This window comes from Heterocephalus glaber, unplaced genomic scaffold, assembly GCF_053883595.1.
Source record: "Heterocephalus glaber isolate CG9 unplaced genomic scaffold, H.glaber_assembly_v1.0 deba00001481, whole genome shotgun sequence".
NCBI lineage: Eukaryota > Metazoa > Chordata > Mammalia > Rodentia > Bathyergidae > Heterocephalus > Heterocephalus glaber.
Window position 1 is genome coordinate 16,250,264 of NW_028258317.1, and position 143,941 is coordinate 16,394,204.

The 143,941-nt window shown below is 39.9% G+C and overlaps 2 protein-coding genes, 1 long non-coding RNA gene, 1 other non-coding gene and 2 pseudogenes across 26 annotated transcripts; 2 read left to right on the top strand and 4 right to left on the bottom strand.

Annotated features, from left to right (window-relative positions):
* Positions 1–5,888: 5,888 nt before the first annotated feature.
* On the bottom strand, positions 5,889–6,321 carry LOC101701499 (transmembrane protein 126A pseudogene; annotated as a pseudogene).
* A 1,363-nt stretch (positions 6,322–7,684) lies between these two features.
* On the bottom strand, positions 7,685–23,496 carry LOC147825835 (uncharacterized). The gene is made up of 3 exons (XR_015440016.1): positions 23,145–23,496; positions 21,703–21,802; positions 7,685–12,934 (listed from the first exon to the last, which is right to left on the bottom strand). It is a non-coding gene; the product is annotated as an uncharacterized LOC147825835 (long non-coding RNA).
* Positions 13,658–69,049, top strand: Gne (glucosamine (UDP-N-acetyl)-2-epimerase/N-acetylmannosamine kinase). 20 transcript variants are annotated; one of them, XM_087183694.1, is made up of 13 exons: positions 13,658–13,830; positions 27,801–28,006; positions 35,278–35,729; positions 37,181–37,234; positions 41,418–41,570; positions 44,246–44,458; positions 53,970–54,057; positions 55,133–55,343; positions 59,041–59,170; positions 59,535–59,756; positions 61,880–62,062; positions 65,407–65,523; positions 67,029–69,049. In XM_087183694.1, exons 1-13 carry the CDS (start codon positions 13,780–13,782, stop codon positions 67,262–67,264), a joined length of 2,316 nt encoding a protein of 771 aa, XP_087039820.1. In that variant the 5' UTR covers positions 13,658–13,779; the 3' UTR covers positions 67,265–69,049. The 20 variants fall into 20 exon arrangements, with proteins under 20 accessions (XP_087039820.1, XP_087039825.1, XP_004870159.1 ...); XM_087183697.1 differs by lacking the exon at positions 13,658–13,830 and adding an exon at positions 23,629–23,764; XM_087183707.1 differs by lacking the exons at positions 13,658–13,830; positions 37,181–37,234 and adding exons at positions 23,701–23,764; positions 31,949–32,088.
* Positions 69,050–70,998: 1,949 nt separating this feature from the next.
* Clta (clathrin light chain A) lies at positions 70,999–96,092 on the bottom strand. Of its 4 annotated transcripts, XM_004870109.4 has the most exons (7): positions 94,622–94,955; positions 87,335–87,372; positions 86,219–86,336; positions 78,846–78,957; positions 73,759–73,812; positions 72,405–72,440; positions 70,999–71,450 (listed from the first exon to the last, which is right to left on the bottom strand). In XM_004870109.4, exons 1-7 carry the CDS (start codon positions 94,818–94,820, stop codon positions 71,279–71,281), a joined length of 729 nt encoding a protein of 242 aa, XP_004870166.1. In that variant the 5' UTR covers positions 94,821–94,955; the 3' UTR covers positions 70,999–71,278. The 4 variants fall into 4 exon arrangements, with proteins under 4 accessions (XP_004870166.1, XP_021104168.1, XP_004870167.1 ...); XM_021248509.2 differs by lacking the exon at positions 73,759–73,812; XM_004870110.4 differs by lacking the exon at positions 72,405–72,440.
* Positions 96,093–107,556: 11,464 nt separating this feature from the next.
* LOC101701846 (band 4.1-like protein 5 pseudogene) lies at positions 107,557–110,120 on the bottom strand (annotated as a pseudogene).
* Positions 110,121–124,676: 14,556 nt separating this feature from the next.
* Positions 124,677–124,783, top strand: LOC147825836 (U6 spliceosomal RNA). The gene has a single exon (XR_015440177.1). It is a non-coding gene; the product is annotated as a U6 spliceosomal RNA (small nuclear RNA).
* The last annotated feature ends 19,158 nt before the right edge of the window (positions 124,784–143,941 follow it).

The window sequence follows — 143,941 nt, forward strand, 5'->3', positions numbered from 1 at the left end:
TCTCCTAGATCTTGATATTGTAATTTAAAAAATGTATAATTGATATTGTGTAACAAGAAGAAAAGGTCTAAAGGAGCAGGGGAAGTGGGAGGGGTAGGGGAAAGGAAAAAAGGGAAAAGAAAAAATATGAGAAAAGGAAAAAAAATGGAAAAAAGTCTTTGCAAATAGGGAAGGGTGAAGGGGGTGAAGGGAGGGCAAGGGAAGGGGGGAAAAAAAAGAACCAAGATACTCATGTAATGGTACAAGATCCCAATGATGAATGTAACTGTATTTTATACCAAAAATGTACCAACAAACTTAATGGGAAAAAAAATAAAAAAATAAAGCCCTAAAAGAAAATAACCTCCAACCCAGATTGTTGTAACCCCCAAAATTATCTTTTAAAATTGATGGAGAAATAAGACACTTTCATGACAAAGAACACCTGAAGGAATTTATGACCACCAATTCAGCACTCCAAAATGTTCTGAAGGACATTCTAGAAAGAGATAACAAGGACTACAAGTCTATGAACCCCAATCGAATGAATCCACCAGGCAAGGCAAGAAATTAAACAGATGGTGGAAAAAGGGGAACCAACAACAGGAAAATAACATGACAAGGATAAGTTAATACATATCAGTTATAACCATCAATGTAAATGGTCTCAACTGACCAATCAAATGAAACAGATTGGCAGAATGGTCAAGAAGCAAGATCCAACATTATGATGTATACAAGAAACACATCTGATTCAAAAACAAATTCCTGGACTGAAAGTCAAAGGATGGAAAACAATACTCTATGTGACAGGAACCCAGAAAAAGCAGGAGTAAGTATTTATTTGCAGACAAAGTGGATTTTGAGTCAAGGCACAAAAAAATCAAATAAGCCCTAGTACAATTGTAATGAGGGGCCCTAATACCCCACTGTCACAAATAGAAAGATCAACTTGACAAAGAATCAACAGAGAAATATCAGAACTGAACCAAAATTCTGAACAAATGAACTTAGTAGATGTCTACAGAGTGTTCCACCCCACAACATGAGCATACATATACTTCTCAGCTGCACATGGGACCTTCTCCAAAATAGAACACATACTAGCTCATAGAACAGGCTTAAATAAATGCAGAGGAATTGACATTATCCCATACATAGTATCAGACCATAATGCAATGAAATTGGAAATCAATGGCAAAAGAAACCACAAGAACTTCATAAACACATGGGAATTAAGTAACACCCTCCTGAACAACCAATGGGTCACAGATGAAATTAAAGAAGAAATTAGACAGTTCCTACAATTAAATAGTAATGCCAATACAACATAGCAGAACTTATGGGATGTAATGAAAGCAGTCCTGTGAGGGAAATTTATAGCAGTGAATTCCCATATCAGAAAAACAGAGTGAGCTCAAATAAACACCTAACATTGAATCTCAAGCTTCTAGAAAAAGAAAAGCAAATCAAGCCTAAGCTCATACAAGGGAGGAAATGATAAAGAGCAGAGAAATTAATGCAATGGAGACTAAGAAAGTAATACATAGAATCAATAAATTGAAGAGTTGATTCTTTGAAAGAGTAAAGAAAACTGACAAACCCTTAGCCAACCTTATCAAAAAAAGGAAAGAAAAGATTCAAATCCATACAATTAGGAATGAAAAGAGTGAGATCACAACAGATCCTGCAGAAATCCAGAAGCTCATTAATACCTACTTTGAGAGCCTGTATTCTAATAAGATGGAAAACACAAGAAGTGGACAAATTCCTAGATACATATGAATTACCAAAGCTGAATCAAAAAAGATATAAAAATTCTAAATAAACCAGTATCAGTCAATGAAATTGAACATGTAATTAAAAACCTACCAACAAAGAAAAGCCCAGGCCTTGACAGATTCAGTGCTGAATTCTACTAGAAATTTGGAGAAGACCTAATGCCACTACTTCTCAAACTCTTTAATGAAATTGAAAGGGAAGTAATACTCCCAAATTCGTTCCTGGAAGCAAGCATACCTTGATACCTAATCCAGAGAAAGATTCAACCAAAAAAGAGAACCACAGACCTATTGCCCTAATGAACGTAGAAGCAAAACTCCTGAGATTCTGGCAAGCAGAATGCAGCAAATCATCAAGAAGGTTATACCCCATGACCAAGCAGGATTCATCCCAGGGATGTGGGGTTGGTTCAACATATGCAAACCAATAAACGTAATACACCATATTAACAGAGCCATGGGCAAAAACCATACTATCGTCTTCTAAATAGAGGCAGGCTGAAATATAGTTCATGACTTCAGTAGAGTTATTTATACATCTATAAAATGTATAGAATATGGCTGGGCATGGTGGTGCATACCTGTAATTTCAGCACTCAGAAAGCTGAGGCAGGAGGATAGCCACAAGTTCAAGACCAACCTGGATTACACAGTGAGTTCAAGGTCAGCCTGAACTACAAAGTGAGACCCTGTCTCGAAAAATGTATAAAATATGTCATATTTTTATTTTATATACATGGAGTCATTTTATTCATATAGTTTGGATCCTTCCTTCTTAATAGTGTACCTTACAAAGTGTTACAGACTGATACATATAGACCTATGTATTCCTTTTAACAAGTACATGGCATTTTACAGTATAGATATACTATAATTATATTTATTTAACCAGTGTTCTATTGAGAATTTTGTATGTTATTTCCAATTTTTAAAAAAGATATACTGGCCATATAATTGTGATATATATCTTTGTATACATTTGCAATATATATGTAGGACAGATAACTTGAAGTGGGATTGATAAATCCAAGAATATGCACATTTAAACTACTAAAATCCTGACAGCCAAGCGTGGTGGCATATGCTTGGAATCCCAGCACTTGGGAGGCTGAGGCAGGAGGATTGCTGTGAGTTTGAGGCCAGCCTGGGCTATTTAGTGAGTTCAAGACCAGCCTGAACTAAAAAGGGACACCTTGTCTCAATCAATCAATCAATCAATCAATCAATCAATTCCTGATAGTTGTTGCCAAATTGTTCTTTGAAAAGGAAGTAACTACACTGTTATCAGCACAGTATGAAATTTATCCTTCTTTTCCTTTATACCACTCTTAGTGGTAGTCAGGTGAAGCATCTTTTTGAGTATTTATTGGAATAGTTGTATTTCCTCTTCTAAAATTTATTACCTTTTGAGCTGGGGATTTAGTTCGGTGGCACTGCACCTCCCTCGCAAGTGCAAGATCCTGAGTTCAATCCCTGGTACCAAAAAAAAAATATTATCTTCTTTCTTTGCTTTTTTCCCTCTGTAGGCTTATTTATTTATTGCAACATTGGGGATTGAACTCCGGGGCACGCTATTACTGGGCAACATCTCCTGTCTTTTTTTTGGTACCGGGGATCAAACTTGGGACCTTGTGCTTGAGAGGCAGGCGGTGCAACCACTGAGCTAAATCCCCAGTCCCATCTCCTGTCTTCTTATTTTGTATTTTAAGACAGGATCTGGGTAAGTTGCCCAGATGGCATTAAACTTGTGACCCTCCTGCCTCAGTCTCTTGAGTAATTGGGATTATAGGCACACCTTGCAGTTTATTTATTTTTATCATATATTTGCAGTAACTCTTTATAGTTATTAAGCCTATAGTTATTATGTGTGCAAATATTAATTTTTCCTTTGAGAAATATTTTCCTGTTTACAATGAAGAGTTTAAAATTTCTATTTAATAAAATTTATTTTTTCTTAAGACTTTTTCATGTTTCCCACCTCATGATTATAAATGCCCTGTATTTTCTTCTTTATACATTATAAAGTATATATTTCTTTATACTGCTATACTACTATACTATAATGTACACATTATACTTTATAGTGTAGATCTTTCAATTTATCAATCAATTTATTATTCATTTTAATCAATCAATTTATTTATTTATGCAATGCTGGGGATTGAACACAGGGCCTCCACACTAAGCTACATCTCTAGCCCTTTTTATTTTTTATTTTGAGACAGTGTGGAGAGCAGTGTGTGGAGAGTGGTGTTAGCCAAAGAGGCTCCATTTTGAATCTTACCCTCCATTGTATAGAGCAAGGAGACTATGTTATGAGGAACCGCATCCTTGTCGAATTAGATTGCCCTGGAATGTGATGAACGTTCTGTAACTCAGAGAAACAAGGAAGCCCATGAGGGTGGGGAATTCCCAAAGAACTAGAAAACAAGGAAGCAGGTGTCTCTGGATAAGGGTCATGATTAACAACCAAACTCACCTGTTGTATAAAAGAGAGGAGAAAAATAAACTTGGGCTCTCGGTCTCTGGGAGCCCTCCCGACTCTATCTCTTTGTCTTTATTTTTCTTCATCCTCACTCTCCCATTCAGGTACTGTTCGACAAGTGACGGCTGGCTCCGTCAAGACAGGATATCACTAAGTAGCTAATTTGCCCAAGCTGGGCTCAAATTTACAATCAACCTTCCTCAGCTTACTGAACCACTGGGATTACAGGTGTGTACCACTATACGTGGCTGTGGAATTTATTTCTGAGTATAGTATGAAATGTGCATCACATTATTTTTTCCTTATGGATCTTTTATTGTCTCATAACTATTTCTTGACCAGTCCTTCATTTTCTTCCTCTTGAGAAATTTTTTGGGTTTTTTTGTTTGTTTTTGAGATAGGGTCTCACTATGTAGTTCAGGCTGGCCTTGAACTCACCATGTAGCCCAGGCTGGCCTCAAATTTGCAGTGATCCTCCTGTCTCAGTTTCCCAAGTCCTGAGATTATAGGCATGCACCTGGTGAGAAATTCTACCTTTACCATATGCTGAACTCATTTGAGTACATGGGTCAGTTTTGAGACTATTGTTTATTACTACCCCAATACTGCATTGTTTTAATTACTGTAGTTTTACAGATTAAATATCTGAGAGAAAAGTTCTCCACCTTGTTTATTTCTCAAACTTTTTTGTTCTTTTTCTATTTCAGAAAAATGTGAGAATTTCAAATTACTTTAAAATTTTTGTGAAATTTTATACTAGGACTACCTTGGATTTATAGACTATTTGTGAGAATCAACATCTTTTTCTTCTAGGACATAGAATGTCTGTACATTTACTAAAATCTTAGGTCTTCTAATAAAGTTTTTTTTTTTGGTACCGGGGATTGAACTCAGGACCTTGTGCTTATAAAGCAGGCAGGGGCAACACTGAGCTAAATCCCTGGCCCATCTTCTAATAAAATTTTATAGTTTTTTTCTATATCTGTTTTACACATCTTGAATCAGATGAATGAGATCTTTTCTGTTACTTTTTATTAGTTATTACTGGCAATTTTGTACCTAGTTACCTTAATAAACAACCACTAACTGCAATGCTTATTTAAATTGAATCTCTTGAGCAGGGGAGTTAGCTCAGTGGTTCTGCTGCCTGCCTTGCAAGCGCAAGGTCCCAAGTTCGATCTCTGGTACCAAAAAAAATTTAAAAATAAATAAATAAATTGAATCTCTTGGTGGGGTTGGGAGGTCGCTCAGGGATGGAGCATTTGCCTAGCATGTGTGAGGCCTTGTGTTCAATACACAGTAAGGGTTGGGAGGAGTATTTTGGGATTACTTAGGTAGATAATCTTGCAATCTATAAATAGCATGGCTTTAACTCTTTCCAATATTTACTTACATCACATATTGATCTCATTATATTGGTTTGAATCTTTAGTGCAATGTGAATAGTGACGGTGATAACATGAGAATATTTTTATTTCACTATCACACACAATATTTACTATGGATTTTGATAATTTTTCTTTATTGAACTAAGATTCCTAATATCCTATGATAGAAAGGGCTTTTACTTTTTATTTTTATTTATTTATTTATTTATTTATAACATTAGAGACAGGTTATTTTGACTTTTATTTTTGCATACATATTTGGTTAAAAATCAGTGAATTTCTAGGCCCGGTTTGGGTAACTGAAGAGCTGTTATAAGTAGTTTATATTGTCTAGACTCAAGGTATGCTGTAAATACAGTCTGAAGTAAAAAGGGAAATAACATCTTTCTAAAGATAGGCTTGGATATTCTAATCCAGTATGTTAAGATGTTTCCTTTCTCTGGCAACAGGGCTGATTGATACCTGGCTGCTAGGGCACCATTCACAGGTATAGCCAAGAAAGCAGGGTACAAACCACCAAAAACTAAACCTATCAGTCCAGCTCGTGTCATGGTGTATGTTTCACAATTCAAATCACCTGTACTCAGAGGTAAACTTACAAAACTTGTATAAGTGGCATTTGCTGACAAAAATGGGATCACTGCCATTGGTAAGCCAGCAGCTATATGAGCCTTTGTCACATGCAAGGTGTGCCGATAAAGACTGTTTGCTATCAGACCACAGAAAGCAGAATTAAGTCCAATATATGTTGATCCATGTTCAAGGGGACTCCTGTCTGTTTCTGGAAGTTGGTTAATTTTTCTGGCTATGATATCAGTTAAGTTTTCCTTGATGGTATCATCCGGTTTAAGATTTTCCTTCTTAAGCCTTAGACTTACCCGCGCGTTCTTCCTCCACCACCCCGAGGTTTACTGCAACCTTTGGTCCACTTGCCAGGGTGCAGCCGTCTTTTAGTTAGGTGTTTTTGAGACAAGGGTTTGCCTGTGTAGTGTTGGCCTTGAACTCACGACATGGCCCAGGCTGGCCTCAAAGTCATGATCCTCCTTGCTAGGCATGGTGGTGCTCACCTGTAACCCCAGCACTTGGGAGGCAGAGACAGGAGGATTACTGTGAGTTCGAAGCCAGCCTGGGCTACACAGTGAGACCCTGTCTCAAAAAAAAAGTCATGATCCTCCTGCTTTAGCCTCCTGAATGCTGGGATTATAGATACGAGCCACCTGTCTGGGCTCAGAAAGGGCTTTTGCTTTTTTAGTGTTTTTAAAATCAGAAATGGATGTCACAAATGCTTTTTAAGAATCTAATTTATATAGTTCTTCCTTTTGAATAAAATGATTTTCTAAAACTGAACCAGCCTTATTGTTGAGACAGACATCATTTGGTCATTAAGCATTATTCTTATCAGATACTGTTAGTAACACCTAATAACACCGTATTTTATTTGGGATTCTTTAAATCTACATCATACACTTCAGTTTGTGCCAGCCTCCGCTAGTTGAGTAAAATGTGCTAGCTTGTTCTTGTCTGTATGCTTCCCATCTCAGTCGTTTTTAAAAATGGAAGTATACCTCTTAAAAGTGGATTACTTTTTATTATAGCTTTACTTAGGTGGAATGTAAAGTTGTGTGACAGATAAGGCTAAGCATGGTAGATAAGTGTGTAAATGAATGGAAGGTTGTATCTGATAACAAGCAGATCAGCCAATCTTCCTTGCCACCAATCTGGCTTTAGGAGCTCCAAACATAAAAACACAAGATGCATCTTTCATAAAATGTAGCATGTTTTCTACTCTAATATAGCTTAGATAAAATGCAACAATATCAATTTTCCTTTAATTTCATGAAACTAAAGGTCCTAAGTACTGTATGTTGAGGTCTGTGGTTATTAAGGAGGCTTTTAAAAAATCCTCCAGTTAAATCTCTTTATTTCTCTGCTTAAAGTAATATATCAATACATGTTTTGAATGTACAGTGCTGTAAGACTGAGGGCCTTACCAAATGCTCCGAGGAGCTGACTGCAGCGACGAACACCCGGGAAGGAACACACCAGACAAGTTGGAAAATAAAACAGATCTTTATTAGTCTGGCCAGATGGCACTCCCAAAGCAAAATAGCTCAGAGAGGCAACTGGCTCAGAGTCCGAGGCTGTTTTATAGGGGGTTGAGGGGGAGGTTAACATGTAGATTTATGAAAAAAAGGAACAAAGGTTAGTGGTCGACTGTCACGTACTGATGGTCAGCAGACATACACACTAATGGTCATGACCGTCACGTACTGATGGTCAGCAGACACATTGATGGATTGTTCTACAGGTAGTGGACCCGGGAACATTCGTTCTCCGGACAAACAAGGGGTTAAGCAATTTTACTTAGGAGCTCTGTTTCGTTACAGATTCTATTATCCCAGAACTAACAAGCACATTTTAACCATTAATTTACAAGTACAATAGAGGCTAGGGGAATAATTGATTTTGAAATCATGCAGTCCCACATTCCCCACTGATTTTCTGTAATCTAAGTAATCTTACACATAAATGTAGGCATCCATTGTATACAACAGCATGATAATAATAAGCATATACATATGATTATTATGGCAATGAATAGTTGTCTTAACCATTGTAAATTGAGCAGCCATTCAGTTAGCCATTTAAACAGATCTCCGCCATCCTCACCATGTACTTTTTGAGCCAAGTCTTTCAATTGTTTTACCTTTTTTTGATTTTGAACTATCATATTTTTTTATTTTTTTTCACAACCTTGGTGGTGGAAGAGCAACAAATAGTCTATCACTGCCCTATTATCTAAGATTGCCTGTCTCTGTTCTTGTAACTCTTGGTTAAATTGGCCAGAATATAATTGAAGGTTATTCCTTCACAGGTATAAAACCATCCCATTGGCAGGGAGATATGGCAATTGTTATACACAATTTTTTTTGTTTTATATGGCAGGACATCCCTTCCGACCGTTTTATCCTCAGACATTTGGTTGTACAATTTTCATACATAGCACATTGGGTATTATTTGACATAATTACCTTGGGTGTATATAATTTGACAGCATTTTTAGGTTTACGACATGAGGCATGTCCCCAATACATGATGGAAATTTACATCAACATTTAGATAGAATTCAGACAAATTAAGCGAGTTTGTCAATTGAATCCATACTTTTTTTGTGTGTGTGTGATCTAGTCCTCTTGGTGACAATACTGTTAGTGTCCCAGAGAATATTATCATGAAGGCGAAACATCTCCAACCCGCTCCAATCTTAGCTTTTGGTTGCCTAGTTGGCTGATAACCTTCCATTTGCCCTTTTTGACATCCACGGGGGGTCCTGCTTTCAGATGGTTGCGATGTATCCAGGCAGAATGTCCAGCCACCTTTACTGCCAAGGGAGTTGACAGGACAATAGGAACCAGTCCTTTCTAATGAGGTTCCAAGGTCTTGGAATCAAACCTGTGAATAAAAACCAAATCTCCCGGCTTATAGGGTAAAGGTTGTAAAGGTTTTTCATTTGGACTAGTCATTTCCTCTTGTAATGTCTCATGTAGCTCTGACTGAAGCTAATGAACTGCTTTTAAGGATTTAAGGAGGCGAAGGTGGGAAAACTTTTCCTTTAATTCTACATCTATTAATGGAATGATTGGGGGAGATCACCCATAAATAATCTGGAAGGGGGACAGATTGAGGGGAGGCTTGGGAGTGCACCTTGTTCAGAGGAGGGCAAAAGGGAGAAGCTCTACCCAACCTAGTTCAGTCTCCAAGCATAATTTAGTCAGAATCTCCTTTAAAGTTTGATTTGTTCTGTCCTGAACTTTGAGGCCTATAGGCACAGTGTAGGTTCCACTTTATTCCACGAATATTACTAATTAATTTAGATATCTTGGCCATGAAGGCTGGACCATTGTCGGGCCCCAGAGCTAAGGGCAAACCAAATCGGGGAACTATTTCTGTCAGGAGCTTTTTAACTGTTACTTTAGCTGTCTCCCTCTTAGTGGGGTATGTTTCTACCCATCCTCAAAACGTATCCACAAAAACTAGCAGGTATTTGTACCCATACATGCCAGGCTTCATTTCAGTAAAGTCCAATGCCCAATGTTCTCCTGGAGTTAGTCCTCTGTGTCGGACCCCTGGGGACCCGGTTACCCGATTAGCATTTACCTTGAGGCAGGTGGGGCACCCTCTCACCATGTCCTGGGCCTTTTGGGCTAATCCCTCACTGACGAAATGAGGTCACAGGGCAGCCATCATCCTTTTCTCGCCGAGGTGGGTGGACTCATGTAGTTCTCGCAGCAATGTATCTGCTACAGCGGCTGGGAGCACCACCTTTTCATCTTTAGTCTTCCACCATCCATGTTCTCCTCGAATCCAATGTTTCCTGTTCATTTTTTTAATTTCTCTGTGTATTCTGGTTTCTCTGGGAGCACCAGCATGGGAAGCAGAACCATTTGTCTCCCCACTGATTTTTGGGCAGCTTGTTTGGCTGCCTGGTCAGTAGCATTAGTACCAATTGTTTCGGGGCGAAGCCCCTTCTGGTGCCCATGGCAATGGATGATGGCAACCTCTCTGGGCATCCAGATGGCTTGTAGTAATGTCAATATCTCAGTCTTAGTTTTGATTTTTTTTTTTTTTTTAGAGGTCAACAGTCCATTTTGATAAATTTCCCCACGTACATGGGTGGTGGCAAAAATGTAATGGCTACCAGTGAATATATTTATCCTCTTTTTTTTTTTTTTAATTCCAGAGCCTTGGTCAAGGCAATCAGCTCAGCTCTCTGAGCTGAAGTCCCTTGAGGCAGCCCCTGTTCCCATTTTACCTGTTGGTCCTGGTTGACCACTGCTGTTCCAGCATATCATACACCATCCAGAACGAAACTGCACCCATCAGTATAGAAAGTTATCTCTGCGTGGGGTAGGGCTTGGTCTGTTACGTCCGGACACCCTGCCCTCAAATTTTCAAGAGTCTCGAGACAATCATGGATGGGCATTTGTTTGTCAGATTCTGGGAGTAGAGTAGCCAGATTGAGGCTAGCGGTGGTGGCAAACTTAATGCTTGGCTGTTCTAACAAGAGTCCTTGATACTGTAACAGTCTGGCATTAGCCATTTGCTAGGTGAGCTATTCAGCAAGGGCTCAATGGCATGGGGAGTGATCAAAGTCAAATCCTGTCCAAAGGTCAATTTGTCAGCCTCTCAGGTTAAAGCAGCTGCTGCTGCTACTGTCCTCAAACAAGTAGGCCACCCTCGGGCCACTGGGTCAAGCTTCTTTGAGAGGTATGCCACAGGCTGCTTCCATGGCCCCAAAAGCTGAGTAATCACTCCCTTAGCTACCCCATTTTTCTCTGCCACATACAGGGTAAAGGGCTTGTTTAAGTCTGGCAATACCAGGGCTGGTGCCAATGCAAGTGCAGTCTTAAGCAATTGAAATGCCTGCTGGCAAGCCTCAGTCCATTCGAGGGGTGTATTTCCTCCCGCAGTGGCCTCGTGCAGGGGTTTGGCAATCTCAGCAAAGCCAGGAATCCAAATCCTGCAATAGCCAATAGCCCCTAGGAACTCTCGCACCTGTTTCTTTGAGCCTGGCTTCAGAATCTGGAGAATTGCGGATACTCTCAATTCTGTCAGCCTCCTCTTTCCCTATCTTTTTAGCCATTCTATCCTCAAAAGGATCCCTGTTGTTAAACATCTTCATTGTCACACTCATCAACTTTTCCCTGTTTTTTCCCTCAAACCCCTCCATTTGCTGCAATTTTTTTTCTAATATCTGGGGCCGACTGAGTAACAAAAGCCAAATTAATTGCCTGTTGATTTGCAGGGGCATCTGGGTCAACTGGAGTATACGTACGGTATGCTTCCAATAGATGCTCCAGAAAGGCAGAAGGGGATTCCTCAGGCCCTTGAAGGACCTCGCTTACCTTACTCAGATTGGTAGGCTTTCGAGTGGCTCCCCTCAAGCCAGCTAGGAGATGCTGACAGTAGTTGTGGAGAGCTTCTCTCCCGCCTGAGGAATTAGCTTGCCATGGGGGATGGGTGGATGGAAGTTGCGCCTCAATATGGGCCCGCTGTTGTTCATCCAGTGGGCCCTCTAATCCTCCTAACACCGATTTTATGGCCTGTCCTCAAATTCTTTCTCTTTCTTCAGAGGTAAAAATGGCTTGGAGAAGTTGCTGGCAATCATCCCAGGTTGGGTCATGGGTATGAAACACAGATTCTAGGAGGGAGATCAAAGCCTGGGGTTTTTCTGAAAAAGGGGGATTTTGATGTTTCCAATTATACAAATCACTGGTAGAGAAAGGGATATAGACATAATGACCCTGTTCTATTTCCCTAAGAGGCAGAAGAGGAACTGAATTAGTCCCTTCAGTGGGAGCCCTGCTGGGACCATAAGCAGCTCCTGTTCATGTGTGAGAAGGGGAGGTTACAGAATCTGGACACTTTTCTTCTTCAGGAAGAGGAGGATAGAAGGGGTTCCGAGATCTGGGGCCGATTTTATCAGATGAGGATGATGGCTCCACATAAGGTGGAGGTCTTATTTCAAGATCTAAGGGGTCAGGATCTTGCGAGAGCACCAGCTTGGGAGCTCGGGCTTTTGCCTCTTGGGGTTTACTTGGGGTCATAACCAAAATGCGAGAGCTTGTTTGTAGGGAACAATGTTGCAACCAAGCTGGAGGCTCCTGACAAGCCTGAACCCAGATATTTATATATGGAAACTGATCAGGATGGCTAGGGTGTCCAGTGACCTTTTTCCATACCGCCTGGCAGAGGCTCGGATCAAAGGAGCCCTCTGCTGACCATCCAACTCCAAAGGCCGGCCACTCCAATTGACACAGGGAGCGAAGTTTTCCACGAGAAAATTTAACCCCATATTCGTCCTCCTGCTCGGGGAAAAAGCCAATTTAAAATTAGTGAGAAAACAATCCAACGGAGTATTCTTGGAGCCGGATCCTCCCATCTCTGCCCTTGATGGTTTGGAAAAGAAGTAAACACAAAACGGACAGGACATTAACATATGACGAACAAGATGAACAGGCACCACAACAGAACCAAAACTAAATCTTCCCTTGTTCCTCGTCAGGAACCTTGGGGTTAGGGGAGGCTTACTGGCTCATCAGCCACCTCACTCCCAACAACAAACGGTTGCAACTGGCCAAAAACTTACCTCCGGAGGTTTTTCTGAGGTCTGTGCCTATGAGTCTCCTGCTGGATCCTGCCGCAGAGTCTCAGCTGAACCAGGGTTCCTTACCCAGGGATCTCGCTGGGGCCTCCAAAATGTAAGACCAAGGGCCTTACCAAACACTCCGAGGAGCTGACTGCAGTGATGAACACCCGGGAAGGAACACACCGGACAAGTTGGAAAATAAAACAGATCTTTATTAGTCTGGCCAGATGGCACTCCCAAAGCAAAATAGCTCAGAGAGGCAACTGGCTCAGAGTCCGAGGCTGTTTTATAGGGGGTTGAGGGGGAGGTTAACATGTAGATTTACGAAAAAAAGGAACAAAGGTTAGTGGTTGACTGTCACGTACTGATGGTCAGCAGACATACACACTAATGGTCACGACCGTCACGTACTGATGGTCAGCAGACACACTGATGGATTGTTCTACAGGTAGTGGGCCCGGGAACATTCGTTCTCCGGACAAACAAGGAGTTGAGCAATTTTACTTAGGAACTCTGTTTCGTTACAGATTCTATTATCCCAGAACTAACAAGCACATTTTAACCATTAATTTACAAGTACAATAGAGGCTAGGGGAATAATTGATTTTGGAATCATGCAGTCCCACAGTACTGGTCTGTGAAAAGGACTATTGAGATTTTGATTATAGATTTTTTGTTTGTTTGTTTTTATATTCAGAAACTCAGAAGGAAAATTTTCTAGTAGAAGAAAAAAAAATCATTGGGTAGAAAGATACGTTAAAAACAGGGAAGTAACACTCAGGTGCCAACTGTCCTCCTACTTTCAAGGCGATGTCCAGGAACAGAGGAAGCATTCAGAGCCACAGTTTTTCCTTCCTTTTCAGAGAGGCGGAGCTTAAAATTGTCTAGAATTCAGATGCTTATTAATGACTGCTCTGTGGCAACTAAACCAAAAGGACAAGCAGCTGCTCTGCCCTTTAATTCAAACCACACCGGATACAAAGCTTCTGCTACGAGATGGAAACCAACATGTATCTTCCCAAGGAGTCATGCTATCTAGGACCTCATGTAAGTAATGGAGCAATTCCATAGAGCTTTGTAATTGGCATTGCTATCAGGAAAGGGGGGATTATAAGGAGGAAGAGAAAAGCTTTGTTTTTAAATCTATCATATCCAATATTTTTTAGATTTTTTTTTAACTGCTAACTCAGGTTAGTCATACTACTATTGCTATTTGTTTCTCAGTTGTGCATTTTTAAAGTGAAAGCTGACAATAAACTCTTTCCTCCAGATTCTTGATGCTCTCATCAGATAAAATGGGTTTGCTTTTATTTTTTTAATCCCCTGCTTTAAAAACAATTTAACTCCAAAAGGTACTACAATGTTCACTATAACTATTTTTTCTTTGATTTTGAAACATGGCATGTAGGGCTACCTAGTTTATATCTCCTTTTCCCCGTTTAACTGACCACATGGAAAGGAGGTACATAACTCTGAGTTACTTAGTGTTTAAGCCAAAATGAAAGAAAATTTCCCCATGTATCAATATAGTTTATATAATCTAAATATTTATTGAGGCTAATGGATATCCAGATGTTTTAGGAAATCATCAGCACATTTCAGGTGTACAGTTTAGTTTAAAGATCATCTGCAATTAAGAAATGGCTTATCAGACTTTTTCAATCAGATAATATCATTCCTAAGCTATTTTCAACATAGTTTGCTTCTAGCTATATTACTTATGCAGTAACAGAATTTCAGTTTGCTTTTTAAAATGAGAATATATTGTTTTCATTTTTAAGTATTACTTAAATTTAAATTCAAGGTCAGATTTCTCAGCTTCTAGTTGGAACTTCTAAGTTGTTGTTGTTTTTTTCTGGACATGTCTTCAATGAAATTTACTAAGAAATCATTGTCTCTAGTCACAAAGGTGCCAGTTACTCTGAGTAATTTCTCCACCTATTTTTCATATGACTGACTTTAAAACTGTGGCTTGAATGTATCATTTCATTCAGCTGCTTGATGTTTGGTGGTTTCTATGACCACATCAACCCTGAAATTCTCTATGGGGTCTAGTCTCTTAATCCAGTTATATTTTCCAATATTCCTCAACAAAACATTTCTCCTGTCAGCCCGGTTTCCCCTTTATGCAGTTCTCATTCTCAATTTTTTTCTTTTTTGTCTTCAATTACACTGTGTTCTCCTGCAGTAAAATTCTCTCTTAAAATGCAAAACGGATAGGATTTCACAGCATACTGAATGTGAGAAGTAAAGGATAGGGAGAAGTCAAAGATGTCTCCCAGGTTACTGGGCAGATGACAGAATCATTCTCTGAGAATCAGAAGAGAAGCGAAAGCCCAGGAGTATGGAAAGAAGAAAACTTTGAACAAGCTGATCTGAAAGGCCTGCAGAGCACATCCAAATAAAGTTGTCCTATAAGCAGTTGGTCCTATAAGCAGTTGAGTTTGGGCTGAGAAGAGTGGGCCATAGATTCAGAATTAGGCATAATTTTAAATGTTTGTTAAGCCATACAAGTGAATGAAGTCAAGCTGGAGGAATACTAAAATGAGATATAAGAAAAGCTAAATACAGACTTTGGGAAATAACAACATTTTACAATGAGGAAATATAGCAGCCAGAGAGGTTGGAGGTAGACAGGAAATCAAGTGTCTTAGAAACCCAGAAGTAAAATGTTTTAAGAATGAAGCAATGACCAACAATATAAAGAATGGGTTAAATGAAGATAGAGGGCAGAAAAGAGGGGTGTGTGGGCATTTGGAACAAGTGAGCCAGAAGAGAAAACACAGCCAGACAAGCATCATTGAACATTTAACATAATGTACAGTAGACTGAAGTCCCTGGGCTTCCACAGAAACTTACACCTTATAAAATTTAATAATTCTCTCTGAGAATCTTATTGTCTAAAGCTTAGGCAACTACTATGTGTAAAATATACCTGTTCCTGGGTATCCCTCCCACCCCACCAAGGATACTGAAATCTGTGGATGCTCAAATTCCTTATATAAAATGGCATCATATTTGCATCCATCATTATTTGCATACACATCTTCCTGTATATTTTAAATAATCTCTAGATTACTTCTAACACTTAATACAATGTAAAGACTATGTAAACAGTTGTTATATTGTATTATTTAGGGAATAACAAACAAGAAGAAAGCCTGTACATTTCAGTACAAATGCAGGATTTTTTTCTGAATATTTTGATTCAGTTGCTTGAATCCACAGATGCAGAACCTTCAGTTACAATAGGCTGATTATACTATAGAAGAGTTCTAAATTGGCTAAAAATAAGAATATTGCAAGCTGGTAACCAGAGACAAAAAAAAAATTGAAGGAAATGGATAGGATACAAAATGTAGTTGGATGCCTCAGGCTAACAGTGAGTATGCAATTTTTGTTTTTGTTTTTGTTGTTTTTAAACTGGGGATTGAACCTAGTACCTTCACACTGAACTGCATCCCTAGCTCCCTTCCCTACTTTTAAATTTTTTTATCTTGAGACCAGGTCTTGCTAAGTCACTAACTTGTCCAGGCTGGACTTAAAGTTTCCATCCTCCTGCCTCAGCCTCCCAGAGTGCTGGGATTTCAGGCCTGTTCCACCACGCCTGGCTTCTCCAGATTCTTAATCTCATGAAAACATCTTCTAGTGCTGCAAACTCATATCCAAAACTAGAACTCATATCTTCTCATCTATTCCAGTTTATGCCCAAATACACTTCTCTTCTATTTTATATAACAGCATCACTAGGTTTTTGGTTTTTGGTACCCAGGACTGAACTTGGGACCTTGCACTTTCGAGGAAGGCACTGGAACCACTGAGCTAAATCCCTGGCCCTAGCATCACTAGTTGCTTGAAGCAAAAACCTTAGTCATTCTCTTTCATCATCCTGCCACAGTTATCTGTGCTTCAACATTCTGTTTGTTCTCTTTCAGCATTCTTTGGGCTCTCTTAATTCCCACTGCTATCACCAGTTCCTGAAATCTTATTCCTAACTGGTGTCACTTCTTCCTTGACCCAACCCATCATCTGTATTTCTAATCAAGCAAGTTCGATCCTGATTAAAAGCCCTGTTTCCAACATCTATGTTGTAACACCACTACATTTCTCCTCACTCTTCGACTCACTGTGGTCTTCTATTCTTGGTTCATTATAAAGACTGAACAACACTATCGTAGTACTAAGATCATAAGCCTACACGCTGGAGGATGGTCTGTGAAGGAAGCTGAACACAAGTGATGTGGGCTAGCCATGAAGAGAAGAATAGAGATGGCAGTGAATCTTTGGTGGATAACGTAGTACTCCTTTGACTCAACATTTATTGACTGTTTCTTATGATTCAAGGAACAGTCAGACAGACATACTTAACAGGGCTAACTTCAAGGAATTTATGATCTGATTAAAGAAATAGGTCATATATAGGGAGGTGAATAATATGATTTTTTTTGATTCCTTGTATATCAGATATATAACTTTATAGTCATATATATTCAAAGACACCACATAATTAATAATAAATACTTAAGCCAAGTGTTATAGGAATTCAGAGGAGGAAGGATTATTTTGGGAGTGTTTGGATTGCATTTCAGAACAGAAGACTGAAGCCTGAGTAAGGCATAAGTAGCAGAGATAGGAAATAGCCTTCTGTGGGGAATGATATAAACAATGGCACAGAGAAAATGTTCAAGACCCAATGATGTGGGTAGGGGAATAATATTGGTAAAATCAGCAAGAGATTAGGTTCCTTAAATAGCAAACTTGAGATGCAGGCATACTTCATCCAGCAGAGAAAAAGGCACTACTGGTTTTTCTTTCTTTCCTTTTTTGTTTTGGTTTTTGAGGCAGGGTCTTGCTATGTAGTTCAGGCTGGCCTTGAACTCATAGCAATCCTCCTGCTTCAGCCTCCTGAGTGCTGAGATTAGAGGCAGGTGCTACCTTGCCTCTCCTGGTTTTTCTTAAGTGAAGAAATACTTGATGAAAGCAGTCTTTTAAGGAGATTACAGGACAAGTTAGAAGAGCAGGGGAAGTGGGGAATGGAGAGCAAGTAGAAACAGTAATCTAGGTCTTTGATGCCATATATATTTTTTGAGACAGTTTAACATAACTGATTTTTTTGTAATAAAAAACTCTACATGGGGCCTGGGGATTTAGCTCAGTGGCACTGCGCCTTCCTCGAAAGCACAAGGTCCTGAGTTTGATCCCTGGTACCAAAAAACCAAAAAAACCCCTCTACATTAAATATACACATTGATTATAAATAAATCTTGATTTTTAGGTTTATAAAATAATTGGAAAAATAGACATCTCAGAATTAAAGAAATAAAATGATACAGAAGACCTAAACAAAGACTGTAGGAATGAGAAGGAAAAAACAGATGCAAGAAACATTTTGAAGAATTTGGCAGACTGGGTGTTAGAAGTCAGAGAGAGTACAGATTAAAATTCAACTCCATGATTTTCAGTGTGAATGAAAGCATGACAGGGTAGTACCAGTAAAAGTAACAGGGAACCCAAGAGGGAAAATCTGAACTAAGTTTTCTGTATGTGCAGTTTGAGGTGTGGACCTGGAGCTGGGAGAAAAAGTCAGGCTGGAGCAAGAATCTAAGGAATTATTTACATGGAAATCAAAGTGAAAGACTTACGAATGAATAAAATTCTGGCTGGTATGATGCTACATGGCTGTAATCCCAGCACTCAGTAGGCTGAGGCAGTAGGATCACCAAACGCGTGAGTTTGAGGCTGACCTGGGCTCTATAGTGAGTTCAAGGCAAATCTGAACTACATAGTGAGACCCTGTCTCAAAAAAACCAAAACAACACAAACAACAAAAAAAAGTGAATATAATTCTGTCAAACGGTATATGTAGAGAACCAAGGGCAGCATAATCATGAATGCTCACATTCAGGGGTAGGAAGAGATGTAAGGAAGAAAAACAAATAATCTGAAAAGCAGAATTAGATTTATTCAAGAATAGGGGCATGAAAGACATTAGAACAGAGAGGTTGAAGCCTTATGTTCTTGATTAGGCTTTGTAGATGTTAATTATGTATATCTATCTGGAGGTGTCTTAAGCATTTGGGTAAGGTGTTATTGTTTTGTGATGGGGTCTTGCTATGTTACTCAGGTTGGTTTTGAACACTTGGGCTCAATCTAGTCTCCTGCCTCAGCCTCCCGAGTAGCTGGGACTATAGGTACATGCCAGGCATGTACAGATATGTGTACCTTGCTTTATGTAGGCATTAAAAAGCCTACTTGAGTATTCCCAAGGAATGTCTATGTGGGGCCCCTCAGTCATTAGCTGCATGCTGACTACCAAATGTGGACTATTATTCAGCTTCAGGAGCTTTGGACAAGAACCTTGGTTATTTCCTTAGCTTATTATGTTGGGATATCATGAAATTTTTCCAACGGCCTTTTGCTGTTATTGAGTGATGTTGATCCTTTAAAGTTGAAAAGAATGTATCTCCTGTGTAACTTTTTTTTTTTGGTACCGGGGATCGAACTTGAGACTGCGCACTTGTGAGGCAGGCAGTGGCACCACTGAGCTAAATCCCTGGCCCCCTCCTATGTAACTTTTACCAAGCACCTATTTTAGAACATAATTGTGCTGATCCACCTTTTTATAACAGAATTGAAGTTAAAGGCAAACTAGTTTTTAACACTTTTCCAGTCCTTCTGGAATAGTTGTGCCAATTAAGCTTTCTGAACTTCTATTAGTAAGGGATGATTGTGTGCTCTCTGGCTTATATCATTTCCCTAACAGCCAGACAATAAAATAATTTATCTCATAGTCCATACAGAAATAATATAGTTTAAAATCCCAATAAAGGTCAATATTTCACAAAAACAAATGCAAAGTTGTATTTATTTGTACCTTTATTCTACATTTGAGAAAGCTAACATGGAGATAGCTCACCACAGGTGCTCTAAAAAGCTGACTGGGGCTGGGGTTAGTAACACAAACCCATAACCCCAGAAATTTTCAAAAAGTTCAAGTCCTGGGCCAGGGATATAGCTCAGCAGTACTGCACTTGCCTGGCAGGCTCAAGGTCCTGAGTTCGATTCCTGATACTGGAAAAAAAAAATCTCTAGGGATGGCCGGGATTTAGCTCAGTGGTGCCATGCCTGCCTCGAAAGCAAATGGTCCTGAGTTCGATGCTGGGTACAAAAAAAAAATGTTCAAGTCCCAACTGGGCGACTTAGTATGATTCAGTCTAAAAAATAGGGACAGAGGAGGAGATGGACTGGGGTAGGGATGTAACACAGTGAAGGCCCTAGGTTCAACCCGAGTACTGAGAGAGACAGACAAGAGACAGAGAGAGACAGAGACAGAGAGAGAGATAGAGAAGGAAGGAGAGAGAAAGGAAAGAAAGAAAGAAAAAGAAAGAAAGAAAGGAAGGAAGGAAGGAAGGAGAGGGAGAGAGAAGGAGAGGAGAAGAAAAAAAAGACAAGAAGCAAGCAAACTAGTTGAGTAGCATGAATACTGATTAAATGATTCTGAAATGTGAACTTCAAAAAGATCTCTCTTCTAGTCTTGACTATTTTAATCAGTACATTTATAAACATATCTTTTATTCTCATGCTTTTGTGAACCAGAAGTTGACACATACAGTTTAGGATGTTACTGAATTATTTTAGCCAATGTAATCTTAATCCTTAAATGTTTTTTTTCCTAGGGGAAAAGACCTTCTTCCCCTATATGGTATAGTCTCATAAGACTACTCAGTGAAACAGAAACAAGTCTGTTGTGAGGAGGCTGTAAACAACCTGACCTATGCTATGGTATCTGGTTTATAAGGTGTATTTAACCTCTGTACACTAGACACTCTGACAGTTAAAAGTGTTGTGGCTGAGGTACAGAGTAGGGTGATAGGAACAGCTAACGGAGATTTTTACTAAACTATCCAGCTTAGAATGGCAATTGTTCTTTAAAGTACTCTTTCCCACTGAACTCTTCCTTTGCCTTAGTCATTTTCAACATAGTTCTCTAGGCATTATCAATGAGTAGGTGTTTGGGATTAAAATACAGTAACAGTTGGAAAAATCTCCCTAATTTACAGTTTTGTTGTTATTATCTTCTGATTGCAAGGAACAGGGCATCTTAAGACCGAGAGGATTTATTTTAAATTGATTGAAAGTCGAAAGTTGTTCAGATGCAGGACAAGTCAGGTGCTAGATTCTCTCCCAATGGCCCAGCTGTCCTGTTACAGCACAGGTGTGTCTATGTTTTTGATGTGGTAGTCTCACATCCAATGGCCAACCCTGTTTGCCCCTGCCCAAAAGCCCCAGAGAAGTAATTTAACATACTTAGTTAATTACCATTATGTTAATTAACTAACCACAGCTTTGGTGCCAGGTTTTTTTTCTTGGATCATGGATAGGCAGCTCTTGAGTAGGCAGCCCACGTACACTGGTAATTTTTTTTTTCCCTTTAGCCTAGTAGTCCTTTTTTGCGAAAATTCAAAATTCAACATCTGCTTAGGTATTCTACATATCAGCACAAATTTATTTTTAAAAAGCTTGTACAAATTGGTATCATTTTTTCAAAAGACAGTAAAATTTCTTTGTTTCTTTTTCAATGCTGGGGGTTGACACCCAGGTCCTTGCACATGTTAAACAAGCACACTACTCTGAGTTAAACTCCCAGCCCACATTTTATTTTTTTGAAAGCTTTATTAAATTAGTAGATCAGGAGAATGCCATATATATTTATATCTTATTTTAATGAAGTTATATTTAAAATTCTCTTAGGACTTTGGTGTAATTCAGAGATTTAAGCTGGATAACAGAAGAGGTACATGGATTCTTTTTTTTAGGTACCGGGGATTGAACTCGGGTCCTTGTGCTTGTGCAGCAGGCGGCGAGACCACTGAGCTAAATCCCCAGGCCTGTGGATTCTTAACTAATGGAACAACTTACCCCAAAAATGATGCCCAAGATCAACTTGATACAGGTTTCTGTCATGATGTGTAAGGGCTGACCTTAGGCATCTTTGCCTTCTGTGCTTTGGTCTCCTGATCTATAAAATGGGGATGACAGAATGTATATCTCAAGTTTGTTATGAGTAATGAGTGAATGTAGATACAATGTTTAGAATAGTAGACAACTAATACATGGGTACAGTTTACAGAGTGGCAGAGTATAGTAATTAAATCCAAGTAACAGCCAAAAAAATATTCCCAAAGTGACCAGATGAGTATCAGGAATACTGCAGAAACATTTCCTCTTTGATGAGGTTTGATTAAATATTCTTATAAAATACAGGATTCTTTGGTAGATGCCTTATATTCTGAATCCTTTAAATTATATTTCAGCTAAAGAAGTAATCTGTACAAAAATAAGATTTTTATTATACTGCAAATCCGTAAGTACTTTTTTGCCAGCCCATCAGAGTTCTGGGGTTACAAGCAGGTGCCAGCACACCTGGCTTACAATTCAAATTTTTACAAACTAAACACATTTATGCCATCAGCACCCAGATTTAAAAAAATAAACATTAAACACCGTTTGGCTATTTTATAGGATTTCAATCATATTCTGCCCCAAATTAAAACTTCACTTTTCCTTCCCAATCCCAGTTATTTCCTCAGCCTTTCTCATGTTAGTAAATGACACATCCAATCACCTGTCAGTAACAACAGTAACCCGAGTCACTGATTGCTTCCTTTTCTATCATTCCCTTATCTCTAATCCACAATTAAGTTTCATCAAATTTACTTCCAAAAAAAAAAAGTCTATCCACTTGAGTTTCCACTGACACCAATTTGACTCCCAAGCAACCGATTTTCCACTCGGGCCAAAATGATATTTTAAAAAGAAATCTGATGGCATTTCCTTGCACAAAACCCCTTAATTTCTGAACCTTTGAGCCGATGTGACCGTCTAGTGACTCCAAACTAGCTGCATGGGAAACTGTTCTTAAGTATTCTGCAAATTAGAGCTTCACATTAATTGAAATATATCATGAGGGCCCGGGACTCAGTGGTTCCAGCGCCTGCCTTGCAAGCGCAGGGTCCCAAGTTTGATCCCCGGTACCAAAAAACAAAAACAAAAAAACATCAGGAACTGCAAAAGTTTGATGGGACTTGAAATTAGTTTTATGGCAAGAAAGGCAAAAAACCTCAATAGCTATTAGAGTATTTAGTTTCACCTGTGGTAAATCGTTTTAATGGTCGTAAAAATCCACTTAATATCTTGGGTCATCAACTCAAATTTCCATTAATGGTGATCCGGGCATTTGAAAAAGAACATCAAAATTCAGCAGGAGCTGTTCGAGCGAGCCCTTTCCTGCCATGCCTCTCTGGACCTCCCCGGACCTTCGACCTAACTAGGGGTTTCCCGCAGTGGAAATCGACGCTGACCTGCCAGTAACACTGGGCTACCTCCTCCACTCTAGCCTTCTAGCAGACGCGGCCGGGGTAGACGAGGTTTAACTCCAGGGACAACTCTGGGCCTGACGGGCTGCAGGACAGTATTGCTTTGGTGCTGGTCTATTAAGTGATTGAGGAAATCGAAAGCATAAGAAATGCCAACTTGGGTGCAAGGCCAAAACAACTATCCCTTGGGAAGACGTGTCTCTAGAGGACAGACCACCTCAGAAGGCACAAGAAGTTACCAAGCAACTCCACGGAGAGGCGGTGCCACAAAGACGGAAGACTGCGCCCGCCAAACACCCGACCCCAAGAACAGCAGGGAGGGGGCGAGGAGGTGGGATGGAAATTAACCAATCAAGAGCGTTCTCGCTGGTGACGTCACGTCGCGTTCGCTGATTCGGCGCTCGGGGTGGGTGCGGGGCGTGCGCGGTCCAGAGGCTGGGTCGAGCGACGAGTTATCGGCCCACGCGCCCAGCGAGCGGAAGCTGTGGGGAGGGGGCGGGACTGCGCCCGGCCTTTCTGGCGCTCTAGTCTACTCTAGGCCACCGAGTGCCGCGGCCGCGGCAGCGGCAGCGGCAGCGCCGGAGGGAGCCTCAGACCCGGACTTGGTGAGAGCCGCGCATCTGCTGGGGACGCAGGAGAGCATCCTGCCGAACCGCGGGGCCTCCTCTCATCCCAGTTCCCCGGCCTGCTGCCCTCGGCCTCGCTCTGCGCCGCGCCCACAGCCTGGCATCCTGAGCCAGGCCTCACCCTGTGGCCCGCGGGACTACACAGGGCCGTGGCAGGTTGCCGGTGTAGCAGACCGGCTCGGCGTGAGTAGGGCCTGAGGGAGTCCTGGCTCGGCTCCAGCCCCAAGGGGGATGCTGTCCGGCGAGGAGAGGCAGTGAGTGTCGCGTCGCGCGGCGTGCGAAGAAAGGTGGAGAGCTGCGTGGCACGCGTTGCCCTCGGTGTAAATGTTGCACTGAAAGATGGTCTTGAAGGCCTCGCCCACGTCTCCCTTGAGCCTAGGCGTCCTTAACGTTTGATGGGCGGTTATTTCTCTACCCAACCCGGAGCACATTTGTAAAATTGTTCAGAACACGAGGAAGTATGCTTTGGTCCGCTGAGAGAAGGGCTGAGGTACAGTTTAGCAGTTCAGTTAACTGGTTAACCCAGGGAGCTCTGAAAGAAGTCAAACCGAATTACAGCTCGGGAATAGGGTTCTGGGTTTCAGACTTGTTTATATAGCCCTTTTGTTCGTATTGCTGTGAGTCTCATCTCTCCTTGTAGAGCAGGATAGGTAAGACATTGTTACAGTAACTTAGCTCCCAGGGTGCAGCATATGGTTGAGGAACGGTGATGAGAAGACTTTCTAGATAGCTTCTTGTGACTTTTCAGGGTTTTTTTAAATTATTATTTTTAAAATTTTTGGTAGTGGGGATCGAACTCGGGTCCTTGCGCTTGCGCAGCAGGCGGCGAAACCACTGAGCTAAATCCCCGGCCCTTCAGTTATTTATTTAGTTAGTTATCTGAGGCAGGGTCTTACTATGTAGGTCAGGCTGGTCTCAAACTTGGGGGCAGTCCACCTGCCTCAGCCTTCTGAGTGTTGGGATTACAGACGTGCACCACACCTGATGACTTTTTCAGTTTTATATCATATGAATATACTACCTAATCAAGAAATAAGTTAAATTGAATTTTTAAAAAATCTTCCCCTGCTTTGCGTTCAGTTGCCAGTACCCAATTTTATATATATATCTCCTTTACTGTTATATCTTCTTTACCCCTTTACTGTTACAATATACAAAAGTATTATCTTTTTAAGGTTTAACTGCTTTCCTTAAAGCTTTGTCCTTAAAAATAATATTCCTATATTTTTAATATTTTATTTATATGGCTAGTGTATTCTATTTAGGTAGAATAATCCTTCAGTAATCTGGTAAAAACTAAGCACTGCCAGATAGAAAGTTTACTGATCTTTGTAAAACAAATAGAAATTGACCAATCATGAATATTTTGCTTTGCCTCACCTTCCAGATTAAATATGACCAACAGTGTATTCAGTTCAGATACATTGTTGGTCAGTGCAAGAAGGATTATGTAGGGGTGGGGTGGGGGTGGGGGAGGCACATGCCAGTAATACCAGCACTCTGAGGCTGAGTCAGGAGGATTGCTGTGAGTTGGAGGCCAGCCTGGGCTACAAAGTGAGTTCAAGGCCAGTCTGAACTACATAGTGAAACTTTGTCTAAAAACGAAACAAAACAACAAAATCCCAAAACAAACAAAAAAGGATTATGTAAAAGTACACTTAAGGTAGTCATTTTGGAAGAACAGTTTTGTCATTTTAATGATTAGTACTTAGGTCTTGTGAATATGATTCTCATCTTATTATGTAATAAATGCTTTCATTGGTGAAATTAGATTTTACTAGGGACCAAATTCAGAATGGGCTCAGTAATGGGGCAGTTGGCCCAAAGATGGGCATGGTCACAGAATTCTACCCTAAGAGATGGAAGTCTAAGGGGAAAGGGCTACTGATGGGTTTTCCAATGGATTTGAGAGGGAAATCCTCCTTGTTTGACATTCTTACTCAAGCTATCTGGTTCAAATTCTAAATATTGATGTACTTTCTGAAACCTAAGCATTGAGGTCACAGTCCTGAGGTGAACTTTTATGTTGATGTAGGGAGGTTTAAAATATTTGATAAAATAAATCTCATATCTTGCCTTGATTTTTACTTTTAGAATGGAGGGTTAGGGCATGGGGCAGAGGAGAGGGTAGAGGAGTTGAATAATAGTATATTTGTGTGTGGTAGGTCCAGAGTCCCCAGAAGAAGGTAGTAGCTTAATTAGGTTTGAAAGAGAAAGAACTGAGGTTTATGTGAATCCTTTCCATAAGGAGTGTTACGGTGTGTGTCTAGATGTCCCTCCCCACCAAAGCTTCAGGTGGTCATAGGTGGGGCGTTTTCAGAGGTGGCTGGATCTAGAGTGTGTGATGCTGGAAATGATTCATGGTGCAATGTTAGGCTCAAGGGCACTAGGATTAAGAGTGTGAGTGCTACCCACCCTAAGTAGTCTGGATAAGACAAAAGGGGCAGAAAGATGCTGTTAAGGTTCTTTGCTTGCTTAGTTTTGCTGTTTTCTGCATGCAATAAACTGTTTCTCCTTTGCGGCACCACTCTGCCTTGCGCCACTCTGCCTTGGAGCCAGCCAATTATGGACTGAAACCTTTACAAACTGAGCTAAATAAACCTTTCCCCCTTTTACTTTGGTGTCGGGTATTTTGTCTCAGCAATGAGAAAAAAGTAAAACCAGGGATGACACTTAAACTGAGTTTTGAAGGATGAGTAGGCATCTAGACGGGGAAAAGGTTTTAGGTAGAGATATTTGTATCTATAAAGGCATAGAGATCCTGAAAAGTAGAACTGTAGGCAGTTTGGTGTGGCTGGTGATTTGGCACAGGGTAGGGCTGGGTTTAGATCAGCACACTGTATTATATAGTAATATAGTATGATACATTATGAAGTAATGTGGTAATCAGATTTATGAACTTTGGGAGGATCACCTTCAAAGCCTGGGAGGCAGGGCAGGACTGGAGACAGGTGAATCAGTTAGCTGTCTCAGTAGTTCAGATCCAAGATGAGAGATTGGACTGGGGAAGTTCTGCTTGAGATGAAAGATACTCAGGAGGTGAATTGACAGGATTTAGGAGGTATTGGTGAAGAGCAGAAAAGACAAGGATGTCAAGGCCTTTGGATGAGTAGAAATGCGCAACTGAGAGAACAGTTAAGGAGAAACAGGTTTGGGAAAGAAGAGGAGTTCAGTTTGGGATACTGACTCAAGTGCTCATAGGGCATACAGCAAGAGATATCTGCTAGGTCTATTTAGAATTGTCCTGCCAGCCACTGGTGGATAGGTGCTAATGAGTTATTAAAGGTAGGGTTTTTATCTTACTCATCTTTCTATCACAGTGCTGCTTTAAGAGAGCATATAGTGTGATGCTGAATAGATTGTATTCCTTATAAGATGTGATCTTGAATCTTGGGGAAGTAATTGGCCCTCTCTAGACTTGTGTTTCCTTTCTGTAAAGTGAGGGAATTCAACTAGATCAGTAGGGTTCTGTACCATAGTTCTGTAACAGTCTTTTATGTTGGACTGAATTATAAGATATTGCAGGTAATTTTTAATAATAGTCAAGGAGCTGATATTTGCTTGGGTTTAAAATGAGAGTTAAAGCCAGGCATTGAGTTGGTGCATGCTTGTAAGCCCAGCTCTCTTGGAGGCTGGGTTGCAAGTTTGAGCCCAGCATGGGCAATTTAATGACTTAGCAAAGCCTTGCCTTAAAATAAAAAATAAAAAAGGGGGTGAGGATGTGGCTCAGTACAAAGGCCCTGAGTTCAATCCCCAGTACAAAAAAAAAAGAAAGGGAGAGTTGATTTGTCATTCCTTATTAATTGCACTGCATTGTGTTTTCTTGAATGTGAGAGAAAAAGGTGCAGTTATAATTAATGTGCTGGAATTTTATATACCAGTGTCACACAGCAGTGGAGGACAAAAGACTTTGAGAATCACCATAGTAAATGATAGGACTTAAAACTGAAAAGTTCTGTTTTTATATTGAGAAATTATTGATTATAAACATTTTTTTTATTTTTTGAAACTTCAGGAACTCTATTTTAAGAAACTTTCAAAACCAAAAAATCAAGTCATGGAGAAGAATGGGAATAACCGAAAGCTTCGGGTTTGTGTTGCTACTTGCAACCGTGCTGATTATTCTAAACTTGCCCCGATCATGTTTGGCATTAAAACGGAACCTGAGTTCTTTGAACTTGATGTGGTGGTGCTTGGCTCTCACCTAATAGATGACTATGGGTAAGACAAAAATGTTTTCTTATTTTTCTTTGCAGCAGTGTACTGAAGAGAGCTTGGATTTTGTAACCATTTGGACCTAGCTTCAAATCTCAGTTTTACCGCTTAGTAGTTTTTATGCGGCCTTGGAAAAGTTGTCAAGTATCTCAGCTTCAGTTTCTTCAGTTGTAAAACAACCAAAAAGCTACATTGTAAGTTATTGTGAAGAATAGAGATAGTTAAATCATCCATCATAGTGATACTGCTGAGTAAATATTCATAAATCATAATTATTAAAACTGTTGCTATTTGTTATTCAGGAAAAATGCCACTTATAAATATATATTTTGTGACTATAAAAATATGATTCCATGTAATATGTTCTGTGAGGGTTTTTTTCTTTTGTTGTTCTTTTGCTAGGGATTGAACCTAAGCACATCTTCTACTACTTAGCCACCACCCCAACCCTATTTTACAAGTTCTAATGGCCAGTCTTCAAAACTGGTTTATAGGTCAAAAGAATATAAACTAGTATGTATGGAACAAGATTTTTAAATCTGATCAATTGTTGAGGTAAAGTAGAAATGTTACAAGGACCATTGATGATTATTTTTGTAACATTAAATTTTTTGTGTATGTTTTTGAGACGGTCTCACGATGTAGCTCAGGCTGCCTTGAACTCATTATATAGTCCAGGCTGGTCTCGAATTCATGGTTTGTCCTGCCTCAGCTTCCCTCTCAAGTGCTGGGATTATGGGCTTGTGGTACCACCCCTAGCTGTAACATTAAGTTTGTAGTTTGTACTGATCATAAGGTGTGTTTGGAAAATGAAGGTTGAGTAATCTTGATGGGAGCAAAATATATAACTCAGAAATGAACATTCTTTTTTTTTTTAATTTTCCTTTTCCTTATGTACTTTAGGCTGGCCTTGAACGCACTGCATAGCCCAGGCTGGCCTTGAACTCATAGTGATCTTACCTCAGCCTCTGGAGTACCACCTGCCCAAATAATTTTGCTTTTTGTAATAAAGAGGGATTTAGTGCACCCTTGTGGCATTAAGATGTTCATTCAGTCTCCAAAGATGTTTGATGGATTATTATTATATAGGAATGTTTATATTAAAATTGTTTTTTTCAGACTGTTCTTTATAACCAAGCTGGGCATGGTGACCCAGGCCTGTATTTCTAGCACTTGAAGACGGAGGATCACCAATTCAAGGGCAGATGGATTACATAGCAAGACCCTGTCTTTGAATACATACATACATACATAGAAGAGAACAACAGTAAAACAAATAAAAAACTTGCCTTCAAAAACCAATTTGAGGGCTGGGCATGGTAGTGCAAGCCTATAATCCCTGTACTCAAGAGGCTGAGACAGGAGGATCACCTGGAGTTCAAGGCCAGCCTGGGCTACATAGTAAGTTCAAGGCCAGCCTGAATTACAGCGCAGAGACCCTGACTCAAAAAACAAAACAACAACAACAAAGAAAACCAATTTGACAATTTGCTCTAAGACAGTATTTTATTTGTTTTTTGTTTTTCTGGTACCGGGGATTGAACTCGTGTCCTTAGCTTGCGAGGCAGGCGGTGGAACCACTGAGCTAAATCCCCAGCCCTCTAAGACAGTATTTTAAAAGTAGAGAAGAAAGTTATGGCTAACTCAGGGACTCATAGATTTTTTTAAAATGTAAAATGAATTCTGGGTATCTAAGAAAATCCATGTGGGTGATAGGATAAGACAGAAGAGAAATTTTAGCTGGAGCCAGATGTAAAAGTCTGAGTCTTTTACTTCTGTAATGCAACTTTGATAGAAAGACTGGTGGGAGAGAGATTCCCAGGAAAACTTGGAGATTTCTTATCTCCTACCGTAGTAATTAAGGGTGGAAACGTAGTATTTGTCTAGAGAGACTAATGAATAGGAAATTTTACTAGTACTTAATGAAAATATATTTAAAATACTTTCTGACTCAAGAGATTGGTTGCTTCTGAGGAAAGGAATTGAATAACTAGGAGACAAAAGTGGGAGACTTCTTTTTACTATATAAACTTTTGTACCTTTTGATTTTTTTTTTTTTAGACAAGATCTCACTAGTAGTTCAGGCTGGCTTTGAACTCATTATATAGTTCAGGCTGGCCTCAAACTCACAGTGATCCTCCTGCCTTAGCCTCCCGAGTGCTGGGATTACAGGAGTGTGCCACCACGCCTGGCCCCCTTTTGAATTTTAAACCATATGAATACATTATTTTTTTCTTCTTAGGAGATGGGGTCTTCCTGTGTTGTCCAGGGTGGCCATGTACTCCTGGGCTCAAATGATCTTCCTGCCTTGGTCTCTTGAGTAGCTGGGATTATAGGCATGTGCCACTGTACAGAGCTGGTATTATTTATTTAAAAATGATACTAAAGCAACAGAAAACGTAACCTACCTTCTGTTATAATTACAGACAGTCCCATATTTACAGTGATTCACCTTATAGTTTTTTAACTTTATGATGGTTGAGTCATATGTGATATGCATTCAGCAGAATTTCACATTCAGAATGTATTTTACATTTTGAATTGTGATCTTTTCCTGGGCTAGTAATATGTAGACCATACATGTCCAGAATGCTGAGCACCAAGAGCAAACTTCAGCTCCCAGTTAATCATGAGATAAAGAGAATAAACACTTGGTTGTGATCCTAGCACTTTGGGAGGCCATAGCAAGAGGATCTCAAGTTTGAACCCAGCCTGGGCAGCTTAGTGACTCGGTGAGACTGTCTCAAAATAAAAAATTTTAAAGCCAGAGATGTGGCTCAGTGGCTCGCACCTGCCTGGCAAGTGCAAGGTCCTGAGTTTGATCCTTGGTACCACAAAAAAAAAAAAGGGTTGGAGATATAGCTCAGTGGCAGTGCCGTGGATTCAATTCTCAGTACACCCCCCCAAAAAAGAGAGAGAATAACTGATATCCATTTATGTATGTATGTATTTATTTATTTATGGTACTGTGGATCAAACTCAGGACCTTGCACTTGCCAGGCAGGTGCGAGCCACTGAGCTACATCCTGGCCCCAATATTCTATAATGTACTGTGTTTCTAAATTATGATGTTTGGTATCAAATGGATTTGGTAATAAATGCATTTTCAACTTGTGCTATTTTCATTTTACAGTGGGGTGATGCGGACATAATCCCATAATAAATTGAGGAGAATCCATACTTGGGACATTTTTTTTAAATCAGCATTTTTATACTCTTAAGAATTGAGTAAAAAACTAACAACAACGTACTTAGAAATTCACTTCTTCATTTTTTTCATTTAACAAATAGTTATTATGCAATTAGCATGTGCCAAGTGGCAAATAAGACAGAAACAAAGTCCTTGTTTTCATAGAACTTGCATTCTGATGGGGGGAGATGGATGATATACAGAGAAGTCAAAACAAAAGAAAAAAGAAAAGAAAAAGTAATGAAGTGGTAGAGGAGATAAAATGATAAAGGAAAATCTGTAATAAGAAATAAATTCATGATCTGAAGTGCTTTCATTTGTGGGGGGAAAATTAGGAGTAATTGAGCTAAATATTCAAATTGTAAATTATTTTTTAAAGAAAAAGCTAAGGCTCTAGTAATGGCAGAGCAGCTTATATCTGTCTCATTCCACTACTACCCCTTATCTGGAAAAATTTTTTAAAAATACTCAAAGGGGCTGGGCATGGTGGTGCATGCCTAAATTCCCAGCATTTGAGAGGCTGAGGCACAGAACACAGAAATGATCAGTGTATAAATGGCAATGAATATATCACTACTGACACTGATGGGATAAAAGGGGAATGTTCTGCCAATAAATCTGACAGTTAATTTGGATGAAATGGACAAACTCCTTGGAAAAAAACACTGCTTATAAAACTCATGCTAAAGAAATAGGAAATCTCAGTGGCCTAATATCTATTAGAAATTGAGACCTGTCGTTGGTCTCTCTTGAGGAAGACCTGGATCCCTGGAAAGCACCGACTTTTAAAGAAAGAAAAGGAGACAGCCTGGGGGACGAACAGCAGTTTTAATTCCTCTGGCACTATTCAACAATCACAAAGGAAAGAAGCAAGGCTTTTATACATGTAGGAAAGCAGGTTAGTTATTCTGGCTATTGTCTTTCTGATTTTCAACTCTGATGATAACCAGTGACTTTAAGTGACTCATAAAAGCTACAGGAGAATTCACAAGTCCCCTGTTTCCATTCACCAATCCCGTACATCAAAGAGCACACCACAGCCCTCTTCTTATCAGATAGTATCAAGAGAGCAGGACGACTTTAGCCAAAAATCAAGCCCACCGACCCACCATCACAGACGTGCATAGTGAGTTGTATCTGTCTTACCACCTGTAGAGTCATTGGGTCACAGTTCTCTGATCCCAGAAAATGGTAAATAAGAAAACTAGGAAAACTTGTTTTTTTCCTGTGAGACTTTTACAAGGTCTCAAAGTTTTCTGGCATTCTTTTAACAAACAGACTTGTGGAATTTCCCAGAAACGACTTAATTCTCTTAGTTAACAAACTTCTTGTGATCTATTCTTACAACTAGATAGCTGAATTCTACCATTTCCCACAAGACCGATCCAGTGGCACATGCCTGTAGACCCAGTATATGGAGGCTAGAATAGGAGACTTGGTGGTTCAAGGGCAACCTAGGCTACATTGTGAGTTCAAAGCCAGACTGGACTACATAGCAAGACCCTATTTCAAGTTTATCTCAGGAATTCAGGATTGACTTAAAATGTAAATATCAAAATAATTGATAAAAAGGGAAAACATATGACTATTTCAATTTTGACAAAATTAAACAATCAGCCAGGTATGGTGGTGCATGCCTCTAATCCTAGCACCATGAAAGGCTGAAGCAGGAGGATCGCAAGTTTGACCCCAGCGTGGACCACTTACTGACATAATGAGACCCTGTCTCAAAATGTTAAAAAATAGAATGGGCTAGGGATGTAGCTTAATGGGAAGGCCCTGGGTTCAATTTCCAGTACCAGGAAAAAAAATTAACAAGTTATGATAAAGCTCTCTAACTTGGAATAGAAGAGAAACTTCAGTCTGATAAAGACCATTTGTGAGGAGCCTACGGCTAACATAACATTTATGTTTCCCCCTAAGATTGGGAACAAGAGAAAGATTTCTACTTTCCTCACTTCTCTTCAACTTGTACTAGATGTGAAATAAAGGAAAAAATAAAAACGTGATTTGTCTTTTTTTGTTTTGAGACAGGGTCTGCTATGTAGTTCAGGCTAGCCTGGAACTCATGGTGATCAATCCTCTTGCCTCAGCCTCCCAAGTGCTGGCATTACAGGTGTGCGCCACCACATCCGGCAACATTATTATTATATAGGAAAATCCAAAGAAATCTACAAAATAACTAATAGTACAAATGTGTGATGAAGAATTGATGACAGTGTGTGATGGGTTCCTGAAAGATTCCAGATTCTTGTGTACTTAGAGCAAAGAATTGCAAGCATACACCCAAGGGTAAAGGAAAAAGCAGCTTTATTTATTTGAAGTTAACAGGGGAAGTTGTGCTCAGAGCAAGCAGATTCATCCCAGCAGAAACACAAAGGTGGCGCAAACAGGGAAAGAAGTGGTGCCAGGGAAGTGGGGAGAATGGGAAGAAAACGGTAAGTCAGGGTTTTGGATTTAAAAGATGTGTGTCTTCCCAGGTATGTAGCTCAGTGGTGCCGTGCCTGCCTGGCAAGCACAAGGTCCAGAGTAGGGTGGGCTGGAGTGAGGTGGGGTGGGGTGGGGTGGGGGGAAGGGCCGGAATGTAGCTCAAGTGGCACCACACCTGCCTGGCAAGCCCAAAGTCCTGAGTTCAATCCCCAGTACTGAAAAGAAGCCAAAAAAAACACAAAAGATGGGCAACCCACCTAGCATCTCTCATTGGATCTCTCTGGATGTGAAATGATAGAGTGCTGAGTGATCTTAGGGGAATCTAGTGCACATGAGTTTCCCATAACGCTGTGTTATAATCACTTGCATCACATGCAGTCCCTATGTATGAACCTTTAATGAATTTTGAGTAGGGAAAAGGTTACTGAAGGCCAGATTACTGAATCTAACATGCATGTGCTCCTGACTGGAGCTTTAGAGGTTTCCTGGGTCTTTGTTATTTTTATTTCTGCTTCTCTTAGGACAATGGAAGGAGGATTGGCCCAAATTCAAGTGAATGGACCAGTGGTCCTACAGCCCTAGTTGTGCTGTCTGCACTAGAATGATGTATATAAAGAATCCTTAATGATCTGAGAAAATATGAACTAGATCACGTAGATTATGAAATTGTACAGTGTGTTTTCAACTATATGAAATATTTGCATGAAATGAAGGGAAAATTATATTGTTGCTGATTGGTAGATTTGTGGATAATTTCCATATTTTGTTTTTTTAAAGATAATTACATATATTAAAAGACCATATCTTTTAGAATTTAGTCATAATGGGAACTTTAAGGTATTGAGAGTTGCTGTTATTATACCATATATGTTATATATATTATATGTTATTATACCATATATGTAAAATAGGCTTATTATGTGAAATAATCTTGAAGCTGCATTTCACTGCTTCTTTAATTCTGTAAATGCTACATTTTCATTCTGTATGGATTTATGCCTGCATTACTGGTACTATAGAAAGAGAATTCAAAAGATAATTCCATCATTCAGAAATTGATAGCACAGAGACATGTCAAGCATCCTGGGTTCCTTTTTTTTTTCCTAGAAAAAAATGAGCTTTGCTTTCATAAGTAACATTTTTTCTTATTACACTACATATCTCTTTTTAAAAATTGATATTAGAAAACAAAAATGTCTTGACCACTTTTAAATTTGAATTCTTTTTTTTTTTTTTGATACCAGGGATTGAACTTGGGACCTTGCAGTTGCAAGGCAGGCGGTGGAACCACTGAGCTAAATCCTTGGCCCCTAAATTTGCATTCTTTCTGCCTAATTAAAAAATTTTCCCTCAGATATTTTCCCTCCAACTGTTGCTGGGAGGGGCTCAAGGGAGGCTTCTGAGGTGATGTGTGTGTTTTGTCTTGAGCTGGGTGATTGCTACGTGGTATGCATGTGAAAAACTAACCGGACTACAAGTACGCTTACTGCCTTTCCCCTTTATTTTTTATGTAAGTTATATTTCAATTTATTTACTTTGTTGTAGCAACCAAAAATTTAAACATGATTCTCCCTTTAGGGATAGTGTTAGAATGCTTTTTTTTTGTATGTTAAGAATGTGAACATGCTCTCACATTCTTATTTCTCTCCTGCTCTAGAAATACATACCGCATGATTGAACAGGATGACTTTGACATTAACACCAGGCTCCACACAATTGTGAGAGGGGAGGATGAAGCAGCCATGGTGGAGTCAGTAGGCCTGGCTCTAGTGAAGCTACCGGATGTTCTCAACCGCCTAAAGCCGGATATCATGATTGTTCATGGAGACAGGTTTGATGCCCTAGCTCTGGCTACATCTGCTGCCTTAATGAACATCCGCATCCTTCACATTGAAGGAGGAGAAGTCAGTGGGACTATTGATGACTCCATCAGACATGCTATAACGAAACTGGCGCATTATCATGTGTGCTGCACCCGAAGTGCAGAGCAACACCTGATAAGCATGTGTGAGGACCATGATCGCATCCTGTTAGCAGGCTGCCCTTCCTATGACAAACTTCTCTCAGCCAAGAACAAAGACTATATGAGTATCATTCGGATGTGGCTAGGTATGTATGTTAGGCTTTATCAGCTTAATGGCTGTTTCGTCAGAAAATGTTGGATATATTTCAATCCTTTTTGAAACTGTTCGACAGAATATTCTATCAGCAATCAGAAAATTAACCACTTAACAGTTTACCCCAAGCCTGACTGGGGCAGTGTATTTGTTTACATACTGACTATCCTGAGCATTGCTGGGCCAGGTGTCATTTCAACCAGTCAATTCTTGTATTGAATAAATTTGATAAGATTGTCATTTTTATATTTCCTGTTATAGAAATTAACAAAAAGTATGCAATGTTTGGTTATCTTGTATTTAAATAATTGGATTAGTAAGTTGTTAAAGTTATGTATAGTTCCTATATTTTGCCCTCTAGTATTACTTTATCTCTGAGATTCACCTTTTCTGTAAAATAGGCTTACTGATTGAACTTTTAAAAAATTTAATCTATATTTATAGAATGGAATGCTTTTAATCCATTAAATATAATATAGGTGAGTATTTAGTTACAAGAACACTTCCTGGCCAGGCATGGTGGTGCACACCTGTAATTTCAGCACTCTGGGAGGCTGAGGCAGAAGGATTCCGAGTTCAAGCCCAGCCTGGGTAACTTAGCATCTTAGACAAAACAAACAAAATCAACCACAACTAAAATAAGGCTGTCTTAGCTACTTTTATCTGGTTGCTGGGACAAAATATCCAACACTCAAAGTTAATGGGGGCAAGATTTATTTAGCTCACAGTTTGTAGAGGTTTCACTCCATAGTCAGCTGGCTCCAAGGCAGGGTGGCATGGCAGACAGGCACTGCAGAGGAAAAACAATTCATGGCGGACAGAAGGTAGCAAGCAAACCAAGCAAGGGAGAAGATAAGCCTCTTTCTGTCCATTACATTTTATCCAGGCTACTGGGATTAGGGCAGGGCCAAACCAATCAGTGGAACTGATTTAGTAATCACACACTCTTGATCCCAGCATCACGCACTCCAGATCCAGCCACCTCTGAAAAAGCCCCACCTAGCACCACATGAGGCTTTGCGGGGACATCTAGACCTAAACCATTAAGGCCCTGAGTTCATTTCCCAGTACCCCCCCCCCCGCCAAAGTTACAAAATTGTATGTGCAATATGATGCCCCCCTCTTTTGCATACTGGAGAGTGAACCCAGGGCCTTCCTACTGAGCTACATCCTTATCCCTTTTTATTTTTTATTTTGAGACAGAGTCTCTGGTCTCTGCTGTCTCTTAAGTTGCCCAGGCTAGGTTTAAACTTGGGATCCTTCTATCTCAGTCTCCCACAGTGCTGGGATTACAGATGCACTTGTAATCCACACCTGGTGCACTTTTATAAAAGCTAAATTAATGGAAAAGTTAGGAAGTATGTACACCAAGTCATTTGTTAATTTCTGGTGTGGGGTTATGTGTATTTTTATTTCTGATTTTCTGCATTTTCTTTATTACAGTGGAAAAATTATTAATTTTTAATGCCATTTTGGTGATATTATTGAAATACTCAGGTGAGATAATGAATATTAAAAGCAGTTAAGTCTTAAGTTTTTATCAATATAAGAGAGTTTGATGATTGTTGTAGAAAAGCAGAAGTCATAGTTGTATCATCAGAGTTTGTTATCTTTGTGAATAGGGTTGAAGTCTTTAATTTTTCAATGATCAATGATCTAGCTTCCTGGAAATTACCTTTTGCTAGTGAGAGGTAAAGAAAACAAGTTTACAAAAAGAATACCAATTGGTTAATTTATAGAGAGAGTACTGTGTAAGGGAAAAATAAAGACCGATTATTGATTTAGGATCTTCTGTTTCTAAAAGGTAAATCTAGGGTTGGGGATGTAGCTTAGCAGCACAGCACCTGCCTGGTAGCACAAGGCCCTGAGTTTGATTTCTGGTACCAAAACAAACAAAAAAGGTAAATCTATTGAAGAATGGAATTAGCAAATAGAAAATTGATTCAGTGATTGTATAATCAAAGAAATTGAGCATATTTGTAATCCAGATCATGTTAGAACAGGAAAGGAATTGGGCTCTCTCACTAGATAAATTAATCCATTCTGTTTATTTCTTATCCTTGGACAGACTTACAGTCATCAAAGAACCTGCCTACCTATTGTTGGTGGAACAAATTTTTGTCATTTAATCTCCTTTTCATATGCTTCTAAGTAAATGTTCTGATCATACGGTTAGTTCTCTATGTATCTGGAAAACCTTGTGTTCCTGAAAAAAAAATGAATAGAAAAAAACATTAGAAAGCAGACTGCAGCAAGATTGTACTTACAGAACTTACAGTCTTATTTGGGGTCATTTAAACAGTTCTTTATGAAAAGGAGGATGATAAAATAGCAAAAACTGGATTTTGTTTTGTTTTATTTTTTGAAACCAATGAGAAAGAAAAGTCAAGACAATGAGCCAGAGCCATCTGTGACAATAGTACATTTTATACAAAGCTTCTCTATGAACAACTTCTTATATTGTCATTCTGCTTATAGGAAAGGAGGGCTTGCTTGGCCACTTATAATATGCACCTTTGTAACCAGAACATTAATATATAACAATCCTAACTAAAATGCTAGCAAAGTTAGAGATACATTAAATTCCTAATAATGAAAGACATACTACAATAAGTATAGGGCTTTACAACATAAAATGATGCTACCCTAGTAGAAAGGGTTGTATGAAAGGACTCCAGCTGTTGAGTTACAGAAACAAAGGCAGAGTGATTATGTCAGAAGTAGCAGGTTGAGAAGCAGGTGATTGTCGCTTTGCACAGAGTATCACTGTGGGGAACAGACAGCTCTGGCTCATTGTCTTATGTTTTCTTTCTCACTGGTTTAAAAAAAAGCACATCTAGTTTTTGCTGGTTTTCCAACCTTTCATAAAGTCACTGCTTAAACAGACACTGACTTCATATAGAAACTTAAGATGCAAAGTGCAGTCTCACTGCATCTGTCTTGTGTGAGTATTTCCTATACACTACAAATATTTCTTATTCACATTTAATGTAGGATAAATGAGAAATAGAAAGCACTCATGGAATAAACTGCTGGAATTTCTCTCCCTCTTAATCTTTTGCTTTCTCTGTGGCAGTAGATTATAACAATAAGTTGTATAGAATAACCCTCTGTATGGGACTATGGAAGCTCTGAAACATCCTCACTTTCAAAGAAAATTTGCCTCCCCAAACTCCAGAGATCAGAGAGACTTGCCCTTTATGCGTTTTCAAGATGGGACATGAACAAGCAGAACCAAGATTAAGATTGTAGGGTAAAAGAACCCAGAGATGAGACTATTCCTCCCCAGCTTGCTGCCTACCTTTCCCTTAGTGTTCTTATTCTGCTGGGAGGAATTGTGTATGAATAACTCAACTACTATATTAAAAGCTGACATTATTTTTCTATTTACTGGTCATGGGTGAGCTAATTCATGTTATAGAAATATGCATTATAGCATATTTCCTTGTGGTCAGATTGCTGCATATATGTGCTATTTCCATTTCATTTACAGTGGAGGGCCTTCTTTCCTTACCATTGCTTCCCCTAAGTTTTTCATTCTCTTTGAAATCCTATCCTTTCCTTTCTTTTTTCTTTTTGGTTATGTTGAGCAAGTGCCATACAGTAATACCTTGGTTCATGAATGCTTCTGTTCACAAACAATTAGGTTGTCACACAAAAGTGTTTAACAAAATTTTGCTTCCATTCACAAACTCCACATCAAGTGACAAATACAACTGCAGCCATCTTCCCCACACAAACACAAACATGACTGTCTTCCCCAAAATCATAAAACAAATTAAGTTTGTGAACCAAGATACCACTGTACTAGTAAGGTTTATCTTCAGCTCTTTTTGAGACAAGGTCTCACTGAGTTACCCATGCCTGCCTTGAACTTGCAATCCTCCTGTCTCAACTTCCCAAATACCTGGGACTACAGGAATACATCATTACAACCACCTGGTAGTTTCTTTTTAATGACTCTGATCACTGTCTAGTAGATTATTTGAATTTATGTTGATCTCATTGTTCTAGACTTCTGTTAACTGTTATGTGAGGGGCTGTTCCCTTTTGATCTGCTGTTATATTTTTATCAAGTTCCTAATAGATTCTCTTTCTCTCTTTTTCTTTCTTTCTTTCATTCTATTTTGGTTTTTTTGGAGACAGGGTCTCACTATACAGTTCAGGCTGGCCTTGAGCTCACTATGTAGCCCACGCCGGCCTCGATCTCATGGTGATCCTCCTGACCGTGCCTCCAGAGTGCTAGGATTACAGGCATGTGCCACCACACCTGGATTCCAATAGATTCTTTGAAGCCTTTATGTCTTTTTCTTATATTGTACAAAAACTTAGGAGTTATGTTTCTTCCTTTTCCCCAGTTTAGAAGCTTACTATGAGACCAATGCATTTTGAAAATACAGTTTTGTAACTACAGTGGCATTTTAAATCAAATACTTTTGTAGATTCTAGCAGTAAAATTTCTCTGTTACCATTAAATCATTAAAAAGTAACTACCGCTGGTTGAATTTGGAAGTTAATGATAATCACAGAGAAAGATATTCTTTCATTAAAAATAAGTGTAGCTGAGCATGGTAGCACACACCTGTAATCCTAGCACTGGAGAAGCTGGTGCAGGAGGACTGCTCTGAGTTTGGGACCATCCTAGACTACACAGGAAGTTCAAGGCCACCCTGAATACATAGCGAGACCATATCTCAAAACAGAAAAGGTGAGTTGATAGCTGGGCATGGTGTCACATGCCTCTAATTCCAGCACTCTGGGAGGCTAAGGCAGGAGGATTACAAGTTTGAGCATAGCCTCGGCAATTTAGTAATTTAGACTTTGTTCAAAAACAAAGGTGGGGTGGGCCAGGGATTTAGCTTAGTGGTTCCACCGGCTCCCTTGCAAATGCAAGGTCCTCAGTTTGATCCCTGGTACCCCCCAAAAAACCAAAGGTGGGGTGGGGGGAGCTGGGAATGTACCTGGGGATGTATTATACTGGGTTCAGTCCCCAGTGCAGAAAAATAAGTGAGTGGAGTTCAGTTTTAGTTTTATGGAATAGGCCCTGTGATAAATGTCCTATATTGTCTGGCCTAGCAATGTGAATCCAAACTTTCTCATTTTAAATATGTGCTGAAGAATGTCTTGGTATCCCAGGGATGAGTGAAGTCTTTCCAGGCCTTTGAACAGAGTTACAAACAGCTTGGCATTTGTTGACTCTCGTAGGTGATGATATAGGGAAATCAATACCTATGCATTATGTGAAATATGTTTAATGCTCATTCAATCTCTAAATTCCTTGATTTGCAACATATTAATAATACTTATCTGTTAGAAACATTAGTTAGAAATTGGAAATTTTTTTTAGTGTTTTGGAATATTTTGAATCTTAAAACAATGAATTTTTAGTTTCTGTTATTTAAAGGTATATTTCACGTATAGCATTAATCTATAAAATCAGCTGTTTGCTGATTCATTCACCTTTTGCTCTGTGTTATTATTTGTTCCTAATTTGGATGCCCTGCTTAGAATGTGACAAACTGTTTTTATCTTAGAATGTTTAAAAGCACAGATGTTAGGGTCTTGCTTTTAGAATTTGGTGCTGCTGCCTTTTAAGATTCTTTTTTATTTAATTAATTAATTACTTTTTAAAAAGATTCTTAACTAATGAAAGAATGTGGTTTGGTCTTTCTTTAAACAGGTGATGATGTAAAATGTAAAGATTACATTGTGGCACTACAGCACCCTGTGACCACTGACATTAAGCATTCCATAAAAATGTTTGAATTAACACTGGATGCACTTATCTCATTTAACAAGCGGACCCTTGTTCTGTTTCCAAATATTGATGCAGGTAATTGAACTTGAAAATTAAATGATGCCACCTATCTTTAAATTCTGTTTCTATTACCTCTGGATTGCCCTCCTGTCTTGCTTATCTTATAATTGAAGGCCACTTTATTCTGAAATGCATTCCAGTTTCAGAGAATTACCTATTTTGCTGTAGATCAAAGAGTTGTGATGTTTTTGTGTCTGGTGGACATTTAATAAAAAATAAATGAATTTTTAAAACAATCTATAATCTCCAATGTAGTCTCATGTTTATTCTCTTCCTTCAAGTTTTTACCGAGCTATGAGACATAAACTTAAGAAATCAAAATGAAAGAAAGAATGTCTCTAGGGAGGTAATGATTCCACTGACCATAGTACAATAGCCATAATTATTATTTCTTGTTTTTCTTATTTATATTAGCCATATCTTAAAGTAACGTTGAGCTTAAGCAGTTTGGATCTGGAGTTCCCAGCCAGTTGATCCTGCAGCCTGCCCTAGTTGGTCATCTACTGGTGGATCATGGTACTGAGGGCTTGGTCCTATTGAGACCTTAGGCAAGCTCGTGGGGCTAGGAGGTACAAATGAGAAGTGGCAGAGCAGAGCCTGACACAGAGGAATTGTCAAATACTCCTGGTTATTGTTAGCTGACACTATTCATTGCTGAGCTCTTAGGCATTTTTCGATAAGGAGGGAGGACCTTTTCTGTGCAATGCCAGAATGGTCACCACCCTTCTCTGAATGAACCTCTCTCTTACTTACTGTCCCTTGAATAATTTCTTATGTTAAGGGAAACAAAATAAGGTATTAATTGAAAAAAATTAAGATTACGGTAATACTTCGGTTCACGAACTCTTCTGTTTGCAAACAGTTTGGTTCACAAATGAAAGTGTTCAGCAAAATTTTGCCTCCCTTTGCAAACTCTGCATCAGGTGACAAACCACGGCTATCTTCCCCTCACAGACACAAATGCAGCTGTCATCCCCCAAATCATAAAACAAATTAAGTTCGTAAATCAAAGCACCACTGTACTCAATCCAGATTTTGTGCAATGCATCAGTATTTCAGAAAACTAATATTCTTTCTAATCCTTTAAATGCTGTATAAATATTTACAGTGTATTTATGTATCTTTCAATGATACAATCTATTTGTAATGTACTTTCCTGACTGTGTACATCTTAGAATAAAGCTATGTAAAGGGTCAGGGATATAGCTCAGTGGTGCCATGGCTGCCTGGCAAGGGCAAGGTCCTGAGTTTGATCCCCAGGTACGGGGCTTGGAGGGGAAAATAGAGCTATGTTTCCTCTGTAAAATTAAAGAGCCCCATCATTTAAAGGTGAATATTTAAATCAAGAATGCCATTTGCCTTTACATGAGTGTTTGATAAAATGTACACAGGGAACAATAGGAAAGTATGAAAGCATCACTTCATCCTTATCTGGCTTAGTACCCTGTTCCCCAATATAGAATTCTCTGAAAAACTACATTAGTGCACATGGCTTATTGCCAAAGAGGACCCTTGAACTGAATCCAAATCTGAATCTTGAAATAGAAGTACCTCTGGTGTGCCCATACACTCAGTAATTATAGATGAGGACTGGTATGCTCTGGCAAGACCATATACAGAAAGAAATGGCCATGTGTGATCCAAGGAGTTAGACCTTGAGCCCATGTAACCACCTTGCCCCATAAAGTTAGAACAGATGCATGCACAGCTTCTGTTAAATCAGTGGCTCCTGCTAACTATGGCACGTCTCTGCCTTGTAACCATGCAGATTAGCAAGGAGAGGATAAATAGATGCAAGGAGAGAGGCATTAAATATTAGTTTCCCTTCATATATCTTTCTAAAAGATTTAAGTCAGGCATTTAAAATAAAATATCAAGCCAGGTGTGGTGGCACATGCCTGTAGTCCCAGCACTCAGGAGGCTGAGGCAGGAGGATTGCCATGAGTTCAAGGCCAGCCCAAACTACATAGACCCTTTCTAAAAACAACAACAACAAAACAGTAAAATAAAATACAGTCTGGGGTATAGCTCAATACTAGAGTGCTTGCCTAGCATATATGAGGTGATGGGTTCAATCCTCAGTACTGAAAAAAAGTACAAAAGATAAAAATAAGATAAAATAGTCATCCACAATATCAAAATCTGTCTTTGCTTGGAGTTTAGTCTACATAAGTGGGAGTGCTATCTATCTGGCTGAGCTATTGGTGTAAATGTGAGCAGAGTTGGGCAGAGCTATCTGATCAGCTTGGGGTGTGGAGCCTGAGATGTTTCTATTTAGGCTGTCCTAAACAGATGAAGACTGTGGGTCTGTCTTTAGCCTCTTCAGTGTCATTTAAGGTAAAGGTTTTACTGGGTTCTATTTGAAAATCCTCTGCTGCTCCCGTTTGAGTTCCTAAAGGAATTGAAGCAGAGAGCTGGCCTCTTAAGGTGTAGATGCTCATCATTCATGAAATTATCAGTGATTAAAATTACTATTCCGTAACCCTAGTGGGGGTCTTTAGCAAGGTTTCTTTAAGGAGGCATACTTGCCAATGAAAATGGTTTCTTTTTTTTTTTTGGTACCAGGGATTGAACTCAGGACCTTGCGCTTGCGAGGCAGGTGGCGGAACCACTGAGCTAAATCCTCAGCCCTGAAAATGGTTTCTTTGTCTCATGAGCTACTTAACATTTGTTTCTTTCCATTTTCACAGGGAGCAAAGAGATGGTTCGAGTGATGCGGAAGAAGGGCATTGAGCATCACCCCAATTTTCGTGCAGTTAAACATGTACCATTTGATCAGTTTATACAGCTGGTTGCCCATGCTGGTTGTATGATTGGGAATAGCAGCTGTGGGGTACGAGAGGTTGGAGCTTTTGGAACACCTGTGATCAACCTGGGCACACGTCAGATTGGAAGAGAAACAGGTATTTGCCTTTGCTTGTATTTCTCCTAGGCTTTTTATATTTGTATGATTTTTAAAAAGGTATACATATGCCAGTGAAGGGTATATATTTTTGTGAACAAGTGAGTGAATGAGGTGAATAATAGTAGCCTAAAATCTATAAATAGTCTATAAATAGCACACATAGTGATTACCAAAGTTTTTAAAGTTCTACTTAGGTTGTTACTACATTTCTAATAGCAATTAGAGCTAAGTGATTCTTAGTTAATTATGGTCATTTTAAAAAAATTACAGTCTCTAGCCGGGTGTGGTGGCACATGCCTATAATCCCAGCACTTGGGAAGCTGAGGATCATCACAAGTTTGAGGCCAGCCTGAACTGCATAGCAAGACCCTGTCTGAAAAAATAAAAATAGAGAGAGAGAGAGAGAGAGAGAGAGAGAGAGAGAGAGAGAGAGAAAGGATGTGGTTGAATGTTTCATGAGTATGTGAATGCTACTCTTTCATTTTCTGGGCTAAGTATAGAATACTTTCAGGTAGTACTTTAGAGGATGGTAATTATAAGTAAGGTGCTTCTTAATAACTAAAGTATAAGTAATAGTATCATCAATGAATGTGTTGAGCTAGATCCTCACATTGGCTCACTCTGCTTCATAAACTTTCAGGGGAGTTTTTTTTGTTTTTTTTTAACTCTTTTATTGGTACATTTTAGGTATACAACACTATTACATTTCTCCTTGGGAACTTGTACCTTTACATGGTGCATCTTGGATCTTATTTCTTCCCCATTCGTAGCCCTCCCTTCACCCCCTCCACCCTTCCCTATTTACAAAGACTTTATTTCCATTTTTTCTATTTCTCAGCATTTTTCCTTTCCCTTCTTTCCTTTCCCCTGCCCCTCCCACTACCCCTACCCCTTTGGACCTTTGCTTCCTATTTTGCATTATCGATTATTCATTCTAATCATTGGTACATTTTAGGTATACAGTATAATGACATTCATCATTGGAAATTTGCACCTTTACATAATCTCTTTTGGTTCTTATTTTTCACCCTTGCCCAGCCCTCCCTTCAACCCCTCCATTCCTCCCTATTTACAAAGATTTTCGTCCTATTTTTCCATTTTCTCATATTAATCTCATTCCCTTCTATCCTTTCCCCTAGCCCTCCCACTTTCTTCCCCTTTGCCCCTTTTCTTCCTATTTCACATGACCTAGTATACATTTAGTCCTTATTTACACTTTCAGTTTCTCACACCAGAGAAACTATTTGGAATTTATTCATGTGTGTCCTATTTATTTCACTTAAGAGTATTGCCTCAATGTGCATCCATTTAGCTATAAATGTCTCTAATTACTCATTTTTTATGGCTGAGTAGTACTCCATTTTATTTAAAAAACCACATTTTCTTTATCCAGTCTCCAGTTGATGGGCATTTGGGCTATTTCCAAGTTTTAGCTATCACAAACTGTGCTGCTATGAACATGGATGCACATATATCACTGTGGTATGATTCTTTTAATTCTTTGGGGAAGATCCCCAGCAGTGGAATAGTGGGGTCAAATGGGACTTCCAGTCCTAGTTCTTTGAGGTATCTCCATACTGATTTCCACAGTGGTTGCACCAGTCTACACTTCCACCAGCAGTGGAGCAGGGTTCCTCTTTCCCCACAGCCCCGCCAGCATTTGTTATTGGTTGATTTCATGATAGCAGCCATTCTTTCTGGAGTGAGGTGGAATCTCAGTGTTGTTTTCATTTGCATCTCTCGAATGACCAGTGATGTTGGACAGTTTTTCATGTATTTATTTGCTATTTCTACTTCTTTGTGTGAGAAATGTCTGTTCATTTCAGATGCCCATTTTCGGATTGGGTCTTTAAATTTGGGAGGTCTGATCTTTTAAAGTTCTTTATAGATTCGAGATAGTAGACCTTTGTCTGAAGAAAAGCAGGTGAAGATTTTTTCCCACCTTGTGGGTTGTCTCTTCTCACTGCTGGTGGTTTCTCTTGCTGTGCAGAAGCTTTATTGATTGTTTGTGCTAGTTCATGGGCAACTGAGGTTTTGTTCATAAAATCTTTTCCTACACCGATGTCTTCAAGAGTTCTACCTAACCTCTGTTCCAACTGGTTCAGCGTTTCTATTTTAATATTCAGATCTTTAATCCATTTTGATTTTAGTTTAGTGCATGGCAAGAGATATAGGTCTAGTTTTAATCTTTGGCAAGTTGAAACTCAATTTTTCCAGCACCATTTATTAAAGAGGCTATCTTTCCTCCAGTGAGGGTGTTTGGCTCCTTTATCGAAGATGAGATGGCTGAGTGTGTCTGGCATTGTTTCTGCATCTTCTAATCTGTTCCACTGGTCCTCAGGTCTGCTTCTTTGCCAGTACCATGCTGTTTTTATCACAGTAGCTTTGTAGTAGAGTTGCAGGTTGGGGATTGTGATACCCCCTGCCATGTCTCTGTTACCTAGAATTGCTTTTGCTATTCTGGCTCTCTTCTTGTTTCAAATGAATTTTTGGATTGTTTTCTCAAGGTCCGTGAAGTATGCTGCTGGGATCTCAATTGAAATTGCATTGAATCTATATAGCAGTTTTGGAAGCATGGCCATTTTCACTATATTAATCCTTCCTACCCAGGAGCAGGGGATGTCTGTCCATTTTCTGATATCATCTTCAATCTCTCTTTTCAGAGTGCTATATTTTCAGAGAAGAGGTCTTTGATTTCTTCTGTTAGGTTGATTCCTAGGTATTTCAGTTTTTTGGATGCTATTGTGAAAGGAATTATTTGCCCTATTTCTCTCTCAGTGAGTCTGTCATTGGTGTAGAGGAAAGCTATTGATTTTTGTGTGTTGACCTTGTAACCAGCTACTTGACTGAATTTGGTTAAGTCTAGAAGACTTTTGGTGGAGTTCTTGGGGTCTTCTATATAGAGTATCATGTCATCTGCAAATAATGACAATTTGACTTCTTCATTTCCTATCTTTATTCCTTTTATTTCTTTCTCTTGTCTAATTGCCGTGGCTAATGTTTCCAGAGCTATATTGAACAAGAGTGGTGATAGTGGACATCCGTGTCTTGTTCCTGATTTTAGTGTGAAGGATTTCAGTTTTTGACCATTTAGTATGATATTGGCTGTTGGATTTTCATAGATGGCTTTTATCAGTTTGAGGTAGAGACCATCTATTCCAATTTTTTGTAGGGTTTTTATCATAAATGCATGTTGTATTTTGCCATGCTTTTTCTGCATCTATGGAGATAATCATATGGTTTTTGTCCTTGGCTCTATTGATATAGGGTATTACATTGATTGATTTGTGTATGTTGAACCATCCCTGCATCCCTGGGATGAATCCCACTTGATCAGGGTGTATGATCTTCTTGATGATCTTCTGCATTCTATTTGCCAGTATGTTATTAAGGATTTTTGCATCTATGTTCATTAGTGTGATTGGCCTATGGTTCTCCTTTTTGGTTGAGTCTTTTTCTGCTTTGGGGATCAAGGTGATGCTTGCTTCCAGGAATGAATTTGGGAGTATTGCTTCCCTTTCAATTTCACTGAAGAGTTTAAACAGTAGTGGCAGTAGTTCCTCTCTAAATGTCTTGTAGAATTCAGCAGTGAAGTCATCAGGGCCCGGACTTTTCTTAGTTGATAAATTTTTAATTACGTTTTCAATTTCATTGGTTGATATTGGGTTGTTTAGAATTTTTAGGACTTCATTCCACTTTGGTAATTCATATGTCTCTAGGAATCTGTCCATTTCTTCTGTGTTTTCCATCTTATTGGCATATAGTTTCTGGAAGTAGGTATTGATGTTCCTCTGGATTTCTGCTGAGTTTGTTGTAATTTCACCCTTTGTATTCCTAATTGTATGGATTTGGGCCTTTTCTTTCCTTTTTTTAATGGTGTTGGCTAAGGGTTTGTCAATTTTGTTAATTCTTTCGAAGAACCATCTCTTGGCTTCATTGATTTTTTGTATCGTTCCCTTAGTCTTCATTGCACTGATTTTTCCTCTGATCTTTATAATTTCCTCCCTTGTATGAGCTTTGGCTTTGTCCTGCTCTTTTTTTTTAGAAGGTTGAGGTTCAGCATCAAGTTGTTTAATTGGGCCTGTTCTGTTTTCCTAATATGTGTATTCACTGCTATGAATTTCCCTCATAAGACTGCTTTCATTGTGTCCCATAGATTCTGATATGATGTATTGTCATTGTCATTTAATTGAAGGAACTGTCTGATTTCTTCTTTAATTTCCTCTGTGACCCATTGGTTATTCAGAAGTGTGTAGTTCAATTTCCACGTGTTTATGAAATTTTTCGAGTTTCTTTTGCTATGGATCTCCAAGTTCATTGCACTATGGTCTGATAATATACAGGGGATAACTTCAATTCCTTTGCACTTACTTAAACATGTTCTTTGTGTGAGTATGTGGTCTATTTTGGAGAATGACCCATATGCAGCTGAGAAGAATGTGTATTCTGATTTTGTGGGGTGAAAGACTCTGTAAACATCTGTTAAGTTCATTTGTTCAAGAGTTCGATTGAGTTCTAGTATTTCATTACTTATTTTTAGTCTAGTTGATCTGTCTATTTGTGACAGTGGGGTGTTGAGGTCCCCCACTACAATTGTATTAGTGCATATATGACTTTTCATGTCCGTTAGTATTTGTTTTATATAGTTGGGTGCACTAGTGTTTGGTGCATAGATATTTATGATTGTCATCTCTTCCTCTTGGATTGTTCCCTTTACAAGGATGTAGTGACTGTTTTCATTTCTCTTAATCAGTGTTGGTTTGAAATCTACTTGATCTGCAAAGAGGAGAGCTACTCCTGCTTTTTTTCAGGTTCCTGTCGCATGCAGTATTGTTTTCCACCCTTTAACTTTCAGTCTATGAGTTTCCTTTTGAATTAAGTGTGTTTCTTGTATGCAGCATATTGTTGGATTTTGCTTCTTGACCCATTCTGCCAGTCTGTTTCTTTTGATTGGTGAATTGAGGCCATTAACGTTGATGGTTACAACTGAAACATATTGACTTGTCATTGCCATGACTTTTTCTTTTTGTTAGGTTCTCCCCTTTTACATTTAATTTCTTGTCATGCCAGATGAGTTCATTCTGCTTTGCTTCCTGAGGTTGTGATCCTCAATGTCTGTTCCTAGGATATTGTGTAAAATTCTTTGGAGTGCTGGTTTGGTATTCATGAAGTGCCTAAGGTGCTCTTTGTCATGAAAGTATCTTATTTCTCCATCCATTTTGAAAGATAGTTTTGCAGGGTACATCAATCTGGGTTGGAGGCTGTTTTCTTTTAGGGCTTGGAATATGTCATTCCAAGATCTTCTTGCCTTGATGGTTTGTGTTGAGAAGTCTGCTGTGATTCTGATGGGCTTTCCTTTGTATGTGATATGTTTCTTTTCTCTAACTGCTTGTTGAACTTTGTTCTTCTGTTGTGTTTCTGGAATCTTAACAATTATACACCTATGTGTAGATTTTTTTTGATCAAGTCTATTTGGATTCCTGTATGCCTCACTTATCTGTATGTCAAGTTCTTTTCCCCTCCTTGGGAAGTTTTCTGCCATTACTTCTGTGAAGAGTTTTTTTCATGTCATCTCCACTCTCTCCTGTTTCTTCATTGACTCCAGTCAGTCTTATGTTATTCTTCTTTGCATCGTCTAGCAGCTGCTGGATTGATTTCTCATGTTCCCTTATAATTTTGAAGCAATTTTTCTTTTCCTGGTCACTAATTGCAGTCTTATCTTCTATATCTGAAATTCTGTCCTCACATTGGCTCATTCTGCTGTGTAGACTTTCAATGGAGTTTTTCATGTCCCGGAAATCTATTTGCATCTGTTTTATGGATTCCATTTGTTTCTTATGTTGGGATTCCATCATGTTCCTGAGCTCCTCTCTAGATTTATTCATCATGTCTTGCACCAGGAGCACAATTTCTCCTGTTATCTGAGAAACTATTTCTGATTTCATTTTTTCCAGATCCCCTTTTGTTGCCAGTTCAGTGGGTCCCGGTGGTTGAGCATCAGAGTGTTCTATCTCTTTTCCCCTTGGGGTTGCTGTAGGTGATCTGGAAGTCTGGTTTTGAGACTTATTTACGTGTTTTCTCATTTCGACTTGGGGGGGGAAGGGGGGGTGCTGTTGGCATCTGCACGGCTCACCTCCTCTGAGCTGGGAGAGGTGGGCCAGGGGCCAGGAGCGGCAGTAGGGATGGTGGCCCGAAAGCCCCTTCCTCTGGACCAGGAGCAGTGGGACGGCGGCTCAGAGGCCCCTACCTTTGGGGTGAGAGCGGCATGAGGGATGGTAGCCAGGAAGCCCCTTCCTCTGGGCCGGGAGTGGCGGGACAGAAGGCGGCCCAAAAGCCCTTTCCTCTGGGCTAGAAGCAGCGGGAGGGATGGTGGCCCGGAAGCCCCTTCCTCTGGACCAGGAGCAGTGGGATGGCGGCTCAGAAGCCCCTACCTCTGGGCAGGAATTGTTTAAATGCTGAGAACTTGATTAGCTCCAGTACAGTGGTCTGGTGGTCCGGTGTCCTCTGCGTCTTTGTAGTGTGGAACCAGGTGGCTGCCTATCTGAAGCGGGCTGATTTGGTGTTTTCAGCGTGACTTCAGTGGAGTTTTTAATCTCTTGGAAATCTGTTTGCATCTGTTTTATGGATTCCATTTGTTTCCTATGTTGGGATTCCATCATGTTCCTCAGCTCCTCTATTTTTTTATCTGTGTCCACTCTAGATTTATTAATGATGTCTTGCACTATGGGCACAATCTCTGCTGTTATCTGAGGAATTATTTCAGATTTCATTTTTTTCCAGATCCTCTTTTGTTGCCAGTTCAGGGAATCCAGGTGGTTGAGTATCAGATTGTTCCATCTCGTTTCCCTTTGGGGTTGCTTTAGGTGATCTGAAAGTCTGGTTTTGAGACTTGTTTACATGTCTTCTCATTTTAGGAGGGAGGTGTCCTGCTGGCACCCCTGAGACTCACCTCCTTGGCCCTTGAGGGAGCTCTGAAAGGCTCAGCTGGATCCTGTCATTAACATTTGTCCATGTTCTAATACTATTACATGCAAATGTCTATTTGTAGCCAATGAAAACATGTATATTGTAATGGAAAAAGAACTGGACTAGAACCAAGGAGACTAGTTCTAGCTTTGGTCTTTCTTCCATTCTTCAGAAGTGCCACCTTCACTTTCTATTTTCTTTAGATGTTCTCTTCTCATTCCTAGAATATTGCTTTGCTCTCCATTTCATAGAGAAAATAGAAGCCATGAGATAGAAATTCTTTCAAATATTTAATAAGCACCTACCATGTGTTTGACACTGGGACTTGGTAGTAAACTAGAATAATAAGAGCTAAGGTCTCTTGTAACTTCCATTACAGTGGGAGAGAGATAGATGATAAACAAAAAGAAAAAATACCAGGATTTCTATGTGCCATAAGGTAATGTGATGGGCTGAGGAGGTAACACACTGAAAGCTCAGCGACAGCCCATCAGCGAGGGTCAGGGAGAAGCACAGAGAACAGCAGCATGAAGGCCCTAACATAGGAGCTTTTGAGAAACAGGCTAATGTGGCTGTAAAGTAGTGGGCCAAAGGCAGAGAAGGAGGCCCACTTCTGTAAACTGAAGTATTGGCTTGCAAAGTTTATAATTTTCTCCAAGTGTGATGGAAAGCCATTTAAGGGAGATAATAACAATATGATTTGCATTTTAGAAAGATCACTCTGGCTGCTTATGGAGAAGGTAGAATGTGAGAGGGCAAGAGAGGAACCAGGGAGACCAGTTCAGGGGCTATTTCAGTTGTTCAGATGAGAGATGAAGAGCTGAAATGAGTGCTTAGGCTAAGTTGTATTAGTGATAGAGAAAACTTAATATTTGGGTTTTGTTATAGTATTTGCTGATATTTGGATGTGTGTTATAAAGGGAAGAAAGAAATAAAAAATAACAGTTTTTAATATTGAGTACTGGGGGCATTCTTTCCTGGTTATGGGGATACAGAAGGAGGAACAGATTTGGGGCAGGATGTAATTAAGAGTTGTCTTATAGCCATGTTAAGTTAGCATATCATTAGATAGCAGCTAGATAGTTCCAGTGAGAGTTAGAGATAGAAATTTTGACAGCCATTGGTGTATAGATGGTATATAGTCAGGATATCAGTTCAGCTGCTGTATCAGAGACCCAAAATAACAGTGGTTTAAATAAGTTAGATCTTCTTACATTCTTACTGGTATGGCAGCTCTATAATCATCAGACCCTTCACCTACCCATATTGTAGCTTTTGGGAAGGGACCATGCCCTTCCCTTCAAAGGCAGGACTTCGAAGTTGCAAATATTTTTTGTCAGACCAACCAGAACTTAGTCACATGTCCACATCTAGCTGAAGGATAGGGTCTTTGGCTGGCTGCTCGGGTGCCCAGCTAAACATTTCATGACTAGTACATATATAGAAAAAAGATATTGAGGATAATGCCATAGATAGTATTCCCTCTGCCATAGATAGTATTTAAAACCAAGGACTAAATGGGATTTTCCAAGGAGACCATATAAACAGGGCAGAGAATGGAGCCTTGGACTAACCTTTGAAGTCCTCAACACTCTGGTGAAGAGGGAAGGCTGGCAAGGAAAATTGAAAAGGAACTGCCAATGAGGTCAGAGGAAAACGGGGAGAGTGTGATATCATTAAAGCCAAGAAAATGAGATAATGGTATTGAAAGCTGCTGAAAGTTCAAGTAAGACATGAAAGGAGAATTGAACTCTAGATTTGGCAACGTGGTCTCTGTACTTTCTGCCCCTGTACTTACATAAATGTGAGTACCCATTCAGGATTCCTTTTCTTACCTTTACAGTGAATGGGGAGAGATATGTGTGTTTCTTCTGCCTGCCACAGCTCAACTTCCTCCCTGTGTTCCAAACCCCTTCCTCCCTGTGCTCCAAACCCGATCCCGTTTGCCTTCTCCGAGACCTGCCCAGGAATCATCCTTTCTCTTTCGGGTTTCTTTAACCTTGTCATCATTTAAACATGCTTAGACCTCTCATATCTTAGAAACAATACAAAACAACCTTCCTTTGATCTTTCATCTCTCTCCAGCACCACCCTTCCTCCCTTCTTGGCCAAGCCTGTTGACAATCACGGCTGTCCTTGCTATAGTCACTATCTTATGTTGGTCAGGAAATGTGTGTGGAAAAATGAGTGCTTGGGCAGCTGACTGGCCATTGACTGGCTGGCTGGCCAGTTCTGCCTGCTCAGCTGAGTAAACAGCTGGCTGAGCAGAGGGAAGACAGGGCAGGTTGAGAGGGTGGACTTGGTAGGTGACTAGGTAAGTTGTACACGGGTGCTAGATTCAGCCACTTTATCTATGTCAGTAAACAAAACCATGGTTTATTCCCTGAGGAATTTGCCCTTAAGTGTTTGGAAATTTTACCAAAAGTGCTTAGCAATCTTCTGGGTTTCAGGACTAAATTATAAATACAACACACTGCTAACTTCTTTGTTCTTTGGCTATTCCTGCTCCAAAATCATTGAAATGTGTCACTGGATTTACCCAGGGGAGAATGTCCTTCATGTCCGAGATGCTGACACCCAAGATAAAATACTGCAAGCGCTGCACCTTCAGTTTGGTAAACAGTATCCTTGGTGAGTATTAGGATCTCTTTTTAGAGTGATTTAAAAGGGGAGTGCCTCAGGCACTATTTTAAAGCTCCCTAGATCACGTTGAATCATCTTAAGAGAACTTTCTTCTAATGCTTGGGGCTCCCTAGCTGCTGTTGAGACAAGGGTGGCAGATACCATACCCCCTAGTACTCTGCCACGGTTCCAATGTCTTTTTTTTTTTAATTTGTCTCAGTTAAGTAATGTAGTACTTCTGCTAGGAAATTCTTCTCTCGCCTAATTTGACTCTATAAGTATTAAGAATTTTGTAATTGATTTTCTTTTCTTTTCTCCCTTTTCTTTCTCTCCAGTATTGGGAATTGAACCCAGGGGCCTTTGGACATGTGAGGCTGTACCACCCCTGATATTCTTTTAAAACTTGTCTAGTTCAGCATTTTAATCAATTTTGACTGTTCTCTTTTCTATTTCAAATTGATGAGTTTTCTCAGAAATGTAAAGATAAAACTTCTAAAAGAGCAAAAAAAAATCAAGTACTCAGTTACTGTGTTGTTAAAGAGATTAAGATGTTATTTTATGTAATTATGACTTCTGGTTTTTTAAAACTGATGGATAAAATTGCACATCATGATTTTTTTATGTGCATTATATTTTGAAGTATATATACTTTGTGGAGATGTTACTTTATGTTTTGAAGTTCTGGGGATTGAACCTAGGTACTTGTGCACGCTAGGCAAGTGCTCTATAACTGAGCCAGATCCCGAGGCCAGAGAGGATACTTTGTATAATACTTTGTATACTTTTTTTTTGGTGGTGATACTGGGAATTGAGCGCAGATCCTCTCACTGAGCTACATCTTCATCCCTTTTTATTTTTTATTTTGAGACAAGATCTCACTAAGTTGCCCAGGGTGGGCTTGAATTTTCAGTCCTCCTTTGTGTTAGGATTACAGGTGTGTACTACTACACCTGGCTGAGATGATATTTTAAAAAGCAGAACAAAAACACTTTTTATATGCTCTCTCAGATTTCATTAAATCATGTTGTAATATGACTTAACATGTATGGCAGACGCTTTTAATTGTCTTTTTTGGCTATTTCAGTTCAAAGATATATGGGGATGGAAATGCTGTTCCAAGGATTTTGAAGTTTCTCAAATCTATTGATCTTCAGGAGCCACTACAAAAGAAATTTTGCTTCCCTCCTGTGAAAGAGAATATCTCCCAAGATATTGACCATATTCTTGAAACTCTAAGTGCCTTGGCTGTTGATCTTGGAGGGACAAACCTCCGAGTTGCAATAGTCAGCATGAAGGTAAAATTACTGCTAAGCTCTTGTGAGTAATTGATTTTTAAAACTTATAGTTAGAAGGTAAGACTATCAACAGACAGAATTCAAGGAAGTCCCCAAAATGGAAATGGGAAACCTTGACTCACTTCATCTATAGGGTAGATTGTAGGTTCACTAACTCCCATCACAGAAAAGAAATTTTCAGGACACGTCAGAAGGAGGCATAAAAGTATTTAATAGGCAGAATTTTTAAAATGCATTTCAAAGAAACAGACTTCAGGCCTTCAAGAGGGAGAGTGTCTTGTGGTCTCAAACTGGGTATATTTATGAGGATTTGAGGATGCCCCTAAGATGGATTATCTAGAATGTGTATCCTAGTGTGCCAGGTTTTGCCCATTACAAGTGTTTGAAGCTGAGATGTGCTGTGTTCTTAATAGTATGCTTCCTGAGGATGAGGGGGAGCAGAATTTACTGATGAAAGGCATAGGTAGGCCCAGAGCCTAGTTTTCAGGCTTATTGTCTTTAAGACTCTTAGGAATTTTTCCTTAAATGGGGAAACAAACACAGAAACCCCAAAACTTGAATAAAACCTTGAGTGATTTTTGTCCTGAAGCTGCAGTTTTTCTTAAATGTATGATTTTAATATTACAATTTTCCTTGTCTTCTTTTTATTCCATCTTTATTTCTTGCATCCTACCTCAGGACTAGAAACATACAGAAGACCTTATAATCATTTGCCCTTAGTGTTGACACTTAGATCCACAACAATGTTTGTCTTACCTTTTTACTAACCATTAACATTTCAAAGAAGCAAATTCTCAGGCAATCTGAGGTAGCAGATTTGAATGGACAATGGAGAGACCCCATTAGGCATCCCAGGGAGCTTTTGCCACCCAAGAGACCTGAAATTCTACAGTTTGTGAGAATTTAGGGTAAGTGTAGAGTGTGGAACATACTGAACACTGTCACTACTGAAATGAGAGTATCTGCAGGCAGTTAAAGAAATTGCTTCTTCTTTAGTATATGGTCAGTTGTACGGGTTCTCCATTTTGCATTTTTACAATTCTGCTTTTTTCGAGTACAGCATACTTTCAATATATTAACTAAACCATCACCATAGCATTGACAGGTTGAGAGAGCCTTAAAGGTAACAAACTATGTTAAAAAGGTTTTTTAATGACTTAATGAGGAACAATAAACCTACCAGAAAAGTCTTTGTTTGAAATATTGTAGACACATAAAGTTTCAGGAGTCCATGAGAAATAGCATGAAGTATAGAAAGTGTGTGAATATCATTAGGTCAAATAAGAAAATAAAACATAATTTTCTCATGTCAAAAGCCTTCCCTTACTCGGGAGCCTGAGACAGGAGGATGGTCGTGAGTTTGAGGACAGCCTGGGCTACATAGTGAGTTTGAGGCTAGCCTGAACTACATAGCAAGACGCTGTCTCAAAAAACCAAAAAAAAAAAAAAGCTTCCCTTATAAATATTTTTAAAAAGTTAACAGAAGGGCCGAGGATTTAGCTCAATGGTGCTGCCGCCTGCCTCGCAAGCGTAAGGTCCCGAGTTCAATCCTTGGTACCAAAATAAATAAATAAATAAAAAGTTAACAGAATATCTTTTCAATATAAAGATAATTTAATTCTCATCAATGGGCAACATCTTTTGTAATGGTGGAATTTTAGAGGCATTTGTATTGAAATCAAGAAGAAAAAGATGTTTTCTGCAATGTTATTTAGTATTATTCTGAAAGTTATAAAGGAAATAAGGAACAGCAAAAATGGAGATATGCAGAGTAAAAATTATTATTTATAGACAATGTAATGAATCAAGTAGCTTGTAGAGTTATTAAAATGGCTAGATAGTATGATAAATATATCAGGCACAATAATTTTCCACTTACATGAAGTTGTAGACAAAGATTTGAGTTTTCCTCTAGGTGAGTGTTTGGCAGTCCTACTTGCAATTAGCATTACCTGAAAGCTTTAAAAAAAATTGAGGCCTGCATGTTGGCACACACCTGTAATCCTAGCATTCTGGGAGACTGAAACAGAGGATCGCACATTGGAACTCAGCCTGGGAAATTTAACAACTTAGTGAGAACCAGTCTTCAGAAAAAAAAAGGCTGGGGATATTGCTCAGTGGTACAGTACCTCTGGGTTCCATCCCTAGTACCAAAAAGTAAACATAAATAAATAAGGACTGGAGATGTAATTCAATGCTATGGCCTTGGGTTCAACACACGGGGACACATACACACACACACACACACACACACACACACGGATGCCTGGTTCCTCCAAATTTAACTAGTTCCTACCTCAGACTAGTTAAATTTGGAATCTTTGGGGATGGGTGCCAGGCACTGATACGTATTTGTTAAAGCCTGTTTCTGATGTACAGTGAAGGTTGAGAAGCACTAGGTTTATTTTTAATGACAGTCTTTGGAGACAGCATTCAGTCTTATATTTTATATCTAAAAATTCATTAATAACAAGAGTATGAAGAGAAGGAAAATCTTACTCCGAGGAACAACAAAAACTTCTAAGAATAATCAAAACCAGAAAACTATGTGATCTATATAAAGAAAACTATAAAACTTTACCATAAAATACACCCTCTCTTCTCTCCTCTCCTCTCCTCTCCTCTCCTCTCCTCTCCTCTCCTCTCCTCCCCTCCCCTCTCCTCCCCTCCCCTCCCCTCCCCTCCCCTCCCCTCCCCTCTTTCGTGGTACTAGGGATTGAACTCAGGACCTTGTGCTTGCAAGGCAGGCGCGGGTGCAGCTCCACTGAGCTACATCCCCAGCCCACAAATATACTGTTTTGAAGAAGTATCATCTGTAAAAGTGCTAAGTATTATTTAAATGTCAGCATTTCCCAAATTGTATTATAAATTTAACATTAGCATTTCCATTGGATTTTTTTTTTTTTTTTTGGTACCAGGGATCAAACTCAGGACCTTGTGCCGTTGAGGCAGGTGGCGGCACCACTGAGCTAAATCCCCGGATGGATTTTTAAAGTATAACAAAATATCATAAATCACAGTGGAATTTTTAAAAGTTTAAAGACATTTCTGAAACTTAGTTAAAATAATAAATGAGATGAGCAAATAAAAAATGTAAAAGCAATGGTTAGGAGGGCTGGGGATGTAGCTCAGTGGCACTGCACCTGCCTAGCAAGCACAAGGTCCTGAGTTCGATCCCCAATACAAAAAAAAAAGCAGTAGTTAGGAGAGATTATCCCTATTTGGAATTAAAACATAGCACCAAACCACAGTAATTTAAATGATGTAGTATTTGAGCTACCCAGCATGGAAATTTATCATGAGTAAACAAGAGTATTCATAGCATTATTGGGTTCAATGATAGATATTTAAATTTTAGTTACTTAGAATACTTTGCCTCAGTATTTGAACAAAATTTTGTCAACCAGAAAGAGTGAACTATGCCCTTTTAATAAGCTAGATTCAGATTATTCAACAGTCACGTTAAGCTTAAGAGAGGGGCCCATCACCTCGGCTGTGGAGTTGTCATGCTTTCAACAGTCCTCTCTCGGATGGAGTCCCTGATACTCCTCAGGTTTATCCAGCTGCTCCCTCCCTAGGCATCATCTCAGTCTGTAACACCTGTCCTATAGCAGTGTCTACTTTATCAGGAAAAAGACTGAGTGACAGTATGCTTCTTACCTAAGATCAGTGAGAGGTTTTGTTTTTTCTCTTTTAGGGTGAAATAGTTAAGAAGTATACTCAATTCAATCCTAAAACTTATGAAGAGAGGATTAATTTAATCCTACAGATGTGTGTGGAAGCTGCAGCAGAGGCTGTAAAACTGAACTGCAGAATTTTGGGAGTAGGTGAGATTGTAAATTATAAATCCAAGAAATGCACATTTTAATGTACACAGCCTACTAAGTTCTGTTGCTTAACTGAACATCACTTTCACTTCTGCTCTGTGTATAGATGGCTGCAGGTCCTGTCTGTGGCCACAAGCATGGGGCTTCCTGGAACCCCAACAGGCATCATGGGAGAAGCATTGATAGTTCTGTGGGGAGTTACAGATTTAGATCAGAACTGCCTGGTGTTTCTTCACAGTGCTTGGTAATGTTTGTGTTAGGAGATGTTGGGTATATTAATTTATGTTCAGAGCTAAGGGAAGTTGGCATTACTTTCCTAAGACTGCTAATCAGAATTATTTCCCTTGTTTGTGGTGGATCTCAGGCATTTCCACAGGTGGCCGTGTAAATCCTCAGGAAGGAATTGTGCTGCATTCGACCAAACTGATACAAGAATGGAACTCTGTGGACCTCAGGACACCCCTGTCTGACACTCTGCATCTTCCTGTGTGGGTTGACAATGATGGCAACTGTGCCGCCATGGCAGAAAGGAAATTTGGTCAAGGAAAGGGACTGGAAAACTTTGTTACACTTATCACCGGCACGGGTATGAGGGGGAAGGGAAGGTTGCTTCAGGAGCCAGAATGTGTGACACAAGGCTGCACCCCCTCAGGCAGTTACAACACTGCCTCAGGCTTCACTTGCAGCTTGAGTAGAGCCCTAAGGTGAACCACTTGTAGATCTTAAGGCCTTCTCAGGTCTTTTTGAGCATGTGCTGCCCAGCCCTAGGCATACCTGTGGACTTCTAAATTCCCAGGAACTTTCAGAGCTATTCAAAGTTCTTATTCCTCAAAGCTTCTCATTCCTCAGCTTTTCCTTCCAGTTTTTGGTTAGTCTGTTATGTGTCTCAGCTGTTACGATTTGTTCTAGGCAGCAGAGACTAACACATTTAACTTTAAATGTTCTTTACAAACCTTCCCTGTGCAACTCCCCTGAGCAGAGGGATAGTTCCCAGTTACGTGAATGTAAAAGCAAGCTGCTCCTCCAGTTTGCAACCAGGAAGGTCAAAACAACTACCCACAATTTCTGAGAGTAAGCCAATTCTGCTCTCTCAGTTACTGGTATCCAATAATGATATCTATATACCAGTACTGGAAATGTGGCCATTGTTCAAGGTCACTGCCAAGCTGGGGAATGGGTGAAGAGACTAGGGTAAATTAAAACACCAGGTAGCTCTCTCTACTGGGTTTCAGCAGGTTTTCTTTCTTTTCTCCTGCCCCTCCTCCCACCCTGATTTTACAAACTTTTGGTTCCTTTTTAGGTTTCAGAAAAGTTGATTCTGACCATTTTGTGAGTTTATTCATTGTTTTAGTGGCAAGATGAATTTTTGAAGTCCTCTACTCTGTCATTTTCATAAATGTCCTAATTTGGCTTTTGCTTGTGTTTTGTTTTCAGTTTTATTTTCATGGTATATGATTAAGATGTGTAATTTATATTTTAAATGCTGACAGACTCAGCTATTGAGTGGTTGAGCCAGGATTTCATCTCAGATATGCCTAACTTCAAAACTTGGGCATACTTAAATTCTGTATTTTACCACCTCCCCTTTAAGCTTATGTACCTTCACTCATACACTTCCTCTTCAGCTTGGACACAGTTTTAGCAAGCTTGGAGACCATTTCCTAGTCAGAACAGTTAATAAGTTGCAAGTCAGATGGGTGGGGGTGGTGGGTGGCAGGACAGCTCTTAAAAGCAGAGCCTTCTAAGGACAAATGTCCTTCACTCCTTAGTAACTCCCTAAACACCATAATGAAAGGCAGCAATCATTTATATTTGTAACATTCAATTCATAGATTTTTAGACATGGCAGCATCAAGAGGCAAAATAGTATTTCATATTCTTTATTTCAAGAAGCAGGTCCTCTGATAACATTTTAGTTTTTTGGCAGGTACTTTAGTTTTTTGGAGATGGTATTTTTTGCACTGAGCTACATCCCTAGCCATTATTATTATTATTATTATTATTAATATTAATCTTGAGACAGTCTAAGTTGCTCAGGCTGGGCTCTAACTTGGTGATCCTTCTGCCTCAGTCTCCCAGAGTACTGGAATTAACAGATGTGCACCGCTTCTTCTAGCTTATAAAAACTTTCATTGTAGCCTTCTCTCAAAGCAGAAGCTAATACAAGGACTTAGGCACAGGTGTTTTCTTTTGGAGGTGATCCTGAGAAGCAGGAGATAGGCAGAATAGGATTAAAACTATGCATTATCAATGTTGCTTCAAGGGCAGTGAGGGCTGCAATCTCTTAGAACCTCTGGAAGAGCCTGTTGAGCCCCATCGAGACTGTCTGCTTGCACCTGCTGGCCCGTCTCCCCTGGCTGTGGGTGGCCTGTGTGGCTGACGAGACTCTCGTTGAGCATGGAAGGTCTTGGTGTGTGCTTGTAGGGGTGTCCCATCAAGAGAGGCTGAGTCAGATGCCCTGAACTGGCTGCCACAACCTTGTCTGAGATCATGGTGAACCAAGCAGATGTGACACAAGGCATCAGAAGATCTGCTAAAAATATTTCCTTTCAAAATGCTACCAAATAAAATTTTGGTGCTTAGTAAATTTAGAAGTAGGCATCATATAGAACCTTACACTCAAAGCTTTGCTAAAAAGATGAGGCATTGTCGTATCATAGTTTTGTTCCATGTGAAATGTCCATCAGTGATTATTGGCTCTCACTACAGGAATTGGTGGTGGAATCATTCATCAGCATGAACTGATCCATGGAAGCTCCTTCTGTGCTGCAGAACTTGGCCACCTTGTCGTGTCTCTGGATGGGCCTGATTGTTCCTGTGGGAGCCATGGGTGTATTGAAGCATATGCCTCTGGAATGGCCTTACAGAGGGAGGCAAAAAAGCTACATGATGGTTGGTATCTTCCCCTTAGGAATTAAGGGACCAAATAAAAGACAGGTACTTCAAAGTAGAAGTTCTAAAAAGCTGAACATGGAGGCCACTTTTTTTTTTTTGTATTAAATTCTTTTATTGGTACATTGTAGGTATACAACACAATTACATTTCTCATTGGGAATTGTACCTTTACATAATGCATCTTGGTTCTTATTTTTTCCCCATTCCTAGCCCTCCCTTCACACCCTCCACCCTTCCCTATTTACAAAGACTTTATTTCCATTTTTTCCATTTCTCAGCATTTTTCCTTTCCCCTGCCCCTCCCACTACCCCTACCCCTTTGGACCTTTTCTTCCTATTTTGTATTATCGATTATTCATTCTAATCATTGGTACATTTTAGGTATACAGTATAATGACATTCATCATTGGAAATTTGCACCTTTACATAGTCTCTCTTGGTTCTTATTTTTCACCCTTGCCCAGCCCTCCCTTCAACCCCTCCAGTCCTCCCTATTTACAAAGATTTTGTTCCTATTTTTCCATTTTCTCATATTAATCCCATTCCCTTCTATCCTTTCCCCTAGCCCTCCCACTTCTTTCCCCTTTGCCCCTTTTCTTCCTATTTCACATGACCTATTATACATTTAGTCTTTATTTACACTTTCAGTTTTTCACACCAGAGAAACTATTCGGCATTTACACATGTGTGTCCTATTTATTTCACTTAAGAGTATCGCCATGGAGGCCACTTTTTAACCTTTTCACTTCTTAGAGGAGGAGCAGAGCTCCCTCCTAATGATCCTCCAGTGTCCTTGGTCCTGACCCAGATTAACACTCTTCCTCTCCGAGGGTAGAGGTCTTCTCTTAGCTTTCCCTCAAAGCAGAGCCAGGCATAACCTACAGGTATTTCCTTTTGGAAGTGACCCCTGAGACACAGGACAGAAGGAGTAGAAGAGTAGAGCAGGTGGAGATCCATTAGAGGATGCATTATTAAAGTTGGTTCTGGTGCAGTGAGGGGCCCAGAGCTCCAAGACAGTAGAGAGATTGTCATTTTTGTTTTCTCAGCCATCAGCACAGAGTGGATACTCAATATACATTTTAATAATAAGTGGATGAATATCTTACAGTTGTTGAACACTGAGAGATAATATGAAGTAAAGATGTTTATAGACATAGAAGTCAGGATGGTTTCTAATCTAATGCATAAGAGTCAATATTATTACACAGTGTGCTGATTGTGTTGAGAATGATGGTCAAGGAACACAGATGCACGTAAGGACATGGAAACCACCCCCACCCCCCCCATCCCAAAGAAGGGCGTGCCAGGTGCCATCCTGGGAGTTGAGCATCAGATTCATGGATTAGCCAGGCAAGTTTGGATGGCCAGTGGGGTTCTTCTGGGCATGGAAACAGTGGTGTAGATGCATAAAGGGCAAGACAAAGTGTGGTGTGGAAGAGGGAACCAGAACCAGAAGGTCAGAGGAACCATTAAAAAATTTTAGGGAAAAAACATAGATCTGAATTTTAGATTCTTCATTAAACTGACTTTTTGTTTCTAGGGATGGGAATTGTAGTTAAATGGAGGATGACTGTAAGCAGGATAGTTCTAAAGTGACTTCCTGTTTTCTGGACAACTCAGGGTTGGGAAGGTAAGAGGAGGAACAGGTTTAGGTGAAAGATGATGGTTGGGTGCCTGTGGGACATCCAGGAGGAAATGCCAAGGAGGCAGCTGGAAAGAAGTCTTCAGCTCAGGAGAGGTTACTGGACTCTAGAGAGAGGGACTTAGGTTTCATCAGTACAGTATGAAGATTAGTGAGGCTGGGTGTGGTGGCACATGCCTGAATCTTAGCACTCAGGAGGCTGAGGCAGGAGATTCACCAGGAGTTTGAGGCCAGCCTAGGCTACATGATGAGTTCAAGTTCAACCTGAACTACATAGTGAGACCCTGTCTCAAAAAAACCAAAAAATAAAATATAAAATAAAAATTAAGATGGTAGTGAAGCCTGTGAATGAGACCCAGACCCAGGGAGTGAGGCAGTTGAGGAATAGAGTTGGGAGAAAAGCCACAAAAGGGAAACCTCACAGAAGCCTAAGAAGCGAGGGTGTTTCAGAGAAGGTGTAGTTAGCTATGTCACGTATAAGAACACTGGAAAACGTCACTGGCTTTGGCCATCAGGACATCATTTAGTGCCCTTAAACTTTCACTTCTGAACCTTGTTTTCATTATCTTCACCTAAAGAGTTCTTTAGATGGTTTTCTCTCTACTTCTTTCCCATGAAACATTCACACCATGGATCCATTGCTTATTTGTTTTATGGACTATATGTATTATGTGTGCCTTCTACATAAAATGAGGAAGATTTTTTTGCTTTCAAAAAAATCTATGAGGATAGGCTGATGGGATGGAGACAGTGGGCATAGAAGTAAAGGTGGACCACGCAGCAGAGGACCGGTGTGGAATCCCTGCACAGTAGGGACTCTGAAGAGGTGGGGAGAGGTGAGCTGCAAAGCAAGAGGGCCCAAGAGAGGGCAAGAAGAGCAAAGATGTGCAGATACTGGTGTGTTTATATATGAGGGCAAGAGTACAGGAATCCTTGCCTGGTGGTGTCTTTTAACTGAGGTAAGAAGTCTGGAAATCTGGAGGGTAAAGGCAAAGAGAGAGCAGTAAGGGAGAAGAGGAGAGAACTGGAAGCTGCAAGGCCCAGGAAATACAGGATAGCATCAGCTGGTATCTAGGTAGCAGCTGGGGACTTTCTTCCTTCAGAGCCCTACAGCAGATTAAGGTAGCAGATTGAGCTGGGTTGGCAACTGACAGAAAGACTTAAGACAGGTTAATAGAAACTCCTGCCATTTACTTAGCATTACTTTGGCCAGCACTGTAAGTACTTTAGGTATTAACTGCTCTAGTCTTCTAGAAAAGAGAAATGCATAGCGGTGAAGTAACATGGCCAGGTCCGTGGAGCTAGCAGTGGCAAAGCTGGAGCTGCACGGTCTGTTCCTTAGCCTCCGTGCCTTGCTGCCATAGAACATGGGATGAGCACTGGGAAGCAGTGCAGCATTTTATCTGAGATAGCTGAGCAAGGAGCTGAGTGCAGGAGTTTGATCATCTGGTGGTGGTGGTGGGGGCTCAGGACAGGTGAAGCAAAGGAGTCAGAGGAATATAGTAAGGCTAGAGGCTTCTCCAGCTAGGGAAATTCTGGCTTATGTATAACCAGGTAACAGAAGGGCAGCAAAGGCTTTGGGGACAATGTACATAGATGTTTGTGGATAAGTGGCTTTGAGATTGTGAAAAGAAAACACCTTCTCAATTAAGAGGCTCACTGCCAAGAGGCACTAATGACTGCTTCTCACTTGGCTCAGAGGACCTGCTCTTGGTGGAAGGGATGTCAGTGCCAAAAGACGAAGCTGTGAGTGCACTTCATCTCATCCAAGCTGCAAAACTTGGCAATGCAAAGGCCCAGAGCATCTTAAGAACAGGTGAGTCTGTAGCTCCAGCAGCTGTGCCACAGGGAGTGACCTCAGACATGTCAGGGCTTGTTTCCCCTGGGGTGTGATGCTCTGTATTGTCTGTTCAGAGGCATTTTCCCCATGAACTGAGAGGAGAAAATAAAAATGCATGTAAGGTATTTGTCAACATTATCTTTTTTTCCCTCTTTTTTTGGTTTATTGAGTCAGGGTCCTGGCATGTAGCCCAGGCTGGTCTCAAACTTGTGGCAGTTCTGCCTAAACCTCCTGAGGCAAGGATTGCAGGTAGGCACCACCATGCCTGATTAGCATTGCCTTTGAAGCAGGTCTTTGATTTGGTTTTACAACTATTGAAAATACGTCTGTTTTGTAGAATATTTATAGAAATGTAGGTGAACAGTAAGAAAAAGTATCACTTCAGAATTTTGTCGTTCAAAAATATCAGCTATTAAATTTTTCATCCAATCTTTCTATTCTATTCTGTTCGTTTTTTACATAGCTGAGATTATATTGTATAGTAGAGGGTTTTTTGGTTTGTTTTTTTGTTTTTTGAGACAGGGTCTGGCTATGTAGTTCAGGCTGGCCTTGGACTCACTATGTAGTCCAGGTTGGCCTCGAACTTGAAATGATTCTCCTGCCTCAGCCTCCCAAGTGCAAGGATTATAGGTGCGTGCCACCATGCCTGGCTAGTACAAGCAATTTTGTGCCCTGATTTTTTTCCACTTCAGTATATCATATAAACCAGGCATAATAATGCACGCCCAGGCAGGAGGAGGATCAAGAATTGGAAGCCAGCTTTGACTACCTAGTAAGTTTGAGGCCAGCCTATGTTACATAGTGACACCTTGTCGCAAAAAATAAAATCACATGATAGTTTTCTCACATCAAGAATAAATCAGGGCCGGGGATTTAGCTCAGTGGTTTCCCCACCTGCTGTGCAGGCGCAAGGACCCGAGTTCGATCCTCGGTACCAAAAAAAAAAAAAGAGTCATGCTGGGCCGGGGATTTAGCTCAGTGGTTCTGTCACTTCCCTTGCAAGTGCAAGGACCCAAGTTCGATCCCTGGTACCAAAAAAAAAAAAAGAGTAAGTCATGGCATGTGTCTGTTAATTCCAAGTTGCTGAGGAGGTGCTGAGGCAGAAAGGTCCCTTGAGCCTAGTAGTTCAAGGCCAGCCTGAGTGATAGACTCCATCTCTTAAAAAAAAGAAGGGCCGGGGATTTAGCTCAGTGGTTTTGCCGCCTGCTGTGCAAGCGCAAGGGCCCGAGTTCAATCCCCTGTATCAAAAAAAAAAAAAGAAGAAATCAGGAACAGCCTTTAAAATAATGCTTCTTGGGCTGGGGATATAGCTCATTGGAAGAACACTTGCCTAGCATGTGTGAGGGCCTGAGTTCCATCCCTAGCAGAAATAAAATGTTGCTTCCCACTATGTAATATGAATATACTTTACCATTACTGCCCACTGGTTCTTTCCTTTTGATTTAGCTGTGTCTTGGGAACTTATTTTTGTTTTCCTGTAGCTGGAACAGCTTTGGGTCTTGGGGTCGTCAACATCCTGCACACTATGAACCCCTCCCTAGTGATCCTGTCTGGAGTTCTGGCCAGTCACTATATCCACATCGTCAAAGACATCATCCGCCAGCAAGCCTTGTCTTCAGTGCAGGATGTGGATGTGGTGGTTTCGGATCTGGTGGATCCTGCCCTGCTCGGTGCTGCCAGCATGGTTCTGGACTACACAACACGCAGGATCCACTAGGCCTCATGGGGGTGAACATGGTCCGAGACTCAAGAGCACCTTAATGGAATCAACTTCTCTTTTAGATGAACATTTCTTAAAAAGCAAATTTAGTATTTAATTGCAGGCAGTGTTGGCACAGAGTGGTTTTGCTTTTTTGTATCCTTTTCCAAATTTACCTTTCCCCACTGCTTTCTGATGTTTTCCTAATAGTAGTCATTTGAGTGTAAACCTTTAAGTTCTAGTCACAACTTCCTATGCCAAAAGAAGCCACAGTAGTAGATCCAGAAGCCTTAGGACTCTGCTTGCCAAGGTACCATGAGACCTGTAGGCCTGCCTTGGGATGTGAACTGCACGTGCGCATTTTGGTTAATACCCCTTCCTCCTCTAACCCCCAACTCTGATCACAGAAGGAAATCCAGTCAGGGAACAGAGGTGAATCTTAACAGGAAAGGCTTATGTACTTTTTAAAAACAGCTTTATTGAATTATCTTTAAAGCATATAATTTAATAAGTTTTGACTTACATATTTACCTTATACCATCGCAGCAATCAGGACATTGGACATTATCTCTCACCCCCAAATGTCTTTGAGGAATGATGTTATTACTCTAGCAGAACTTATAAGAGACTAGACCAGAGATATGAATTAGAGTGGCCTTAGTGACCTTGTACTTATCTTCTTAGAGACAGCTAAGAAGCCACTAGGACTTAGAGCCTCTGAAAGATTATCCCAAAAGTGTCTATCCTCCTGACGAGCAGACCCTTCTCCCTTCAGAAGCTTTTCAGTCTCTGTGGACTGGGACCCCTGAGTGTCTGGGAAGGCAGTGTATGTGTTACACCTACAGCCCTGATCTGAGGATCTGGATTCTAAGTAAGATTGTTTTAACTGATGGCAAAACACAAAAGTCAAAGTTCTATTAAGTGCAACCTAGAAGAAATACTAACTGTAACCATTAAGTGCCTGCTGTGTACCAGGCTCTGAACTAGTGCTTCATATACATTATCTTAAATTCTCATGACCCTTGAGACAGATATGAATTCCCATTTTATAGAACCCAAGACTTAGTGTGTTTAAATGACATACCTACAGATATGGGGTTGATGAGTCTGAGAGGGTTTGATGCATGGTCCCTTTTTCTGCTAAGCCACACAACATTTCATTTCAAAAACACGTTCAAAATGCTAATACATTTGATTTAGGCTAACAAAAGCTTTAATAAGAATACCTGATTTGCAAATGACTCAATTTATTTTTGACCCTATTCTCCTCAGCTTTGAATTTAATCAAATATTCCTCCCATGCTATTGAAATCTTGCCAGTACAGTATTTGCTCTTCTAACAGGTTTTTATGAGTATTTGTAGATGATCTAAAACATATGAATATATTTTTCAAAGAAAAACTTTTTTATTTTAGAAAAGCCCAAAGGTTTCTACAATGTATTATTTCATTCCTGACATACAAATTAAAGCAATCAATACCGCATTTGAATGACTTCCTTCCTGGTGGGTTAATGTCAAAAAGACATGATGGCTGAGTCCTAGAACTCTGCCAGCCCTTAGTCTTCAGGGCCTGGTTTTGTTCCACATTCTACAATGGCTCAGGTACCAAGTTTCAGGTGAAGGGATGGATGATACTGAATCAAAAACCAAATCTTAGGTTTTACTAAATTTATAGAATATATTCTGACATAAATTATTACATGTTTAATCACATCCTCTAATTTATTTTAATTAAGTATTTTTATGTTACTGTTTTGAGCCAAAGTCTAAAGAAAAAATACATTTGCTTGCTAAAATTTTAACTGTTGCATATTGTTTTGTTCTTAAGATTTCCCTTCCCAGAGAGATTTGTATTATTGCACTGAATTTTTTAAGGTTATATAACTTAAGGCATCTACTATCAGTGTTTTCTTAATAACAAAAGCCTATTAATAAAAAGTAATTATGTAACATTTAAAATTTGACCTAAAAAAGTACTCCAAAAGAGGTTTGAAACTAAATGTTGAGCACCCCACTGAATCCCTGGATCAACTAGGTCCCTCCTGTTATGCAGCCCCCAGATTGGTAAAGCAGGCATTGAAATGATCCCAAGTTATGATTACTGTACAACATTTGAAAGATCTGTGAACAACTGTTTTCTCTTTTCATAGTTTTTGTGGGTCCAGAATTTGGGAAAAGAACTATACTTGGCAGATCTGGCTCAGTTATACTTAGTTATAGTTGTACAGTTGTACTTACAGTTAGTGGCTGGAGCTAGAATAGCAGGCAGTTAGAATATCTATGAACTGGCCAGGCATTTCTCCCAACACAGTTACAGATTCTCTCAGGTGTTCTGTGTGAGCTAGCTTGGCTTCCTCACAGTATGACAGCTTCACATGGTAGACCAGTGGTGGTGAACCTATGGCCCATATGGCACAGTGGACAGTTTATATCATTGAAAGATCTAAAAGGTTCATCATCACTGTGCTAGAGCTTTTTATATGATGGCTCAGGGTTACCAGATAGTATGTTCCAACAAATCAGCCATAAGCTGCATTGCCTTTTATGACTCATCATTGGAAGTCACATAGCATCACTTGTCACACGTAGTTACCTCTTGATTGGATGTCAGATTTTACCTTTTACAACTGCCAACATCCCTCAAGTCCATCTGGTATGGGAAGTGAGTCTGGCTGGGACTATAGTACCAAAGCAATACCAACAAGTAGGCTGTCTCAGGCAGTCATGGGCTATATGAGGAAGGAATAAGGGAAGACATTGTGGAGGTGGCCTTGGTTCTTCAGTTAGGTTTTGACCTCTTGAGTGGCACTGTGTAGATCCTTTAGTAACAAACGGTTTGTGAATGACACTGACTGCTTGAGTGCAAATTAAGAGGAATGTGCCGGCATATGGTGGGGCACACTTGTAATGTCAGCACTCTGGAGACTGAGACAGGAAGATTGCTGGCCCAAACTACATAGCAAGACCCTGTCTCAAAAAACAAAAAAGGAATGAACACAGCAGCCAAAGAAGTGAGCCAGATCAAGGAAAAGCCTGAGAAGCCAGGATGGTAACATAATAAGCTCCACACATAATTAGCGGAGAGATATTTACCTCAATCTCCAGTATGGAAATAATATCAGGCAAGTGCAAAAGGTTATTGAATGACAGCTTCATTATTTGCTTGGAACATCAACTAAGATCAGGTTCTGAGGACAGGTGATTAATGTGTTGGAGCCCTGTTGTGTACATCAGCATAGTCCAACAGAGCTTTCTGGGAGGAGGAAATGTTCCAAAATCTGCACTGTCTGATTCAGCTACCACCTACCTACATGTGGCTAATGAGCACAGGAAGTGTGACTAGTGCTAATAATGTATTTTTAATGAAATAGCTACTATGCTTAGAAGTATTGGGCAGCCCAGGCCTAGATAAAGGTTTTTACAAAAGAAATATGAACCAAGTACTTGGGATAACTGTGACCCCCAACATGTTACAGGAATTGAGTGGGACATCCTGACAGGTTTACTGTCTGATCCAAAGGATAACTAAAGGTCTTACTCTAGACTACATACTCCAAACAGACTGCTGAGGAAATACACTGTCCAAGAGCCTAAACTTAAGTGGTGGTGACAAATGTCTAACCAGGTTGCTAAGAGGTTTCAGGGATATGTCTTAAGAGGTAGGTGATAGGGAATTAACTTTTAGCATTCAACTCCCATTCCTTCAAGCCTCCAAACTACAGCACATCTTGAAGTCAATAAAGAAGCTTCATTTATATTGTTTTGAAAGAGAAATTTATTCTCAGAATAATGCACAAAAGCACAGGTTGAGGCTACTGTTGGGAGCTTCCACCCTTCCTCTTCCTCCTCCTCCCTCCTCTGAAGGCCAGGGAGAACACAGTTGAAGGAAACATGCAATCACAAACAATGATCAACTCGAAAGACAAAAGTTTTGGTCCAAAAGAACTCAACATAATTAATCCAATTACTGTGAACAGCTTCACTGAGTAGGATTAAGATATTGCAGATGTAGTGTTTCCAAGGGTGGCTCTTCAGTGCACCAGGGGGGCCTGCTTGAGGGAGATGAGAACTGAGCGCATGCGGGAGACATCTTTGGCCTGCTTGCTGGACTTGGGGTTAAAGTCACACAGCCGGGCCACCCGTTCCCACTCTGTGCCTGGGGATGACTCATCAATGTCATTTACAAAGGCTTCTTCTGCTGCCCTGGAAGCAACAACAAAATATGTTGGTTTAATGTAGAACCCTCTTTTAGTAACCTTATGGCTGCCTTGCTACAGAAAAGTAACTGCCTCTTTATGCCTGACTCAATGTCATTCTGGCTTTCCCAAGAGTTAACAGTCCCTGGCCCACGTCAGACTTAAGGGCAGACACATGGCCAGTTCTCCACATAGGGTGCCAGGCTGCTGTGTAAAATGGTGGAATACAGGTGTTTGGTTCAGGGCTTACTCTCTGTCTGGCCATCTCTGCTCCTATGGAGCATTACAAAAGCAAGTCATTGGCCAGCTATGTACTGCTTTCACTAACAACAAAAGCAGTAAGCTGGTCAAGGACTTGGCAAGTAGCTTATGCTGGGCTGAAATGAGCTTCAAGGAAATTTCAAGACTTCTAAAAAGCCCACAGGTCACTGCACAATAGCCTCTAGATTTATTCCTAAGGCTGGAGAGAAATAGGGCAGATCAAAGGGAATTCAAGACAAAGCTCCCATGCTAGCAGGCATTGAGACTAAAGCCATTCTGGAAGGGGGTTTGTTAGGACATTCTCAAGTTCAGCCAAAAGTTTGCCATTTTTCTCTCCAGCCAGGTGCCTGGGGCCACTCAAGGCACATTCTGGCAGGAGAGCCAATGTGAGCTACTTTTTGACAGGACACAGCTCCAACATTCTTTCACATCAAGTTCAGCCCACCCCCAGTGGGGAACTAACTGGTGGGAACTACAGCCTAAAAGGACAGTGGTTAAGAGGCGGGAAGACACAATATATTCATCTACTCCAACAAGCATCACGGGCAAAGCAAAAGCAATGGAAATGACTGGTCTGTAGGGACAGGGGTGGCACTATCACAGGGATGGCCGTGGCAAACACTGCTGAAGCCCAGAGCCACTACAACACTGCAACTTCATGGCACACACAGTTAGGGGCAGTGAGAAAGGTTTACTTAACTGTTCTAGGCTGTAGCAAGGATGGTTTATGTTTGTGCTTAAAGGTGAAGAGAAGAAAAGAAACAGGAGAGAAACTTTAGGTCAGATATAGAAAATGAGAATGAGCTCAATGCAGATGGTCAGCTAGACATGCCCTTGCCACTCTATCTATGCTTGGGAACGTGCAGCTGGCTTTGCTGGGCCACCCTGAGGCCCAGCAAAACCAGACTTGACCTTTCCAGTCTCCATTTCTACTCCAGAGAGAATGTGTAAAAAATCGAACAGCACCTGTAAGTCCAACATTTCAAAAGTCTCACTGCAAATGTACCTGGGGACCCAGGCAACCTAGTTCTATCTTATAATGGGGTGAACATCAGAGTCATGGGGACTAACAGGTTTTACAGAACTTAGCCTGCCATCCACCACCCACAAGTTCCTGTCCTCCTCCATTCCATCCTCATCTACCTTTTATAAAAAGCTGGACCTAATTTTTTTTGGTACCAGGGATCGAACTCAGGACCTTGTGCTTTCAAGGTAGGCACAGTGCCACTGAGCTAAATCCCTGGCCCTGGACCTAATTTTTAACGAGGAAACAGGGCTGTTTCCAAATTATGAGCAATATCACTTTGATAACAGGAAACTTTCCCAAAGAAGATGCAGTTTTTTGAGGGGAAACTAAACTCACCCATTTCTGGAAGTTTTGCCTACCTAGACCTCAAAGCTGGGCACCTTTTTATGTTAGGCTGGGGGACTGGGCATCTGAAGCTGGCCAGTAAACAGCAATTTATGACATGTAAGATTATAGAGAAACAATGACATCCATCAGAGACAACCCTCTGCCCTGGACTCCTTCTTCTGCCTGAACTTGAAGGAGAGGAAAACACCCCCATATTCTTGAAGGATTGAGTACAGAAACATCAGAGCTTCCACAGCTGACTCTGGTAATGCGAGGTGCTGCTGTTCACTGGCTCCTAACCTCCTAGGACTTTTACCTGCTTCCAGGTGGGGAACCTTCTCCTTCCCACTCAGGGCAGGAAGGCAATAGGGCTGTAGTAGCAGTGGCAGCAACAACAAGAGGTCAGAGTTCACCCACATCCTAACCCTTCCCAGACAAGATCACAAAGGACCCACAGTTTGCAAGGGAGTTAGCTTGTTTCCCTCCAAAACCCCAAATATGAAAAATGGCCATCAGAGGGTGCACGAAGTGATAATTCTCCAAGACCAGCAATGGATCACACCCAGTTTATCAACGCACAGGCAGCCCCCATAGTCCCAGTTTGAAATATTTTACAAAGCAAAGCATCATGTGACATAAAAGGAGCATTAACTCTAAACAAAAAGTAGAATCAAAACAAGGAATTAGTTTTGCAACATACACATAACCAATCACGTCAGCGAAGGGTTGTTTGTAGAAAGCTTCATCTGCCACCCTAGACAGCAAGAGATCCAAAAGGCAGGCAAGCAGGCAGGAAAAAAGAGAGAATATTGAGAAGCAGTAACATCTAAAATCCACAATAGAGGTGTGACTGGGCTCTGGGGAACTGCTCCCCTGTGCTGTCCTAAGCCCTGCGAGGCTTCCAGCACCAGACACTCCAGCAAGTTGAAGCTTCCCACTGGCCTCCCACACAGGGCTCCTCCATAACAGCAAGTGCTGCAGCTTCAGCTCTGAGGTTTAGCCAAAATGATATCTTTCAAAAAGCACCCAATTGTAAGCTAAGCCCTTTCACGTACATTATGTTGATTAAATCCTCAGTTGTAACAATCGATGCCACTGAGTACTCTCAGCCCACATTGCAGATGGGGCAACTGTGGTGCAAAGATGAAGCAACTTGCTCAGTGACACCACAGTGGCAGCACTTAGAACCCGCAAGTGAGGCAGCCTGGTTCTAAATGCAGGGTTTTTTGTTTTGTTTTGTTTTTTTATTCTTTTTTTGTTTTTGTTTTCGGTACCAGGGATCAAACTTGGGACCTAGCGCTTGCGAGGCAGGCAGTGGAACCACTGAGCTAAATCCCCGGCCCTTTTTGTTTTGTTTTTTAACCATATGTTAAACCTGTTTCCCAGCTGGTGTGCCCTTGGGAAGCCATGCCATCTTTCTCAGACTCAGTAAATATCACTGGGCAGGAACACTGCTAGCCACCATATGTCCTTGGTCCTAAAGATTTAATCCCAGATCCTAGACTATCCAAATGTCTTGCTTTGCCAAACTGGCTGGGTGGGATAACTTTTTGGTCTCTGGGGAACACGTGTGATCATTTCAAAAGCCCTACTTCAGAGAAAAAAAGCAGCTGAGTCTAGTGGTCTAGGGAAGGAATGCTAGACTCAGTCCTGGTTTCTGTGTGTCCCTTGGCCTGCTCAAGAAGTTGGGGCACTTTCTGAAGACCTCTATGCCAGACTGACTGGATTTGATGAATCCAGAGCTTCCCAGAATCCAGAGCTTCCCCGTCCCTCACTCTCCCTCAGTTGGGGAAATGGATCAACACAGCAGGGCATTGGGACTTACTATGAAGGAGCGGGTATACTGTGTGGAGAATTCTGCACTTCGAGGGACAGGCTGGCTGTGTCCCTGTTGCCCCAGACTGAACCCTCAGCCCAGCCATCCACAGCCACTGTGTTAAGCAGGGAACCCTCCTCAAGAAGTCTCAGCTGGCCTCTGCTCAGCTGGTTTAGGGTGGAGGCGAGTGGAATGGGGATTTTGAAGGATAATCGTCCCCAGTCATTAACCTAAGCATGCATATTTATTTGAAGACAAATTCTAGTAATTTTAGTTTCAGTTTATTTTGAAACTCACACATACCCTTTTCTCTTCCATTTTGGTTTATACACAAGGAGGTGTTTTGTGGAAATTTAGAGAAAGCAAAAAGAACAGCCTGATTGTAAGTCAAAGTGACTCAGCAGGAAAACAGAGAGTTGCTTGTGGGCCAAGTGAGTGGGAGGGAAAGGAAAGGCAGGCCAGTGTATAAACCCAGAATCCTTTTAGTTTACACAAAGGGCTACACCTGATCAATTTCAACTCGAGCTTGGTCTTAACTGCAAGAGAATAAAGGTTTAATGGTTCCTGTCAAGGCATCACCACCACAACAAAGGCTTGAGTGTCAGGTTCTGCTCCTCTGCAGTTAGCCCCAAGACTAAAGAGCTTGTCAGTGACAAGCACAGCCCCTAAAGAACAAACAAAAAATTATACACACTAAATGCAGGCAGCCCCACCTGTTTGTGCTTCACGCAGCAGAAAGGGAACCTGAATGCAGCAACTGTCAGCCTGGGCAGGATTGGGGCTCAAAGAACCTTGAGAGAAGGGAAGAAGAAAAATGCCTGACCAAGGACAAGCTCTGGAGCCCTAAATACAATTCACAACTTTATTTGATAAATAGCCCCAAAGTGGGCATGAAAAAAAAATGTCTGCCATGGCTGAGAGTCATGAATCCCCCAAACTTTACCACACTTTCAAAGAGCTGAAAAGTCTCAGCAGTAGTCACCTGTAACAAAGGAACTTTTCTCTTTTGGCTTGGAAAGGAACATATTCTGGGGTTGTTCTCTATGAGTAAACTGCAGAAATTGATTACTGCTCTGACTCCTGAAAAAGGAATTCTTTTTTACAGGCTTTTTTACTGAATAATTCATGACTATGCAGTGACATTTAGGTCCTGACTTTGGATGAAAGGAGAGATATGCAGTCTGGGGATTGACAGCAGAGTACAGATTGTCCATTTGGGACAAGGAACCCACCTGCCTGCTATATGCCCTCGAACCAGCATAGTGCCCAGCCCAGATGTGCTACCAATGCCTTGATGACTGACTAGGTGGAGCACGTAGAAAGCAGGTTGCCTGGGGACACACAATTAACTGCATGCCCTCTCTATCTCTGAGTCTCCTCTTCTGAACTTTTCTGCTTTTTCACCTTATCTCTGGGATCTCAACATCCAGCTATTGCAGAAGTCACCGAGGGAGAGACAATTGCTTCACATGAGTACCCCATTTTCTTTTCTAAAAAGACTCACTATTTACCTACCTACACACAGACAGAATATAAGGAAGAGGGGCCATTTTATAGACATTTATGGCACCCATTCCTTTAGACTCTAAAGTTTAGAGCCAAACATGGATGGAGGAGGTGCAGTAGTTAGCAATATCAACATCTCCATGGGGGAGATGTGCCACTGAAAGAAATTTGAACACAGCCTTCACCCACTGAAGAACCACTGGAGTATAGTGTGAGACCATCCCTTCTGTCCCAGGACCTTGATGACAATGGCTAATGTGTCACCAACTTTAAGGATACAGGTTCAGGCTTGTGCTACAGTTTCCACAAGGCAAATGACCTGGTTTCTAAACAGATCTATGGTCTCAGTGTGTGGTGGACAAGTCTTCTCTCTGGAATTTGAGATGTTCACCTGAGACCAGCCTTCTGATATTCTACAATTCCAAGTAGGACTGGGGGTGTAGCTCAATGGCAGAGTGCCTACCTAGCATGTGCAGGGGTTCTGGGTTCAATCCCCAGCACCACCAAAAGAGGAGAAAAGCAACAACAGCAGCAACACAATACAATTCCAAGCAAAGAAGCTATCACAGCTCTAACTCCACGCCCAGAGACAATCATCTTCTTAGGCTGACTACTCACAACAGGTGTGTTTACTCTCCCAAAGATACCTGATTCCATATGCAGAGCAGTAGCCTATTCTTAACAGGAGTATAGCAAAAATGGCTTGAAAACATTTCTGCAACAGGAAGCCTGTTTCCAACATATTCAAGTCTAAAAATCTAGGTCAAAGTGCTAAAGCCTCAGAACGCTGTATAGGGAGGGTCAGCACATTCTGCCGAGTACCTCAGAGCAGCCTCGAGTGCTGAAGTAGCTTGCTGGGAACATCGCTGCATGCACCGAACCCCCCTTCCCCCAATCTTTCTTCACAGATCTGGACTTGCACCTGAGAAAATCATTCTGAGTAAGCACATGGTACAGGAGTCTACACTTCATGCTGACCACAAGCTCAACAAAAGCCCCAGGCAGCTGGATGATAACCATCACCTCTGCCAACTAAACACCCTACAGAGACCAGTCTCCACCATACTTGCCCTAAAACATCAAATGGAACCTGACAGGCACTCCTCAAGAATACATCCCCTAGAGGAAGGTGACCAGGACGGAGGCATGAGCCTGACATTTAAGAGGCAGCTGACAGAATAAAAATGACCAAAGGAACACAAAGAAAGAAGGAAGGGCTGGTACATAAAAGAGAGTCCAATGGGCCGGGGATGTAGCTCAGTGGCACCATGCCTGCCTGGTAAGCCAAGTTCCTGAGTTCAATTCCCGGTACTGGAAAAAAAAAAAAAAAAAAAAGAAAGAGTCTATATGTTCTGTCACAGTTGCTCCATAATGATATCAGCTGGTTGGTGAAGTGGTTAGCCCACTTTCCCAGCAGACTTCCATCTAATAGAGCTGCCAGAGACAAGGGCACACCACACAATCCACTTCCTGCCTTGAGTACAGAAACCTAAGGTTCTGTCTAGAAAATTAAAAACACCCCTCTGGGGCTGGGGATTTAGCTCAGTGGTTTTGCCGCCTGCTGTGCAAGCGCAAGGACCCGAATTTGATCCCCGGTACCAAAAAACCCCCCAAAAAACAAAAAAACCCACCCCCAGGCCCGTATGAACTGCTTTTACACAAGGTGAGTGGAGTGATTACTATTTAGTGAAAGGTGGCCTCTGACCCCAGCAGAAGAAAGCAAGCCAATCTGCTTACTTCAAGGGAAGCCAGGCTGCATATGCCTCTCTAAGCTATTTCCAAGAAGGATGGACTTCCAAGAAGTGAAGCACATTAAACAGTTACTGCTTGATAGTGATATGAGAATGAATGCTTTTTTGTCCCACAACTATTTAACCATCAGTAAGTGAGTAAAAGATATTCTGAAAAAAACATTCTTAAGAAGTCAATTTAAGATTCTCTTAGGCACAGTTAAACATACAGTGAACTAAATTCTGAAGTCATTGTGTTGGAATATCCTTGGCTACCTAATTACAAAGCACATTTCCATGCTAACAGACCCTTTCACAAAACATCTTTTAGAGGGCAGAATTGTACTTAGGGGATACAACCTGACCAAGTCTATAATCACCACCAAAGTAATGAGATCTTCATCCATTCATGAAAATGACCATTTGAGGGTTCCATTTCCTCCACATACACTTAATCTATGAAATAATTTTTCCTTTCCTGAATCACACCATTATAGCTGATGCAAACCAAAGTCTTAAAGAGCTAAACTCACTACAGTTTAAGATGGCTTAAGGAGGCTGAAACTGTGCCCATAAAACCCAGGAGACTTGCAACTATTGTGTGTCAAGCTCTTTCTTGAAAACCTGCAAAGACATGTCACACAAGGCAGCAGCCAAGAACCTAGAGTGAGTGCTAAAAAATGGATTTGATTCAGCCTTGGAAAAGAAGCTGTGCTAGAACTACCATGGACTCACCTGTTGTTTGCTTTTGTTTTCTGTAGCTGCTCATCCTGCCTTGCATACCACTCTTCTAGTTCCTTTATTGCCTTTTCTTTCCACTCTGCTTCTTGCTTCCGAGAATTGGCATCTTTGAAGGGACAGAAAAAAACAGTACAGGTGAAGCAAAGCACAAAGTTTTCGTCAGTTTATTTTGATCTTATTAATTTTATGGTGGGTATGGGTATGTGTACCTGTGTGTGTTGGAGGAAGAATAGCAGGAAAGGGTAGGGAAGGTAAAATTCTACTTTCCCTCGTTTTTAGGGACTAAACCCAGAGCCTCTGCAATTGAACTACATCCACAGCCCCTTTTTGCTTCTGTTTTGAGACAGTGTCACTGAGTCACCTAAGATGGGCTCAAACTTGTGATCCTCTTGCCTCAGCTTCCCAGAGTGCTAGAATTACAGGTGTGTGCCACCACACCTGGTGCTATTTTCCCTCTGTGTACAACCAACTCTTGATCTCGGCAATCCTACTTTTGGTCTTTCAACACATCTTTTTTTTTTTTTTTTAATATTACTAACTTTCTTTATTATTTTTTTTATTTTTTTTCCCCATTAACTTTATTGGTACATTTTAGGTATAAAATACAGTTACATTCATCACTGGGTCTTGTACCATTACATGAGTCTCTTGGTTCTTATTTTTTTCCCCTTCCTTTGCCCTCCCTTCACCCCCTCCACCCTTCCCTATTTGCAAAGAACTTGTTTCCATTTTTTTCCTCTTCTCATATTTTTTTCCTTTCCCTTTTTTCCCTTCCCCTACCCCTCCCAATTCCCCTGCTCTTTTACAGCTTTTCTTCCTGTTACACAATTATCAATTGTACATTTTTTAAATTACAATATTAAGATCTAGGAGACATTACCACAGATTTTACAGAATTTAAAAGGATATAGAAAGCATATTTCAAAAATCTTTTTTGAAATAAATTTGACAACTTCTAAGAAGTAACTTACAAGACAAATTAGTGAAACTAACTCTGGAGGAAACATAAAATTTGAATAGCACCTATTAAAGAAAGTATATTCCTAGCTTGAAAACCTACCTATATGACAACAGCAGGCTCATAAACATTTTAACTGATAAATTATATCAAACATTTAAAGCAGAAAAAAGAAGGAACACTTCTCCCCTCATTTTAGGAATTCAACACTGTGCTAATCCTAAAATTGGATAAAGATAATAGAAGAAAAAAGTATAAACATAGATAGAAATTTGTTTAACAAAACAAAATCTTAGAAGTCAGATCTGGCAGTATGTAGAAAGTGGTTTTGTTATAGGGATGGCAGTGTTGTTTCAGCATTGGAAGATCCACTCCCAAAAGTCATCATTTTAACAGCGGAAAGGAGAAAGCCATATGATCCTGTCACTAGTTGGAGAAAGAGTATTGGACTAAATTCTACAGCTGTTCATGGTAAAAGCTATCAGGAGACTAGAAGTAGAACAGAACCTTCTCAACAGATTAAAGACATGTACTCCATACTTCCAGCGAGAACGCCTTCTATGAATGGAGACGATACAATGCTTTCTCCCTAAAGTGGGGAACAAGGGCATATATGCCTACTCTTCATCTGTCCATTAGACTTTGAAACATAGGTCTAAACCAAAATAGTCTGGCAATAAAATGACACAACTAGGATAGGATTGGCATGGCAGAAGCAAAATCTTTATATGTAGATGAAATGATCATCACAGAGAAAATACTAAGAAATCTCTAGGAGCCCCTAGAACTTGTACCTGAATTTAGCAGGATTAGAAAATACAAGGTATATATAAAAATTCAGGTCTGTGTATACTTGCTATAAATGAAGAACTGGATATTGAAATTTTAAAGTTATGTAGGAAAACAAAGGACCCAGAAAAGCCAAAAACAGTGTTGGAAGACATTTAGCACCCAATTTTAAGACTTCTTCTAAAGCTACAGTAATCAAGGCAGTGTTGGTGTAAGGAAAGACATAGATCATTTGAATAAAACAGAATCTAGAAATAGAACCACACATATATGGTCCACTGAGTTTTGAAAAATTATTTAACATTAGCATTTTATAGAATATAAACTCCATTCAAGAGCCGAGGAAGAGATAGTGTCTTCAGCAAACGGCACTAGAACACCTCGTATCCGTATATAAAAAATTAACCTCAACCCTTTTTTTCCATACATGAAAATAACTTGAAGGGATCTATGAACCTAAATAAGAAAGCCTAAAAGTATAAAACTTTAAGAAGAAATTATAAGGGAAAATATTTATGAATTCAAGGTAGGCAAGAACTACCTAGGATACAAAAACCATGATGTATAAAAGAAAAAAACTGATAAATGAGATTCCATCACAATTTAGAACTTTAAATGACATCATTAAAATGAAAAGTAGTCCTTAAACAGACCATATTTACAATGCATACAACCTATGAGCAGAATATATAAAGAATTCTTAGAGGTCATTAATAGACAAGCCAATTAAAATGTAGACATAAGAAGATGATAAATAGCCAGTATAGTACAAGGAACGCTGTGCAATTCTAGAATCAGAAAAATACTAATCAGTACAATAATAAGACTGAATTATACACTCATTAGGGAGAAGAAGTAAAAAGTTTTAAAAGCCTTGTCATGACTTTTTCTTTTTGTTGGATTCTCCCCCTTTGTGTTTAATTTGTCACATCCAATGGATTCATTCTGCTGGGTTTCCTGGGGTTGTGATCCTCATTGTCTTTTCCTAGGGTATTATCTAAAATTTTTTAGAGTGCCAGTTTGGTATTCATGAAGTTCCTGAGGTGCTCTTTATCATGGAAGCATCTTATTTCTCCATTAATTTTGAAAGATAGTTTTGCAGGGTACATCAATCTGGGTTGGAGGCTGTTTTCCTTTAGGGCTTGAAATACATCACTCCAAGCTCTTCTTGCCTTGAGGGTTTGCATTGAGAAGTCTGCTGTGATTCTGATGGGCTTTCCTTTGTATGTGATTTGTTTCTTTTCTCTGCTTTTAGAATTTTATTCTTCTGTTGGATTTCTGGAATCTTAACTATTATATGCCTATGTGTAGAGTTTTTTTGATCAAGGCTAGCTGGAGTCCTATATGCGTCACTTATCTGTATATGAAGTTCTTTTCCCCTCCTTGGGAAGTTTTCTGCCATCACTTCTGTGAACAGTTTTTTTATGTCATCTGCACCTCTCCTCTTTCTTCTTTGACTCCAATCAGTCTTGTTATTCTTCTTTGCATCGTCTAGCAGCTGCTGGATTGATTTCTCATGTTCCCTTACAATTTTAAAGCAGTTTTTCTTTTCCTGGTCACTAATTGCAATCTTATCTTCTATATGTGAAATTCTATCCTCACATTGGTTCATTCTGCTGTGCAGACTTTTGATGGAGTTTTTAATCTCTTGGAAATCTGTTTATATCTGTTTTATGGATTCCATTTGTTTCCTATGTTGGGATTCTATCATGTTCCTCAGATCCTCTATTTTTTTATCTGTGTCCTCTCTAGATTTATTAATCATGTCTTGCACCATGAGCAAAATCTTTGCTGTTATCTGATTAATTATTTCTGATTTCATTTTTCCCAGATCCTCTTTTGTTGCCAGTTCAGAGAGTCCATGTGGTTGAGTATCAGAGTGTTCCATCTCGTTTCCCTGTGGGGTTGCTGTAGGTGATCTGGAAGTCTGTTTTTGAGGCTTGTTTATGTGTCTTCTCATTTCCACGGGTGGGGGGTGGGTGCTTCTGGTGCCCATGCAGCTCACCTTCTGTGCCCTAGGAGCTTGGGATGGCAGCAGGGGAGCTTCCTTCTGGGTGCTGGGACCGCCTCACCTTCTTGGCCCTAGGAGCCTGGGATGGAGGTGGGGAGCTTCCTTCTTGGTGCTGGGACCCGCTGAGCTTCTCTGCCCTAGGAGCCTGGGATGGAGGCAGGGGAGCTTCCTTCCAGGTGCTGGGACCGGCTGAGCTTCACTGCCCTAGGAGCCTGGGATGGAGGCGGGGAGCTTCCTCCTCAATACATCTTATCCCAGTCCACTGACACCTTGGTGAGTCATTCATTGGTTCTTGTTTATGAATCAATTAAATTCAATTCAGGGAGCAAAAAGAGGGAAGGAGTGTGGAAATACTAACTTTTTTTTTTAATACTAACTCTTAATAAGAAAAAAACAGTCTGCTGGTGCACCAACTGGGGAAAAGGCAATTAAAGATAACTCCTTAATAATGGTGTCTATATTAGTTTGGGTGGGGTATTCTTATTAGATGATCTTTTACTCTTCATACAACTACAGTCTATATCCCAGGTTTGACAATTAATGGTTTTATGAAACAGAAGGTGTCACTCATAACTAAATATGGGAGAAGTGCTTTCATGAACCAGAGGGCTGTGAGGAAAATTACCAGAGACAGAAATGATTCAGGAACCCAAGAATGGCAGAACATAGAACATTAAAGTTAGAACCACAGAACATCTATTTCTAATTAGACTGCAGAGAGACTCCATGGCAGAGCCAGAGCAGACTTTCAAAAGAAAATTCCACTGGAAAGAACTGCAGGGCTTCCAGTTATCAGTTAACCAAAGGTTCTAGAAATAACAATGAGAGGGCCAGGGATTTAGCTCAATGGTGCCACTGCTTGCCTCGCAAGTGAAAGGTCCTGAGTTCAATCCCCATTACCAAAAGAAAAGAAAAGAAATAAAATGACAGTGAGAAACTGTACACCAAGCAGGTTTGCTGATTAGAGTCTCAAACAAAGTTTCTTAGGCCTAAATATGGTTTTCCCTAGGACATATAGTTTAAGAGACACATGTCAGTATATTGAGAGATAAATGAATACACATCACAGATAATGGTGTAGTGGACACTGAATTTACTGATACTTCAACTGGCTACCAGTGATCTAGACAATGTTCTAAAAATGCAGAGCAAGAGCCCAACTTGTAATTAATATCTTTGAGAAGAATAAAAGCATAGTGGCGGTGTCAAGTAACTACTTGAGGGGCCAGGGACTTAGCTCAGTGGTTCCACTGCCTGCCTTGAAAGTAGAAGGACCCAAGTTCGATCTCCGGTACCAAAAAAAAAACCCCAACTATTTGAAGGGGAAAAAAACCTTGAGGCATTCTTGGGTATTTTTAGAGCCTGCCAAGAAATGTCTTGTAGTAGCAACCTGTGGAAAGCTGTGTCCATAACTATAAGAAATAGCCTAGTAGCAGCTAGAAATCCTCTCAAAGTTTCAGATAACAAAGAACTTTTTTTCATAGAACAGCTTTTATATTTTATTAATATATACTTGTATTAGATTACAAAGAACTTTTCAGAAATTATGTTACTAGGACTTTCTACTGACAGCTTTAAAGTAGACCCAGTAAACTTCTGATATGTGCCTGTGCACGGCACAAAGGGTGTGTGTACAACAGAGGATGCTATGCTGCAATGAGGTGCTGTGGGTTGGTGGTGCCCTGTGAGCATGGAATTGAAAAATATCAAACATTTAAAAATGTAAGGTCTTCTTTGATAGTGGGGGAAATTAATTCCAAAAGAATATTTTTGATTGGGGAGTATTTACTTTCACTGTAGTCTACTGAGCATGAAAAACTTTTACTATGTATTAGAACTCAAATATCATGGAACTTTTCAAAAATAATTTTTGAAAAAGTAGTCTAATTTACATAAAAATTGAACCATTTGTAACAGTGTACTTACTGTATAAAACAGTGCATTTAATTGTTTTCTGACACTGACAGATTCAAGAAGTGCCACTGGCAGTAATAATTTAGAATTCTTCAATGCTTAGCTTGACAAGATAAAGATCCAAGCCTGAAAAAAATCTCTTTTGAGTCCAAGAGGGTGGAAAAAATGAAATGTCCCCTTAGAGAGCAAGGCACATTGACAGGTACCTCTTCTGACCACCTTCATTATTGTGTGCAGAAAAGAAAATTACTTGAGAACACAGCCAGCAACTAAGCTGAAAACCACTGACACTGATTCTCTTTTAGTATCTTGTGCTTTCTCACAGTTCTTGCAGACAAAAAGGTGATAACTGAAGAAACACCTTACGTGTGAATGAATTCAACTGGAATGCAAGGCCCAATGTCCAACTTTTCTCAAGGAGGTCTTAAATTAAGAAAACAACTCTCTGCTAGGCATGGTGGTACACACCTATAATCCCAGCACTTGGGAGACTGAGGTAGGAGGTCAAAACCAAAAGCTGGAGGTCAGCCTGGGGTACATACTGCGTACAAGGCTGACCTGAACTACATAAAGACCCTGTCTCAAAAAAAGAAAAGAGAAAGAAATTAATTTCTCCACCACTAGAATATACTCTCTCTGAGGGGACAAATTTTACTAATGCTAGGAAAAGAGAAAACACAACGCTAGGTTTGATAACATTAAAAATACCCCAGCAGTCCTAATACCAGCTAAGTCCTGTCTTTAAGCCTAACCAAAAGATACACAAAGAACATGCAGAGCCCAAAGGTATACTAGCATCTCAAGACCTATGTTCATCTTCATAAAGCTGCACTATCCAATACAGCAGCTACTGGCCCTATGTGACTACTTAAATTTATTAAAGTTGACGAAATTTTAAAATTAAATTTTGCAGTCACACTAACCACATTTCAAGTACTTAAAGGCCACATGTGGTCAGCGGCTACTGTATTGGACAGCACAGATACTGAACATTTCCATCATCAAAGACTATTACATAGTGTTGTTCAGATTCAAACTTAAGTATGTCTTTGTTCTGAAAGCTACATAAACTAGATATAAAAGATCTAGCATCAATTGGCTATGTCATCTGGGTTAAGTCTTCCTATTTCTGGGTGTCAGCTACCCCACTTGAAAAGGAATCGTGTTTTCAATAGGTCAGTGGTTCTCAAGAAGGAATAATACTGCTCACATTACAGTTACATACAATGCCACTGATTCTAGATGTACAGTGAATTATTTAGATGTGAAGTATGCATCTTAAAGCAGATCAGCCAATAAAAAGTACATGTAGCCAGGTGTGACAGTATATGCCTATAATACCAGCACTCTATGGGGATGAAACAGGATAATCACAAGTTTGAGCCCAGCCTGGGCACCTTAAGGGGACCCTGTCTCAAAATACAAAAGGAACTAGGCTATAGCTGCTTATTGTGAAAGCCCTGGGTTCAATAATCCCCAGTACTCAAAAAAAAAAAGAAAAAAGAGAAAAGGAGCTGGGGGGTGTAGCTGAGTGGTAGAGTACTTGCCTATCATGCATGAGGCCAGGGTTTGATCCCCAGCACCACATAAAAAAACCCCAGAGACACTAATTCAAATTAAAAAGAGATAAAGGCAGAATTCAGGTCAACCAGTCTACTGCAAATAGACACTCAAAGATAGAAAGGGATTTCTTACCAAGGGCTTCCAAACGTTCAGTTTGCTCTTCTCTCCATTTACGGATACTTTCAGGTTCTGATTGCAATCGATCCACTTGTGAAACAGCTGCATAACTGTCTGTTGGACCATTACTCTCCTTAACAAAAAACACAATTATGCTTTATCAGTGCCAAAAACTCCTTGAAATGTGCTTCATAAAAACTAGAACCTCTGGTTACATATAGCACTGCTGGCTGTTGTAAAATATTAAAGGATTACCTTAACAGCAACAATACAACCTTATGTGCTGATAGAGCACTTTCAACATTATTGCACTGAATCCTTACAATCTCCGGGAAGGAGGAGGAGTAGCTGTTACCTTACCTGTTAACAAGTGGGACATGAGTGGGAAAGTTGGGGGTGAATAAGTAACAGATGTATTAGGAAACTGTGTTATCAGTTTGCTTCCTCATCTGACAGTAGTGATATCTTCAAAGTTAACAAAGTACAAAGCAAAACAAGGCCTAGAGCCTAAGAATTCTAAATGCTGTTATACCACCTAGTAAAAAGTTCACTTAATACCATCTAATCAAAATACAGCAAATTCTAAGAAAGACCCCAAAGAAAATGTATTGTTACTGTAGTCACACCTGGAAGAGAAAGATTAAAAAGTAGGCAAATGGGGGAGGGTGTTCTTTACAGTAGGTAAGATTTGGGAATTAACAGATAAATTAATAAAGATTCGAATTGATGTTAATCTTTGGAGCCTTATTCCATTTGCTGAACTAGAGAGTATCATCAGCTTAACCTTACCAGACTATAAACAAAGATGGAAAGAGAATTTTTTATTGCAGTGTTTGACACAGTATATGGCACATAATGCTTACATCAGCTACTGTCATCATTATGAAAGGTCATTTCTTGAGAATAAATGTGATTAACACTAGGGCCAGGTCAGTAACATCTTAAAAGTTCCCCGCCTATTAATGGCACCTCTTTTTAAATCCTGCCACTTTGACAGTTAATATACCAGCTACTAATTTATCCAGGAAAGTCAAAGGACTGGCTTTTTTTTTTAATAACCCAGTCAATTCAAATTATAGGAAAGGAAGGCTCTCAACCATTACCATTAAACATAACCAATGAACTCTATACCTGGTAGTATTCTCCATTCATCACTCCATCAACAGCATCTGCAAGATATGAGATTTCAGTCCGTCAATCAGGGCTGGTCAAATGCTGGGCCAAAGGATTACATAGTGGAATTACTGTATGTTGTACATACTGTGAGCTACTCAATGCTAGCCCTATCATAGGTGCTAGACATAACTACTACTTTATATGGAATGAAACTAAGATGTACTTATATACAAATGACAACTACTGTAACTTCATCAAAGTGTGGACAAAGTGTCCCTAAGCTTCCAAGTCCAAAACTTTTAAGATTCTATTTTCTGGCTTAGAGAGATGACAAACGGAAGCCTGGCAGAAGAGCCACATACAGCCAAGTGTTTCTCTGGGAAAGATCTGGAGAAACCAAAGTCTGGCCCAGAATCATCAACAGTGAGCAAAGCCATCAGCTTCATTTTCAAACCTAGGTGCTTTCTTGAGAGTTAGGACTCTTCACGCTATGGCTGGCCCAAGTTTGGTGCCTAAGGGGCTACAGGTGAGAATTCTTGTTAATTCCGCTAGTCTAGTGATCATGAACCCTTCAGAGCTTTCAGTGATAACAAACCAAACACCACAGCATGCATGTCACAGGTTCGCCACCACTAACATTAGCCCCAAACAATCATGATTTGAACATGTCAAATTAAGTCAGTGCTTTTAAGGATTTAAGATACAACTCAAAGTATTACATGCAATCCTTTTGGCACATTAGCTATTCATGAATTAAATGAGAAAGTCTACCGCAAAAATATATTAAGTCCTATACACCTTAACCTATTTAACACAAAATGGTTCCACAGATCATACATAATTTAAAATACATACTAAGTAAAGATTTTTAAAAATCAGGATTTCCATAACAGGTCTGGAAAGGGCTACATGTCCCTTTGGAGGAGCTGCCCTGCCTCCTCTTGGAAAGCCTCAATTTAAAACTCTGCCAACATGCTCTATTCTATTGGTTTTGCCAATTTCCTACCTACTGTGTAGGACTTCTATATTATCTTATCCCTGTATTTTTAAATTTCAGTGACTGTCTTATTGCATGAGGGAGAAGGAAGATGAGAAAAGAGATGAACCTAAAAGATACAAGAGCCCAGGTAACAATAGAAATGCCAAACAGCATGGGCCACTCTTCTGAGGCTCTCAGGGTAATACATGGTAACATCACAGTTTTCTAAAGGTCTGGGGCACTCTCAATCTTGGTTTTTCCCTCCAACATGCAAAGATTCCATTCAAACCACTTCTCTGACTTTCCTGATTCCCAACTAATTAAACCCTACTTGAACTACCTACTCTCCAATCAATTCTAACATTTTATTTATGCTTTCACTTTTCCCAATTCCCCCTTTTGGCTTTGAGGCTATTGAAAATTTTTATAGACTGTTTCCCTACCATGCTTTTCTTGATACCAAAAGATGCTTTTTTAAAAAAGAGAAATGGAGACAGAAAAAAATACCATGTAATCTCATCACTCAGCCCCATTGGTTTGTATCTTTTTTTTTTTCCCCATGAACTGTATCCCCAGCCTTAAAAAAAAAAAAAAATACATATTTAAAAAATTGAGTCCCCTGATTAAAAATCAAAATACAATTTTTTAAAAATACAATTTCCAGTTTTGCCACCTGCTGAGCAAGCACAAGGACCCAAGTTCGATCCCTGGTACCAAAAAAAGAAAAAAAAAAAATACAATTTCCAACTCACTAAGTTGCTAAGTTGCCCAGGCTAGGCTCAAACTTGGGATCCTCTGGCCTTAGCCTCTCAGAATGCAGGGATTACAGGTGTACACCACCGCACCCAATGAAACAAAAGATATTTAATGACACTTTTCTTTTTATTTTATGATAATATAAAGAAAAATATTAAATGTATGCGAGATAATTAGTCTTTAAAAAATGGCGCTAGGACTGGGCTATAGCTCAGTAGCAAAGTGCTTGCCTAGCATATATGAGGCCCTAGGCTCAGGCTCTAGCAATGCCCACCTCCCCAAAAAAGAAAGTGATGCTAAACCCAAGCAAGCCAGGATATCTGAGCATCTATTAACTTGATACGTGATTACAAAACCATGGGATCTAAGCACAGAGCAACCCATTCATCTTTGATCTGTTTCAAATGCTGGTTTTTATTTATTTTATGTATTACATATTTATATATAATATATAAAATATATTTATATCAACATATTTCCCCAATCTGTTTTACATTTGTGTTTTGTTTGTTTTTCCTTGTGTTGGGGATTGAAGCTAGGGCTTCACAAATGCTAACCACTCCTGTGCTTTATGAGAGTACAAAAATCAATTTTTTTCTTTCTTTTGTTTTTTTGAGACAGGGTCTCACATGTAGTTCAGGCTATCCTTCATGTAGCCCAGGCTGGCCTTGAACTTGTGGTGATCTTTCTGTTTCAGCCTCCCCAGTGCCGGGATTACAGGTGTGCACCACCACATCCAGTTATTCTTTTTTAAATTTTTTGAGACATGGCTTCGCTATGTAGCCCAGGCTAACCTCAAACTTCTAATCTGATCCTCTCAGTCTCTTAAAAAAAAATGAACTTCTCATAGATTTTGCCAGTGACCTTTTACTACTTCATGCTGTTTAAGTGCAATCAATAAAAATTTTTAAACAGTCCACCAAGTTTTAGAAATACAAAGTTCATCAAAAAGTAAATGAAAGTACTCTGGTGGTACATCAACTGTTCCTCTATAATAAATTGATGAAGCATTGCTAGGTGACAGGACCTATATCCTAAAGACTTCTTAAACACCACCTACTTGCCCTGATTAGCCTGCTAGTTTATCTTACTACAAGTGTCGCATTTTTCAGTAACTAGACTGCGATATCATGTTTTTAAATTTTTGCTAAACTGATAGTAGAAGAATAAGAGGTTTGGTGTGCCAGTCACAACAAAAGTAATATCATATCTGACATTTGATTTTCTTCTCTACTGAACTGAGTTTTGCTTATTCTTTTTGCTATCATTTGATCTCTAAGTATTCTCCATTGGTAGTCTTCTCATATTGCAAATATTATCTCCCTTTTGTCTTTTAACTTGGTTTATGGCATTTTAATACCTAAGAAGTACTTAATTTGTATGTAGACACTATCAATTTTTCCTCTTTTTTTTGGTACCCAGGATCGAACTCAGGTCCTTGCGCTTGCGCAGCAGGCGGCGAACCACTGAGCTAAATCCCTGGCCCTCTGCATCTCCTTTTATGCTGAAGGCCATTCCTACTATAAGATATTCACTTTTCTTCTGGTACTTTTTTAAATGCCTGTCTTTAATCTACCTAGAATTTATTTTTATGTAAATTTTAAATCATAGGCTCTACAATAGCTACTCTGACCAAGTCTACATTATGGTTAATATATTACAGCTAACATACCAACTATCCAGTTTTCCAGCCCAGGGCCACTTTCCGAAGGGCAAACATTGATCACTACTTCATACACAAAACTAGAAGCAACCCTCATCTAATATGTCCTAAATTACATGTTGCTTGTCCTTTAGACTCATCCTCATCCACTGTTTGGGATGTGCTTTGAGCTCTTTATTACTATAGTATTATACTGACATTCTTTTTTGAAACATGATCTCACTATGTAGTTCAGGCTAGTCTTGAACTCACTATGTAGCCCAGGCTGGCCTCAAACTCACGGTAATCCTCCTGCCTCAGCCTCCCAAGTGCTGGGATTACAGCATGTGCCACCAAGCCCAATTTATACTGACATCCTTATATGAATCAACAACTGACCCAAGTGAAAGGATAGTCCACTGGTACAGAAACATCTAGGCCCATAACTTATTAGGACACAACTCAATGATCCAGAATCAAACTTTCTTTTTTTTTGGTACCAGGGATCCAACTCGGGACCTTGCGCTTTTGAGTCAGGCGGCAGAACCACTGAGCTAAATCCCCCGCCCCTCAGAAGCAAACTTTCTAGGGCATCTTAAAAACTCTAGCAAGAAACAAGGGCCAGAGTAAGTTTCCAAAGGGAAAAAGACTCAAACCCACCTTCAACTTCCCATGTTCCCCAAACATTTGTAGTCAAGCATATCTAGATTTGAATCCCAACTGGGCCACAAATTAGCTTACTACCTTAGGAACACTGCTTAACTTCAGCAGTGACCCATTCTCATCTGAAATATGACGGCGTTACCACTCAACTCACAGAGCATCCATAAATGTACAGTATAAATACTATGTGTGAGATTTCCCTAAATTTCTCTCTACCAAGGCTACCAATAAAATTACTCTCCCTCCAGAGAATCCCTCTTTAATTCATCCACCTCTTCTTTCTCCTCCAAGGACTCATCAGAAACACAGTAACTAGCGCCTTGTTACTATACTCCCTTCTTAATCACTTATTCTTCCCCACTCTTTTTCCAGCCCTCAGGATTGAGGGCTAGCTCTGCTCTACTTGCCCTGCTTCCTTCTTGACCACTTTTTCTTTCTCAGTATCCCCCAAGCCACTGCACCCAGCTGATGATCTCCTGCCCCTAAACTTAAAAGTTTCTTCTCTGGACTGCCTAACAACCAAGGGAGTCACCTAAGGCTCAGTCCTCCATTTCTGCCTGTGCCCACTCTCCGTGGGAATTTCTCCGAGGCTAGGAGGAGTTTGAGACTTTACCTCTCTCCTCTCTCTGTTAAAGCCTACTACCTATAGTAGGCTCGCTGATAAGAGTAAAACAGAGCTCCAATCTAAAATCTCTCAATTTACTCAGTATACCTCAAAGCTAATCGATTCTGTAAACTCCTTCATCCTGCCCTGCAGAAATAATAGCAGCTAGGATTCACTGTTTGCTTACCATATACCAGTAAGCACTTTAATACTCTTAAACATGATCCTAAAAACACCTATGCACCTTTTATAGAGAAGAAAACTGATGAAGTAGTAGTAGTTACATAAATTACCTAAGACCACAAAGCTGCACTCACACACAAGTGGCTGAACGTGGTGGCACATGCCTGTAATCCCAGCACTCTGGAGGCTGAAGGAGGAGGATCACCAAAGTTCGAGGCCAGCCTGAACTACATAGCAAGACCCTGTCTCAAAAAATGAAATAAACAAATTCACACCCAAATAGCATAGGGTTGCAAAGAGTCCTAACCAGAAGGGAGACAATGGGGGGTGGGGGTGATGTGAGCAGGCGGAGACCAACAAGTTCTCTAATCCCAAAAGGAAGTGCTGACCACTAACTATTACCAACCTCAAACACACTGTCAGGGATCTGGCATTAAGTCACTGAATGCTTACTTCATTAAGAATGTCTTTCCCAGGAACTAAGTCAGCAATCATCCCTTTCCTTCCCTTTGCTGAAGGCCTGAAACACAAAGGGCCCCAGTATCTATTCTATTTTCTTCCTTTTACCTTCCCCAACTGCCTACCATCAAGATCCACATGTTCTATACATACAGGACTCTTTTCGGCCATTTCTTTGTCAAGTATATGAACATCTGCTATGTGCCAGACATGCTGGCAGATACAACAGTTGAGTAAGAATAACACTGTCACTGAATCATGACAGCCTTCTAACTCTAGGTCCTGCTTCTCGAACTTCTGTTCTAGCCAGAACAGTCACAATGCTGTTCTTTTATCCCACCACACCTTGGCTAAAACACCTGCAACAGAATTCGGTACAGTCTAAAGGAGGGGAGCCGGATGAAGGGGTGCCCTCTTTTTTTATCACCTAATGCACACTTGTAGGGAGCCTGGCGCTAGCTAAACAATTCCTAGACAACCTGCTTCTGGGTTGGGGTTTTGTATCCCCTCTGCCATCTATTGAAAGTCAGCCCTGGACACTCGGGTTTGTAAAAAGAAGATAAGAAATTAAAGAAAAATTTTTTAAAAAGTGGGGAGACTTGGGGCTCGGCTGTTAATACATCCTTTTCTCTGAAGCAAGTCCCCTCTTTTTCCTTCTACTAAATGAAGGTGGTAAACTAAATATCTAAAAGGTAAGAATGTTTAATTCTCTGGCAAATGTTAGAGACTATCCAACAACAAAAAAGCCCCTAATCTCTTAAAACCAACTTCAATTTCCAGTTTCTGGCCCAGTTCTGTCCAATCTGCTTTCTGTAACTTGCATATTGAGGTATACTATATGCTCTTCTGAAGAGCTTATTTGCCTAAGAGGTGGCATAGTGTGGTATAAAAACTCAAGAGACTGCAAAATACCCTTAGTCCCTCAAGAAAGGTTCTGGCTAGCTGGCACAGAAATTCAAGTTTTCCGTGTCTCAAATATACACAGAACACTACTACACCAAAGCTCAAGCCTCCAACATGCCCTATTGTCTCAAGTCCTATTTCTTTCTCTCCTGTAGGTTGCCGGTCTAGTCCCTCAAGGTTTAGAGTTTAGGGTAGTAGAGACCCTCTCATCTGCCCTAATGGTGCCCCTTTTTCCTTTATTTGGAATGTTTTATTAAAAGTCACGTTTCATTTCTTCTAGCTAATTTTCTACTCTACCCCACTGAATAGGTATTTTCCACTCAAACCTCCTCCCCCCAGACTTAAGCATCACATTAAGGCAAGGCATTCAAAGGTCAAATTCTCATCCTACCCACCCCCAGCCTCCACCTCTCCTCTCCAGAGTTTGGCTGGGGAAAGGCCACACCGCATTCTCTTCTTCCCTCCCTGATTGGTCCAGGCTAATCTTGAGTTCTCCTTAGGCAACCGTGCTTACCAAAGCCGTTCCCAGAGGAAGAAGAGCTCCTCCAGATACTCAACAATGGTAAACTCCTAGCCCTCTGGGCCAGAGTTTTTCTGCACGGCTTGAGCATCTTTCTTGAGTTCCTCATTCTTTCGTTCCTCCTCATCACCCAGCACTGCACATCTTAAATGCTGAATGAATACCATTGTCGTTTTTGGCTGTATGTCTCAAAAACGATACTATTCTTATTCTTTCTGCCCTCCCTTCCCAATAACCGGTTCTTTCTAGGCTCAGAGTTGCCTTTAAATCTGGCCCAACTGCGCCAATGCGGCTGCTTCAGAGACCTGTCTTAAAGCACAGCAAATGGTTAATGAAAAGTTGAACTGAAGGCGCTTCCTGCGGCTCCGGAGCCTCACAGCCACCCTACTGTATTTGCTTTTTCACTCCGCCTGCGCCAGCGACACTCAGAACGGGGCAGACTTCTGCATGACTGGGCCGGGGTCTCGTTTCCTCTTTGCGATCCTCCCTAGCCTGTGGCTCAGCCAAGAGCACGAGCCAAACCGAAACTCGGAGCCACTCCGGGCGGAGTTTCTCTTTAACTCCTCCCACCCCAAACGCGCCCGCGCTCTCACCTGGACCCCCCGGCGGTTCGCCGTGGGGCTGAGGCCCGGGGGCGCTGCCGTCCAGGATAGCGAAGGCCTCGTCGTTCTCGATGCCTGCAATCTCGCTCTCCTGCTGCGCCAAGAAGGCCGCGGCCGGGTCTTCCTCGCCGGCCACCCCGTTCCCCAGCGCGGGGCCGGCGGTGGCGCCGAACGGATCTAGCTCAGCCATGGAGAGCAAGTCAACGGCACAGACACCAACGCTGAGAGTCCAACCAACCGACACACGGACACGGCACCCGGCAGCTACCGTTGTGGTGGCAACTGTGGTCGGAGGACAAGCGGGAGGGGCGGGGCGGGGGAGCAGGCAGAAACGGAAGCCCTGCCACTATATCCGGTTGGTCTAGGCCGCGTTGGAGAGCCGGAAAGTGAACCGCCAATCCGAAGTCAGCAGCTGCCCAATCAGCGGGCGGGCCGGCCCCGGGGGACCACTAGTGACAGTGAGGGGAGCGCGGAGCTGCTAGGGCCAGGCAGGCAGAAGTGCCAGTGCCTGGAAAGCAGTCTCAGCACTGCGGCTCCAGCTGGGAATGAGCTGGCTCGGCTCCTTCTGAGGGGCTTCAGGTGCTGCGAGGAGGTGAGGCGAAGTTGGGGTGGCCATGACTGGCCACTTAGAAGAAGCAAGCCATTTAGGTTTTCTGAACCTTAGGTCCCTGATTTTTAAAATGAAAAAGCGCTGAACTACTGCCTCCTTCTTGGGATTGTTGGAAGACTGATCCTTTACGGACATGGACTGGGTTTGCTATATAAATATTTCTTTAGCCTAGGTTATTTGCTCCTTTGAGGCCTGCTGACTTAAATGTAGTTGATTCAGATCTACTATGATTTTTCTCCCCTCTAACCTTAGCTGAGGCAAGAGTAGTGTGAGTTCCAAGCCAGCAGCCTGTGTGATTTGGCAAGTTCAAGCCCCGCCTGGTCTACTTAGTGAGACCCGGTCTCAAAAGCAATAAAAGCACCATTTTTACAAAAAAGCAGACACTGAGGAACTTTTTTTTGAAAGTGGTATATAGCTCAGGCTGGCCCGAGAGACTGAGGCAAAGAATATATTTTATTTGGCTAAGCACTTTTGGAAGCACAATACTGTATGCCGTTTCAGAGCTAGAATAGGTTTCTAAGGCTGGAAAATTCCGTAGGGATTACCCTCTTTATAAGAAACACCCTGGTGTTCCAGGGATTCAGTTGCTCAGGGAGTTAGTGGCCAAGAGGAGACCCGGGTTTTTTGGGACTCCTGTGATAGTACTAGTCAGGGCCTCTTTTATTTACAAACTGTTCCAGCAAAGGTCAGCAGAAACTTTCTTCATATACAAAGTTCTTCACTAGCTGGCCGTAGTGGCACCAGCCTCTAATCTGAGCATTGGGGAGGCTAAGGCAGGAGGATCACTACGTGTTGGAGGTCAGCCTGGGCTATAGAGTGGGTTCAAGGACAGCCTGAACCACATAGCAAGGTTCTCTCAAAAAAAAAAAAAAAAAAAAAAAAGTTCTTCAGTGTTTCTTTTAAATCAGGGACATGTTAATAACATGGTTAATTTTGTCTACACCATATAACAAATAAGAATAATCCCAGTTAGTCATACTCATGTTAAGGAGAGTTTTGTTTTCTTTTTGGGGAGAGAGAGCAGAATGTTTATGCACTGGCCAACAGAACTTTTCTCCTTCACCACCCTAAAACTAAAAAGGAAAAAGAAAAGGAAAAACCAAGCCAGATGGCACCAGTCTAATCACAGCCACTTAGAGGTTGAGCCAGGAGAATCCATCACTTGAGGCAAGCTTGGGCAACCTAGAGGGACCCTGTTTCAAGGGGGGACAAAAAGGTAGTACCAGAAACAAAAAAACAACCAGAAGACAAAGATGCCCTCAGAGATAATCAGCAAATGGGCTTTTAAAAAATACATGTAGAGGGCTGGTGATTTAGCTCAGTGGTTCCGCCACCTGCCTCGCAAGTGAAAGGACCTGAGTTTGATCCCGGGTACAAAAAAAAAAAAATACATGTAGATTTGCTTTTAAAAATGGTAATTATTTACTTAAAACATTGACTTTTGGGGGTTTTTGTTTTAGTTTTTTGAGGCAAGGTCTCCCTATATAGTTCAGGCTGGCCTTGAACTCATCATGATCCTCCAGCTTCAGCCTCCTGAGTGCTAGGACTACAGGTGTGTGCTCCCATGCCCGGCACAAAACTTGCTTTTAAAGTGATCTTAAGTATGGAATGTAGGAAAGTTTTAAAGAAAAACTTAAAAGAAATTTAAATTGTTAGGGTCAGCTGGCCATGGTACACACCTGTAATCCCAGCTCTTGAGAGATTGAGGCAGGAGGATCAAGATTTGGAGGCCAGCCTGGATTACAGAATAAGACCTTATCTCAAAAAAAATCCCAAAACAAAAAACAAGGATCTATAATTGATTCATTTTCCTCATCTTCTTCTTATGCTCATCCCTAATATAAATTGGCAATAATATATGAAGCATTTTTATTTATTATCTTTGAAACATCCTCTGGGAAGGATAAGGACATGAGAGGGTCCAAGGAAGACAGATTTCAATTGCTCACAATAGTAGCAGCAGAAGAACAACTGCATGACTAGGGGAACCTCTGCTGTGATTCCCTTGCTAGTCTAATCAAGAAGAATCAACAGCACTTACAGTCACAGCTGGAGAAATTAGCTGTGTGTTTAGGGACCACTTCACAGAGGTGACTTGGAGCTCAGATTTGAAATGGATAAAATTTAGAGTGAAGAGTCCACAGTGAGGGCCTGCTGTTGTGTAAAAGTTAAGAGGTGGAGCTGGGCCTAAGGTGCAGGCCTGTAACTCCTGTACTTTTGGAGTCTGAGGCAGGAGAATCACAAATTCAAGCCCAGCCTGGGAGATTTGGCTAGGCTGACAGGGTTCAAAATAGAATAAAAAAGGGCTGGAGCTATTGATCAGTGTGAAGGCTTTAGGTTCAATCCCTGGTATGCCCACCACCACCACCAAAATAAAGTTCAGGGGTGGGGAAATGTTGGGAGGACAGTAAGTAAATCTATTGGATCAGGATCCCACTCTGTGACCTCACTTAACCTTAATATTTTTTTAAAAATTACTTCTTTAGAGGTCTTATCTTCAAATACAGCCACATTGAGGTGTAAGAGTTTCAACGTATGGATTTGGGGGAGGATATAAATGTTCAGTCCATGATTGTGTGTGTGTGTGTGTGTGTGTGTGTGTGTGTGTATGTGTGTAGAGAGAGAGAGAGACACGACCAAAACCAAAATAAAAAGCAGAGAGAGAGAGAGAGATTATAAGGAATTGACTCACATGATTGTGGAGCCTAGGAAGTCTAAAATCTATGTTGTGCCCAGATCGCGAGGTCCCCAAAGACCACCAAGGAGCTGATTCTGATGCAAACACACGAGGGTCATTTATTCAAGCTCAAGCAGGGACTCTCATCCAACACCGACGCAGCGGGTCAGGATTGAGAGCCCTGACTCTAAAACATCAGGGGTTTTTATAGAAGTTACAGTGTGGGACTGTGTGATTCAAAAGTTAATTACTCCTCTAGGTTCCGTTGTAAATTTGATGGTTGGAGTGTGTTTGCCTCGGGACAATGGACAATCAGTAATAGGGCGAGATTACTCAGCCATCTGTTTGCCCTAAAATCAAATGTCCCGGGGCCCAGTATCTATAGGACAATCTGTAAATGTGCTGACTATCCACACAGGGTGGTCCTGACTATTAGTCAGGATGTCTGCTGACCCTCAGCATGTGACAGTGAGCCACTAACATTTGTTCTTTTCTTTCTGTAAATCTACATGTTAACCTCCCCCCCAACCCCCTATAAAACAGCCTCGGACTCTGAGCCAGTGGCCTCTCTGAGCTAGTGGCCTCTCTGAGCTATTTTGCTTTGGGAGTGCCGTCTGGCCAGACTAATAAAGGTCTGTTTTCCCAACATGGCCGGTGTGTTCCTTCCCGGGTGGTCCTCGCTGTAGTCAGCTCCTTGGATCATTTGGTAAGGCCTTGGTCTTACATTCTGGAGGCATCGCTGGGATCCCCAGGTGTGCTCCACTTCAGCTCCTTGGAGCATTTGGTAAGGCCCTTGGCCTTACATTCTGGAGGCACCGCTGGGATCCCTGGGTGTGCTTCACTATAGTCAGCTCCTCGGTGCGTTTGGTAAGGCCCTTGGTCTTACAACAGAAAGGCGTGGGGTTTCAAATCACATGCAAATCACTCAATTGGCTAGCATTTAGCAAGTTTTGAAAGTTTAAACCTAATTGGTTGGGCCTTGCGCGCTGAACTGCAAACGGCTGCTCAAGTCATCGAAAAGAACATCTGGGATACTGGGGTATTGGGGTAACTACTGATTAGCTGTTGCAGGTCATCGAGAAGAGCATCTGGGACATTGAGGCAGCTACTGATTAGCTGTTGCTAGGCCAGTTGCTAGGGGACTGCTGAACATTATCACAGGCAGGTGGCCAAAGTGCATCTTGTGGTTTTTCTTGGAACTAGAATTTGTGTCCAGGCCACCTTACTCTAAGATGGGGCCAAATTTTAAAATGGAGTTACTCAAGTCTCACATCTACAGTCAAGACCAAGGGATTAGTTGATGCTGTAGTTCAAGTCCAAGGGTAATCAGCTGGCAGATTTTACAGGAGAGGTCAGTCTTGTGTTAATACTTTTGACTCATTGTCCATCCTCCACTATGGAGGGACATCTACTCAGTCTACTTATTTAAATGTTAATCTTAAACATACTTTCACAGAAACATCTAGAATAATGTTTGACCAACCATATGGCCTAGCCAGCTTGACACATAAAATTAACCAATACAAATAATTTCATTTTAGATCTGGGTGCAGAGTGAGCCCAGCCAGCAGTCCTAAAAGAATAGGGTGAAGAAAAAGAATTGGTGAGGAGAGCTCCTGGCCTGCTGGGATGGGAGTGGTGAGGACAGGAAAGTACTGGGCAGCTTATTGGAAGAGCCCCAAATTCTGGACAGCGGCAGATATTGTTGTGCCCAGATCGCGAAGTCCCAAAGACCACCAGGAAGCCGTTTCCGATGCAAGCATATGAGGGTCGTTTATTCAAGCTTGAGCAGGGACTCTCAACTGTCACCAATGCAGCGGGTCAAGATTGAGAGCCCCGCATTTCAAATTAGCGGGGTTTTTACTAAAGTTACAGCAAGGTTTGGGGATTTTCCATTTAGCAATCACATGATTGGTTGGCATTTAGCAAGCATGAAGTGTATACTTCTGATTGGCTAGGCCCATTGGGGGTTGAGGGGTGATTATGTATAGGTTTTAAGAGGGAAAAGAGGGACAAAGGTTAGTGGCTGACTGTCAAGTACTGGCAGTCAGTAGACAAAATGGCTAATGGTCAGGACCATTATGTACTGATGGTCGGCACATTGACAGATTGTTTTACAAATAGGGGGCCCTGAACGTTTATTTCCTGGGCAAACAGATGGTTGAGCAATTAATTTAAGAACTTTGTTTTGTTACGGAGTGTGTCTTTTGTCCCAGAGCAAGCACATTTCAACCATTAATAATAGAGGCTAGGGGAATAGTAGCTTTTAGCAAAATGGAGTCACTTTGGTCTCACAATATTAGACTACATATTGGATATTAGATCTTTCCTCTTCAGACTCTCCTGAGGCCAGACCAAGGGCTACCCGGTTGTTTCTGGAAGGTCTTGGGTGAGAGACTAAGACACAGTTCCCAACCCTTAAAGCAAAAAAAATGATCTTAGCTAATAAGGGGATAAGAGAAGGGCAGTAAGAAATGGATAGAAATTACTAGGAGGTAGGTATTAGTGGTAATGGGGAGTTGGGAGGAGCGGCAAAGGCAATGCAGAGCAAAAACTGGAAAAAAGGGCCAGGGATTTAGCTTAGTGGTTCCGCCGCCTGCCTCGCAAGCGCAAGGTCCCGAGTTCAACCCCCGGTACCAAAAAAAAAAAAAACTGGGAAAAAGAAAAGGGAGGCAGTCATAGTCGGCTGAGAAGCCCTGAAAAAATTTCACGTAGGAGACAGAAATAAGCAGTTTCTCAGTGTCTGTTTCTCCCATGAGAGTTTTAGGCCAGGGCAGGGACCATGTCCAGCTTGGTCACTGTTGTATTCTCAGGATCTGGATTAGATGATTTCCATTGAGAGCAGGTTGTTGTAAAAGAGAGAGCTTGCCTTCTCCGTCCTCTCTTGCTTACTCTCTCACCATGTGGCCCCTTGTGCTGTGTGCCCATTATGTGATGCCATCTGTCATGTTGTGACACAGGAGGCCCTTGCCGGATTCCAGCAACATGCTCTTTGAACTTCCCAGCTTTATCTGAACCAGAATTATCAGCTAACTAAACCTCTTTTATACTACTCAACATCAGACATTCTGTTATAGCCACAGAAAATGGACTAGGAGAGGAAAGAGGGCAGTCTGGGCAGAGAGTATATTGTGCTCTGGGAAGTGGTTAGGATAAATGATGGAAGAATTGGGAGAGCAGATGAATACAGCTCAAGGAAGTGTGCTGGAGCCCAAATTGTGGAGGGTCTGAGTACTGAGGTAATTATTCCTCATTCGAAGAGACTTTCAGTAGCCCTCAAATGGGCAGGCAATGATTTGGCCAGTGTTTTGGAAGTTGTCTGTTACTCAGCAGTGTAAGCATGGGGGAGGGCTGTGAAAACAGAAAAGACAGGAAAGACAGCTGCAGTGTCAGGAAGAATGTGCTGGGGGTCACAGATGATATTCTAGGGAGCAGAATAGTAGGCTCAGGGGGCAGGAAATAATGTAGGCAGCATACATGTAAGACCGAGGGCCTTACCAAATGCTCCGAGGAGCTGAAGTGGAGCACACCCGGGGATCCCAGTGGTGCCTCCAGAATGTAAGACCAAAGGCCTTACCAAACGCTCCAAGGAGCTGGAGTGGAGCACACCTGGGAAGGAACACACCAGCCATGTTGGGAAACAGACCTTTATTAGTCTGGCCAGACGGCACTCCCGAAGCAAAATAGCTCAGAGAGGCACCTGGCTCAGAGTCCGAGGTTGTTTTATAGGGGGTTAAGGGGGGGGGGGGGTTAACATGTGGATTCACAGAAAAAAAAAAAAAAAGAACAAAGGTTAGTGGCTCATTGTCACATGCTGAAGTTCGGCAGACATCCTGACTGACAGTTACGACCACCCTGTTTACAGATTGTCCTATAGATACTGGGCCCGGGGACATTTGGATTTAGGGCAAACAGATGGCTGAGTAACCTCGCCCTATTACTGATTGTCCATTGTCCCGAGGCAAACACACTCCAACCATCAAATTTACAACAGAATCTAGGGGAGTAATTAACTTTTGAATCACACAGTCCCACATACACAATACTTGGTAAGTGGTACCATATAGGACAGAGAGAGATGGGGGGGGGCGCCCAAGAGAGATGAGATTTGAAAACCCTGACCACAAATAGCCACAACAGGAAAAACAAGTTGGGTGATTTGGGCAATGGATGAGGCAGGTGGGGTTAATGTGAACACAGTGAGCACCCAGAACCTATGAGACACAGAGGAGACTTTCAATTGGAAATTGGAACTGAGTGAGCTTCAGGAGACAAAAGGCTCTGCTTGTAGTAACAGTGGGCAGGTTTATGACTAAGTCTTCTACTGAGAAAAATTAGAAGTGTTGGACAGAAGATTTTACAGACCTGACTGAAGGCATCAGAGCACCACCAAGGCAGTGAGGAATGGTGGGATCACATTCTAGGGGAGGAGGGAGAGGAAGTGAGCCTAACATTTGGGGCCACTTATCCTCTCAAGGATGTTGACAGTTCTGAAAGCAGGGGGTGAGAAACCAAGTAGAGCTTTCAACAAATGAGGCCGGAGAGTAGGAAATAGTTGAGGGTCTCCCAAAGAGGGACCTCGATAAATATGCCTGGCTTCCTGGGACCATGAAGGGTTGCCCATGAGGAATAAAGTGAAAATAGAGTGAAGCCAGCTTTCAATCATACAAAGCCTTGATGGAATGAAAATGACTGAGGCTTCCTATTGCCCTTAGTCTAACTGCCTGCCAAAAGCAAGACTAAATAAATTATGAGAGAACAATTTCATCCAAAAATAACTAAGCATGCAAAGGTAAAATATGACTGAAAAGCCAATATTTTGAGGGACAGGGAAAGAATATAAAATAAAGAGGTCTCGGGGGTCTCTTGATTTATCAAGCCTTGATTTTTTTTTTTTTTGTACTAGAGATTAAACTCAGAGCCTTCACACTGAGGTATATTCTCAACTATTTATTTATTTATTTTTAAATTTTGAGACAGAGTCTAAATTCCTAAATTGCCCAGGCTTGGCTTGAACCTGTGACCTCCTGCCTCAGCCTCCCAGAGTACTAGGATTATAGGCATGTTCCACCATACCCAGCTCAAACTTGGACTTTAAAACAATTAGGATTAAGGATTTCAAGAAGTTAAAATATTGAGAATTTTGACAGGTTAAAAATGTGAAAACTAAAATTTATTATACCTGATATTAAGAACTCAAGAGATAAATTTAGGTATATTAGATGTAGCTGAAAAGAGAATTAATAAACCAAAAGACAGCACAGAATAATACTGAAGCTGAAACAGCATGAAAGGGATGAAAAAACTGACAAAGGGTGTGAAAAATATGGGATATGAGGAACAGGATTTATACACATGTAATTTTAACTAGAAGCAGAGGAGAGATGAAGTAGAGCAATGTGTTAAAAGAAAATGGCTAAGAACCTCCAAAAGTTGATGAAAGAAATCTAATCACAGATTCATGAATTACCATTGAACTCCAAGCAAGATAAAAATAAATTCAACTTTAGAAATTTTGTTAAAACATAAAAACTGAAAAAATTCTTAAAAGTAGAAAAATAAAGGCCTTATAACTTTCAAAGGAGCAATCAGACTGACAGCTAATTTCTCAACTGAATAATAAATGAAAGACATGGGCTGGACCTAGCAATATGACACTTGTCTGTTTGTTCCCAGATAATCTATAGGATATATAAAACTATGGGAGAAGGTAAGACTGCCTAATGAATTGATTAGAAGCCTTGGTAATGCCAAAATATAAGGTGAAGACAGATGAATAGGAGCCCAGGTAGCAGACAAAATGATCAGAAAGAATTTAGCCAAGTAAGAAATATGATAAAGGTCAACAATGAAGATTCTGAATGGTACTCAGAGTTAATCTGAGGAATTTGTTTAAAATTAAAGTTCCTGATCTCCATTGCATAGATTCCGTGCTCCAAGCAGTTCTGGGGTAAGACTTGGCCTAATAGTACAGATGTTCAGTGTGTGTACTTGAATGCAAAGAAAGAATCTTTTTTCCATAATACAATTTCTATCTTGAGTCCCATTCCATCTTATAATAGGAGGTACATCTGAGTCAATTATAGTTCAAGTCAATCAGGTTAAATAAAACTTGAGTCAATTCCAGATCTTCTCCTTTCCCTTCTTCCCAGGCTGGCAGCTATGACCCAAAGACTTACATACTGCTATGGCATTAGAGGTGAGAGGAGGAGGGATCCAAATGCATTTCTCCTGTGATCTCAGTAGCCCTGCATCACATCCACTGAGATGTAACTCAGTTCATCTGATATTTAATCAAAGTCACTTTTCCATGCTGGCAGTTTCTGAGTTATGTTGAGTCCTAAGAGTTTTCAGGCTTGTCATTCTTCACCCAGTGTCTTCCTGTGGATCCTCTTGCTTTCCTCTCTGCTTTCCCCTCTGTTTGGGTCCACCTTGAGGAAAAAGTAAAATTGACCTTCTTGCCTTCTCTCCAGAGCCACCCCAGGACCATGGGAGGTGAACTGATGCTGCTCAGAGCCTCTCTGCTCTCAGCACCTCCCAACAGTTTTCTTACCTTCAATTCTACATCCTTGCTTTCCAGAGTTCCAGACAGAAAGCCGGCTCTGACTTTGATGGTCAACCAAAGCTCCACTGTGGCTCATCCCTTCACCCAATCTAGGGATGAGAGCAGTGTGCTGAGACTTTCACCAAACCCTGGTTCTCTAGCTGTCTTCTCCAGCTGCCCTCCTTTTGCAGCCGGAGGCAACCCTTTGTGGAGAAGGTAGTCTATATAGACTTTCCACTGTATTATTTTAGCATGAACTATATGACCATAATCATTAATTGCCCACGTGGGACTAAAACTTGTGATCCTGAGTTGTCCAGAGATGCAGCCATTGACAGTTTGACTGGGGAGAGGGGTGGGGTCAAAGTCTTTCACATGACTGTTGGCAAGAGGCCTCAGTGCTCTGCCTCATGGGCCTCTCTCATCATAGGCTGCTCACAACAGAGTTTGGCATCCCCAAGAATGAGTAATCTGGGGGGGGGGGGAAGAATATGAATGAGAATAACTAAGAGTCTTAAGAGTCCCGGTCTGTTCTTCACAACTTCATTGAGATGTAATGCACATTCCATACAACTCACCCTTTCAAGTACACGCATGGAGTGTGCATCTATCAGTGACAGTGCAATCATAATTCATTTTAGATCATTTTGTCACCCTCAAAAAAAGTCCATACTCATTAATGAGTAGTTACTTTCTCAAACCCCTCAGCCTTAGAAAACCAGTCTACTTTCTGTCTCTATAAAGATTTATGTACTTTTTAGCTAAAACTTGGAAACAGCCCAAATGCCCATCAAGTGGAGACTGGAAAAAGAAAATGTGGCTTTTTTATAACATGGAGTACTACTCAGCCATAAAAAATGAGTAATTAGAGACATTTATAGCTAAATAGATGCACATTGAGGCGATACTCTTAAGTGAAATAAATAGGACACACATGTATAAATACCAAATAGTTTCTCTGGTGTGAGAAACTGAAAGTGTAAATAAGGACTAAAATGTATAATAAATAATGTGAAATAGGAAAAAAAGGGGCAAAGGGAAAGGGGAAGTGGGAGGGTTAGGGGAAAGGAAAGAAGGGAAAGGAAAAATGACAAGAAATGGAAAAAATGGAAATAAGGTCTTTGTAAATAGGGAAGGGTGGAGGGGGTGAAGGGAGGGCTAGAAATGGGGAAAAAATAAGATCCAAGATGCATCATGTAAAGGTACAAGTTCCCAATGAGAAATGTAAATGTGTTGTATACCTAAAATGTACCAATAAAAGAATTTAAGGAAAAAAAAGATTTATGTATTTTGGACATTTCATATAGATGGAATTATACAGTATGTAATCCTTTATGACTGTCTTCTTTCACCTACTATATTTTAAGGCTCATCCATGTTGTAGCATGGACCAATATTTCATTCATTTTAATGGCTAAATACTACTCCATTGTATAAATATGCCACACTAACCATTTATCAGCTGATGGACATTAGAGTTGTTTCCACTTTTTAGCTGTTATGGATAATGCTGCTATGAACATTTTGTACCAGTTTTTTGTGTGGTCATGTGTTTTCATTTCTTTTGAGTATATCTACCTAGCAGTGAAATTACTGGATCATATAGTAACTCCATATTTAACCATTTGAGAAATCTTCATACTGTTTTCCAAAGTCATATTATTTTACAGTCCCATCAACATTATATGAGAATTCTGATTTTTTCCACATCCTTACCAACACTTTTATGTTTTGTGGGTTTGATTTGCTATTCACTGAGAATCAATGATACTGAATGATCAATGATATCAATGATATCAAATGATATCAAATATCAATGACTTTTTTTCATGGACTTGTTAACCATTTGTGAATTTTTGAAGAAATGTCTATTCATATCTTTTGCTCATCTTTTAATTTAGTTATCTACCTTTTTTTTTTGGTACTGGGGATCGAACTCGGGTCCTTGCACTGGCAAGGCAGGTGGCAGAACCACTGAGCTAAATCCCCGGCCCTTATCTACCTTGTTATTGTTGACTTGTATGGGTTTTTTAAATACTATAACACAAGTCCTTTGTCAGATATATGCTTTTCAAATATTTTGATTCTTCTCTTTTTACCTTCTTGACTTACCTTTTCACTTCGTTGGTACTGTCCTTTGAAGTTTTTAATTTTGATGGTATCCAGTTTATCTAGTTTTTTCTTTTACTTTTTTTTTTTTGAGACAGGGTCTCTGTATTTGAGGGTGACCTTGAACTCAGTGTGTAGCCCAGAGTGGTCTCGAGCTCACAACAATCCTCCAGCCTCAGCCTTCCGAGTGCTGGGATTATAGATGTGTTTTACCACACCAGGCTTCCTTTGGCTATTTATGCTTTTGGAGTCATGTCTAAGAAATGACTCCAAGACCATGTAGATTTACATCTATGTGAGACTGATAAAAGTATTTTAAAAAACATTTAAAATCAGGAAAATTGGAGCATAATTAAAGATTAAAAAGACATTAGAATTACTGTAAGTTATACAGTGTATGTTAGTAACTTTGAAAATTTAAGTGACAGAAATTCCTGGAAAAATACAACTTATTTATTTTTTTAATCATGAAAACCCTCTCTAGAGTTACAGCAGCATACACCCACTTTTCAACACAGCAACACTTGTCCCCGTCATTGATGGCATATTGCTTCTTAAGATCCTCTTTCTTCCCATAGAAGAACTCAGTCACAAACAGCACTATACAAGTAGTGACTCAGTATAAAATAAAGTCTCCCAAATACTCTTAATGTGATCATTCTTTTATAAACATCTCAAAATGTACACCATTGACTTGGATGACAAGTGTCCCAAGGCCTAAGATGCTTAATGCTTATTATCTCAGACATGGCTGCATGGCCAGGAAAATGAGCACCATGATGGACTCCTGCATTCTTCACACTGTGCTCATGGACAGTCTGGGTAGTTTCTATGTACGGTCTCAGGTGGGGCAGAGCCCTTGTGTTCCACTGGTTTCTACTATGTTGACAGCAGTCACTGGCAGCAAAGAGCCATTTCTTGTTATGCTGATCCATTCCAGAACTCCGTGGAAGATTCTCTATTTCCACCAGCACAGGACCAGAGGATGTGGGAGGAATCATGGGCACAGTAGATTTCACACCCCAAGCCTGCTGTGACTCATTATTCTGGGTTGAAACATTGTTGTGAACACTGAGTTCTTCAGATTTTGGTGTACTTGCTTTCATTTGTAGAGTTCGTCAAGAATATTGTTTGCTGGGTCTTCTTTCAAAGGATGCTGATCTTCTTGCTTTATAAGTTTTTGTAGTCTGATACTCAGTTTTCCCACTGTATCTAAATTGTGATCCTGGTCGAATAAATCCTGAGTGATGAGAACTCTTTTGGACAGGGCCTCAAAGGCGAAAAAAGGCATGATGCTCCACAGCACATTTCCACAAATGTTTGCATGCTTTTGGATGATCCAGTCTGAACACAAATGTATGCTCCTGTTCTTTGCCCTGATCATCATCTTCTACCACCACTAGGGTTAACTCATTCTTCTTAAAATCCAATCTGGTTAACTTGGGCCAAAAAAAAAGCCAATTTTGGTCTCGCCTTCAAAAACAAGGACTCCTGTTGGGGTTAGTCCCAAACTATAGTCATTCCCATCTCTAGCCTTAACCACATGCATATCAACCCTATACATTTCTAGCCATTTGGCTTTATTCAGATAATTGGTTTCAGCTTGTGCTGGTGTCTGACCTCTGTATTCCTTCCATTTCTCAAAAATAGCCAGTTGCATTTCCTCAGTCTGAATGGACACAAACCTGAACTCAGAGACAAGTTCAGGACTATGTTCAGCAAGATCATAGTCACCAGGTTCAGCTTGTAGATTGTATGCTGCCAGTTGCACTGCTGTATCAAAAGGACATTCTAATTTTCCACTGAGAATATCTTGTTTTAACTGAAGAACAAACAAATACCGGGTTAGTGCTTCACTAAGATTGTTTGGCTCTGAGGAATAAAACTTAACTAGAAGATGCAGACAATAAGGTGAACCAATTTTTACTTGCTTCTTGATGCTTTTTGTACCATCCAACCAATGTGCTACTTGTGCAGAATCCATAAATCTCACACCAAAATAGTCACTTTCAATAAGGTTCAGGTGGTGCATAATCTGATCAAACAGTTCTTGTCCTTTGACTTTTTTTGGCAAGTCCACAGTAACATCAGTACCATCCAGAAGGGACACCCGACATGTGAAGATTGACTTAGAATCTCCAGATGCAGGAATGTGCATGGCAGCTCATTGTGCCTCTCTGAGTTGTTCTTTCTCAGCGTGTTTACGCAGGAAGAGGCGCCCCCAGAGTTCTAAGTAGGAAGCTCAGCATTTTGTCACTGGGTTGAGGACGACAGTGCGACAGTAAGGGGGCCTCGGGGCACCCTCGACCAGAGAGGAAAACTCCTGGGAGAGGATGTGGAAGGGGCTACTCCTTAGAGGACACCAAGAAATGGCGGCACACTGGGTTCGCCCACCCAGCTCTAATCCCTGGAGGACCCTGAAAAATACAACTTAAAAATAACACAAGGAGGGCCAGGGATGTAGCTCAGTGGTTCCGCCGCCTGCCTTGCAAGAGCAAGGTCCTGAGTTCGATTCCAGTACAAAAAAAACCCCCACAAACAAACAAAAACAAGGAGAAGCAAACTTGAATATTCCTGGAACTAGTATAAGCAACTTAATACAAAACCCTCCCACAAAGAAAATGCCAATTGGATTTATTAAATTTCCAGCCTTCAAAAACTCTTTCAGAGATTTTTTTTTTTTTTTGGTATCAGGGATCGAACTCCGGACCTTGTGCTTATGGAGCAGGCGGCGGCACCACTGAGCTAAATCCTCGGCCTCAGAAATTTTTTAAAGGACCTACATTCACCAACTCATAAGATTAGCATCATTTTGATAAAAATCACAAAGACACTCAAGGGAAAAAAAATTACAGATTCAAAATATTGTTAGAAAAAACTATGAGGGGAGTAAGATGACATAAGCACACGCCTCTTGTCTTTTTTCACTTAATCCAGATACAAAACCTACACTAAATGGAGCAGATGTACTTGAAGACTGAAAGGTAAATAATGGCAGAGCAGTTGGAGAAGAAGGCCATATTAGGTAAGCACTGAGCTGGCATTGAGTTTACTGTTTTTATCCACTAATCTGCCACTTGGCCCTACATGAACATATCCATGGAGGTGCTTGGGAGAGCGGCTTACATAAAGCTCTAGCTTTCTAGCTGAAGAACCAGAAAGGGCCCCAGGAAATTAAACAGTATGAGGCATCATGAAAAGGAGGAAGTTGAGAAAGTAACTCGATAAAATTGTTTACAAACTGCTAGGCTCAGTCCTGAGTTGTACTGAGGGTGCTGTGTGTCTAATCAGGTTATAAAAGACATATTTTCCTGGTTCTCCGTATGTCAATTATTTGTGGGTTTTATCTTAAACATTTATGCTATGAGATACTGAGTCTTGCTTAAATCATATAAAGAATGTTGATATTCTTATTTTAGAATACAGTTGACCAAATTAGATTTCAGGCTGTAACATCCTACTGAGGGCCGTGGTTAGAATTGCATTTCAGTTTTCAAAGACTTGTGATGGACCATGTAAGGTGCAAATTACCTATGATGAGTGCTATCATTATGTATGCCTAAAATGTAGCAATACATGTTGTGCTATAATAATAATGATAATAATAATAGACATCTTCCTAACAAAAAAAAAAGACTTGTAATAGTACTTATTGGGATCTGGTTCCTGTTCACCACCCAGTGGCTAGTCCAGATGAGAATAAATTCAGTTTTTTATACAATCATGTGCCACCATGCTCAGCTTAATGTGGTTTTCAATATATATAGTTGTAAAGATATAAAACAACTATAATATGAAAGGGTAAATTGATCTACAAGTATCATCCAAAAATACAGTGAATATTTGAATTTAAAAAATTAGTACAGAAGGGCTGGGGATTTAGCTCAGTGATTCCTCCACCTGCCTTGTAAGCACAAGGTCCCGAGTTCAATCCCTGGCACCAAAACAAACAAACAAAAAAAATTATTACAGAAAAGGCAAGATGCCACAATCTCCCTCAAAACACCCTCTTGCTTCAAACATCCTACCATTCTTGCCACTTTTTAAAGAAGTTCTAGAAGTCTCTGATAATTGTGCTCTTATGGCTGCCTTGATATCCTGAATTGGTTCAAAGTGTTTACCTTTCATAGTCATTTCAACTTTGGGGAAGAGTACTAGGTCACACAGTGCCAGGTCAGTAAACAAAGTTGAGAGGAAATACTACAATGTTTTTATGAGCCTGCCTTTACATTGGATGACACTCAGCAGCAGGGTATTTTTGATCATAGCTCTTAAAAACACAAAAAACTTTCAGGTCTGCTTCAGAATGTTGCAAGAATGATATGTGTGTTTGAAGCAAGGAGGAGTATTTTGAGGAGGATTAATGGCAATATGTCTTTTACTGTAATAAAAATTTTAAATTTAAGCATTCACAGTATATTTTGATTAACCCCATGTACATGGCTTATGGCTTTTATATTCCAGTTGAGTGGGGTATTTTTTTTCCATTACCAGGGATTGATTGGGGTATTAATTCTAAATAGACTATGAAAAGTTCAGTACATATATTGTAATTCCTAGAGCAACAACCAAAACTTTATGCAGAGATATAGTAAGAGCACACTAAATTAAAACTGAATACTAAGGAATATTTAAATAATTCAAAGGAGAGTAATAAAGAAGGTAGAGGAGGCCTGGGGATGTAGCTTAGTGGGGTCACACCTGCCTGGCAAGCACAAGGTCCTAAGTTCAATCCTCGGTACAAAAAAAAAAAGAGGAATTAAAAAGAAAAAAATAGAAAACAAAATGGTAGGCTTAAATATAAACATATAGATAATTACATTAAACTTAACTGCTTTAAATGTACCATAAAAAAAACAAATCAGAGGTTGTTAGAATGAATAACAATGATGGGACAAATGTATTTTTCCATATACTTCAACGTAGGTTAAAAGTAAAAAGATGGAAAAGATATGTCATACAAACGTTGATATCAAACAAAGTGGACTCTAAGCAAAATAGGATGAACAAGAATTACATAATGACAGAGGATTGATTCATCAAGAAGATATTACCATTCTAAATATGATTTTAGGGCTGGGGATTTAGCTCAGTGGCATCGCACCTGCTTCACAAGAGCAGGGTCCTGAGTTCACTCCCCAGTACCAAAATAAATAAATAAATAAATATGATTTTAAAAACCACAATGAAAGAAGTAAAAGGCATCCAATCTGGAAAAGAGAAAGTTGTATTGTTTTTAGATGTATTAGCTCATACAGAGAAACTTTACCAAAAAAACTGTCAGAATGAACAAATTCAGTAAAGTTGCAGAATATGAAATCAACATGCCAAAAAATCAGTAGCATTTCTATATGCTAATAGTGAACTACCTGAAAATATCAAGGAAAAAACCCTATTTAAAATAGCTTCCAAAAATACCTAAGAAAAATTTATTAATTTATTTGTTTATTTATTTTTGGGTTTTTGATACAGGATCTCGCTATGTAGTTCAGGCTGGCCTTGAACTCACTGTGTACTCCCAGCTGGCCTTAAAGCCATGGCAATCCTCCTGCCTCAGCCTCCCGAGTGCTGGAAAAAAATTTAACCAATGAAGTGAGAGATTTCTACAAATGAGAACTATAAAACACTGATGGAAAAACTAAGGAAAACTCAAAGGATTGGAAAGATATCCTGTGTTCATGAATTGAAAAAAATAATAATATTAAAATGTCTGCACTATCCAGAGCTATCTATAGACCCAATACAATCCCTATTACTGTATAAATGATACTCTTCATAGAAATATGTTTTTGATCCAATACTTGGAAGGCTGAGGCAGGAGAAACACAAGTTCAAAGCCAGCCTGGGCAACTTAAGACCCTGGCTCAAAAAAGAAAAGGACTGGCAAAGTAGCTTGGTGGTAGAGCTCTTACTTAGCATGTCCAAGATCCTGGCTTCACTTCCCAGTACCACAAATGAAAGAAAGTTCTAAAATTCATGTAGATCCAGAAAAGATGTTGACTAGCCAAAGCCACATGGAGTCAATCAGGAGTAAAAAGAACAAAGTTGTAGGCTTCACACTACCTTATTTTAAAATATAGTGGTAGCTTGGTAGTCATTGTTAATTGGTTCCAGGAGGCAGGATGAGTAGCAGACACATCCCTGTGGCTGGAAAAGGTACAACTGACACTGACAAGTTCTAGCTGTGTGTCCAGTATCAAACAAAGGTGAGTACAGGACATAATTTTTGTGTTGAAATCACTCAAGTACTGTACCAAACTTAACAGATTTCAAATCAGTCAAGTACTGATGTATGACTATATACTACAGAGCTCTAGTATTTGGTAACATTCAATATATATCATGATAGTGTAAACCTATCAATTTTCCCTAATCTATAAATTCCACAGAATCACAATCATAAACGAACAGTATTTTGGTGGATAATGTTTAGAATTAGATGTTAGACAACCTCATTGTAAAGTGTAGAGACTATGATAAACTGTAGTTATGGAGACTGTGATATTGGAGGAAGGTCAGGCCTGTGGAATGAGAGAGCTCATGAACACATCCACAAATGTATGGACACATGATTTTCAACACAGGCAGCACTGCAGAGAAGTGAGTACTGGGAGGGCTGAATATTTATGTGGTTAAACAAAGACATTGGATCCTACTTAATACCATAGACATCAATTTCATGCAGGTTATGGACCTAAATATAAAGGGAAAAACAGCAATGTTTTTGGAAGATAATATGAAGAAATACTCTATGACTTTATTAGGCAGAAAGTTAGAAGTTTAACAGGACTGCAGACAGGTGGCTGGGGGCTATGTGAAAAGCAAAGAAGATATGGTAGGTTTTCTTTTTTCTTTTTCCTTCAGTTTCTTAATCATTACCTATAGATAAAGTCCACATAAGCTTGTGGTTTCAATGTTTAGGCTGAATAATGTAATCGCTTCTGAGCATGCTGATAAAGTCCAGAGCCCATACAAAGTCCAGACTATAGCTGAGGGACTGGAAAAACATGAAGGTCTCCCAAGAAATGAAACAGAAACCACCCATCTAGGGGTATAAACAAGGACCTAGTCCGTTAACACAACCCATTTTCCTTGTAAAAGAGCAATGATCTTGGAGGAAAGAAAGGTTATTCCTTGAAAAACTCAGTTAATCATAGTAATGTAACCTAAGGCCTCATTCAGTGCAGTTGCCATCTTGGCACTTTCCTACCTTCATGCTTGAATGTGTATTCTCCTTAACTACTCTGGAAATGTATTATTTTGCAATAAACTCTACCTGTACTCTATAGGATGGTCTATATGTCTTGTCTGAAATCTTCCATCAAAGACAAAGAATCGAGGTGTGTCACCAGTTTCTCTCAGTGTTAGCACCTGGCTTCCTGATGACAGCCTTGAAGTAGGCAAGAATGTCTTCAAGCATCAAAAACGTAGTCACAACAACAAAAATATAAATCAGATTAAAATATGCCATTAAAAGTAAAGAGCAAGCCATAACAAGAGAAGATATCTACAATGTATAACTGATAAAGACTTCACATCCAAACTATACAAAGAAATCCTACAGGCTGGGGATTTAGCTCAGTGGTTCCAGTGCCTGCCTTGCAAGCCGAAGGTCCTGAGTTTGATCCCTGGTAACAACAAAAAATAGAAATCCTACAAACAAGAAAAGAGAAAAAGAGACAACCAATTGGGATGAAGACGCAGACTTCCAAAAGAAATTCTGATGACTAGTTAACATGATAAGGAGCTAACTTTAATTAGCAATCAGGGGAACATGCAAATAAAACCCACATTGACGTTACTTTATATTGGAAATAATTGAAAAATCAGAGAATATCAACTTTTGGCAAGCATCAAAGCAAAAGGAATTTTCATATACTGATAAAGACCATATAATTGGCATACTCTGCAAAATAGTTTAGCATTGTTCAACAAAGACAGCAGTTCCACTTCTGGTGTATACTTTTGATAAGCAGGAGCATGTGTGCACTGAGATACTTTCAAAAATCACATTGTTTGTAACTGCCCAAACTGGATATAACCAAAATGTTTATCAGAAGGAGAATGAATAAATAAAATAATATATTTATATGAATAAAATAGTGTAAAGAAGTGAAATGAAAAGAACAATATCTACATGCAGCAACATGAATAAATTACTAAAATCTAATTTTTTTTTTTTTTGATACCAGGGATTGAACTTGGGTCCTTGCGCTTGCAAGACAGGTGGCAGAACCACTGAGCTAAATCCCCGGCCCTAAAATCTAAATTTGATGAAAGTCAGGCACAAAGCAATTTCTGCTGTATAACCCTCTTATGTCAAGTTCAAAGTAGGCAAAACTAGGGCCAGGGATTTAGCTCAATGGCACAGTGCCTGCCTCTCAAGCACAAGGTCCTGAGTTCAGTCCCCAGTCCGGAGGGGGGAAAAAAAAGGCCAAACTAAACTGTATTGTTAGAATGCCTACTTAGATGGTAAAACTATATAGTAAGAAAGGAATATATCATAAAGTTCAGATGGTAAAGAAGGGTTCAAATCAGGAAGAGGACCAGACAGGAGGCTTTTAGGACTAATGACAATTCCCTATTTCTTGGACTGAAAAATGGTGACAGGACATTTACAATAGTTTGTTAAATTGTATGATTATTTATCTTGCACTTTTTTGTGTATTATATTTATAATAAAAAGGCTTAAAATATTTCTTATGAGTCTAAATAAGCATTCTACTTCCATAAAATATATTTCCTCCTTTTCAAAGATGTAACACTACTCTGAAAATGGATATTGAAGAGGATGTCAGAAAATTGAAAGATATCCCTTGTTCTTGGGTAGGAAGAACCAATATAGTGAAAATGGCCATACTTCCAAAATTGTTATACAGATTTAAGGCAATCCCAATCAAAATTCCAACAGTATATTTCACAGAATTAGAGAAAACCTGAAATTCATTTGTAACCAGAAGAGACCTAGAATAGCATAGGCAATTCTGTGCAATAAAGGAAAGGCAGGGGGCATCACAATCCCTGACTTGAAATTATACTACAGAGCTACTGTGATAAAAACAGCATGGTACTGGAAAAAAACAACAACCAGACCTGAAGATCCATAGAACAGACTCGAAGGTATGGAAGCAACCCCAAACACACTCAGCGAGCTTCTCTTTGACAAAGGAGCCAAACACGTTTGCTAAAAGATAGCCTCTTTAATAAGTAGTGCTGGAAAAACTGACTTTCCACATGCTGAAGATTAAAACTAGACCCATGTCTCTCACCATGCACTGAACTAAAATCAAAACAGTTCAAAGATCTAAATATTAAAACAGAAACACTAAGTCTGCTGGAAGAAACGGGAGAACCCTTGAGGATATAGGGGTAGGCAAAGACTTCATGAACAAACCCAGATTGGATGGAAAATAATACAGATAATCAACCACTGGGATCTCATCCTATTAAAAGGCTTTTGCACTGCAAAAGAAATCACCAACAGAGTGAAGAGAGAACCCATACAGTGGGTAAAAATTCTGGCTAGTAGTCTGTCAGACAAAGGACTAGTATCTAGAACACAGAATTGAAAAAAATCAGACCTCCCAAATTTAAAGATCCAGTCCAAAATTGGGCATCTGAAATGAACAGACACTTCTCAGATGAAGAAGTACAAATGGCAAATAAACATATGAAAAAATGCTCAACATCACTGGTCATTTGTGAGATGCAAATTAAAACAACGCTGAGATTCCATCTCCAGAAAAAATGGCTGCTATCAAGAAATTAGTAACAAATGCTGGCAGGGCTGTGGGGAAAAAGGAACCCTTCTCCACTGTTGGTGGGAATGTGTGTAGGGTACAGGGGAAGGGGACGTTACCAGAACCTCTGCAGTGAGTCCTGGTCTCCTGCTAGCCACGGCAGCACACGGCGAATTACAGGAAAGGTAGAAAAATGAAACTGAGAAGAAGCTGAGCTTTGGGTCTGATCAGTGCTGCTCAGGGCAGCAAAGACAAAAGCCCCCAGCTTACCACGCCTTTTATTCAGCACTCAGTACATCGGGAGAAACAAAGTGTAACAAGTGACTTGTAGAGAGTTCAGTACATCCTGAGTAAATAAGATGTAACAATCCAAGAACAAGGAGGAACTGAGTAGATGTTTGTTCCTCCCAGGATGTTTTCAGCTCCCAGGATGTTTCTTGTCCTGGAGAATCCCAGCGTCACCGGATCATTGAGGTCTCAGTTGTGACCGGAGGCAAAAATGCAATTATGTCTCGGAATTCCATAGCTGGGATGTAGGCCGGAGAACTAGGCTAACCAAATGATTTTTCCCTAAAATTATGTAGCATTGCTCCTGACAAATGTGGACTGGTGCAACCATTGTGGAAATCAGTATGGAGATTCCTAAAAAAACTAGGATTAGAGGTCCCATTTGATCCAGCTATTCCCCTTCTGGTTATCTTCTCAAAAGAATTAAAAGCATCATACCACAGTGACATATATGTGCACCCATGTTTATAGCAACACAGCTTGTAATAGCTAAAGCTTGGAAACAACCTAAATGCCCATCAGCTGATGAATGGATAAAGATGTGGTTTTTCTATACAGTGGAGTATTAGCCATAAAGAAGGATAAACTTGAGACATTTATAGCTAAATGGATGCACCTTGAAGCTATGCTCTTAAGTGAAATAAATTGGACACACGTGTAAATATCATGTTTTCTCTCTGGTGTAAGAAACTGAAAATGTAAATTGGGACCAAAATGTATAACAGACAATATGAAATAAGAAAACATTGTTCAAAAGGAAGGGAGAACTAGAGAGCGGGGAGGGAAAGGGTAAGAAGGGGAAAATGAGAAAAAAAGGAAAATAGAAATGGAGCTTTTGTAAATAGGAAGGGGAAGAGGGGTTGACTGGGGGGGAATGGGAAAAAAAGGAATCAAGATACATCATGTACAGGTACAAATTCCCTATGATGAATACTATCATTACGAAAATCTAAATTGTACCAATAAAATGAAAATTTAAAAAAGATGTAACACTGATCTTTTGCAAGTAAATGTGGAACTTTTAATGCTAGTCTTTAAATGATGCAAAATATGCAACCACACAGGAGAGAAGGGGAGCCCATTCTCATGACTGAGAATGGTGAAAATGCAAAGACACAATTGAGAGTGGAAATTTTCCAGCATATTCTCAACAAATCAGGAATATTCTAAGAGACATCAACAGATAGGGAAGGCCATCTGGGAAATTTGCCACCATTCTGTACTCTGATAAAGCATCATAGCATTGTATTATTATATGTTATGCTGTCTTTATTTTTGTTTAGGCAGAACTCTTCCTTGGAAATAATATTTTCTCTGGTAACACCAGAGCATGGAAGAGGCAGCATTATTAAACAACTATCAGTGAATAAGCCCACAAAAAGATGCTCATCATCATTAGCCACCAGGGAAATGCAAATCAAGAGCCCACTGAGATGCCACTTCACATCCCCAGGATGGCTGTATTCAGAAAGACAGATACTAGTGCCAGTGAGGACTGGAGAGATTGGAACCCTCATACATTGCTGGTAGGAGTGTAAAATGATGCAGCTGCTTTGGAAAACAAGTCTGGCAGTTTCTCAAGTATTAAGCTTAAGAGATACTTTACAATTTAGCAGTTCCACTCCTAAGTACATTATCCAAGAGAAATGAAGCCATATAGCCACATGAAACTTGTACATTAATGTTCACAGCATCATTCTTTATTATAGCCCAAAGTGTAATTAACCCAAATATCTACTAGCTATTGAATAGATATACAAAATATAGCTTATCCTTTTCATAGATGAACCTTAAAAAGCATTTACTAGGTGAAAGAAGCCAGAAAAAATGTATGGGTCTATCTAAATGAAATATACAAAAACAAGAAAATTCATAGTGACAGAAAGTAGGTTACTGGCTGCATAAGACTGAGAAAGCTACACAAAGACAGCTCAGAGGTGAGGGTTTCTTTTGGAAGTAATGACAATATGCTAAAATTGATTATGAGGATGATTACACAGGTCGGTGAATGAATATACTAAAAGCCATTGATTTCAGGCTTTACATGAGTGAATTGTATGATGTGGGAATTATTTCTCCAAAAGCTCTTTAAAATATATCATCATTCCATGGTATTACTCATTTCTGAACAACACAGTTAGGACCAAATTACCTCAGATTTTAACATCAGCCTTCCCACCTTAACAGGAACACTGTAACGTAATAGGGAAAATGACAGGAAACTCTTCCTTAAGTAATTGGTATCTTGATGAAAGGGGGCTTTGCTGACACCAGTTTTACCGTTCGGTGGCATCCTGGAGTGGTGCATCCTAGGAATATCTGGAAAGGCAAAAGAGATCTAGAATGAAACCTCCAACAGGTATATTCTCAGGTCCATATTTGGAAAGAAGTTGAAGATCTCAAAACTGATACCCTTAAAATCATGCGTGTATGTCTGAATTCCCCTTGTTTGAACACCAGGGTTGTAATTCAAATGAAACAAATTGACAAAGCTCTCCTAGCAGCAAAACCCAAAAGTGACTGATTCTTGCATTCAACTGTGCCAGCTCCTCAAGATGCTAAGGCCTTCCCATCTGATGAGGTTTAGCCCTGGTGGTCCACTTTTAGTGTGGGATGGGCTTAGGAGGGACACCACACCAGTCAATATACCAAGTTATCACCCTGCCAGGCCAGAGATCTGCCATTTTAGAACAAGCACCCTAGTGATTCTGATGTAGGCAGTCAATTTTGCCCATTTCTTCAAGGAAAAGATATGTGACTGAGAAAAGGACAAAGAGGAGGATGCTATCAAGACAGTTTGGTGGCATGGTGGGAACAGAAGCCTGATGCAGTGAGCTAGAGATTGATTTTGAAGTGAGCGATGGAGGCAGAGAGCACAAGGCATTTAGGAGCCTCCACTGGGGAAACACAGGCAGACAGCAAGAGATATACCATGGAGCTGAAGGAGGTGTGTGGTTTAGAGTAGGAGGAATTTGAGAGCCTGAATGAAGAGAAGAAGCTAGGAGGAGCATGGAGACAGAAGAGAACTGAGGACGCTCAGAGGTGGTAGGTGACAGAACCGAGAGACAGGTTCAGGGATTGGCTTTGATTCATGGAAGCACACCTTCCTCTGGGCTGAGGAAAAGGAGAAGAAGCTCTGGTGAGATTTTGGTGGACATGAGATTGTTTATGGATCTCAGGTCATCTGCCTTCTCTTTCCCTGCAGAGCTAGTGGCAGAATGAAAGGTAAATGGCTGAGAATGGGGAGAAGAGAAGTTGGGATCCTCAGACACAGATTCAGCTCTCAGAAGTGGTATAGAGAAGTGGGCCGGTGAGCAGCTAAGCCAGGGGCAGGGCAGTTGAGCTTAGGCCACAGATGTGTAAGACCCTGTTTGTTCCAGCTGGGTGGTTGCAGAGACGGGATCAGAGGTGGGGGCCCTGGGTTGCAGAAGTGCCAAATGTAGGAAGGGTCACAGGGGAGGGGAGAGAGGGTCAGTGTGAAATCCAAGGTCCTGGCTGCACAGAGGGAAGTGAGATCTGACAGAGGGTAGCATTTGAAGAGACAGTCAACCCTGTCTCAACAGAGGTCAGGAAGGTGATGCTGAGCAGGCTGAGTAGGACAGAGTGGGAAGAAAGAAAACAAGATTTGAACCCTGAGCCTGTCTGAAGTGTGCTCCATGGTCTAATACAGTGCCGCTAATCTCAGTGTGCTATATATAGTATGTGTGGTTCTACTGAGCTGAGCTGTGCTATAATGCAGAATGCACACTGGATTCCAAGGATTTAGTATAGAAATTAAAAATAATTTCAAAAAACTTTTAGGAAAATGGGGAGGGGTAAGGAACAACTCAACCTCTCCAAGATTTGGAATCTTGACATTGGAAAGTACCAACTTGGAGGGCAGGAGGGAGTAGATCCTCAGGAATCAGGAAAAGTCCGAAAATTAAAACCTTCAGAGATATTGAAGAGACAGAACACAACATAAAAAAACAGAAGGGACAATCTGTACTTTCTTCCAAGGGTCAACCTACAGTGACAAAGTCAAAGTAAGAAATTCCAGAGTGCTCCAGGGAGAATTGCTGCAGTGGAACAGATGGGTAGTGCTATGAGCTGCTGATAAGGACTCCAGTTCAAGTGGAGGCCCTGGGGAGTGCTTGTCCTTTGCCATTCCATGGATGGGTTGATTTTTTGAACCCGGGACTCAGAGTAGCTACAGAATGGCCTCAATTCAGGGCTCCCAGTGTTACATTCCCATAGTGACTGGGAAGGGACAGCCACGGGAGACAGCCATTGTCAGGGAGCTATGGTCAGGCTGGCAAGAGGCCCCCTGAGGGGTTTAAACTAAAGGACATGGGCCCCACCCCTAGGGCCAGAGGCCAAGCTCAGCCTGAATTTCTCTGGATTTGAAAGTCACAGAATTGGCCCCTTCACTCTAATCCTACTGAGTGCTGGTGCCTGCAACCAGCACAAATGTGGGGTCTGAGTGATAGATTTGACCCCTGCAGCACCCCCCGACCAGCCACCCAAGTTCCTAGAATGGCTGATTCCTAGCCACCTGAGCCCAGAGAACTATGCCCTCTGCTAGGACACAGTACACCTGCTCCACCTGCTAGGTCACAGCATCCCCACAACAGAACATTAGCTGTTACCATGGCCAGCTATTCGTGTGTGATAACCAGTCTGACTCCATCTTGAGCCTCACCACCGTTGTGTGCTTGGGCTTAGACAAAGCACCCAAAACCCACATCCTGTTTGGCAGAACACTTGCTGCAGTTGCAAGTTGTTTTTTTTGTAGCTCACCTAGTGTGTGAAACTTCCTCTTGCCCCCTACTAACCTGGCATGGTTCTACTTCTGTAAGATTCTGCTTGCTCTCCCCTGAATCCTCCCCAAGTGAAAGCGTGGTTTAAAAGGAGAAATCAAACCACTTCTCGGTGCCAAGAGATCTTTCCAGGCACTAGCCTCTCTCGGTGGCTGGCTTTGAATAAATGGACTCAAATCTGACTCACTGTGTGGTGCATCTCTATAGTTCCAACTCACTTGTCTATAACACATGCTTCCCCAATTTCACACCTCACTTTACCTCACCTCACCTAAGCCCATCCCACTAACCTCCCTCACCTTATTCATAAATGATCCAGCCCAATAAACAACTCAGAGTTGGGGATGGTGGCACATGCCTGCAATCCCAGCACTGAGGAGGCTGAGGCAAGAGAATCACCATGAGTACCAGGCCAGACTTGGCTACCTAGTGAGTTCAAGGGCAGCCTCCACTACATAGTAGAACCTTATCTCAAAAACCAAAACCAAACTCAACCAAAACAAAAAAACCCCAAACAACAACAACAACAACAACAAACTGGACTCAGACTGTCCTTTAAATCTATTCCAGGAGATCTCGCCCAAAATGCCAAATTTGGGCTGCCTGTGTTCTTTACTAGGTCACCACTGTTTACCTACCACTGACTGCCTTCTTTAGTGACCAGAGTGAGCAGGGACATATCTTGACTTGGACACTGCCCTAAAATTATAGATCCTGGGAAGAAAAACCACACATTTGAAATTATAGAGAAACTTCTTTTTTTCTTTGTTTTGTTGTTAGTATTTAGTTGTTTGTGTGTGTGTGTGTGTGTGTGTTGTTTTTAGTGGGTTTTTTTAGTTTTGTTTTTTCTCTCTCTCTTTTCCTCCTTTCTTCTTCACCAGTTTATTGGGGGGTGGGGAATTTTTCTTTGTCCTTCCTTGCTTTTCTTTCTTTATTGCTTCCTCTTTTTTGTTTTTCTCCTCTTAATTTTTCTCTTATTTTTATTCCACATATAATTTCTTTTCTTCTCCCTCTCTTTCTTTTATTTTTTACTTCTCATCAGTTTTTTCTCTTACCTTTACCTAATTTTATAAACATCTTTCTTCTCCTCAATAGAATTCTTTGTACTTTTCTCCTCATATCATATAGCTTAAGGTTCTAAAATTTTCCTCTTGCATTCCTCCCTTTCCTATAACAGCCCTATATCTTTAATAGTACAGTAATACCTCAGTTCATGTATGCTTCTGTTCACAAACAATTTGGTTCTCAAACAAAAGTGTTCAACAAAATTTTGCTTCCATTCACAAACTACATCAGTTGACAAACACAACCATGGGCATCTTCCTCACACAAACACAAATGTGGCCATCTTCCCCAAAATTTTAAACAAATTCAGTTTGTGTACTAAGGTACCACTGTGTAACTGTAAAGCTTTATTAATCTTTTGATAGTTAACTCTATAAAATTACTGTTAAATTCTTTTCTACCATTAGTGGAATGGTACATATTAGTTGTAAGTCAATATCTGTGTTGTTTTAATGTTTACATCATAATTGTGGATTTCTTCTGTAGAGTTAAGGGTGGTACATAATTGGTTCTTATGGTATCCAATTTGTCTTGGATGATACTACTGTAGTTGATTTACTTGATATTACCATGGTTGCATAATTGTTGCTCTTTCTCTGCAGGCCAACACTCAGAATACCTTTGTGATATTAACAATACTAGAGGGCCTGGGATTTAGTTCAGTGGTTCCCCTGCCTACCTTGCAATTGCAAGGTCCCAAGTTCGATCCCTGGTACCAAAAAACCACCAAAACAAACAAACAAAAAACAATACTAGAGTACATGTCCAGAGAACTCAATGTTGGGCTAATTACACTGCCTTCTTGCCTCCTGAATTAACCAAGGTGGTCAGATCTTGGGGCGGAGGCAAAAAAGTATAGTTAGCCACACCCAAAGTATATCATTGAAAAACAACTAAAGAGATCTCTATACTAACAACAAAGTTTTAAACGATAAGCATTCACAAACCTCAGCACAAAATAAAATAAAACAAAAACTATGGAAACATGAGAAGACAGGGCAACAAAATGCCTCCCAAAACTCCAAACTCCCCTGAAGCCAATCCAGGTTCATTGAGGGGCAGAATAACATAAGCCACACACCCAAATTAGTCTAAAGAAAAACAGAGATTAGAAATCAAAGAGGTACTCGGAGACATCAGAGAAGATATAACTAAACAGATAATGAAAGTAATAACCAAAATGATTCAGAGCTTTTAGAAGATACTACTAAAAAGCCAGATGAGCTAAATAAAACAATATGAAACATAACCAGTTTAGCAAAGAAAGAGTCCATGAAAAGTTTTCAATCAGAAATCCAGGAAATTAAAAACTGTATTGAAAGTAAGGGCAACAAAAGTGACCAGTGCAAGGGACAGAATTTCAGAACAAGAAGACAATGATGTCTTCAAAGTCTAACTACTCAAAGACACCTTAAAAGCAACAAGAGAAAATGAAAAGTGGATCTAACGACTGCTAGATGATGTGAAAAAATCTAAGAATAATTAGAATACATGAAAAATCAGAAGATAACAAAAATGGCATATAAAACCTGATCACAGAAATAATAACAGAAAACTTCCCAAGTATAGGGAAAGAAATAGGCAGATAAGTAAGACATATGGAACTCCAAATAGCCACAACCAAAAGAGAACCTCCCTGAACACATTATATTCAAGGTACCAGAGGTCAATCACAGGGACAAAATCCTAAAAGCTGTTAAAGAAAGGGAATGAGTTACATATAAAGGTAAACCCATTAGAATTACAGCAGACTTTTCTGCACAAATCTTGGAGTGAAGTGTTTCAAGTTCTAAAAGATAACATCTTCCAACCCTAATTTATGTATCCTGCAAAACATTCCTTTAAAATCAAAGGAGAAATAAGGTATTTCCATGACAAGAAGCACCTCAAGAAATTCATGACCACCAAACCAGCATAACAACAGCAGCAACAAAAGTCTCAAGGATATCCTAGGAAGAGATAATGAAATAAACAATGCCAATTAGTCAAAAAGAATGAATACACCAGGAAGGATGAGCAGCCAAGGGAAAGTGGAAAAAATGAGGAAATCAGCAACAGGAAAATAAGGTAATGACAGGAATAAGTCAATATCTCTCAGTGTGAATGGTCTCAATTCCCCAGTCAAAAGACACAGATTGGCAGAATGAATCAAGAAACAAAACTCAATGGTACACAATATTATAAAAAACACATTTAAGTAAAAAAGAAACTCATGTGCTCCCTTCGGCAGCACATATACTAAAATTGGAATGATACAGAGAAGATCAGCATGGCCCCTGTGCAAGGATGACACCCAACTTCATGAAAAAAGAAACTCATGGATTAAAAATCCAAATACGGAAAACAATATTCCATGCCACAAGAACCCATAAAAAAGCAGGAGTAGCTATTCTAATTTCAGATAAAGCATATTTCAAGCCAAGACTGATCAGACAAGACAAAGAGAGCCACTACATATTGGTTAAGGGAAGAGTTGAACAGAAAGAGAAAACAATTATAAACATATGCAACCAAATAGTGGTGTACCCAACTTCATAAAAAAACTAAAGGGCATGAAAAATAAGATAAACACCAATACAATTGCAATGAGAGACTGCAATATCTCATTATCATAAATGGACAGACCAACTAGACAAAAAAAATCAACAAAAATATCAGAGTTTAACAAAACCCTTGAATAAATGGGCTTAGTAGCTATCTATAGACTGTTTCATTCACCAACAGAACACACATTCTTCTCAGAAGGACATGGGACTTTCTCCAAAATAGACCATATCCTAGCCCATAAAGCATGCTTAAGTAAATGTAAAAAAAGAAACTTATTTCATGCCTATTATTAGATCATAATGCAATGAAACTAGAAACCAATGACAAAAGAAACCACGGGAATTGTACAAACAAGTGAAAATTAAATAATACCCTCTTAAATAATCAATAAGTCACAGATGAAGTTAAATAAGAAATTAGACAATTCCTACAATGAAATGATAATTCCAATATGATGTAATGGGACCTGTGGGACAGAATGAAAGCAATCTAAGAGGAAAGTTCATAGAGGTGAATTCCCACATTGGAAAAACACAGCAAGCTCAAATAAATGACCTCAGTTATGCACTTCAAGATCCTAGAAACACAAGAACAATCCAAACCCAAAGCTATTATGAAGAAAATTATAAAGATCAGAGCAGAAATTAATGAAATTGAGACTTAAAAAAATACAAAGAATCAATAAATCAGAGTTGGTTCTTTGAAATAATAAACAAAATAGACAAACCTTTAGCCACTCTTACCAAAATAAGACAAGAATGAAATCCATGCAGTTAGATATGAAAAAGGTGGAGGACCCCTCAGTATGCCCACTGGTGGGTAGCTTAGGCACACCGGCTAAGAGGTCCCTGGCCATCTGGATCCCCGCTCCATCTGGCTCGCCATGCCCACCTGTGACCAGCGAGAAGGTGAGGACCCCTGGGCATGCCCACCAGTGAGCAGCTTAGCCACTCCCACCTCAGGCCTCCTGGCTGTGCTGCTACTTGGTTCCACACTACATAGGCGAAGGGGTACATAAAGGCCATTGTCCTGAGCTGCAGAAGTGAAAAACAGAGGCCCTTTCTCAGGCTACTTGATGAAAACTGAAGCCCACTGGAAAAGTGAAGAGAATCTCTGCAATAAAGGCACACCAGACCAACATACTTGGTAAGTTGGAGGGATCATCACCTCCCATCAGAACCTGGACTATCTTCAGGGCGAGGGCAGCTGGAACCTGCAATAGAGCCTTGCAGAGTTCAACCCTGCAGGAGGACAGGGAGCTCAACTTGGTTGGGACTTGTAGCCAGAAATCTGCCTGAATTTCATGGGTCTGTGACTAGCTTGCTGAGACTCATTGACTTATATCCGCACACTGCTACCCACATTGTCTATTGTGATAGCAGAGACATACCTTGAAAGAAGCCCTTCATTTTTATCTGTTATTGGTTATTTTCAAAATTATTAGTAGTATTTTTTTGCTCTTATTTTTAATTTTTATTTTTTTCTACTCTTTTCAAATTTTTATTTTTCTCTTTTTTCTTTTTTTCTCCTCTCTCTCTCTCTCTCCCTTGCTGTCCCACATTATTCTTCATCTCCCTTTGTGTCCCTGTTCTGGCCCTAATTCATATTTCTTTTTTATTTTTCTTTTCTTCTCTTTTTCCTTCTCTCACCTGTGTCCTCTGGCCTCACTGCTAACCTTCCCCTAGCCTTCTACCTCTCTATCCCTCCCTCCCCAACTCCTTCTAACTCAACATCCTGAAGGATAAAGTTGCTATACTGAAGATTTTATTCACTATAAACATATGTTGGATTGGTCCTCAATTTTGATTTGATTCACACAGTTAAAGGTGATAGATTAATAACTACCAAAAATTGTCATTTTCTAAGAGGTACTTGATGCTATTGTGTTGCTGATTGTATCACTTGGGCTAAGGTGTTGTGATTGATCTAATCAGTTGTCCTTCCTGGTATAATGAAAATGAGAGAGACAGCCTCAGAGCCATTAGAGACTCAAAACCTAAAGACCAGATATATCTGGAAGACACCTCTGAAAAGCAATCATTCCATAAGGGTTCTAACTACAAGCAACAAAGTTACTTACAATAAGCAACTTCAAAGTTATCGACCCAGGAATTAAACCAAGGACAATACCAAAAACAAAAATGAGATGACATTTAAGAAAGGCACAAACTCAGACTTTCACCCCACAAAAGGCAAATTCTGGGGGAAACGAGGTGGAAAAGTTTGATAATCAATCACCTGGACACCCTGAACTGATAGCACAGAAAGTAACAAAACTGATGAATGAGGCTCTAGAAAAATTCAAAGCAAAACTAATCTCCCAGATAACTACAGAGATGGTGAGCAGAGTGAAGACATGGTTAGAGGCTCTAGAACAGGAACAGATGAAAAAATAGATGAGCTCAGAAACATGCTGGAAACCATGAATGCCCAGCATAAGAAAGAAATGGAAACCATGAAACAGATTCAAACAGATATCCAGGAGATTAAAAGCTCCATTGAAAGTATGCACAGTAGATTAAGGGAATGTGAAGGTAGAATATCAGATATAGAAGACAGGATTGTGGTTAATGACTACGAAAACAGAGATTTCTTAAATAGTAAGGGACCATGAGAAATCAATTCAGCAGCTGCTAGATGATGCAAAGAAGAGTAACATAAGACTGATAGGAGTCCATGAAAAAACAGGAGAAAGTACAATTGAATAAAAAAACTGTTCACAGAAGTAATAGTAGAAAACTTCCCAGACAGAGATAGAGAATTGGACATACAGATAATGAGGCATAGAGATCTCCAACTACCCATGATCAAAAAAAATCTACATCTAGACATATAATAGTCAAGATCCCAGAAACCCAACAGAAGAACAAAATCTTGCAAGCAATTAGAGAAAAGAAACTAACCACCTACAAAGGAAAGCCCATCAGAATCACAGCAGACTTCTCAACACAAACCCTCAAGTCAAGGAGAGCCTGGAGTGAAGTATTTCAAGCCCTAAAAGAAAATAACTTCCAACCTAGACTGTTGTATCCTGAAAAATTATCTTTCAAAATCAATGGGGAAATTAGATTCTTCCAAGACAAAGAATACCTGAGAAATTTCATGAACACCAAACCAGCACTCCAAACAATTCTAAACAATATCCTAGAAAAAGACTATGAAGGTCACAACTCCATGAGGCCCAGAAGAGGGAAGCCTCCAGGCAAGGTAAGAAACTAAAGGGAAAGGGGGAAAAAATAAGAAATAAAAGAGCCAACAACAGTAAAACATCAGGACAAGGATGAGTCAATATCTATCAATTATAACTCTCAATGTTAATGGCCTCAATTCACCAATCAAAAGAAATAGACTGGCAGAATGGATTAAGATGCAAAATCCAACAGTATGCTGTATACAAGAAACACACCTAACTCAAAAAGAAATTCATAGACTTAAGGTAAAAGGATGGAAAACAGTTCTCCACATGACAGGAACCCAGAAAAAAGCAGGGCTAGCAATCTTATTTCCAGACAAAGTAGATTTCAAATCAAAACTAATTAAAAGAGACAAAGATGGTCTCTCCATCCTCATGAAGGGAACAATCCAAGAGGAAGAGATGACAATCCTAAATAAATATGCACCAAATACGAATGCCCCCAACTATACAAAACAAATATTAATGGATATGAAAAACCAAATAAGCACTAATACAGTTGTAGTGGGGGACCTCAATACTCCACTATCACAAATAGACAGATCATCTAGACAAAAAATTTACAATGAAATTCTAGAACTGAACCAAACTATTAAACAAATGGACTTAATAGATGGTTACAGAGTGTTTCACCCCATAAAATCAAAATACACATTCTTTTTGGCTACACACAGGTCATTCTCCAAAATAGACAACATCCTAGGTCATAGGACATGTCTAAGTAAATGTAAAAGAATTGAAGTTACTCCCTGTATATTATCAGACTATAGTGCAATAAAATTGGAGATTAATAACATAAGACCTAAAATGTACCAATAAAAGAATTTAAAAAAAAATAACATAAGGAACTGAAAACCCCCCACAAACACATGAAAATTTAATAACACCCTCCTGAACAACAAATTGGTCACAGAGGAAATTAAAGAAGAAATTAGACAGTTTCTTCAAAGGAAATGATAATGCCAGTACAACATACAGGAATCCATGGGACACAATGAAAGCAGTTCTATGCGGGAAATTCATAGCGGGGAATACCCATATTAATAAAACAGTGAGAACTCAAATAAATAACCTAATGCAGAACCTCAACCTCCTAGAAAAAGAAGAGCATAACAAACCCAAAGCTTGTACAAGAAAGGAAATTATTAAGATCAGAGAAGAAATCAATGCAATGGAGGCTAAGAGAATGATACAAAAAAATCAATGAATCAAAGAGTTGGCTTTTCAAAAGAATAAATAAAATCAATAAACCTTTAGCCAACCTTATCAAAAAAAAGGAAAGAAAAGGCTCAAACCCATGCAATTAAGAACAAAAAAGTGAAGTCACAACAGAACAAGCAGAAATCCAGAGGATCATCAATACCTACTTTGAGAACCTGTACTCTAATAAAATGGAAAACATGGAAGAAATGGGCAGATTCCTAGATACATATAAATTGCCAAAGTTAATTGAAGAAGATACAGAAATTCTAAACACCCCAATTACAATAAGTGAAATTGAAAATGTAATAAAAAAATTACCAACAAACAAAAGCCCAGGTTCTGACGGCTTCACTGCTGAATTCTACAAGACATTTAAAGAAGAACTATTGCCATTACTTTTTAAACTCATCAATGAAAGAGAAGGTGAGCTGGTCCCAGCACCTGGAGGGAAGCTCCCCCACCGGCATCCCAAGCTCCTAGGGCAGAGAAGGTGAGCCTCATGGGCGCCAGAAGCATCCCCCACCTCCCCGCCCCATGGAAATAAGAAGACAAATAAACAAGCCTCAAAAACAGACTTCTGGATCACCTAAAGCAACCCCAAAGGGAAACGAGATGGAACAATCTGATACTCAACCACCTGGATGCTCTGAACTGGCAACAAAAGAGGATGTGGGAAAAATGAAATCAGAAATAATTACTAAGATAACAGCAAAGATTTTGCTAATGGTGCAAGACATGATTAATAAATCTAGAGAGGACACAGATAAACTCATCAACGAAATTGAAAGGGAAGCAAGGCTTCCAAATTCATTCCTGGAAGCAAGTGTTACTTTGATTCCAAAACCAGGGAAAGACCCAACCAAAAAGAGAGAACTACAGGCCAATCTCCCTAATGAACAGGGATGCAAAAATCCTCAACAAGATACTGGCAAACAGAATACAGAAGGTCATCAAGGAGAATATACACCCTGACCAAGTTGGATTTATCCCAAGGATGCAAGGATGGTTCAACATTCATAAATCAATAAATGTAATATATTATATTAACAGAGTCAAGGGCAAAAACCATATGATCATCTCAATAGATGCAGAAAAGGCATTTGACAAAATCCAACACCGATTCATGATAAAAAATGCTACAGAAAATTGGAATAGAAGGTCTTTATCTCAACCTGATTAAGGCTAGTTATGAAAAACTAACAGCCAACATCATACTAAATGGTCAAAAACTGAAAACTTTCACACTAAAATCAGGAACAAGACAAGGATGCCCACTATCACCACTGCTGTTCAATATAGTTCTGGAAACATTAGCCACAGCAATTAGAAAAGAGAAAGAAATAAAAGAAATAAAGATAGGAAAGGAAGAAGTTAAACTCTCATTATTTGCTGATGATATGATACTTTACATAGAAGAATCAAAAAACTCGGCCAAAAGACTTCTAGACCTAATTGACAGATGCAGTAGAGTAGCTGGATATAAGGTCAGCACTCAAAAAACAATAGCCTTCTTATACACAAGTAGCAGACTCACTGAGAGGGAAATTCTGGAAACAATTCCTATTGCAATAGCATCCAAAAAAATGAAATATCTAGGAATCAACCTAACAAAGGAAGCAAAAGAGCTCTACACTGAAAACTACAGCATTCTGAAAAAGGAGATCAAGGAGGATATAAGAAAATGGAAAGACATCCCTTGTTCCTGGGTAAGAAGAACCAATATAGTGAAAATGGCCATATTTCCAAAACTACTATATAGATTTAATGCAATGCCAATTGAAATTCCAACAATATACTTCACAGAACTAGAGAAAACAATCCAAAAATTCATTTGGAACCAGAAGAGACCAGAATAGCAAAAGCAATTCTAAGGAACAGAGATGTGGCTGAGGGTATCACAATCCCCAACTTGAAACTATACTGCAAAGCTATTGTGATAAAAACAGCATGGGACTGGCAAAGAAGCAGACCCGAGGATCAGTGGAATAGATTAGAAGATGCAGAAACAACTTCAGACATAGTTAGCCACCTCATCTTTGACAAAGGAGCCAACCACCCTCAGTGGAGGAAAGATAGCCTATTTAATAAATGGTGTTGGAAAAACTGGATTTCAACCTGCCAAAGATTAAAACTAGACCCATACCTATCACCATGCACTAAACTGAGATCAAAGTGGATTATAGATCTAAATATTAAGACAGAAGCACTAAACTTCCTGGAAGATAAGTTAGGTAGAACTCTTGAAGACATTGGTATAGGAAAAGACTTTATGAACAAAACCTCAGTAGCATGGTAACTAGCACAAAAAACAACTGGAATCTCATCTTATTAAAAAGCTTCTGCACTACAAGAGAAACCACCAACAGAGCTAAGAGACAACCTACAATGTGGGAAAAAATTTTTAGCAGCTGTATCTCAGACAAAGATCTACTATCTAGAATATATAAAGAATTGAAAAAAATCAGACCCCCCAAATTCAAAAACCAATCCAAAAATTGGTATCTGAAATGAACAGAGACATTTCTCAGACAAAGAAGTAAAAACAGCAAATAAATATATGAAAAAATGTTCAACATCACTGGTCATTCGAGAGATGCAGATGAAAACAACACTGACCAGAAAGAATGGCTGCTATCAAGAAATCAACCAATAACAAATGCTGGCAGGGGTGTTGAGAGAAAGGAACCCTTCTCCATTGTTGGTGGGAGTGCAGACTGGTGCAACCACTGTGGAAATCAGTATGGAGATACCTCAAAGAACTAGGGTAGAGGTCCTATTTGACCCAGCTATTTCCCTTCTGTGTATCTTCCCAAAAGAATGAAAAGAATCATACCACAGCGATATAAGTGCACCCATGTTTACAGAAGCACAGTTTGTAATAGCTAAAGCTTGGAAACAGCCCAAGTGCCCATCAACTGGAAACTGGATAAAGAAGATGTGGTTTTTTAATAAAATGGAGTACTACTCAGCCATAAAGACTGAGAAACTAGAGTCATTTATAGGTAAATGGATGCATATTGAGGACATACTCTTAAGTGAAATAAATAAGACACAAGTGTAAATACCGATTAGTTTCTCTAGTGTGAGACACTGAAATTGTAAATAAGGATTAAACTGATTAAAATGAATAGTTGATAATTTGAAATAGGAAAAGATTCAAAGGTGTAGGGGTGGTGTGAAGGTAAGGGGAAAGGAAAGAAGGGAAAGGAAAAATTATTAGAAAAGAAAAAAAATGGAAATGAAATCTATGTAAATAGGGAAGGGTGGAGGGGTGAAGGGTGCACAGGTAATGGGGAAAAAAATAAGAACCAAGATACATCATGTACAGGTACAAGCACCCAATGATAAATGTAAATGTATAGTATACCTAAAATTTACCAATAAAAGAATTTAAAACAAAACAAAAACAAACAAACAACAACAACAACAACAACAACAACAACAAACAAAACCAGGGAAAGCCCCAAGTCCAAAAGAGAACTACAGGCCAATCTCCCTAATGAACATAGATGCAAAAATCCTCAACAAGATGCTGGCAAACAGAAAACAAAGGGACATCTAGAAATGAAAAAGGCAAAATCACAATGGATCTGCCAAAATAAAAATCCAGAAGATCATTGGTAACTAGTACTTTGAGAACCTATATTCTAATAAAATGGAAAATTCAGAAGAAATGGGTAAACTTCTAGATACAGATGAACTACCAAAACTAAACCAAGAAGATAAAAAATCCTGAGTAATCTAATATTAGTCAATGAAATTTTAGAAGTAATAAAAATACTACCAATTAAGAAAAGCCCCTTCCCCAAAAAAGAAAAGCCCAGCCAGGTATGGTGGCATATGCCTATAATCCCACCACTTGGGGGGCTGAGGCAGGAGGATTGCTGTGACTTTGAAGCCAGTCTGGACTTTGTAGTGAATTCAACACCAGCCTGGACTACATAGTGAGACCCTATCTCAAAAAAAAAAGAAGGAAAAAAAAAGCCCAGGTCCTGATGGATTCGTTGGCAAATTCTACAAGAACTTTAGAGAGATCTCATGCCAACACTCTTCAAATTCCTCAATGAAATTGAAAGAGAAGCAGAACTCCCAAAGTCATTTTTGGAAGCAAACATAACCTTGATTCAAAATAAAAAAGACCCAATCAAAAAAGAGGATATGGGCAAATCTCTTTAGTAAACATAAATGTAAAAATCCTCAATAAGATACTGGCAAACAATGTAGCAAATCATCAAAAAATTTTACACCATGATCAAGTGGGATTCATTCCAAGGATGCAGGGATGGAGTTCAACATATGCAAATCAACAAATGTAATACACATACCCAAATCAGAGACAAAAATCACATGATAATTTCAATAGACACAAAAAAAGCATTTGACAAAATCCAGCATCCATCCATGACAAAAATCCTGAAGTGAATAGGTATGACAAACCAATGGCTAGCATCATAGTAAATGGAGGGAAGCCGAAAGCTTTCTCTTTAAAATCAGGAACAAGACTGTGGTGGTGCATGACACTCAGCACTTAGAAGGCACTTAGGAGGCTGAGGCAGGGGGATCATAGCAAGTTCGAGGCCAGCCTGGGCTATAGTGAGTGCAAGGCCAGGTTGAACTGCATAGTGAGACTGTATCTCAAAAAAAATAAAAATAAAAAAATAGAAAGCAAGACAATCACTATCACCACTCCTGTTCAATGTAGCTCTTGAAACATTAGCCAGAGCAATAAGATAAGAGAAATAAATAAAAGGGGTATGGACAGGAAAGGAAGATGTTAAATTATTATTATTTGCAAATGACATAATCTTCTACATAGAAAATCCTCAAAACTCCACCAAAATACTCCTAGAATTAATAACCAAATTCCATTATTCCATTATTAATTAACCAAATTAATAACCAAGTAGTATAGTAGGATACAAAGTCAGCACTCAAAAATCAATACCATTCCTATACACCAATAGCAAATTCATCAAGAGAGATATTATGGCTGGGTTTGGTGGCACATGGCTGTAATCCCAGCACTTAGGAGGCTGAGACAGGAGGATTTCCACAAGTTTGAGGCCAGCCTGGACTACATAGTAGGTTCAAGGCCAGCCTGAACTACATAGCAATACCCTGTCTCAAAAAATAAATGCATAAATAAATAAATAAATAAAATGAGGAGAGAGAGAGAGAGAGAGAGGGAGATTGATTTTATTAGGGAAACAGTATCTTTCACAGTAGCATCAAGAAAAATGAAATACTTAGAAATTAGCCTAACCTAGGAAGCAAAAGACCTCTACAACAAAAACTATAGTACTCTGAAAAAGGAGATCACATTGGATATCATAAAATGGAAAGCCTGTTCCTGGGTAGGCAGAACCAATGTAGTGAAAATGGCCCTATTTCGAAAACTGTTATTCAGATTTAATGCAATCCCAATCAAAATATGAATAGCATTCCTCACAGAATGAGAGAACACAATCATAAAATTTATATGTAACTAGAAGAGATCTACAGTAGCAAAAGCAATTTTGGTCAACAAGGGCAAGGTAGAGGGCATCATGATCCCAGACTTCAAGTTATACTACAAAGCCACAGTGATAAAAAACAAAAACAAAAACATCCCACCAAAACAAAAACAGCATGGTATTGGGAAAAAGCAGACTTGCTGATCTATGGAATAGAATGGAAGATGTAGAAACAACTCCAGGCACACTCAGCTAACTTATCTTTGCCAAAGTAGCAAAAAACTTTTGCTGGAAGAAAAATAGCCTTTTTAGCAAACAGTGCTGGGAAAAACGGCTATCCACATGCTGAAGACTGAATATAGACCCACATCTCTCACCATGCAGCAAACTAAAATCAAAATGCATCAAAAATCTAAATATGAAAAGAGAAACAATCTGCTGGAGAACACAATAGGTAAAACTTTTGAGGATATAGGTTAGGCAAAAACTTTCTGAACACAACCCCAGTTGCACAAGAAATAATTCCAAGAGTCAACTAGTGGGATCACATCAAGTTAAAAAGCTTCTGCATAACAAAGGAAATCACCAACAGAGTGAAGAGACAACTTAACAGAATGGAAAAATTTTTTGCCAGCTACTCTTCAAAGGACTAATACCTAGAATATGTAAAGAACTCAAAAGAATTAGATCCACAAAATATAAAGACCCAATAAAAAATTGGCATCTAGAATGAATAGATATTTCTTAGATGAAGTACAAATGGCTAATAAATACATGAAAAAATATTCAATATCATTGGCCATTCAAGAAATGCAAATTGAAAGAACACTGAGATTCTATCTCATTTCAGAAAGAAAGGCTATCATTAAGAAATCAACAAGGCTGGGTATTTAGCTTAGTGGTGCCACCTCCTACCTTACAAGTGCAAGGTCCTGAGTTCAATCCCTGGTACCCCCCCCCCCAAATCAACCAAAGACATCATACCACAGTGATGTATGCATATTATAGCAGAATAGTTCATAATAGCTTAATCTTGGAAGCAGACTATATGTTCATCAACAGATTAACGGTTAAAGAATATGTGGAATTTATATACTATGAAGTAATACTCTGCCACAAAGAAGGATAAACGAGCCATTTGTAGAAAAATGGATGCACCTTGACACCATAACATCATGTGAAGTAAATCAGATGCACAAGTTTAACTATCATATGGTTTCTCTTATATGAAAAATTCAATCATAAATAATGTGCAGGGCTGGCAATTTAGCTCAGTTGTGTGGCATCTGCCTCTCAAGCAAGGTCCTGAGTTCAATCTCCAGTACTTCAATTGTTACAGAAATCTCACAAAGAAGTACACAGAGACACAGAATTCGGATAAAATAATAAAATTTCTTCTCTTGAGCAGACGGGACCTCCAGAAACTGGTCTGGTCAATATCCACCCCCTTTGTTCAGGATTTCCCTTTATATATTCTTTTTAGCCATTATCTCATCCCTAGTGGCCTTTGATATGTAAATACAATTCCAGTTCCTATTTACAAGTCACAGACACAAGATAGGCCATATACATTGTAAATTCACCCTGGCCTGGTAACTTTGTTAGGTTAATGAAGTTACTGGTTAGAGTCAGATAATCTTCACCTTAAACAAGGAGTTACAGGAAAAGCAAATTTTAAAAGAACACATTACTTATTTTGCTTCTACAACTACCTTAATATTCAATCTATTAAGTTATCTAAAACTTTTCCATATCACAATAAATAAATAAAGTGCAAAATAAAAGACCAGAGGGATATAGAAAAAAGTGCAAGGTCCTCAGTTCAATCCCTGTACCAAAAAACAAAAAACAAAACACAAAAAACCCAGAGAAAAAAGCTATTGTAATCAAACATGGACAATTATCTAAAAGTGTACCTTGACTCAGTAAAATTATGTTTTATATTTTTTTGGCCTTTTAGACTGACTGTTAATCTATGTATGATAATTAACTTTATAAGGACTTATAAATAAATTTGATGCTGGGAAAAGGGAGTGTTAGAGGGAAAGGGGAAGAAAAAGAATTAAAAGTACATATATATGTATATATATGTATATATATATACATATATATTAATTTCCCATAATGAATGGAAACAATAAGTACTGCAAACATATACTAATAATTTTTTTAAAAAGAAAAAGAATGTTGAACATCTCACTAAATTTATTTAAATCATAATGATCTGGATATATTTGGCTAAATAAAATATGTATTAAAGTTAACTTCACCAGGTTTTTAGCATTCCTAATAGAAAAATGTAAATTACACATGTGGCTCATGTTACATTCCTGCTTCATGGCACGGGGGTGGCTAGGAACAGATCAGAACTTTCTGAGACATTTTTGAAAAGCCTAAAATCATAGTTAATTGTGAAGCACTGTATACTCACTCTCCTGTTGGGGACTAGGCTACATAACTCAGATCTCAGGAGGACAGTGTTATCTTGCCTTGGGAACAGGGAAGAATGAGGAAGGATGCAAGCTTCCATGACTATGGATGGAATGCCAATAATCCAGCACTCCTGAGGTAAGACAGCATCTGCTGAGGACAGTTGTCAAAATACAGGCGTCTGGGTATAGAGAAAATCTGATTCCTTGTTAATTAACGCCTTCTCCACCCATTCTCTATAGTTGCTGTCCCATGAAACATGTGCTACCCTTTCCCCTGCGTTAATAAAAGCAGGCTAAGTGTGGAGTTTTATTCAAGTCTGTCCACTAGATGCACATCTCCTCCAGGTCCCCTCTTTATATCTTGAAAATTGTCTTTGTCCCTTTTATTCCTCATTGTTCCCCCCCAAATGTAGCTGAGGGTCCAATCATCCATCCAGACTCTCCCTCTAAGATCAGAAACAAGTTAAGGATGTTAACTCTTATGATTCCTGTTCAGCATTTTACTGGAAGTTCCTAGCCAGGATAACAAAGCAAGAAAGGGAAATAAAAGGCATATATTGTGGAAGGAAGAAGTAAAAGTATTCCTATTTACAGATGAAATGATTGTCTACATGGAAATTTTCAAGGGATCTTTAAAACTTTTTTTTAGAATTAGTAAGTAAGTTTGGTAAAATTGCATGATACATGGTCAATACACAAAAATCAAGGCAGCAGGCAAAAATGGTGAAATAAAAACTGATATATAGACTTAACACAATCTCAATCAAAATATCAATATCATTCCTCACAGACATAGAGAAAATGATCCTAAATTCATATAGAACCTGAAGAGACCCAAAATAGTAAAAGCAATCCTGGGTAACAAAAGCAAAGCAGGTAGGATCAGAATCCCAGATTTGAAGTTATATTACAAAGCTACAGTGATAAAAACAGTATGATATTGATACAAAAACAGACATGGGGATCAGTGGAACAGAATAAGGGATGCAGAAACAACCCAGGTACATTCAGCTATTTGAACTTCAGCAAAGGGGCCAAAAACATATACTGGAATAAAGATAGCCTCTTCAATAAATAATGCTGGGAAAATGATATCCACACACCGAAGTTTGAATCTAGACCCATATCTCTCACTTACCAAACTAAACTAAAATCAAAATGGATCAAAGATCTAAATGTTAAAGTAGAAACACTTGGTCTACTGTAAGATAAAATAGGTACAACTCTTGAAATAGGCATAGGCAAGGACTTTCTGAACAGAATCCCAGTGGCACAAGAAATAATACTGAGAGTGAACAGATGAGATCATATGAAATTAGAAAGCTTCTGGACAGCAAAGGAAGCAACCAACAGAGCGAAGAAACAACCTATAGAATGGGAAAAAATATTTTTGCCGGCTATTCCTTGGACAGAGGACTAACACCTAGAATATATAAAGAACTCAAAATATTAGATCCCCTCAAAATAAAAGACCCAGTCAAAAAGTGGGCAACTGAAATGAATAGACAGTTCTCAGAAGAAGGACAAGGGGCCAATAAATATATGAAAAAATATCCAACATTGCTGGCCATTAGAGAAATAATCATTAAAACAACATTGAGATTCCATCTTACTCCAGAAAGAATGATCATCACAAATCATCAATAATAAATGCTGGGGAGGCACTCACTATGTAGTCCAGGCTGGCTTGAGGGAATCCTCCTGCCTCAGCTGCCTGAGTGCAGAGATCACAGGAATGTGCCATCACACCTGGCTTAGCCAATTCATTTTTCATAGAGGTACAAATTCTATGAAGAAAGGGTAACAAATGTTGGAATAACTGGATGCCTTATGCAAAAAAGAAAGAAAAAGAGAAAGAAGATAATAAAAGAAAACTGAACTTGATACCTTATAAAAATTCAGAATGGATAGTAGACTTAAATGTAAAACTGTAAAATGTTAAGAAGAAAACTTAGGGAAAAGTCTTTGTGACTTAAAGACTGTGATTGCCATTTAAAAAAATCCCAGGCTAGACTGTAGCTCAGTGGTAGAGCACCTGCCTAGCATGCATGAGGACTGGGATTCAATTGCCAGCACCACAAAACCAGAAAACTAAAACCAAACAAAATGAAAAAGAAATCAGTTGAATGACACCAAGTTTAAAGCTTCTGTGGGAAAGATGGTTATGAAAATAACATACTGGGAAAAAATAATTCTAAATCACACATCTGACAAAGCATTTCAATCCAGGTAATAGAATGAACTCTCAAAACTTAACAGTAAGAAAAAAAGGAACCCAATTTAAAAATTGGCAAAAGACTTGAATGGAAGCCACCAAAAAGGATATATGAATAACAAAAAAGTCCATGATGAAAAGATGTTCAACATCATCAGCAATAACACTAATGCAAATTAAAATGACGATAAGCTACCACCACATACTTATTAGAATAGCTAAAATAAAAAATACTGAAATATGGTCTGACAAGAATGAAAGGACTGTCCTCCCAGCCCAGAAGAGACTGCCAGGTCAGTGCACCATGGCTCCCAGGCAGGAGGAGGCTTCCGGGTAGGCGTGCCGTGGTTCCCTGCATAGAGAAGGCTTCTGGGTAGGTGGGCTGTGGCTCCCAGCACAGAGGAGGTGAGCTGCACAGGTGCCAGGAATAACCCCCCTCAAGTCAAAATGAGAAAACAGGTAAACAAGCCTCAGAAGCAGACTTCCAGATCACCTATAGCAACCCCAAAGGGAAAAGAGATGGAACACTCTGATATTCAATCACCTGGACTCCCTGAACTAGCAACAAAAGAGGATCTGGAAAAAATGAAATCAGAAATAATTTCTCAGATAACAGCAGAGATTTTGCCCATAGTGCAAGACATGATTAATAAATCTGGAGAGGATATAGATTAAAAAATAGAGGAGTTGAGGAGCATGATGGAATGCCAACATAGGAAACAAAATGAATCCATAAAACAGATGCAAACAGATTTCCAGGAGATTAAAACTCCATTGAAAGTCTATGCAGCAGAATGAGCCAATGTGAAGACAGAATTTCAGATATAGAAGATAAGATTGCAATTAGTGACCAGGAAAAGAAAAAATTCTGTAAAATTTTAAGGGACCATGAGAAATCAATCCAGCAGCTGCTAGATGATGCAAAGAAAAATAATATAAGACTGATTGGAGTCAATGAAGAAATAGGAGAGAGTGCAGATGACATAAAAAACTTTCTACAGAAGTGATGGCAGAAAACTTCCCAAGCAAGGGAAAAGAATTTGACATACAGATAAGCAAGGCATATAGGACTCCAACTAGCCTTGATAAAAAAAAAATCTACACATAAGAACAAAAGGACTGGGACATTGCTAGTGGGAACTGAAAAAATGATGCAGCGACTCTGAAAAATAATCTGGCAGTTTCTTATAGAGGTAAATGTATACTTACCATATAGCCACTTGTGGGTTTTTACACTAAGGGAAGGAATACGCATGTTCACACAAAACCTGTGCATGAACTGGGCATGATGGCACATGCCTGTAATCTCAGCACTCTGGGAGGACAAAGCAGGAGGATCACAAGTTTGAGCTTAGCCTGAGCAACTTAGCAACTTAGTAAGACCTTGTTTCAAAAACATTAAAAGAGAACTTGGAACTGTAGCTCTGTAAAAATGCCCTGAGTTCAATCCCTACCACAAAAAATATTTTTTAATATATAATATGTCATGACAAAGTTAGATTTTTCATAGGGATGGTTTTCATTAGCAAATTAATAAAAGTTAAATGTCCTGCTAATAAATCAAATAGAAAATTCCCACTCATTTCTCTAGATGCAGAAAAAATATGTGATCACATTCAATATTTATCATGACACTGTAATCAGTTTTCCCTGGATTGATCTATAAATTCCACATGATCACAACCAAAATCATGAACCAACAGTATTTTTGTGACAACCTAATTGAAAAGTGTAGAGGCTATGATAAACTATAGTTATGGAGACTGTGACATTGGCTGAAGGTCAGTCCTGTGGAATGAGAGAGCTCAAGAATGCATCCACACATGTATGTATTGTAGATAGCTGAGTTAGTTAGAAAATATTATAAGACCATTGGGCAGGGCTGGGCCCTTAACATAGAAAACAATTCAGGCACATTCACTGAAGGTTAACATTAAAAAAACAGAAACTACTATACCCACATACTCCCCCTAGGGATAAATAGCAATGATTGATATTTTAAATAGACATCAATCGCCTCAGTTGGGGTCCAAAACATCCCTAGCTAGCCCTTTCCTTCCAGGAAATCCATGTAAGCTTGCTATGTGACTAGCTTCCCCATTTGATCTCCATTTAATCAATATTAATTGGGTGACTATATTTGTAATCTTACTGGTTGATCATGGTTTTGTCCCACCTCATGTCTACTTTGTGATTTTCCACTGTTTTGTCCCACTTTGTACCCACCTCACTTTGTGGCTTTGCCCCATAAAACACCTTTGAGAAGTGGAGTGGGTGGGCAACCTAGTTTTTGGTACCCTTTCTCTCTTGGTCAGAAGCTATCTTTCTCCCAATAAATTCTTCCTACTCTTAACATCTGTTGTTCCTAGAATTCATTCTTTGATTTTAGAGAACACAAATTCAGGGTTTCAGATATCTAGCAGATTGAGAGTTATGGTAGTTCCCTTGTTTGTATTATTTTGCTTATTTGGATTACTTGATTCCTATATCATTCGGAGGTCCCACTGAGATCATTGGATGAGGTAAGAGTTTGCTTTTGTTTCATAGATTCTAGCTTTCTGGTCTGTTTGCTTTATAGATTCTAACTTTTTGTTTCATAAATTCTGGTTCTTGTTTTTTAGATTCTTTTTGTTTCCTAGACTGTGGCCTTTTGTTTCATTGGTTCTTTTTTTGTTTCATAAATTCTAGCCTTTGTTTCATAGATTTCTGGCTTTTGTTTCAAAATTGACTTAAATTTTAAGTTGTATTGAAGTGGAAAGAGCTGCCAAACAAAATGAATAATTACTGTAGCACATCTGTCAATGAACTGTATGTCAGCTTAAAATAACAATATAGCAAAAATATGTTGTTTTGTGCTCTGTGTAGGCTATCGCAAAGACCCCATCTGTGTTCAACCTGTCCCTGTTTTAAAAAATACTGGGTGACCTTTCCCCTCATGTGAGACAGCCTGTTCCCAGACAGATGAGGAAACAGCCTTGAAATTGTTTTGGTTTTTTTTTTTTTGTACCTGGGATTAAACTTGGGACCTTGCACTTGCAGTCAGAACCACTGAGCTAAATCCCCGGCCCCTTGAAATTGTTTATGTAAGCCCCCAACCTTAAAGCCTTGCTGCTTTGCCATGCAGCTGTGTAATCACTACTTGAACTTCTTACTCTGTAAAAGGTATATAAAAGAGAAACTGTCTTAACTCGGGGTCAGTCTATAAGGACTCATTTCCTGAGACTGGCTATTGCCTGGCAATAAACATCTTTCTTATTTTATCCAACTCTCCTGGTCTCTGTAAGATCATTTCAACTCCCGATTTGCCACAACAGTATGTCTTAAATTTTTGCAAATTGCCTGTTTCTCTTATGATGCATTGTCTTTTGTTAAAATTACATTTTATTCTCATTTTGTATATGTTGCATTTAAACTTAGCTGATGGAGTTACAGTCCTTGTTTTGTTAGACCACAGCACTAGGGAAAAAGATAGCATTAGAGCGCCACCTAGTGAACTTTAATGGTAACTACAAGTAAACTTTAAAAATGTAGAACGGGTGTTTTTATGAAATCTAGTTTATATTTAAGAAACATACATGCCTATTAATAAATAACAGGGGGCCTGGAATTTAGCTCAGTGGTTCCACCACCTGCCACGAAAGCACAAGGTCCTGAGTTTGATCTCTAGTACCAAAAAAACCACAAGGGGACCCCACCTACCAGTTAAAAGATGACAGGTCAGTGGCCATTCTTAAGACTTGGGGGACAGGTTTCACTGAGATGTTCCAGTTCAATCCCTCTCTATACTCTAGAGAAAATGTTGGGCCTGTTCTGCCTCAGACTTTCTTTTCTGGTCTGATCTTCCACTGGTAAAGAGGCAATCTTAGTTCTTGAGAGTCCCCATTCTCACCTTTCCAGGCTGAGATTGATGACACATGAGCAAGCTGTCTAAAGTTTCCCATGCTCCCTGTGAGCATAGGAAAAAAAAGACTTCCTTTTCCTGGCTCATTTCTGGTCTTTCCCTGCCACTATACACTTACCTTATAGAGGCATGTAAAATTAAAGGAAGAAAAAAAATCTCTAATAAGTTTAAGAGAAAAATCCCAACTTTCTCTCTCTCCCCTTCTAGGTCTGGTTTTCATCATTTATGTGTGTAGGGAAAAACTACTTTTGCTAGTGAGTTGTGGACTTTAAAACTTTGACTGTAAAAAAAAACTTTGACTGTAGATTTGTAAAATACTATGTGGGGATTTGTGTGTGGGGGGTTTAAGTCCCTTATACTTTTATTTGGACTTTTTCTCTCTGCTAGTGAGTTAGAAACTCCCCTTAAATTTTTCTCCAACTTGTTAGGAGTTGACTTTAGAATCCCTTGTAGTCAGACCACCCCTCCTTCCAGGAATTCAGGCTAAGGCAACTTGGAACTACTGTTTTGTCTTACAAGGGGGAAAAATAGCATG

Bases quoted from the DNA above. Each gene is read 5' to 3' on its own strand.
- Gne (XM_087183694.1), top strand. From the start codon at position 13,780: ATGGAAACCAACATGTATCTTCCCAAGGAGTCATGCTATCTAGGACCT. The intron at 28,007-35,277 runs GTAAGACAAAAA...CTCCTGCTCTAG, and splicing joins CACCTAATAGATGACTATGG to AAATACATACCGCATGATTG. The intron at 65,524-67,028 runs GTGAGTCTGTAG...GTTTTCCTGTAG, and splicing joins CCAGAGCATCTTAAGAACAG to CTGGAACAGCTTTGGGTCTT.
- Clta (XM_004870109.4), bottom strand. From the start codon at position 94,820: ATGGCTGAGCTAGATCCGTTCGGCGCCACCGCCGGCCCCGCGCTGGGG. The intron at 86,337-87,334 runs GTATAGAGTTCA...TTTTTTGTTAAG, and splicing joins TGAATGGAGAATACTACCAG to GAGAGTAATGGTCCAACAGA. The intron at 71,451-72,404 runs GTTAAGTAAACC...TGTTGCTTCCAG, and splicing joins CCTTGCTACAGCCTAGAACA to GGCAGCAGAAGAAGCCTTTG.